At 42.7% G+C, this 138396-nt stretch overlaps 7 protein-coding genes across 12 annotated transcripts; 5 read left to right on the top strand and 2 right to left on the bottom strand.

The window, feature by feature from the left end:
- Positions 1–25710: 25710 nt before the first annotated feature.
- Positions 25711–29628, top strand: LOC122042620 (probable sodium/metabolite cotransporter BASS1, chloroplastic). 2 transcript variants are annotated; one of them, XM_042602819.1, is made up of 8 exons: positions 25713–26243; positions 26324–26412; positions 28362–28455; positions 28537–28570; positions 28651–28705; positions 28793–28876; positions 28947–29234; positions 29307–29628. In XM_042602819.1, exons 1-8 carry the CDS (start codon positions 25817–25819, stop codon positions 29460–29462), a joined length of 1227 nt encoding a protein of 408 aa, XP_042458753.1. In that variant the 5' UTR covers positions 25713–25816; the 3' UTR covers positions 29463–29628. The 2 variants fall into 2 exon arrangements, with proteins under 2 accessions (XP_042458752.1, XP_042458753.1); XM_042602818.1 differs by having other exon boundaries at positions 25711–26243; positions 28651–28876.
- A 57-nt stretch (positions 29629–29685) lies between these two features.
- On the top strand, positions 29686–30695 carry LOC122044110 (glycine-rich cell wall structural protein 1-like). The gene is made up of 2 exons (XM_042604649.1): positions 29686–29942; positions 30164–30695. Exons 1-2 carry the CDS (start codon positions 29686–29688, stop codon positions 30693–30695), a joined length of 789 nt encoding a protein of 262 aa, XP_042460583.1.
- A 41991-nt stretch (positions 30696–72686) lies between these two features.
- Positions 72687–82883, bottom strand: LOC122042619 (upstream activation factor subunit UAF30-like). Of its 3 annotated transcripts, XM_042602815.1 has the most exons (8): positions 82359–82883; positions 79105–79219; positions 78799–78973; positions 77511–77570; positions 77272–77420; positions 76654–76775; positions 72986–73056; positions 72687–72897 (listed from the first exon to the last, which is right to left on the bottom strand). In XM_042602815.1, the coding sequence occupies exons 1-8, from the start codon at positions 82766–82768 to the stop codon at positions 72791–72793; spliced, it is 1209 nt and encodes a 402-aa protein (XP_042458749.1). In that variant the 5' UTR covers positions 82769–82883; the 3' UTR covers positions 72687–72790. The 3 variants fall into 3 exon arrangements, with proteins under 3 accessions (XP_042458749.1, XP_042458750.1, XP_042458751.1); XM_042602816.1 differs by lacking the exons at positions 72687–72897; positions 72986–73056 and adding an exon at positions 75366–75632; XM_042602817.1 differs by lacking the exons at positions 72687–72897; positions 72986–73056 and adding an exon at positions 75651–75744.
- A 331-nt stretch (positions 82884–83214) lies between these two features.
- On the top strand, positions 83215–92404 carry LOC122042618 (serine/threonine-protein kinase SAPK10-like). 3 transcript variants are annotated; one of them, XM_042602814.1, is made up of 9 exons: positions 83215–83623; positions 88852–88926; positions 89013–89114; positions 89187–89240; positions 89319–89411; positions 89521–89613; positions 91354–91458; positions 91536–91645; positions 91865–92404. In XM_042602814.1, the coding sequence occupies exons 1-9, from the start codon at positions 83441–83443 to the stop codon at positions 92154–92156; spliced, it is 1107 nt and encodes a 368-aa protein (XP_042458748.1). In that variant the 5' UTR covers positions 83215–83440; the 3' UTR covers positions 92157–92404. The 3 variants fall into 3 exon arrangements, with proteins under 3 accessions (XP_042458748.1, XP_042458746.1, XP_042458747.1); XM_042602812.1 differs by lacking the exon at positions 91536–91645 and having other exon boundaries at positions 91863–92404; XM_042602813.1 differs by lacking the exons at positions 91354–91458; positions 91536–91645 and having other exon boundaries at positions 91863–92404.
- A 1827-nt stretch (positions 92405–94231) lies between these two features.
- LOC122042617 (transcription factor bHLH84-like) lies at positions 94232–96010 on the top strand. The gene is made up of 5 exons (XM_042602811.1): positions 94232–94834; positions 95035–95196; positions 95306–95371; positions 95461–95526; positions 95601–96010. Exons 1-5 carry the CDS (start codon positions 94541–94543, stop codon positions 95697–95699), a joined length of 687 nt encoding a protein of 228 aa, XP_042458745.1. The 5' UTR covers positions 94232–94540; the 3' UTR covers positions 95700–96010.
- LOC122042616 (mitogen-activated protein kinase kinase kinase 5-like) lies at positions 95866–108662 on the bottom strand. The gene is made up of 11 exons (XM_042602810.1): positions 107988–108662; positions 105811–106455; positions 105640–105727; positions 105346–105408; positions 105100–105263; positions 103072–103147; positions 100526–100585; positions 98275–98394; positions 96810–97016; positions 96653–96729; positions 95866–96567 (listed from the first exon to the last, which is right to left on the bottom strand). Exons 1-11 carry the CDS (start codon positions 108500–108502, stop codon positions 96336–96338), a joined length of 2247 nt encoding a protein of 748 aa, XP_042458744.1. The 5' UTR covers positions 108503–108662; the 3' UTR covers positions 95866–96335.
- A 14560-nt stretch (positions 108663–123222) lies between these two features.
- Positions 123223–127458, top strand: LOC122044109. Its single transcript, XM_042604648.1, has 3 exons — positions 123223–123270; positions 126314–126758; positions 127024–127458. Exons 1-3 carry the CDS (start codon positions 123223–123225, stop codon positions 127077–127079), a joined length of 549 nt encoding a protein of 182 aa, XP_042460582.1. The 3' UTR covers positions 127080–127458.
- Positions 127459–138396: the final 10938 nt, after the last annotated feature.

Below are 138396 nucleotides of genomic sequence, written 5' to 3'. Positions count from 1 at the left end.
CAGCAATTTCAAAATATCAGAGAAAATTTTTTAAGTTGAGAATAACTTTTGGAAAATTTCTATGTTTTCACCATAAAAAATTTTCTAAGCCCAAAACTTTATGCAAGAAAATTTAAAAAAATTGATAATATTAAAAAAATTTCTATGCATTTATTTATTTATTTATTTATTTTATTCTAATACTTTTATCAGAAAGTTTTAAATTTCCATTTCAATATATCATAACTTCTTAAATCACACTTTTTCATATTTAAAGTAAATAATATTAAACATGCAGAAAATTCTTTTGACGAAATATTTGGTAAAAGATCTTTCAAACATGTTTCAAGTTTGCAAGATTCGTTTGACAGAGTATTTTGTAACTTGCAAGACTCTTTCGACAATACTTTATGATCCGGCGGTAAAAATCCGGAACCCCATAAGGAGTCAACGCTGAGGGGAGGTCAAAGGGTCCAGTGGCTCGCCGGAAAAGGGCGAGCCGACCGGACTCAGAAGAAAGGGAAATCTGGTAGTAAAAGGCACCCTGGTAGGGACCAGGGGTCCGACGCTCAAATAAAGCAGTGCGTAATAACCGAGCGGAAGGAGGTGCCGCCCGGACGGCGCAAAGAATCAAGGCCGTCCGGACGACGTTCATCGCCCGCTCGGCGGGCCAGGCACCCCAGTCAGACGGTGGGTAAAAGACGGGGACATCTTCTGACAGCCGTCAAGTCGTATAGCTGTGCCATACTTCTAGTCTGACAACGGGTGGTCCTGCCGTCCCATCAAAGAACATGCTCGGACTGTGGCAGCATGGTGTCAGGTAAGCTCTCTGACAAGTGCATACCGTGGTATGGGTTGCTGACACGTACGCACCTCGGTGGGCGTGCATTAGTTCCTTCTCCGTCTTATATAAAGAGGCTATTACTTCGCCGAAGGTACGCAGAATACGAATTTGGCAGCCACTTACTCCACCACTTACCTGACTTGAGCGTCGGAGGACCGTCGCCGGGACACCCCTCCCGGCTCGGTTTTGTTGCAGGTTCGCCGGAGCACTTGAGGATCCATTAGAGAGCGCCGCGTGCCCAGCGTCCACTGACTCTTGATTCGGACAGGATCAAATTGGCGCCGTCTGTGGGAACGCTCCTGCATCCGATCGGAGACAATGGACGAGGCTGGACGACAACACACGGTGACGCTTTCAACAGAAGAACTCGAGGCTCTGGTCGAGATGAGGGCCGCCAAACTCATGGAGCAAAAACAAAAAGCATCCGCCGAGCGGAGCAACAAGCAACATCTCCGTCGGGTGGCCGAGCGGAAGCACCTCCAACCACCGTCGCATTCCATCGGGCCTTATTTCGCACTCAAGCCATACCACCAAGAGATAGAGGATCTTCTCGATGAAATGCCAAGGCGGGATGACGGGAAGGGAAAGCTCCCAGTGGACTCCTCCCGAGCGGATCAATCGCCAATTTTGAGGTTATCCTACGAGACCCTCTGCCCTAGCACTACGTGCCTCCGACGATCGGCGAATACAATGGAACAACGGACCCGGATGATCATCCGGGTAAGTTCGATAATACTGCCACGCCCATCAATACAGATGGAGTAAAGTGTAGAGTTTTCCTTACCACCCTCTCGGATCGGCTCAACGGTGGTTTCAAGGTTGCTGACGGATCCATCACGAGCTTCAAGGAATTCGAACGGCCTTCCTCCACCACTTCGCCATGAGTCGGCGTTATCAAAAGACAAGTGTCAGCTTATTCGCCATCAAGCAAGAGCCGAGAGAATCGCTTCGAGGCTATATTCAGCGATTCAACCAAGTGGCGATGGATATCCCAACGGCCACATCGGAGACGATGATGAATGCCTTCACGCAAGGCCTTGTGGATGGGGACTTCTTCCGGTCGCTCAGAAAGCCGCCCGAGATTATGATCACATGTTACATCGGGCCAACGAATATATAAATGTGGAAGAAGCGCAAGCCGCTTGGAAAAAGGAAACTCCAGCCGAGCGCGCACCTGTTCATACCGAGCGGAAACAGCACACCGCTCAGCAGCCACCCAGAGGACCGAGGGCCGAAGCAATTCGATCCCCTCACGTCAGATCGCACGTACAAGAAGTGGCTGCCGCTCGGCCCAAGCCAAAGAAGAGGTGGACCCCTATGTTCTGCAAATTCCACCAGACGGATACGCACAACACGAGGGATTGCCGAAGCCTTCCCTTTGTGTCCAATCCTGTTCCCAGGAAAGCCGAACGACGGTCGCCTCCCATCGACAGGAGACGTAGGACTCATGAAGTCGACCGGACCCGCACCGAGGGGCGACACCAGCAGACACCCGATCGGCACCGATCCCCGAGGCAGGAGAATCGCCGGGCGTCCAGAGAACGATCACGACCGTCCGCTCGGGAGGAGGAAAATAGGAGCAATACTTCCCGGGGCGAGATCAACGTTATTGCTGGTGGGCCGACCGGAGGAGATTCCAACCGAGCCAGAAAGGCGGGCGTCCGTCAGCTGCAGATCCACGCGGTCGGCTGCAGCCAAGAGCGGGCAAGTGGGCCGGAAATCACTTTCGGACCCGGGGGCTTAGAAGGAGTTGAAGTGCCCCACGACGACGCGCTGCTCATTAAAGCGGTAATAGCAAATTACACCATTCACCGCATATTTGTTGACACAGGGAGCTCGGTCAACATTATATTCAAGAAGGCGTTCGATCAGCTGCAAATTGATCGAGCCGCTGCCCATGACGACCCCGCTCTACGGGTTTACGGGCAACGAAGTTCAGCCGGTCGGACAAATCCGGCTGGCCACCTCGCTGGGAGAAGAGCCGCTCAGGAGGACCATGACAATAAACTTCGTGGTGGTCGACTCTCCCTCATCCTACAACGTCATTTTGGGACGACCGGCGCTCGGCGAATTCCGAGTGGTTGTCTCAACCTTCCACCAGAAGATAAAGTTCCCCGTGGAGGACAAAGTAGGAGAAGTGCGGGGAGATCAGCTAGCAGCTCGGCGGTGCTATATAGAGATGATCCGAGCAGAAGCTTGTTCCGCTCGGAAGGCGCCCCGAATTGAGGTACACGCCATAACCGAGAAACCTCCTGCTTTAATTTATGATGAAAAGGAGGAAGTCCAGATCCATCCGACCCGATCGGAGGCCACGACTTTATCGCCTAGATATGGGGAAAGAACAGAAGGAAGTTGATTCAATGCCTCCAACGAAATCATGATGTCTTCGCTTGGTCGACACATGAGTTACCCGGAATTTCGCCGAGCCTAGCGCAACATGAATTGCATGTCCGACCGGACGGCCGATGAAGGAGAATTCAGCACCGAGCAGAATGCCATTATCCGGCGGAGGTGGAAAAACTTCGAAGGCCGCCACATACGCGAGGTGCAGTCTCCCTGGCCAACGTAGTCTTGGTCTCCAAGCCGGGCGGCAAGTGGAGGGTCCGCATCGACTTTCGAGATTTAAACAAGGCATGCCCCAAGGATTTTTATCCTCCCGGATAGATCGGTTGGTGGACTCCACGGCCGGCTGCGAACTAATTTGCATGCTTGACGCTACCAAGGATATCATCAAGTACCGCTCGCCCGAGAAGACCAAGAAAAGTCAGTAACGACCGACGGCACATATTGTTACAATGTGATGCCGTTCGGATTGAAGAATGCCGGAGCCACCTATCAACGCTTGATGAACAAGGTTTTCAAGGAGCAGATCGGGCGGAATCTGGAAGTTTATGTGGACGACATTCTTATCAAATCCGTCCGAGCGGCCGATCTTTTCAAGGATATGGAAGAAACCTTCCGAACGCTGCGCAAATATGGAGTCAAACTAAATCCCCAAAAGTGTTTTCTGGGGTATATAGTGACCGAGCGGGGAATTGAAGCAAATCCCAGCAAGATTAAAGCACTGCAAGACATGCCGCCCCCAAGAAATACAAGAGAAGTGCAAAGGTTGACCGGTCGGATAACCGCTCTATCGAGATTCATCTCCAGAACCGCCGACCGGAGCCTGCCATTCTTCAAGATCCTGCGCAAGGCTACTAAATTCCAGTGGGATGAAGAATGTGACCGAGCATTTGAAGAGTTGAAGACATATCTTAATTCTCTACCAGTGTTAGCCAAGCCGGTCGGGGGTGAGTCACTTTATATGTATCTGTCATCAACTGAGCATGCGAACAGCGGAGAACAGCCGGTGTATTTTCTAAGTCACATTTTAAAAGATGCTGAATCTCGTTACACTGGGCTCGAGAAGTTGGCCTTTGCTTTAGTTCTAGCCGCTCGGCGCCTGCGACCGTATTTCTTGGCTCATACCATTATTGTCCGGACGAACAGTCCACTTGGAAGAGTGCTGTTGAATCCAGAAGCGTCCGGACGGCTTATCAAGTGGACGACAGAATTAAGTGAATTTGACATCCAATATCAGCCCCGCTCGGCGATTAAAGCCCAATCCTTGGCTGATTTTGTGACCGAAGTGCAAAGGCCAGAGCCGGAAGCTATGTGGAGAATATATGTGGATGGATCCTCCACTCGGCTTGGAAGTGGGATCGGAATATTACTACTCTCACCTCAGGAAGAAAAGATGCACCTATCCGTCCGGCTAGATTACAAAGCTACTAACAATGAAGCAGAGTATGAGGCCCTCATAGCCAGATTGCAGGCAGTACGGCATGTGGGGATTCACAGTTGGCCACTCAGCAACTTTCCGGCACCTTTGAAATCAACGTGTTCGGCTCAAACTCTACCTGAGGCCTTTGAAAACTCAAAGCTACTTTCCGAGAGGTGCTTATTCAGAAGATCCCCGAACCAGGCAGCCGATGAGTTAGCCAAACTAGCGAGCTCAATAACGCCGGTCGCCATTCAGCAACCAATTGAAAAAGCTACTGGTGGCGCATGTCGATCGAATGCAAGGCCTCGCATTTCCAAGTGACCGGAGGACACCTATTATAGAATTCCTCCGTTCGAAACACCATCCGATGAATATGCAGCCCGGCTCCTCAGAAGAGCCGGTTCACACTCATCGGAGATCAGCTTACAAGAAAGCTTTCGCGCCCTTTTGAAATGTGTAAGCTCGGAGGACTCAACACATCCTCCGTGAAGTACATCATTCGGGGGTCATCCGGGCGGACGCTCATTGGCCAAGAAGATCCTCTCGGATACTTTGGCCAACTTTACAAACAGATGCTGCTCGGACAGTATCTACATGCCTTTTATGCCGAGTATCACAACTTCTCCCACCGACCGGCAGAGGAGATGAAGGCATCAACCATCTCATGTCCGTTCGATCAATGGGGAATGGATATTGTGGGTCCATTTTCGATGGCGGCCAGAGGAAATTTTACTAGTGGCGGTAGACTATTTCTCCAAGTGGGTGGAGGCCGAGTCACTAGCAAAGATGGTTAAAAAATTCATCGCAACACATCATTTGTCGGTTCGGCATCCCTCACCGACTAGTGTCCGACAACGCGGCAGTTCACAGGAAGATGTTAGAGGATTGGTGCAAAAGCTACGGCATTGAGCAACATTTCACGTCCGTGGCCTATCCTCGAGCAACGGTCAAGTGAAGTCGCCAACCGGAAATTCTTCGGCGCTCGGCTCAACCATTTGGGAGGAGTTGGCCGGATGAAGTGCCGAGCGTCTTGTGGGCCATCCGAACGATGCCAAAAGAAGGGACGGAGTCACACCGTTCCATTTGGTATATGGCGGTGAGGCCGCTGGTCAAAGTCGGCGTTGAGTCAGCCCGGATCCAGAGCTATGATGATGACAACGCCGAACGAAGAAACATGGAGCTGGACTTGGTAGAAGAGGAGAGGGCAAAGGCGTCCGTTCGGCTGATGGCATACCGTCAGCGGATGAAGCAAAACTACAACCGGCGCGTAATTCCCAGATCGTTCCAAGTCGGCGATCTTGTCTGGAAGAAAGTCAAGCCGGTCGGCGACGTCGGCAAGCTTGAAGCTCCATGGGCAGGCCCTTTCAAAATCATCGAAAAGCTCCGCTCGGGCGCGTATTATCTGGAGGATGAGGACGGACGGCAGCTAGATAGGCCGTGGAGCGCGAACCACCTCCAGCCTTACCGGGCGGGGTGAAAGGTGTATCACTGTAAATCACCCTGTGTATTTCATTTTTCGACTAAATACTTGAAATGCAGAGATGAAAAGTCAAAAGAGCGAATATAAGGCATTATCATCGTAAACCGAAGGCCCCCGAGCCGATCGGCCGGGAGGTTTGTATCCGAGCCGGGAGCTCGAAACCGAAGGCCCCCGAGCCGATCGGCCGGGAGGTTTATATCCGAGCCGGGAGCTCGAAACCGAAGGCCCCCGAGCCGATCGGCCGGGAGGTTTGTATCCGAGCCGGGAGCTCGAAACCGAAGGCCCCCGAGCCGATCGGCCGGGAGGTTTGTATCCGAGCCGGGAGCTCGAACCCGAAGACCCCAGGCCGTTCGGCCGGGCTGCGTATAGAATATAAGCAGCGTTCGAAACCGAAGGCCCCCGAGCCGATCGGCCGGGAGGTTTGTATCCGAGCCGGGAGCTCGAACCCGAAGACCCCAGGCCGTTCGGCCGGGCTGCGTATAGAATATAAGCAGCGTTCGAAATCGAAGACCCCGAGCAGTTCGGCCGGGCTGCATACTAGTGTGGCAGGAAGGAAACCAAAGCCCTGCGCTGTTCAGGATGATAGAGGGAGGTTATTGCCTGGAGCGAAGGCCTGAGCCGGTCGGCCAGGTATATGGTTTTCCGAGCCAAGTGCTCGACAACGAAGGCCCCGAACCGCTCGGCCGAAGGTATACGGATCAAATTGGCGCCAAACGCTCTAAAAACGGAAGCCCCGTACCATTCGGACGGATATAAATTATCCGAGCCAAAATGCTCGAAGCAGACCCTGAGCCGTTCGGCCAGGAGTACGTTCTTGGGTAAAAGGGGCATATGGATTATCCGAGCCAAGCACCCGAATAGTGAAAGCCTCCCTGCCGATCAGGTTCGCAAGCGAATGACCCATGCTGTTCGGCCGGCATAAATATTGTTCAAGCGCGGGATATGAAGGCCAAGGTCGCTTGACCTGGTAAGGAGTCAGCCTCGAAGGCCGTCTAGCCCAGACGTTAAACCGTAGAGACGAGCCGGCGTCTATAAACCCTCCGAGCGGAAGACCGACGAGCACCGTCGTTAAAGATCGAGAGCCGCGCCGATCGGCTATAAATATCCGCGCCGACGAGCACCGTCGTTAAAGATCGAGAGCCGCGCCGATCGGCTATAAATTTCCGCGCCGTCTAACCTAGACGTTAAACCGTAGAGACGAGCCGGCGTCTATAAACCCTCCGAGCGGAAGACCGACGAGCACCGTCGTTAAAGATCGAGATCGGCTATAAATATCCGCGCCGTCTAGCCCAGACGTTAAACCGTAGAGACGAGCCGACGTCTATAAACCCTCCGAGCGGAAGACCGACGAGCACCGTCGTTAAAGATCGAGAGCCGCGCCGATCGGCTATAAATATCCGCGCCGACGAGCACCGTCGTTAAAGATCGAGAGCCGCGCCGATCGGCTATAAATATCCGCGCCGTCTAGCCCAGACGTTAAACCGTAGAGACGAGCCGGCGTCTATAAACCCTCCGAGCGGAAGACCGACGAGCACCGTCGTTAAAGATCGAGAGCCGCGCCGATCGGCTATAAATATCCGCGCCGTCTAGCCCAGACGTTAAACCGTAGAGACGAGCCGGCGTCTATAAACCCTCCGAGCGGAAGACCGACGAGCACCGTCGTTAAAGATCGAGAGCCGCGCCGATCGGCTATAAATAACCGCGCCGTCCAGCACGGTAAACCGTGAGACGAGCCGGCGTCTATAAACCCTCCGAAGCGGAAGACCGACGAGCACCGCCGTTAAAGATCGAGCCGCCGATCGGCTATAAATATCCGCGCCGCTCCGACGTTAAACCGAGAGACGAGGCGTCTATAAACCCTCCGAAGGAAGACCGACGAGCACCGCTGCGAAGATCGAGAGCCGCCGATCGGCTATAAATATCCGCGCCGTCTAGCCCAGACGTTAAACCGTAGAGACGAGCCGGCGTCTATAAACCCTCCGAGCGGAAGACCGACGAGCACCGTCGTTAAAGATCGAGAGCCGCGCCGATCGGCTATAAATAACCGCACCGTCGACCACCGACGATAAATATCAAGAGACGAGCAAAGGATGGTTAATCGGAATTAAAGAGGCAAACAAGTTTGCGCGCTGAGCGGCTGATCAAGCGCGTAATGAGACATTAAAGATAATTCGCTTGTCTGGCATAGCGAGGTGCCGAGCGGAATGGTTATAAAGAATACTTAATAAGTTCTTGCCACAATAAAAGGTGAAAGGAACAGAAGATCATCTACTACGCAAGCTAAAAAAGTCATTACAGAGATAGTCCGGGCCGAACGGCTGGAATACAAAAAAGTTTATAAAAACGCTCCTCAGACATCAAAATCAAAGAGAGCGTCGGGGATGGTGTCCATCACGCTTGCTATATCTTCGGGGGGGGATGGTCAACTCGGCAGACAGGTGACCTTTGTTCTTCAGATATCCCACCGCCGCCTTGATCGCCTCCTCGAACGTGAGGGATATCTTGTCAGTGAACTTCTCTCCGAAGTCCTCCGAACAAAGGAACGCTTTCCTCACCTCGTCAGAGCGGGCCGACTCCCCCTCCTGGTATTCCTTGAGCGCGGCATGGGCGGCATCGCTGGTGGCTTGGAGCGCGGCCAAATCTCCGTCGAATCTTTGGAGATCCGCCGAGCGGCCCTCCTTCTCGGCGGCTAACAGGGCGTCCAAGTCTTTGATGCGTTGTTCCAACCCCCTGATCTCCACCTTCATACGGTCCATATCATTGATGGCCTGTTGCTTCCGAGTGGTCGCCGTTTTGAGCTCCTTCTCTCGTTGCTTGATCATCGTTTCGAGCCGAACGACTTTGCTCGCCAAATCGTTAGCCCTTTTCCGTTCGGCGTCCAGCGATTTTTTGGCCTGCGCCAGAGCGGCAGCCGACTGCCCGTTACCCCCAACGGTTTTTTGTTTTTTCAACTCGTCCTCCAGCTCGGCCAATCGATTGCTAATAGCGATCTGCTCCACCCAGTTCTACCAACAAATGTCCACAGGTCAGAAACCTAATTCGAATATGCAAATAAAGAAAAGGAGAGCATACCCCGGTGGCCTGTTGAAGGTTGCTATCGCCGAGCTGCCCGGGAGTCATCGTGGCTATGCGACGCTGAGCATCTATCCAAGCTTGGGCAAGAGGGCCCGTCAGAGTAATCTGCTGCTCGGGGACCACTGGCCGATCAGCAGCAGCCATGTACGCCTCTGAGGGGAGGCGCAGAACGGTCTTTATCAAGTTTTGGCCGCTCGGCTCGCTCTGAGAAGCAGCGACCTTATCGGACGGCCCACCGGCAGAAGAGGAGGGAAGCTCACCCATACGCCTGATACGGCGCAAAGTTCTGGAAGGGCTGGACGGCGGCACCTCCGAGCTGGCCCTCGGAGAGCCCTGAGGAGTTGGGGTACTCTCGAGCGAAACCGTCCCGGATAGCACCGGTGCGCCCGCGCTCCGCTCGGGCAGTGGCTCATCAAGGTTAGCGCTCCGCTCGGGCAGTAGCTCATCAAGGTTAGAGGCAGGGGCAGAGGCAGGGGCAGATTCTGGTCTTCGGCGCTTCCGAGTGCGTAGCGACACATCATCGGCCGAACGGCCCCCTACCTCAGCCTCGGGAGGAGGTTCCAGGTCACCTGCGGCCTTATTGTGAAAGGCAGGGACATCTGAGGTTTCGGGGACAGTTGGTGCCCCCTCACTTTCTCCACCGGTCGGATCGGATGGAGCAAGGCCCCGCTCGGCGGCCTCCTTGTTCGTCACCTCCTCAATCTGAGCAGCTTTCAGTTTGAGCTTCTCGGTAGCCTTGGCACGCCACATGACTTCCGCTGTAGAAACAAAAAATAAATCAGTTAGAACAAAACAAATGAGAAGACAAGGAAACTTACTCATGTTGTAGGGCAGATCGGCGGGGATAGAAGACAAGCCGAATATATGCATTACTCCCGGAAGGAGCATCTCGTCAATATGATAGCGCTGACCGACTAGCCGTTCGGATGCATGGAGATAGTCCGCGTCACCTCTAAACTTGCCGAGCTCCGGTTGCGCGGGCATAGCCGTCTGCCACTTGGTGCGGAAAGTCGGCCGCTCGGGAAAATGTATATAGAAAAAATGCTCCTTCCAATGTTTGTTGGAGCTCGGCATATGATCAAAAAGCACGAAGCCTATCCTAGACTGGAAAACAAAGGTACCCCACTCGGCTTGCTTGGGATAGTAAAAGTAGTGGAATATTTTTGGGTCCAAGAGGATGTTGTTCAGCTTAAACAAAACTATTACTCCGCTCAGCAGCCTAATAGAGTTGGGAACTACCTGGCCGAGCGGAATGCGGAAATAGTTACAGACTTCTAAGAAAAATTTGTGAGGTGGAAAACGCAGTCCGGCCAGAAATTGGTCTCGGAAGAAAAGCACTGTGCCTAACGGCGGTTCATGAGGCCGAGCGGCTGGTGTGGCTAACACTATTTGGTGGTCGGTTGGCAGGTCATAAGTCCGGACGAGGCGCAAGGCGTCTTCCTCATCAAAACGGCTCTCCATGGTCGTGTACCACAGACCTGGAGCGCCGCTAGTCGACTGTGAAGTGCTAGTCATGGTTAAGGGACGAGAATATAGGATGCCGAGGGAAGGGGTGAGCAAAGAATGGAGCAGAAGCTGATTGAAGGAAACAGGTAACAAAAAGAAGAAAGCGCTGGGAACAAGAGAAAAGGCCTTACAAACAAAGAAGATGATCGACGAAGGGCCGAGGTTTGCCGAAGAGTTGAGGGGCGAGAGTGCCGGAGGAGAATGAAGCAGCGAGGCGGCGGCGGAAGCGGAGCCGCAGGCTTTATATTGCCGCCCGGAAGCAACCTCCACCGTCCGATCCAGGTCGTCGATATCGAGGTTGTCATCGGATCGTCCGTTTCAAACGGCGGCTGTCCCATCGGAAGTGACGTAACCGCCATACTCTGACAAATGCACGGTCGCCACGTGTCAGCCGGTTACTAGCCGCATTTAATGAGCTCCCCTTACCGTGCGCAGAGCACGTGATGGGTAGTGTGGGAGAACAACGGACATCGATTCCCAAAAAATACAAGGCATGGACAAAGTGTCGCCGGACAGACAGATATCGCCGCACGGAGGAGCATCTTTATGCCTGGCCGAGCGGCCTAAGGCAATGATCATTGTTCGACAGATCGGCAGTCCAGTCAGTCGGACTTTGCCTCCTTCGACTAGACTCGAGAGGAAGGCAAGTGATCCGGCGGTAAAAATCCGGAACCCCATAAGGAGTCAACGCTGAGGGGAGGTCAAAGGGTCCAGTGGCTCGCCGGAAAAGGGCGAGCCGACCGGACTCAGAAGAAAGGGAAATCTGGTAGTAAAAGGCACCCTGGTAGGGACCAGGGGTCCGACGCTCAAATAAAGCAGTGCGTAATAACCGAGCGGAAGGAGGTGCCGCCCGGACGGCGCAAAGAATCAAGGCCGTCCGGACGACGTTCATCGCCCGCTCGGCGGGCCAGGCACCCCAGTCAGACGGTGGGTAAAAGACGGGGACATCTTCTGACAGCCGTCAAGTCGTATAGCTGTGCCATACTTCTAGTCTGACAACGGATGGTCCTGCCGTCCCATCAAAGAACATGCTCGGACTGTGGCAGCATGGTGTCAGGTAAGCTCTCTGACAAGTGCATACCGTGGTATGGGTTGCTGACACGTACGCACCTCGGTGGGCGTGCATTAGTTCCTTCTCCGTCTTATATAAAGAGGCTATTACTTCGCCGAAGGTACGCAGAATACGAATTTGGCAGCCACTTACTCCACCACTTACCTGACTTGAGCGTCGGAGGACCGTCCCCGGGACACCCCTCCCGGTTCGGTTTTGTTGCAGGTTCGCCGGAGCACTTGAGGATCCAGCAGAGAGCGCCGCGTGCCCAGCGTCCACTGACTCTTGATTCGGACAGGATCACTTTATTTGGCAACATTCTTTCAGCAAAATAATAGGTAAAAAATCTTTCGGCAATTTTTCTTTTTTACAAGATTTATTTGACAAAAGATTTTTTAATCCGAAATTTTTTTCCGGCGATATAAAAAATTCTTTCGGCAATGTGCAAGATTCATTCGAAAAAATATTTTGTAGTTTGCAGGAATTTTTTAACAAAAATTCTAATTTGCAGGAGTCTATTAATAATAGATTTCTTAATCTAAAAAACTTTTTCGAAGATTCAATTTCTGATTCGAAAAAATCTTCAGGCAATTCTATTGATTGAACCAATTGATTAGAAGTTCGAGTCCATACCTGACTTACCTTTTCGATAGTTGATTCTCCCCCTGTCGAGTTGCTTTCTTCCGAAGTCTCTCTCCCTTCATCGTTGCTCATTCGTGATGGGCTTTTTATGGCTTCGGGATGGAATTCGACCATTGAGTTTGTTGGGGCTGTCTCGGTAATTTCTTCCGTCTCGGATTCTTCTGACGACGGCTCGATGTCTATTGAGGAGACGGCTTCAACCGGTTCTTCGTAGAGCTTTAAAAACTTTTCCTAAAGTTTTTTCGAGCTTTTGTACTCTCCGACTCTGTCGAAATCTTTAGTTGGTATTGCACTTAGAATGTGAAACTCTGCCCGAGCATTTGCCATAGACTCGTCACGTTGCTTCTCGTTCTAAAGGCGTATGTCGATTTTTTCTCCGTTCGTGTTCTTCGGTGCTTCATAACCTATTTTCATTATTAGAAAAATACCAATATCTGAGTTTAGGTATACCTCCATTCTTTGACTCCAGGAAGAAAACTCCCCCTCGAATGCTAGTGGGTAGTCGCCAGCTCCGGCCATCGTTTTGTTGCTTCAGACGGCGGTTAGTCCTTCTGAGGCGTCTCGACTCTGATACCACTTGTAGCACCGTTGCGGTCGGCTAGAAGGGGGGAGGTTGAATAGCCCTAAAAAAATAAACAAAGACCCTTCTCGAACTTTCAACAGAACACTTGCAGAATAATAAAATAAACAGAAAACAGAAAGTAAAGGCTCACGGGGAATTGACTTGGTTACAACCGGGGAGGTTGTTAATCCAAGGAAGATGTCGTACTATTATCTCCTTCTGGCGGAGAAGCCTTTTACAGCAGTGAAGCGCACAACTAGAGAAGCTAAACTAGAGAAAGCGTACAAGTGTTGTTACAATAAGTTGTTCTGAATTACAATTCAGAGTTCGTTGAAAAGCTTCTGGACCAAGGCTATATTTATAGCCTTGGTCGGGGTGCCTGGAAGGGTTCCGGGCACCCTGGGGGATAAAACTTTATCCCCCAACGTCCAGATCGAGATTGACTCAATCTGGTCAAACTTCACGGTCTGGGCGCCCGGAGGGGTTCCGGGCGCCCCGGAGGGCTCCGGGCGCCCCGGACTGCTCTGGGCGCCCCGGAGACGTTGACTTTTTCGTCCGGGACCTCTTCTCTGGTTCAGTCCCGCCTCGGTCCAGTTCTTCTCCTCCGGATCCGCTCACTTGGGTGATCTCTGCCATCCGGAAAAGGGCTCACTCGAACCCAAGTTCCGGTCTTCTCGAGCGGGCTTCCCTTCGGCTTCTCGTCCCTCGGAATCACTGCGTGTTTCCTTCTCGTCTGCCGGCGTACTCATCCGCAGTCTTCGTCCCTCGGACGCACCGCGTACCATCCTTCTCGCTAGCTGCGTCTCTTGCTCCCCGAGCAATCTTTCGCTCCGGCTTTCGTCCCTCGGAACCACCGCACGCTTCCTTCTCGTCCGCCGGTGTACTCTTCCGCAGCACCTCATCCCTCGGACGCACCGTGTGCCGTCCTTCTCGCTAGCTGCGTCTTCCGCTCGAGTACCTGTGCTCCTAAGCTCCTACACACTTAGACACAAGGTTAAAATACACAGGACCTAACTTAACTTATTGATCACACCAAAACAACCTTGGGTTTCCAACAGTAAAAACTTTAATGTTTCTCCCAAGTTTGTGTCTAACTTTTCAATAATGATTACTATCAAAAGATAGCCTTTACCAAGGTTTTTCAAAGTATATTTAAAATATTTTTCAAAACTAATTTCCAACCATGTTCTTTAGGTTCAATGCACATGACTTGTACATTAGCTTTCCCAATTGATTAGAATACACATAACTATGTGTTTTGATGAAATCAAAACTCAACTAGATGCACTAAATCAACATCTTGAGTCTTGTTCATCATCCTAGCATCTCACTTGTATTTAATATATGCTAAAACACATACAAGTCACCTTATAGTCTTTGTGAGATGTAGATTTTGGTTTTACCTAAACTAGGGATCATGCATATCTATCTAGGTATTTTGAATTATTAAACATCCACCTAGGATGTCACTTGTTAGTAAATGTCATTATCCTTAATTGAAAGGAATTAAAAAATAATGCATGATGATTTATGATATACATCAATATTGAAATAATTTTCAAAAGAAAATATACTATACCTACATGATGTATGTATGACATGTCATGATATTTTTGTATTTTTCATAATGAAAATGAATGCACACATGATGTCATGTCATATGATGGGCAAACAAAGCATGACAATTTAACATAAGTAAAATATCTAAATTATCTATCTAAGTATCCTTAAATCTTAGCTAACTTAAAATTAAATCCTAGATTACCCACTTTTTTCCAAGAAAATGTCAAACTCCCTATTTGACATTTCTTTTACTTTTCTTAATTTATGTCAATTTAAATTAAGCATAATTTCTCAAGGTTTGGCACACTTTACTCTTTCAAAGAGTAATCGTTTTAAATTAAGGCCTAAATTACCCTTAACTACCTAAGAAAATACCAAAATCCTAACTTGGTATTTCTTATCCTTTTTCAATTTGTGCCAATTTAAATTAAGTCCAATTCCTCAAATTTTGGCACATTTTACTCTTCCAAAGAGTAAACAATTAATCCATTTCATTTTCAAAGGTCAACAAAAACATTGAAACTCTAAGTGTCAACTTCATCAAGGTTGGGTTAACTACCCTTCTAATTAGAGTTGACACTCTCTAACCCATCTAGGGTGTAGAGAATATACTCCTAGAAACCCAAAACCTATTTGTGCTCCTTGAGTATTCTAGGTATTCACTAGGGATAACCTCCCTAGATACCTTCCTAATAACCTTTTTAAGCTTTCTAGGCTTCTTAGAAGCCTTGGTCACTTCCTCTAGGTCAACTCTAGGGATAGCTTCCCTTGTGACCTCTTTAGTGACTTTCTTAGACTTCTTAGAAGTCTTAGTCACATTTGTCTTTGCAAAAACACTTCTAGGGATAGCTGCCCTTATGTTTTTGACTCGACCACTAGACCTAGGGTTGGTTCCATAGCTATATGAAACCCTATGATAAAAGGAACATCCTTCTTGGCCTTGATTTTGTATCCCAAACCTCTATGGCCATTAGATGACTCTCGATGTTCGAAACCTAGGTATGCTCATTTTTCCCTTTTAGAATATTTTCCATCATTTTTAGGGCATTTTCTAATTTATCAAGCCTTTACCTCAAGGATTGGTTTTCTATCCTTAAATCCTTAGTTTTAGATTTTTCATTATTCCCATGAACATTTTTATGTTTGGGCCTATATCTAAAATTCTTAGAATTTTTGCCCAAATTATTTTCTATCTTTCTAGCCCTAGGTGAGGTAGTTTTGGCATGAAGAGTCACATGATTTTTATTAATTCTATCACGCCTCTTTTTTTTATGGTAAATAGCATTAAAATGATATAAATTTAAGCTAGCATGCTTTTTACCATGTGTCAAAAGAATTTGTTCAATAAATGATACCTTACATTTTCTCTTTGAAGCTCCCCTTTGACTTGGACTTCCTCCTTTGACTTTGGCCACTTTCTTCCCCTTAGAACATTGGCTCTTGTAATGTCCTTTTTGATTGCAAGAGAAGCACACAAGGTGCTTCTTGCTCTTCTTTGTCATTGGAGCAACTTTCTTGGGCTTCTCTTTGCCATTTGGTGTCGTTTGGCCCTTCTTCTTGGCTAATTTTGGACACTTGCTCTTATAGTGCCCTCTTTCCCTATACTCAGAGTATATAATGTGATTTTTATTATTAACAATTAAAATTGTTATACCTTTTCTTGTAGGGTTGGCACGCAATCCTCCATTTGATTTTGCTTGACTTGTGGAGGTGGCACCATCTTCCTCTTTATTTGACCCGGACGTGGAAGCTTCTTCTTCCTCCGGTGTCAACGAATGACGCTCCCCCTTAATCCTAGAGGTGGAGGCCTCTTCATCTTCATTATCTTGTATGATCCGGTAGTAAGAGCGGGCCCCCCCCCTTCTCTGGCAAAGTCAACGCCAAGTGGAAGTCACCGGAACAGCCGCCCACCCAGAGGAGAGTGTGGTCCGACCGGACGGACGGCCATAGATGGTCGGTCCGACTGGACTGCCGGCCGGCCGATGGAATCGAGTACCCGGAAGGGTCCGGCCGGTTTGCACTTATAGTTGGTAGGCACCCTGTCAAATCGGGGTTCCGACGCTCAGTTAAAAAGGTCATAGACCGAGCTGACCTTTTGACCGATCACAGTCATAAAGCACCCCTGTTTGTTAGTCTCCACAAAGCACAAGTAAACCACTACGGATGTCCGGTCGGATGTTTAGGTATCTTTCCGCTCGGACTACAAGTTTGGAGCAAAGGAAAGGGCCAGAGGATTTCTTTCTCTGACAACCTGTAGGTTTCACGTGTGTGTCATGCTCCAAATCTTGTGACAGGGGATTCTGCTGTCCCATCGAGGGCATGCTCTGACTGTAGCGATATGGGTCAGGTAAACTTTCTGACAGCCGCGTACCTAGGAAAGGACAGGTAAGCTTTCTGACAGCCGCATACCTAGGATAGGACAGGGGACACTTATGCACCTTGGTACGCGTGCCCAAACCTTTCACAGCTCTATATAAAGAACCTCAGGTTTCATCGACAGAGGATTATGGTATGTACTCTGAGACTTCTGGAGCCACCTTGTTCATCGTGATTTACCTGACTTGAGCGTCGGAGGGTCGTCGCTGGGAATCCCCTTCCCGGCTCGACTTCTGTGCAGGATAGCCGGAGCATCTCGACACTAGTTGGAGACCTACATCAGCGAGCCTTGGAGCGTCACGTGCCCAGCGTCTGTTGACTTCTGGTTCGGACAGGATCAAATTGGCGCCGTCTGTGGCGCCGTCCGATCCGACAATGGCAGTTGGGACGACCGGCGCTCGGCGAATTCCGAGGAGTTGACTCAAACTTCCGTCGAAGATAAAGGATCCCCGTGGAGCACAAAGTAGGAGAAGTGCGGGGAGATCAGCTAGCAGCTCGGCGATGCTATATAGAGGTGATCCGAGCAGAAGCTTCTTTCGCTAAATACTTGAATGCGAGATGAAAAGTCAAAGGAGCGAATATAAGGCATTATCATCGTAGCGCGAAGGCCCCCAGGCCGATCGGCCGGGAGGTTTATGTGGTTAGACTTGTAAGCAAATAACCTGTGCCGTTCGGCCGGAATTAAATTGGTCAAGCCAAACGCTCGAAGATCGAAGGCCCCGTACCCTTCGAACGGAGGTATATTATCCGAGCCAAAATACTCGATGAAGTAGATCCTGAGCCGTGCGGCCAGGAAGGCATTATCCAAGCTGGGGGAAAGGCGAATAGCAACTCTGAACAGAATTGTCAAAATTAGCCTTGCCGGCCGTCTAGCCCAGACGTTAAACCGCAGAGCCGCGCCGACCGGCTATAAATATCCGCGCCGACGAGCACCGTCGTTAAAGATCAAGAGACGAGCGGCCTATAAACCCTCCGAGCGGAATACCGTGAGCACCGTCGTTAAAGATCAAGAGACGAGCGTCTATAAACCCTCCGAAGGAAGACCGACGAGCACCGTCGTTAAAGATCAAGAGACGAGCGGCGTCTATAAACCCTCCGGCGGAAGACCGGCGAGCACCGTCGTTAAAGATCAAGAGCGGGGCGTCTATAAACCCTCCGAAGGAAGACCGACGAGCACCGTCGTTAAAGATCAAGAGACGCCGGCGTCTATAAACCCTCCGGCGGAAGACCGACGAGCACCGTCGTTAAAGATCAAGAGCGGCGTCTATAAACCCTCCGGCGGAAGACCGCGAGCACCGTCGTTAAAGATCAAGAGACGAGGCGGCTATAAACCCTCCGGCGGAAGACCGACGAGCACCGTCGTTAAAGATCAAGAGACGAGCCGCGTCTATAAACCCTCCGGCGGAAGACCGGCGAGCACCGTCGTTAAAGATCAAGAGACGAGCGGCGTCTATAAACCCTCCGGCGGAAGACCGACGAGCACCGTCGTTAAAGATCAAGAGACGAGCGGCGTCTATAAACCCTCCGGCGGAAGACCGACGAGCACCGTCGTTAAAGATCAAGAGACGAGCCGCCTATAAACCCTCCGGCGGAAGACCGACGAGCACCGTCGTTAAAGATCAAGAGACGAGCCGGCGTCTATAAACCCTCCGGCGGAAGACCGACGAGCACCGTCGTTAAAGATCAAGAGCGAGCCGGCGTCTATAAACCCTCCGGCGGAAGACCGACGAGCACCGTCGTTAAAGATCAAGAGACGAGCTGGCGTCTATAAACCCTCCGAGCGGAAGACCGACGAGCACCGTCGTTAAAGATCAAGAGACGAGCCGGCGTCTATAAATCCTCCGGGCGGAAGACCGACGAGTTAAAGATCAAGAGACGAGCCGGCGTCTATAAACCCTCCGAGCGGAAGACCGACGAGCACCGTCGTTAAAGATCAAGAGACGAGCCGGCGTCTATAAACCCTCCGGGCGGAAGACCGGCGAGCACCGTCGTTAAAGATCAAGAGCGAGGCGTCTATAAACCCTCCGGCGGAAGACCCGAGCACCGTCGTTAAACATCAAGAGACGAGCCGTCTATAAACCCTCCGAGCGGAATACCGACGAGCTCGTCGTTAAGATCGAGAGCCGCCGGCTATAAATATCCGCGCCGACGAGCTCCGTCGTTAAAGATCGAGCGTCTATAAATATCGCCTACCGACGAGCTCCGTCGTTAAAAATCAAGAGACGAGCGGCGTCTATAATCCGCGGAATATCGTCGACACTGCGATTATCCGTATTCCCCGCCGATTGTCAGACCGAAGCTATTTTCCGATCGGACTCGAGGTATAAAAGGTTCGGATCGGCTTATAGCGAGCGATTCTGGCCAGCAGCCCAGATTGATATTCGGCCGGACGGAAGAGCTGGGGAAAACACTTCATTCTGGAAGAATGCACCTCGAATGCCCAAGGTATGATGTGATAGAAGACGAGCGGACCGTACAAGTGTTAGCCAGGGAACAGTGCAAAAAGATAGAGTACACGAAAGGAAAGCATTTCATTAAAATTAGAACCTTAGGTCGAGTGGCCTAAGTACAAAAAGGTTCATGTTCAGCCGAGCGGCGAAATTACAAAAATTACTCGATGTAGTCGTAGAGGTCCCTCGGAATGTTGCTCGGGAGCTCCACTTGATCGGCTGGAATATTGGTGGACTCGGAAGAAGGCCCTTCGACTTCAGATAGGTCATAGTGGCGGTCATGGCCAAGTACATCCGCTCGCAAATTTTCTCCGAGAACTCGGGCGATCGGATGTAACTTTGTCGGAGAGCGGCGACTCGGCTCGGCTCGGCATCCCGGTATTCCTTGAAGGTTGCACGGGAGCTTGTCGGGGCCTCATTCAGACGTTCAATCTCCTCCGCATCGGCCGAGCTGCCTTCTCCCGATCAGCTCGTCGCTCCTTTATCTTCAACTCAGGCCCGGGCCTCCACGTTTCTTCTCCGGATCGGAGATGGCCGTGTTCTTCCGAGTGGTGGCGAGTTATCTGTGTCAAGCGACTTGACTGTCGCTCGGACTCGGCTAGGGCGTGGGCACGATCAGCTGTTTTCTTCTGCTCAGCAAGTTTGAGTTTTCTTCAGCTCTTTTGCATTTCGGAGTAGGAAGGTCCTTGGGAGCCGCTCGGACCACCCGCCTTCAGTTGCCTTATCTCCTCGTCCGCCATGGCGAGACGGTTGAACTGCTATCTCTTCCACCCACCTAAACGAGAAGGCGCAGTTGTTATAAGCCGAGCGGAAATATTTTAGGTAAAACAAAAACAAAAACAACGAAGAACTTACCCCTGGCCAGATTACTGAGGGGGATCAGGGCAACGTGCGCCCGGGCGTCGGCCCACATCTCGGCGAGGGCCCTTTCAAAGTAACAGTGTGCTCGGGCACGGTCGTCCGGTCAGCCGCAACTCTTGATCGGAAGATGAAGAGTAACCCGTATTGTGCGACCGTGACAGCTGGCGCAGAAGACCGCGAATGGATGGTCGAACGTTGGGTGAGCGAGCGGGGAGAGTGTCGACGGGTGGCCTCGGAGCGATCGGCTCGTCGGAAGGCGTCGGTCGGATGAAATGGTCTCGAGCACCGGTGCCTTCCCTTTCGCAGTCGAGGCGGCCCGGTCGGAGGGTTGGAGGTAGCCGAGCGTAGCGGTGTCTCCACTCGGCGTCTCTTTGGCAGAGGATCCTCCTGACGGACCCTTCCTCGGGGGCCGTTGGTTCCCTGGAGGGGGTAGCTTCGAGAGGCTTGAGCGGCCGATTCAGCTGGGTGCCGCCTCTCCTTCGTGAGAACCGGTGAATACCCGCCTTCATTTCTTTGGTGCCCATGACCTCCTTGCCTTTCTCTTTAGACGCCGGCCATCGAGTCCATGGCGATGTCACCGCATGAAGAGAAAAGAAATCGCTTAGCAATTAAAGCAAGTGCCAAAGCAAAGTTCTTACCGAAGCCGGTCGGAAGTGGGGTCCGTATAGGACTCAGCCAAAATGTACATCACTCCCTCGTGAAGAAGCTTGTTGATGTCAAGTCGTAGAGCTAGTACATTCTTGGCGTGAAGATAGTCAGTCGGTCTTGAATTTCTTGATTCGGGAGGAGGTAGTGACTTGCCCTTTGGGTCGGAAAGTTTGGTGGGGCATGCGGAGGTAGAAATAATAGTCCTTCCAATGTTTATTGGAGGTGGGTAGTTTATTGAAGAAAACCAGGCCGAGCTTGGAACATAAAGGTGCCCGGCTTGGGATAATAGAAATAAAGAAGACCTCCGGTCGGAGGAATGTTGTGAATCTTGAACAAAACGACAACGCCGCAGAGGAGACGGAAGGTGTTTGGTACTAAACTTCCGAGCGGCACGCCAAAATAATTGCAGACGTCTGCTATAAAAGGATGGACGGGGAACCGCAGACCGGCGATAAATTGGTCGCGAAAGACACAGAAACCACCGCGCGGTGGTCTGTGAGGCCGAGCGGCAGGACCAGCTAGGCGAACTTCGATATCCTCGGGGATTTCGAAATTGTCAGCCAAAATATCAAAATCCCGTTGTTCGAAACGAGATCGCATGGTAGTATACCATGGGCCTAAGGATTGTTCTTCGGGATGAGAAGAACTGGCCATGATCGGGGCAGAAGAAATCAAAAAGGAAGTTCCAAAGACGAAGGAATGGAATGTCAAAGACTCGAGCTAGGGGAAGAAATACGGATTAGATACCGGAAAGGAAGGAGGATAGATCTAAAACCTTACTGAGGGGAGATGAATCGAGATCGCCGGAGCTCCACAGCGCAGAGAGCAACAGTAGAGGTAACGGAGGCGTGTGAAGGCGAGAAGGAAATGAAGAATTTATAGGGTGAGGGCCGGTCGGCCTCCACCGTCGGATCCAGGTCACGGGAATCAATGCATACATCTAGCCGTTTATTTCGAATTGCTTCGGTCACATCAAAATATCATGCAACCGCCTCCGTACTCTGATGGCATTGCTCCACGTGGCAGTCAATCATTCGGAGCATTTAATGAAGGTATGATCGACATTGATGTCGAAGATTGGCGCAGAACGCAAGGAGATCCGGCGAAAGCCATCATTGATTCATACCTCTGCCGCTGACCGGGCGGAGGAGATTAGCATGGAAGAGCCGTTCGGCTAGACTCACAGTCCAGTCAGTCGGACTATGCGCCTCCTTCGACTAGACTCGAAGGGGAGGCTTGTGATCCGGTAAAGAGATATAAGGGGGAGGGCTTTTTTGTAAAAAGGGGTTTTTTTAGGTTTTTTGTTTGGGGATTAAGGGAAGCACACGGGAGAGAAAGAGGGAGAGGCGGCGGCGGCTCGGGTTCGAAGAGGAAAGGGGGTTTCCGCCGCCAGAGAGAGAGAGAGAGAGAAAGAGGAGGAGCGTTCCTCTATCACCGCCACCCGCAGTCAGCACTGCCTCCGGCCTCCTCGCCGGCTGACGCTGCCAAAGAACCGGACTTCCGCCTCTCCTTCTCCTCCTCTCGCCATAGCCACCGCCGGCAGCCACCGCTGCCCTCTCCCGCGGCCACAGTCGCCGCCGGCAGCCACCGCTGCCCTCTCCTGCGGCCACAGTCGCCGCCGGCAGCCACCGCTGCCCTCTACCGCGGCCTCAGCCGCCGTCTTTAGTAGATATCGTCACCTTCCAGGTAGCCACAGCTTGGTACTAGTTGGGTCATTCCGGCCCTCGCGCCGAGGTATTTTACTTTTTGCATCATTATTATCATTGTGGGTTATTGGGCTTATCCGGCCTGCGTGCCGAGTTCCGGCCTGCGAGCCGTTGTGGTATCCCGGCCTACGTGCCATCTTTTGGATCCATGCCGCACTGGATTCCGAGTTATCGCCCGCGGATTCGGTTGCCCGACCGACTTGCATTCATCCACCTCACCGGAACCAGCTCACTGCTCCATCCGAGGGCGCCCCCCTGGGCCAGGGTACGTTCTCGTACCTTTTCTGCATTCAGTCAATGTTCTATTATTATCCGGATATTTATGCATCTGTGGGATTCGCCTCGAGCACCGAGGTACCAGAGACCGGGGGAACCCGGTCGCTGGATACAGGAGGACTTCTGACGATCTGGTCAACGCAGCGGACAGCTCACCCCCGGGTCATGAGGATGCGGTCAACCTTCCAGACACGTCACACCGGCAGGTTCGTTTTCTCAGCTTCCAGACAGGATCAAATTGGCGCCGTCTGTGGGATCAAATTGGCGCCGTCTGTGGGAACGGCCTCCACCGTCGGATCCAGGTCACGGGAATCAATGCATACATCTAGCCGTTTATTTCGAATTGCTTCGGTCACATCAAAATATCATGCAACCGCCTCCGTACTCTGATGGCATTGCTCCACGTGGCAGTCAATCATTCGGAGCATTTAATGAAGGTATGATCGACATTGATGTCGAAGATTGGCGCAGAACGCAAGGAGATCCGGCGAAAGCCATCATTGATTCATTCAAGGATACCTCTGCCGCTGACCGGGCGGAGGAGATTAGCATGGAAGAGCCGTTCGGCTAGACTCACAGTCCAGTCAGTCGGACTATGCGCCTCCTTCGACTAGACTTGAAGGGAAGGCAAGTGATCCGGTAGTAAGAGCGGGCCCCCCCCTTCTCTGGCAAAGTCAACGCCAAGTGGAAGTCACCGGAACAGCCGCCCACCCAGAGGAGAGTGTGGTCCGACCGGACGGACGGCCATAGATGGTCGGTCCGACTGGACTGCCGGCCGGCCGATGGAATCGAGTACCCGGAAGGGTCCGGCCGGTTTGCACTTATAGTTGGTAGGCACCCTGTCAAATCGGGGTTCCGACGCTCAGTTAAAAAGGTCATAGACCGAGCTGACCTTTTGACCGATCACAGTCATAAAGCACCCCTGTTTGTTAGTCTCCACAAAGCACAAGTAAACCACTACGGATGTCCGGTCGGATGTTTAGGTATCTTTCCGCTCGGACTACAAGTTTGGAGCAAAGGAAAGGGCCAGAGGATTTCTTTCTCTGACAACCTGTAGGTTTCACGTGTGTGTCATGCTCCAAATCTTGTGACAGGGGATTCTGCTGTCCCATCGAGGGCATGCTCGACTATAGCGATATGGGTCAGAGGACAGGTAAGCTTTCTGACAGCCGCATACCTGGGATAGGACAGGGGACACTTATGCACCTTGGTACGCGTGCCCAAACCTTTCACAGCTCTATATAAAGAACCTCAGGTTTCATCGACAAGGGAGGCTGGTATGTACTCTGAGACTTCTGGAGCCACCTTGTTCATCGTGATTTACCTGACTTGAGCGTCGGAGGGTCGTCGCTGGGAATCCCCTTCCCGGCTCGACTTCTGTGCAGGATAGCCGGAGCATCTCGACACTAGTTGGAGACCTACATCAGCGAGCCTTGGAGCGTCACGTGCCCAGCGTCTGTTGACTTCTGGTTCGGACAGGATCATTGTACATTGAACAAAGATTATGCTCCCTCTTTGCCCTTCTCGTTGCACTTTGTTGAAGATGAAGCTTCTTCTTCTTCCTCCAATGTTGAGCATCTCTCAACCTCGGAGTCCTTCTCCTTTTGGTCTTGCTCCAATAAGTTGCCCTCTTTGGATTTCTCTTGGTTTGGTGTAGTGGAGGGAACCTCATGAAGCTTGGCTAATTTGCTCCATAGTTCATTTGTATCCTTGTATTCTCTAATTTTACAAATGTTTGTGTTTGGCAATAGACTAACCAATAATTTGGTTACCTTATCGTTCGCCTCGCACATTTGAGTTTGCTCCTTGCTCCATTTGCTTTTCTTGATAATTTTTCCCTTTGAATCTTTTGGAGCTTCAAAGCCTTCGATTAGAGCAAATCATTGCTCTGTTGGTTGTTGCTCAGAATATCGTACTGGTTCCTCTGTACAAAAATTTTGTACAAGTTCTGAACCTTTCCTAACAACCTATTGTGTTCTTTAGAAATTAAATTTGGAATCACAAACAAAACTTAACATTATTGATTCCAAATTCAACTTATCTGTTCTTAGAGATTTAAACTTGGATCGCAAACGATGCTTAACATTATTACTCCAAATCCACCCATGTTACAAATTCGATTAAATATTTATTTCAGAGATCGGCTTCCAGGTTAAACATGGCGAGACACTAGGCCTTCTTTGGTATGAGATCATCCACCACTTCCTAGATAAAGCCTTTCAACGAAATTCAATATTTAATCTTCTTACAGTAACCCTAGGTTTAACCATTAAGAACAATCGAAGGGGTAGTAATCTATCAACTAAATTAAAACTATTTGGAGCGGATCGATCACTCCAGGCTCGATGTTACCCAACTTGATTAATCATTTTTTTAATGAATTTTTCTCTCAGTTTTTTTTTCTCTCCATATCATTTTTTTTAAGAGGAACATTGATATAACGGTAAAGTTATTATTTTATGACCAAAAGATCATGCGTTCGAATCCTAGAAATAAGTTTTTGTAAAAAATAAGATAAAATTATGTACAATGAATTCTTTCCTAGATCCCTATATAACGAAAACTCTATGTATCGAGCTAGCCTTTTATATCATTTTTCTTTTGTTTTCAACCTATGCACTTTTTTTTTGGCGACCTGTAATATTTGGAGCATGTTTTGATTTTTGTAGACCCCACAAGTCATCCGAGTTTGTATGTGGTGGGATGCTTGTCACATGAGATCGTGAGGTCGAAACTTAGGATAGTCGGAACGTAAATTCTCGGCCCCATCCCACATGTCATATGTTCGCTCAGGATATTATGATTTATCTCTTTCATGATGGACGTTAGAAGCGAGTGATTTCATCTTTTGCTAGATGTTTTGATTTCTGCAACACGTTTTTCTTCCGATCGGACCGGATCCGAAAATCTCGCTTTGGGTTTCCTTTTTTTTTAAGAAAAAAACTCCATCCGATACGACTTGACTCCTTCCCTGGTTTCAGTGAATAATCGGTTGACGACCGCCGACTCCGCTGTCGCCATCACCGGCTCCACGATGGCCGCCCTTCGCCAGTCGCCGCCGGCTCCGCGATCGCCATCCTCCTTCCTCTCCCCTCTCCTCCGCACGACCACACCGCCGTTCTATCTCCAACGCATCCTACCCCCTCACCGCCCCCTCCTCCTCGTCGTACCCACTCGCTCCACCGTCGATGGCCGCGGCCAAGAAGAAGGAATCTGGAGAAGACCCAATGGAACAGGGAAGCCAGTGTTGCCTCTCCTCTGCGCCGCGAGTGACCCTCCCTCAGCCAGCGGAGAAACCGACGTTAGTCTCCGAGGGATCATGCTACGTGCTGGAGAAGTGTTATCCATGGCCTTCCCTCTGTGGGTGGGGACAGCCTGCTGTGTTGCCCTTTGGAGGCCGTCATCATTCCTCTGGGTGGACAAGAACTTGCAGATATTTGGCCTCACCCTCACTATGCTTGGTCTCTCCCTCTTTCCCTGGCATTCGGCCGATTACTCACGATTAGGTTTTTTGATTCGAGCTAATTGAGGGCTGCTGCAGGTATGGGCATGACTCTGACGCTCCAAGATCTGAGAGCTGCACTACTGATGCCCAAGGAGTTGGCTTCTGGCTTCATCTTACAGTACACGGTCTTCTCTTCTTCTCCCTGTTCTTGGATACATTTACTTACATTCTCTTTTGCTTTAGTTTCTGCTGATTAGCTTTTGAGGATTGAAAATGATTGGATCTGAGTGGACTCGAACCCAATCCCACCTAAAAGGGCTGCATTAGGAGGCTAACCTCTGACATACAACTTTGTCCAATGATTTGATCCAAAATTCTTCACTGTTAACCTGAATACGAGTTGGACATACTGACAGCCTCAACATACATCTTTGTTGCCACTACCTTTTTTTAGTAGATTAGATTCAATTTTTATGAATGAAGGAAACCAAGATACTCTATATGGTTGTCCCTTAACTTAATGCTTCAAATGGTTCTTTCTATGTTCTTAATGAATGCATACTATTGATCAAGAAAGTCAAGTAGGTTTTGATCCTATTATCGGTGAGAAAACTAGTATGGTTCACCCGGTCAATAAACACTTATTGAGATACTCTTCTTTATTTCTCAGGAGAGTAGTAGGTCAACCTGTGGAGTACATAAAATTGAGATAATATATGGAAGATCTTATATTTCTTGGGCAATTCCATCATTCTTATGTGATTAAATCTATTAAGAGGCAAATAATATGCTCTTCTAGAACAATGCACCTTTAGTTGAAAAATACCAAAATTCATTACTTTAGGCTTGGTTGCTAAATTTAGAAACAAATCTCACTGTTAGCTTTTCAGAGAATAATTCATTGTTGTCTTATACAATTTTACCTAAAAAACAATTTGGACTATTAATGTTTAAAATAAGATATAGATTAAGTAGTTCACTAAGTTCCCTGTCATTACATATCTACATTTGTTCCATTACCATTTAGCTCTTTGAAGTTTTTAGTTTAAAAATCAACATTATATCGGACTTCTGTTGAAAATAATTTGAGTTCTATAGTGAACCTCATATTTTAGGAACTCCTAACAGACACAATAATTAACTTTATATTCATCAAGTTTACTAAATGGAATTTTTTTTTTACTAAAAATAATTATTTACAAGGAAATCACAATTTGTCATGTATCTTACTGTTTTGTTGATTTACTATCAAGAAATATGGTTCCTCCTGAAATCAACATCAAATTATACCAAGTGTCTCTGACTACATTATACTGAGGCTGTAGGAAAGTTGTGATTAATACCATAAACCTAATCTTACTTTGATCTTAATATTCTTCAAAGTAATTTTGGCATCCTCTAACTTTTCATGTAATGGGATCCATACAATAAGTATCAAACTCTCCTTTAATTTCTGCGCTTGTCTATGATGATCATTCCTAAGTATCACGGTGCATGCAGTGAGACAATCCTTTCCCACTATAAGTAGGATTATTTTTTCTTTCAGATTTTGCAAGAATAAACTGTACTTTGCTGGGATTATCTAATTATTATCAGTACACACTAAAGATTGTGATGTGCCAAAACCTTTTTTGTAAATTACACCGTCAAAATTTGGTCAGCTCTTTTGCCACACATTGTTAGATCCAAACTCTAATTAGATAGTAATGGCAGGTTAAAATTAGTCCATTCTCTTAGAATCTCTAAAAATATATATTTCATCTTAATCCTAGTTAACTAAAATCTTTGTACCTTAAGTATGCCTTCCATGAACCCATAAGGATGTCTTTGTTCATTTCTTTTTCTGTTTAAGCAACGCAAGTGATGAACTTTGTATTGATAATTTGCCCATCTTGTTTCTATAATGTGCAAGATTTTCTTCTTCCATATATATATATATATATATATATATATATTTTATAGTTGAGGTGTCTGTGAATGTCCAATTATATTTCCATACAATTAAATCAGGGGACTCTGTGATTTCCAAGTGCTCCACTCTGATGCCTGATTTATATATACAAACTTTTAAGGAGTTTTTCAGTTTTAAGTTTTGTTCTCTATAAACCTAGTATTTTCTCGTGATCTTTTATAGGTGATGCCTTTGTCCAGTTTTTTTGTCAGCAAGTTGTTAAAGTTACCTGCTCATTATGCGGCCGGCTTGATATTAGTCGGTTGCTGTCCAGGAGGTCTTCCCATGCACTTACATTGCTTATATAATTCTGTTTCTGCATCGTGTTAAACTTGAGAATAAACCATCATCGATGCAGGCACCGCAAGTAATATTGTTACCTATCTTGCAAGGTAGATAACGGAGCACGAACACATTTTACATCTTTAGATTGTAGAAAATAGTTTCAAAAAACGATTTAGTTGTGTTCCAGGGGAAATGTTGCCCTCTCTGTGTTGATGACAGCAGTAAGCACCTTCGCCGCTGTGGTAATAAAACCTCTTCATTTTTCATCTTCTTTTTCAAACATCATTCCCCGTTTCTTAGCAGCAACCTTCTCAAGGTTTGAACTGCAGATAATGACACCTTTTCTCACATCAAAACTTGCTGGAAGATTCGTCGCAGTCGATCCAGTTGGGCTTTTTATGTCGACTGTTCAGGTTCAGCGAAAGCCAGATAATTTAACTTTTGTTTTCTTTCGTATTTTCACATTTCTTTGTGGCTTCATAGGTTGTGCTTGCTCCCGTGCTTCTCGGTGCAGTTCTGAACCAATATTGCAATAGTCTTATTGAGTTTGTTTCGCCTGTGATGCCACTAATAGCAGTTGCAACTGTAGCATTACTTTGTGGCAGTGCAATTGCTCAAAATGCCTCGGCTATCCTCTCTTCTGGTTTGCAAGTGGTGATCTCTGTTGCTTGTCTCCACGGGTCGGGCTTCTTCTTTGGCTATGTTCTAGCAAGGGTGCTGGGAATTGACGTGTCATCTTCTCGCACTATCTCGATCGAGGTTGGAATGCAGGTAGTCTCCTCCTTGTTACTCGAAAAATCACCATTTCGATGGCTATGTTTGACATCTCTTCGCATTTTGTAGAATTCTATGCTCGGAGTAGTTCTTGCAGGCCAGCAATTTGGCAATCCGTTGACAGCAGTCCCTTGTGCCGTGTCTAGTGTTTGCCAAGCGGCCTATGGCAGTATCTTGGCTGGGATCTGGCGAAGCATGATCCCCAAAACCGAAGAGAAGGATTGATTCTTCTCAAGGCTTGAAACTTGCAGTCAATCGAATAATTATGTTCCTAAACTGAAGTCTGCTGTGGGACAAGTAAACTACCGGAAGAACAGTATCTTAATATTAAGGCAACTATAAGAAAAAATTATCGAAAACTTTGCTTATATTATTTGAATTTTATTGATTATTCGATTCGACCTTAAAATACAGTACAGTAGTGTCGAGCTTCTGCAGTGCTGCGAGAATGTCGGCGAAGGAAATGGTTCGAGTTGAGCAACAGGACGAATTAAAGCTTCGCCCAGCTCCCCAGCCAACTGCTGCAAAAAGCGAAATCGCTCGCATTAGGCGCGCCATCAATGCAATGCTGCTTCCTTCAATGCTTTCTTCTTACATCTTCTTACACCTTCAATGCTGCTTTCTTCTTACATCTTACGTACTGCGCACCTTCAATGCTGCTTTCTTCTTACATCTTCTATCTTCTGCCATTAACGTACTGCGCAAGTGGATAGATATCGATCGATCGGACTGCTCTGCCATGGTTTCTTATAAAAGGATGGGCATGGTCGTGGTGACTTGAGGCAGGGATCGATCTCGATCAGAGATTCAGAGTCCAGGCGTTTCTGGTAGGAGGTTAAAAATGTCAGTCATGGTTCTTTCCGCCAAATGCTTCACGCTCTTGCTTCTTCTCGTTTCCGCTACACTCGCTGATTTCGGCGGCCCAGGAGGTTCGGTCGCGGAAATTCGGCGGCCCAGGAGGTTCGGTCGCGGGCCTTTCTGCTGTGGCTTCCGTTTCGGTGGCTGTCGAGGTCGAGGGTTGGGTGGCGGCGGGCTAGTGGCGGGGCTGGTCATGAAGGAGGGTTCGGAGGTGGAGGTGGTGTCGGTGGAGGAGCTGGTGGTAGTGTCAGAGGTGGCGGAGGATTCGGAAGTGGAGGCGGTGGAGGTGCCGGTGGTGGGAGCGGCTCTGGAGGAGGTTTCGGGACTGGCAATGACGGCAGTGTGGGAGGATGTGGAGGGTTCGGAGGAGATGGTGGGGGTGGTCTTGGAGGTGGGAGCGACCACGGTGGAGGATTCGGCTCTAGTGGCGGCATAGGCGGCGGCGGCGGCGCCGGTGGGGGAGTTGGAGGTGGTGGTGGTTTCGGTGGCATCGGCGGAGGTGGCACCGGCGGTGGGAGTGGTCAAGGCGGAGGATTCGGAGCCAGTGGGGGAGTGGGTGGCGGCGCAAGAGGCAACGTCAGAGGTGCAACGGTGATGTAGTCAGTGTTGGAAAAACTTGAATGGAAATACGACGTGTGAGTTTCAGTCCCACAAAGAAAGTGAAGCCTTTCGGCTGATTCGGAACAAAGGGGGTAAGAATCCAGGGTTCGGATGACATCAATCCGTTTGTGAACCCCATTGTTTGTAACATCAACTTATTGGCCAGCATACAAGACAAGGAAGGTCGCCAGCTTGCTTGCACGCCACATGGCAAGCTTGCCTGCTCGTCACGTGGCAAGCTTGCAAGCAAGCCACAACACGTGGCAAGCTTGCATGCAAGCCACGTTGTGGCTTGCTGGCATGTTGGCAAGCATGCAAGCCACAACGTGGCTTGCTCGTTGTGCTTGCAACGAGCTTGCAAGCAAAACAGAGGCCAACAGAGGTCTATATAAGACCTTGAGAGGATTGAAGCAAAAGCACTTGAGAGAAAAAAAAAACAACTCAAGTGATCTGTGAGCTTTGTGTGAGTGCTTCACTTCCTTCTTGAATCCCCATGTTTCCTTCCCTTCTGTTGTGCACTTCTTTTGCTCAACAGAAATAGTGATAGTTTTCGGATCTAGTTCAGATCGTCACGACAACCAGTGCTCGGTTGTGCTCGTGATCTTGTCGTTTATCCTGGGAAACAGACGTCCACCTAATCCTCTAAGCACCGCGGAGGGGCCGAATCTGTTTTAAGGAGACAACGCTCTGCTGGACTCGGCATCCACTCTGAGTTCGTGTTGCAACTCTCGACATCCTGTCAGCAACTCTCAGCACAACGTGGCGCCGCTCGACAATTCACGGTGTCCGCAACTCATCTACTCGGCGCGTGGCTCGGCTCGCTAGAGTCGACAGTTTGAGATTATCTGCTCAAAACTACTTGATTGTAAGTTTTTGTGACTCTGGTACGCACTCAGAAGCGTGGAAAATAACTTCTGAGAAGATCACACAGATTGTAACGGATTTACTCCCAACAAAACGTAAAATAGATTCGTTCTGTTACCATGGCCGCAGAAAATGTTGAGATGCAACAGGCTCAATATGTGTCGGCCTCCTCCGCCCCGATTGGGAATGTGCCAATCAATCATGGGGAAAAGCCAGAAAAATTCACAGGAGTGAATTTCAATCGGTGGCAGCAGAAGATGTTCTTCTACTTAACCACGCTAGGTCTGGCACGTATCTTGACCGAGGAAACTCCCAAGGTTGTTAAGGGTGTAGATGAGGTGAACACTCTCCTTCTGATCGACAAATGGAACGATTTTGAGTTCCTCTGTCGAAACTACATCCTTAACAATCTTGCCGACTCACTCTATCTTGTGTATTGTGAGATGAAAATGGCAAATGAACTGTGAGAATCTCTGGACAAGAAATATAAATTGGAGGATGCTGGGGCCAAAAAGTTTATTGTTGGTCGTTTCCTGGACTATAAGATGAGTGACTCGAAGTCTGTAATCAGTCAAGTCCAGGAGCTTCAAGTACTCTTACAAGAAATTCACTCAGAAGGTATGACTCTGAGCGAAACCTTCCAAGTGGCAGTTATCATCGAAAAGCTACCAACTGGCTGGAAGGACTTTAATAATTACTTGAAGCACAAGCGGAAGGAAATGAACCTGGAGGAACTTGTTGTTCGCCTTCGTATAGAAGAAGACAACAAGAATTCAGAGAGAAAACTGTTCTCTCAGACTACTGTAAAAGCCAATGTTGTTGAGCACGGACAAAGCTCAAAACGGAAGCATCCAAAATCTTCCACGACGCAACCCAAAGGACAAAACATGAAAAAGTTCTTAAGGAAATGCTACAATTGTGATCGTATGGGTCACAAGGTTCAGACTGTAAAAGGCCAAAGAAGAAAAAGGCTGAGACCAACCTAGTAGGAGAATAGGATATGGATCTCTGTGCCGTGATCTCTGAGGTGAACCTAATAGGCTCCAATCCTTGGCAATGATGGATCGATACTGGAGCCACCAGACATGTGTGCTGCAGCAAGGAGCTACTCCACAACTTTGAAGAAGTCATTGGAGATAAACTGTTCATAGGGAACTCAGTAACCTCGGACATAATGGGCCAAGGAAAGATGGTGCTGAAGATGACCTCGGGCAAGGATCTCACTCTGAACAATGTGTTGTATGTTCCGGAGATTCGAAAGAATCTAGTATCTGGATCACTGTTAAGCAAGCATGACTTTCGCATTGTCTTTGAGTCAGACAGAGTTGTACTGTCCAAGAACGGAGTGTTTATAGGAAGGGGTTATGTATCTGATGGGTTGTTTAAGCTCAATGTAATGGCCATTAGGCCCAAGATAAATAAAAATGAAAGTTCTTCCACTTATATGCTTGAGTCTTCGTGTTTATGACATGGTACACTAGGACATGTTAACTACGATGTATTGCGTAGATTAATAAACATGCAAAGCATACCTACATTCCACCTTGATCCAAAACACAAGTGTGAGATTTGTGTTGAAGCGAAAATGACAAGGTCATCCTTTCAACATATTAAAAGAAGTAATGAACCACTTGACCTAATCCACACTGATGTGTGCGACCTAAAAGGTACGCCAACACGTGGTGGTAATAAATATTTTATCACTTTTGTAGATGATAACACAAAATACTGTTATGTGTATCTTCTTAAAAGTAAGGATGAAGCTATAGAGAAATTCACTCTCTATAAAAATGAGGTTGAAAACCAGCGTAATAGAAAGATTAAGGTGGTTCGAAGTGACCGAGGCGATGAATATGTATCACCATTCGCTGAGTTGTGTGCTAAACATGGGATCAGACACGAAACAACAGCTCCTTATACTCCTCAGCAAAATGGAGTTGCTGAGCGAAAGAATCGAACTCTAAAGGAGATGATGAATGCTCTTCTATTAAGCTCTGGACTGCCAGAGTTCATGTGGGGGGAAGCTGTGTTAACAGCTACTTACCTTTTAAATAAGGTGCCCCGGAAGAAAATAGATAAGAGTCCTTATGAGTTGTGGAATGGAAGACAACCGTCCTACAAATATTTACGATGTGGGGGTGTCTTGCCAAAGTGTTAGTGCCTGATCCGAAAAGGATTAAGATAGGATCAAAGACTGTTGATTGCATCTTTATTGGCTATGCACAAGACAACACTGCGTATAGATTTTGTGTGTATGAGTCACGCATACCGGAGATACACAAGAACTCGATAATCGAATCGAGAAATGCCTCATTCTTCGAGCATATGTTTCCATATAAGACCCGGGAGGATGCTAGCTCCTCAAAACAGGCAACCGAAACACCAGGCGAAGAAGAAGATGATGATGACGAGGAAACTGTGGAGGTTGAGCCTAGACGGAGTAAAAGAGTTTGGGTAGAAAAATCCTAAGGATCGGATTTCATCACATTCATGTTGGAAAGTGAGCCCCGAAGTTACTCAGAAGTTGTAGGCTCTTTTGATGGCCCTCACTGGAAAGAGACAATTGCATCTGAGATAGAATCTATCTTACAAAATCACACTTGGAAACTTGTGGATCTTCCTCCAGGAAGTAAACCACTAGGGTGTAAGTGGATCTTCAAGAAGAAAATGAAATCAGATGACATAATCGATAAATACAAGGCCAGATTGGTAATCAAAGGATACCGACAACGAGAAGGCCTTGATTACTTCGATACATACTATCCGGTATCTAAAATAACTTCCATTAGAGTATTGTTGGCTATCGCTGCTCTATGAAATCTAGAAATATATCAAATGGATGTAAAGACAATCTTTCTAAACGGGGATTTAGAAGAGGAAATCTATATGGACCAACCTGAGGGGTTTTCTGTGTCGGGAAAGAAACACAAGGTCTGTAGATTGGTGAAGTCATTATATGTTTTGAAACAAGCACCAAAGCAGTGACATAAGACATTTGATAATGCCATGAAGGAATGTGGCTTCAAGATCAATAAATGTGATAAATGTGTCTACATGAGAATCACATAGAGTAACTATGTCATCTTGTGCCTCTATGTAGATGACATACTTATCATTGGGAGTAATGATAAGATAATCAAATCCACTAAAGATATGTTGAACTCAAGATTTAACATGAAAGATATGAGCCTAGTTGATGTGATTCTAGGAATCAAAATTCTTAGAACGACAGAAGGACTTGTTCTTCGTCAGTCTCATTACGTGGACAAGATTCTTGAGAAATTCACCAAGGGTGATACTACGTTGGCACGAACGCCGATAGATACAAGTCAACATCTATCGAAAAATCGAGGTGAAAGTATCTCGTAGATAGAGTACTCTCGAGTGATTGGAAGTCTGATGTACTTGATGAGTTGTACACGACCAGACTTAGCCTACGCAGTAAGCAGACTGAGCAGATACACGAGTAATCCCGGTATTGAGCACTGGAAAGGGATAACAAGAGTACTGAGGTACTTAAGGTACACTCGTGAATATGGACTGCACTATACAAGATATCCTGCTGTGATCGAAGGATACAGCGATGCAAGTTGGATATCTTATATACAAGACTCTAAGTCTACGAGTGGATATGTCTTCACTCTAGCTGGTGCAGTCATTTCCTGGAAATCTTCTAAAACAAACCGTAATAACCAGATCCACGATGGAATCTAAGTTTGTAGCTCTTGACAAATGTGGTGAAGAGGCTGAATGGCTACGACAATTCTTAGAAGATATTCCACGTTGGCTAAAACTTGTGCCGGCGATTTGCATACATTGCGATAGTCGATCAGCAATCGGTCGGGCACAAAGCCATCTGTATAATTGTAAGTCTAGACATATACGTCATAGACATAATACCATTATACAACTACTCTCAACTGGTGTTATCACTGTTGACTATGTGAAGTCAAAGGATAACTTAGCGGATCCGTTAACCAAAGGGTTAAATCGAGAGTTAGTTGCAAGCTCATCACAGGGAATGTGTTTGATGTCGTTGTCAGCAATCAGTACAGTGGACACCCAACCTATGCTGACTGGAGATCCCAAAACTAGGTTCAAAGGGTCAACTAATCTGCACTGACTAGACACACTGTGGGTAGCCCAATAAAACAGTGACCAGACCAGGGTAAGCCGATAGACTTTTAATGATCAAGAAGAGTAAAGTGTAACCCTTGAGGGATTACCTATGTGCGAAAGAAGTAAGGCCGCTTCGAAAAGAATTGAAGACACAATTCTTATAATTTCTTACAGAATCAGGCGTGTTCATGACCAAGAACGAACACACTCATAAGACCTGAGTTATATCAGGAAGAGTCATGGGTACACCTCTGTCCATGCTTACACCAATGGGCGAACAGTTACAAGACCTCACGTCTACTAATTAGCCAGTGAGCAAACAGAGTTTACAAGGGAAGGTTCAAAGGGTAACATCTACCTATCCTATACTCGACTCAACTGTCGAAGACTATCACACATCCTTGTTTCCATTCATGTGGGGGATTGTTGGAAAAACTTGAATGGAAATACGACGTGTGGGTTTCAGTCCCACAAAGAAAGTGAAGTCTTCCGACTGATTCGGAACAAAGGGGGTGAGAATCCAGGGTTCGGATGACATCAACCCAAGGAGTCTTTTTGTGAACCCCATTATTTGTAACATCAGTCAGACAACTTATTGACCAACATACAAGGTAAAGAAGGTCACCAGCTTACTTGCACGTCACATGGCAAGCTTGCCTGCTCGCCACGTGACAAGCTTGCAAGCAAGCCACAGCTTGCATGGCAAGCATGCAAGCCACAACGTGGCTTGCTCGTTGTGCTTGCAACGAGCTTACAAGCAAAACAAAGGCCAGCAGAGGTCTATATAAGACCTTGAGAGGATTGAAGCAAAAGCACTTGAGAGAAAAATAAAAAACAACTCAAGTGATCTGTGAGCTTTGTGTGAGTGCTTCTCTTCCTCCTTGAATCTTCATATTTCCTTCCCTTTTGTTGTGCATTTCTTTTGCTCAATAGAAATAGTGATAGTTTTCGGATCTAGTTCAGATCGTCACGACAACCAGTACTCGGTTGTGCTCGTGATCTTGTCGTTTTATCCTGGGAAACAAACGTCCACCTAATCCTCTGAGCACCGCGGAGAGGCCGAATCTGTTTTAAGGAGATATCGCTCTGTTGGACTCGACATCCACTCTGAGTTCGTGTTGCAGCTCTCGACATCCTGTCAGCAACTCTTAGCACAATATGGCGCCGCTCGACAACTCACGGTGTCCGCAACTCATCTACTCGGCGTGTGGCTCGGCTCGCTAGAATCGACAGTTTGAGATTATCTGCTCAAACCTATTTAATTGTAAGTTCTTGTGACTCTGGTACGTACTCAGAAGCGTGGAAAAAAACTTCTGAGAAGATCACACAGATTGCTACGGGTTTACTCCCAACAGTCAGTAGTGGAGGAGGCTTTGGTGGCAGTGGAAGCAGTGGAGTTGGCAGCGGCGGTAGTTTTGGAGCCGGTGGCGGTGCAGGCAGAGGCCTCGACGGCGGAGGCGGCTTAGGTGGTGGTGGAAATGGAGGAGGCCTCGACGGCGGAGGCCACCGGGTCAGTGGCAGCTTCAGAGTAATCGTCGGAGTTGGCGTTGGTGTGAGAGTCGACTGAGGCGGCGGCCATTAGTTGCCGAAGCTGCTGTGCGACAGTGCAATTAATACCACTTCAGCTCTGTAAGCTCAATCAGGGCGTATGCAAATAATAATGATGGCACAATTGCTGCTAAAAAATGAATTTATTTTCAATTTTTTTTTGTCTTTTGTGCATGTAATAGGTAAGGATGTAAATGAATCAAATATTTAGAGCTCGGTTCGATAAAAAGTTCGTTCGAGTTCGTTCGTTTATCTTATCAAATAGAGTTCGAGCTTAAGGATATTCGACTCGTGAGCTCGCGAACATGTTCGTTTCTAGGCTCACGAGCCAAAAAATGAGTATTAAAATGAACAAAAAAACGAGTTCTAAAGCGAGTCAAAAATTGAGTTCTAAAATGAACTTTAAAACGAGTTCTAAAATGAGACCGAAAATGAGTCCAAGCTCGTTTAATGAATTATGTTCGTTAACTATGATAATCGAGCTAATAACGAGCCGAGCTCGAACTGTTCACGAGCTTGATAATTCCAAAACGAGCCGAGCTCGAGCCTTGTAATAAAAATTCGATTCGAGCTCGAGTCCGAATATAACTTAAACGAGTCGAGCTTGAGCTTAATATTATTCGATTCGGTTCGGCTCGTTACATCCCTAGTAACATGTCTCCTATCACACCAATAAAATAAATATATGTCTTATTATAAACAAAATAAAATAGCTCCAGTGCAATGCAATATAATTAGTACCGATGAAGTCGCGGCGTTCTTGCCATTGCTGAAGCGGGTGGCCTTGCCGGTGCCGCAGCTGGCTCCGCCCCGAAAATAAAGACGCCACAAACAGCCACCAACAATAATGTGATAGAATTTGGATACCGCTTCTTGGACTTTGATAGTTGCTCCTTAGTGTTCTCCATATCGAGTTAAACGATTTCCTGTCAAGTAGATGTAGTTAGATTAGATGGCTTTGGTTTGTATTTTCAAGTCTCCTCATATGCTTAATGGATTGAAAGAGGTATGGCGGTAGGATATTCAATTTGTATTTATCTAAGTATCCGTGATTTAATCTTATTTGTAGGAATTTTTTTCTCCAAATGAGAGATACAATTAAAGAATACTGAATTTCTGGACTGACCATTATGTGCACTTCCTGATTTTTTCTAATGATTAGTAGAAAATTTCTAGAGAATCGAACAAGTCATCCTAGAAATAATTAATAAGATTAATTTGAATTATCATTTTTTAATAGATTGAAAGAGATGATTATATGAAAAGATACTCTTTCTATATAATCATCCTTCTTTTATAATTTTTCATTTATTATGATATTAAAAAAAATAAATTTCTTTGTTGCTATGGTTATTTCTTAAATAGTAAAATCCTCGAGAGCTTCTTTCTTCATTTAATCAAATGATATTATAAACTTGTATAATTCACGAGCTCTATCTGTCAATTATCAATTATAGGATAATACCTCTTTTCACTGAGATTTATCTATACAATAACAACATTTAATAATATTTTTCTATCATAACAACCATCATTATTACTCTTCTCTCTAAACGCTTCATTATTAATGAATATTAACCCTCAGTTACCTAGCCAGCCTCCACATGAAGCTTTGCACTCTTTCTATCGAACCCCTACTTCTAGAGTACCGATTTCTTGGATTATTTTTTTGTGGTCCAGGAGATATGCCACTCGTATTTATGGTCGAATCGCAATCACAATCCAACCGTAAATACGAGTGACACATCTCCCGGATCATAAAAAAAATGATCCAGGTGAAAACCTGTGCTCCATATTATTAAAAGTATATCAAATAATCACATTGAAGCCCAAGTGAACCAATTGCAGATAGTTAAGGAATGGAAAATATAAAATCATCATTTTTTTAAAAAACTGTAAAACCGAACCCAATCAAATCATCATTATTTTTTATTTTATTAATCTAGATATCCATATATTTGAACCAACTAATTCAGAGATGATCCATCTACCTCTTGAGGTAGTTCTTCTTGACCATATTTTGTGATCTAGGAGATGTATCATTTGTATTTGTGGTCGGATTGTGGTCGTGATGCGGCTGTAAATAGTTGCGATCGCTTCTTGGGTTTACCGTCCCTATCAAGTTATAGTTTTTATTCGGAGCGAGTGGCCTCCGGCCGCTCGAAAGATACCCTCGCTCAGCGCCCAATAACCTGGGCACTTATTCACCACCGAAGGCCTCCGGGCGACCTTCGGCCGCCCGCTCCGAACAAAAACTATAACTTGGTGGGGACAATGAACCCAAGAAGGGATCATAACCATTTGCAATCGGATCATGATCACGATCTAACCGTAAATACGAATGACACATCCTCTCTTAACCATTAGAATAAATTCGAATACAAATGACATGGCGGTCCAACAGACCAACAAAAGTAAACTATATTAAAGTGCGGCATATCTGAAAATCAAACCAAAAATATTTAAAGATTATATGACAACTATTGCGGGACAATGGAATCATCATTTTGTTTCAACTTTTAAAAGCGATTAGAGTATGAATTGAACAAATTCATAAAGCCAAGTCTGAACAAGCTTCATCGCTTTAGAGATGCTTTTTTTTCTTCAATTATTCCGACTCTATCAGATCGAATGGCAGCTCAAGTGAGCTGGAAATTGACTTTCAAGTGATCCAAAAGTTTTTTTTCTTAGTTCCAAATTCTAGAATTCCTCCATCGTTATTTTCCAATTTTGTTAGGCGTGGAACCACCCCTTTGTTCATCTTTGACACCCACCCCTTCGCTACGCTCGTCTCTGTTCCCACAAGCTACTCTCAGTTTACTTTCTAAGATAAAAAAGAATAGATTCGATCCAATGTTACAAGTTTTTTAAACTTCCGGATAAAATATATCCCTTGGTGAGATTTAAATTCTCATCGCCTAAGAACCATAGGCCGGAGCACAATTAATTTCTGTGGTATAAAAGAGGGGAGGGGGAAGGGCTTGTGTTGCATGGCTCTGTGGCGTGTCTGCTTTCTGATGTGTTGCCTCCTGATCGATCTCCATGCAACGGCGCATCTTAGCAACGATGGGGATTTAAATGAAAGAGAGCTGTTGTCGCTTAGAGGCGCCGGCGGTGGCGGAGGTAGGGGGTTGGGGATCGGCGTAAGCCATAATGAGTCGGGGATAGATGTGGCCGCCGGTGGCGGAGTGGGTGGTGGAGGGGGCACCACTCGCGCTGGCGGAGTCAGTGCTGGAGGTGGGGTAGGTGGCGGCGCCGCCATCCACGTCGGGCGCGACGGTGTGGACGTTGCTGTTGGGGTGGGGGGAGGCGGCGCCGTCAGTGCTCGGAATGGGAGTGTGAACGTGGGGGGTGGAGGCGGCGGCGGAGCTAGCATCAGCGTCGAGCATGGTCATGTCAGCGTAAGTCACGGGAGCGGAGCCGGAGGCGGCGGAGGGAGCGGCAGTGGCGGAGGAGCGTCAGGCGGTGGGAGCGGAGTTGCGAGCGCGGGAGGAGTGGTAGCTGGTGGCGGCGGGTACGGCAGCGCCCGTGGTAGTAGCGGAGGTGGTGGAGGGAGTGGCGATGGGGCGTCCACTGGCGGCGGCGGCGGTGGCGGCGGTGGCGGCGGCGGGGGCGATGGGCAAAATTGACGGCGACGGCCCGACAGTACCATCTATAAGAATAAATAACAAGCTAATAATTAATGAATTTTCTATGCATTGCAAAATTTTGCATTCGTATTAAATTAAATTGTCTCCTGTTCTCACAGTTGGATTATAAATTATGAACTAAGACAATGAAATCAATAATGAAAAATTCTGAAAATCCTTTATCGTTAGATGGTCTATTTCAGTATAATCTATAGCAATTCTTTAGTTTGCAGGTAAAATATTCAAAATTCTCAATGTTGTTCGGAAGTTAGGGTAACAAGCAGTGGAAGCAAAAATAAATTTCTTAAAAGAATTATGCGCATTCTAAGATGATAAGACCATGTGAAAGACGTAATCATATATCAAGACAAGTTTAAGAGTAACATCTAACATTTAGAAAAAAAATACAACAACTAACAAATCTCATAAAACTTACCTCTATTAGTGTCCATGCCAAGTTGTCTTCATGACGACTTCGCAAGCCACAAGTTACGTCTCCGCTTGATACCAACCACATCAAAGAAACGACACAAGAGAAGAGAGGGAGTCGACAACACCAACCAAAAGGAACCAACGACACAAGAGGGGAGTCAGCCAATGATTTGGACGGCACACAGGAAGCCTTCACAAGGGGAGCCGACGACAGAAAGCTTGGCCGACCAACAATTCGACCAGACAACATAAGGTGGGCGGCAACACCAAGGAGGGATGGTGGCTTTGGCTTGGGCAGTGGCACAAGCAAGAGGAAAACAAAAACTAATACCCTTAACCCCTTGCTTCATGGAGAGGTTTTTTATAACTCTTTATTAAAACTTGAGGTTCAAGCCCAAGCTTAAGCACAAATCCACATCACATGTGTTGTTCCAATTTGTTTGCAAAAAGTGTGAACATAAAACCTAAACCCATGCCAGATGAGTAGGCCGAACTCGTCTACAAGATGCATGACCCATTAGTACTTATCTCGCGACAAATACCTTTTATATTTATCCTTCGCCTGGTCCAACCAGACTTAACTTCTCTCTCTTTAAAATCTTATTCTCTATCTTATTTTTAGGTCTTTAAGACATACTCATAGTGTGTGTGACCCGATAGATTCCCAATTATGTTAGTCATTCATAATTAACCATTAATCATGAATCGATCATGAGTAACATCTAGTAATATTCATGATCCTCAATTGGTCGGAAAGTCACAATTGAATTCAGAACATATTCAGAACACTTCATCAGCTATAGTTATCAGTATGTCTGTTTCTTTTATTCATCTTATACTCACTTGGTTCAAGACATGGTCCATGTATAAGTCCCTATTAGACTGACTACGTCACACCTAGCCCAAGTTATAGTTCTTTGTCCTGTGAATTCAAATTACTCAAAAACATATGTCCAAGAATACCTTCTTGATAGGTTTAATTACGAGATGTTATGATAAGATGTCAAAGTATATGTTTTCATGACCAAAATGACTTGAATATCTCAAGTCTAAGGAAATTTTGCACTTGAGCTGCAATGAGTTCAGCTGTATAGAAGTTGCCATCAATATACTTGTGTATAACGATATCACCTTCTCCATATGCCAAGAATAAGTCCTTAGTTTTTTCTAAGTACTTAAAGATTTCCATCCTTCGATCTGACTGATATTTATTCATGATACTCAGAGCGTACAATATATCAATCTTAATACATATCATAGTATACATGATTGATCTTGTAGCTGACATATATGAGATCTGACTCATGCACATCATCTCGTCTTGTGTGCTTGGGTACATAGACTTCGAAAGGTGAATCACATGTCTTATAGGAAGAAAACTTTTCTTGGATTCATCCATGCCGAGGCCTGGGGATGTCCCTCGAGATGGTCTAGTGGCTAGTGCATGAGATGTTGCCACCATGAGGTTTAGGGTTCAAATCTCGGCAAAGCCGAGATAAATGCCTCTCTTATGTGCTAGTCATTATTCCAAAGGCTAGTAGCCACCCGTGATTTACCTCCTCCGTGTTGGTCCTGAGATGGGTTGGTAGGGGTGCTGGGACGAGCGTATTCATTTTTTTCCACCATCCATGCTAAACCATTTTTGCACTTTATCTATGTATGTCGACTGTGAAAGATCAAGCAACCGCCTTGACTTATCTCTATAGATCTTAAGCTCTATAATATAGAATGTTTCTTCTATGTCTTTTATGAAGAATATTTTGGATAACCAAACTTTGACTGAATGCAGAACAGATACATCGTTTCTTATGAGTAATATGTTATCTATATATAACATTGTGCAAATAACCGCACTCCCACTAACTTTCATGTACACAGGATTTTGTGAGAAATCTAACTCTTTGATTGCCTCATGTAAATGGATGTTCCAACTCTTGAATGCCTGTTTTAGTCCATAAATAGATCATTGAAGCTTACATACTTTATTTTTTCAATAGATATGAAACCCTCAAGTTGTATTATATACACATCTTCGGACAGATTTCCATTGAAGAAAGTTTTTTCATATCCATTATCATATCCATTATCATATCATATAATCATAATGAGTTGCTATGTCCAAGAGTATCCGAATAAATTTAAGCATGACTACTGATAAAAAGATTTCATCATAATCAATACTTTATTTTTTACAATAACTTTTAGTCACTACTCTTACTTTATAGGTAATCACATTACTATCTATGTCAGTTTTCTTCTTGAAAATCCACTTGCACCTAATAGGTGTTATGCTTTCGAGTGGGTCCAACAAGTTCCAAACTTGGTTTTCATACATGAAATTTATGTCTGACTTCATAGTTTTTAACCATTTGTCACTTTCTAAACTTTTCAGAACTTCTTCATAACCAATAGACTCATCCTCTACAAGTAAAACATCTGTTGATTCACTTATGAGAAATCAATATCTCTTGGGAATTTGATGTATTCTACTATAATGGTAAAAAGGTGATTCACTCGCCCCTAGCCCCTCCGTCAGCCCGTCCCTAGGCCAACACGGAAGAGGTAAATCACAGGTGTTTAGGTAGTTAAATAGCACATGGGGAGGGTAGGCACCCAGCTACTAGCTGAGATTTGATACGAAGAAGTGGTGTATCAACAGATTCAGTCATTATCTCATCCTTATGAGTAATTGGTTATGGTTTCAGACTAAGCATCTCTTCCATGTCTATTGGAGTCTTTTGAACTATCTCAAGTTTAACTTATAAGCACCCCGGGTTGATTGTAATGTGATCAATCAAATCAAGTTAGGTTCTACATTATTTGATGTCTTTTGTCTAAGTGTGTAGAGACTAGGAACACAAGAAGTCGAGCGGCGGATGAGAAGGATGACATGGAAAACGAGTCGATGAGCTCAGTGCATCCGAAGGACGAGAAGCTATGGAAGAGTACATCGGTGGACAAGAAGGATGAGCGCAACCCTTCTAAGGGACGAGAAGCCAGGGAGGAAGTCTGCTCGAGGAGAAGACCGAAATTGAATTTGGGTGAGCTCAACTCTAGATGGTCAGAGAATCACCTAAGCAATCGAAACAGCCAGACAAGTCAACATGAAGTTGAATTGTCCAGGCAACCGAAACCTGTCCAGGCGCCCAGACCACCTTGGCCTAGCACAGGCATCTAATTGAGATATTGTTGCGAGGATGATATTCAAAGCCCAAATCAGCACCAATCCAGGTGCCCTGATTGGTCCAGGCACCCGTGTGAGGATAAAATATTATCATTAAGCCGTTGAAGATGTTGGTGCAATATCCCTCAGGTCAAGGCTGACCTGGTTGACCAAGCTTGAGTATTGGTTTGGGTTTCGATGTTTGACAGTGCAGTTGTGCATTTGGGGAGATTGTCTGGTGCAATTCCCCTCTGATCAGGGTCTGATCAGGTTGGTTGAAGAAGAGTCAAGTAGGTCAAGGTTGACCGGATACTTGACTGGGAAGTCCTAACTGGAAATCCTGGTGAGTGAAGCTAGGTGAAAGACCTAGTGAGTGAAGCTAGGCAGAAGAAAAATCCTAGTGAGTGAAGTTAGGTGAAAGTCCTGGTGAGTGAAGCCAGGCAGAAGAGAAGTCCTAGTGAGTGAAGCTAGGCAGAATGGAAGTCCTCGTGAGTGAAGCTAGGCACGAGGGAAATCCAGATGGGTCAAGATTGACCAGACATGTGGTGAAAGTCCAAGTAGGTCAAGGGAGTGACCGGATACTTGGCAAGATGAAGAAAAGTCCAAGTAGGTCAAGGAAGTGACCAGATACTTGGCAAGATGAAGAAAAGTCCAAGTAGGTCAAGGGAGTGACCAGATACTTAGTAAGATGAAGAAAAGTCCAAGTGGGTCAAAGGGATTGACCGGACACTTGGTGAGTGAGTCCTAGCAGGTCAAGGGTGACCGGATGCTAGGCATGATGTTCCAACAGGTCAAGGATTGACCGGATGTTGGGTTGGGGGCTTTCGGACTTGGTTTGGGTAAAAACCAGCATCTGGATCAATCGGTGGATCGATTAGATGCTTCCCAATCGATCAGCCGATCGATCGGGTGAGTCCCTACGACAGTGCTCCTCCCAATCGATCAGCCGATCGATTGGGAAGAAATGTCGCGAGAACAGAATGCCTCTGGATCGATCAGGTGATCGATCCAGAGACCCCGATCGATCAATAGATCGATCGGGGTGGCGCGTTTTGTCGCGATAAGCCCTGGATCGATCAGCTGATCGATCTAGGAAAATTCCAAGAGCACAGAGGCACTCTGGATTGATCCGTGGATCAATCCAAAGCCTCCCCGACCGATTGGGAGAAATCTAATCGATCGGGATTCGACCGTTAGCGTCGATTTAAGCCGCAAGCGTTCATTTCCTTCGGATCGCTTCTACGATTCATCTCCGATCTTCACCAGCGACTCCACAGCTCTCTCTCAAGTTCAGATCGTCAGTTCTTGAAGATTCTTGGAGGTTCTTCCAAGTCAAGAGGCGGATCAAAAGCAAGAAAAGAAGTTAGGGTTACGGTTTATTGTAAGCTTTTGCTTGTATTTCATATCCTTTCCTTTCTTCTTGTATTGAGAGTTTGTAAAGGCTTCTCTGCCTTCGGTAGTTACCATAGAGGAGTGTGTTTCATAGTGGAGGGTGCGTGAGTGTGTGGATCCTTGGATTAGTCACCTCTTGTGAGGTGGATACCAAGTAAATCCTTAGTGTTAGCGTTGAGTGTTGTTTTCTGGTATATTTTCGTTGCATCTTTGAAGAAACAAACAACGCCAAGCATACGAGCATGCGACGAGCTATTCACCCCCCCTCTAGCTACTTTTCGGTCCCAACAAGTGGTATCAGAGCGAGGTCGCTCTTCACCGGAGTCATTGCCAGAAGGGGCAAACAAAACAAGCAAAGCTAGAGGGTGAAGAAGTTGGGGCAATTCTACAAGTCAAAGACTTCATCACAAGAAGCTCAACTTCAAATGGAATTCCGGGATGGACTCGGTTTCGACACGAGGGTGCCTTTACCATACACATCTACAAGCTTCGATCTTTGGAAATCAAGGATCGAAAACTTCTTAATGGTGGAGATAGAGCAATGGTTTGCTCTCATGGAAGGTTTTGAAGCTCCCACAAATTCCAAGGGCAAAGTACTCAAGAGGAGCAAGTGGAGCCAAGACCAAATCCAAAGATGTGAGACCAATGACAAAGTGACCAAGCTTTTGGTCAAGTTATTGCCGAGCAACATCTTGAAGAAAATAGGAGAATTTGAAGATGCCAAAGAGCCATGGAGCAAATTGGCAAAGATTCATGAGATCCCCTCCACTGTACAAGATCAAGAAGAATCCAAAGAGGGTGACTCATTGGATCAAGATCAAGAGGAGGAAGACTCTGAAGTTGAAAGATGCTCAACTTCCGAAGAAGAGGAAGTCCAAGAAGCTTCATCCTCAAAAGAGTGCAATCAAAAGAGCAAGGAAGGAGTATATTCCTTGTTTCATGTACAAGAGGATGAAGAAGAAAGTGAAGTCTCCACCTCTAGGATTGAGGGGGAGCAATCCTTGGTGACACCGAATCAAGAAGAAGGAGAAACTTCTACATTCGGGTCAAGAGAAGAAGTGGAGGAAGAAGCTTCCAGCTCCACAAGTCAAGCTAAATCTATGGGAGGAAAATCACATGCGGATCAAGAGGAAGCCTCTAGCTCCGGATCCAAAGGAGAAAGTGTCATCCCTACACAAGAAGGTATAAATAGTTCAATTAATAATAAAAATCAAATTATATATTTTGAGTGTAGGAAGAATGAGCACTACAAGAGCAAGTGTCCTAAATTGGTCAAGAAGAAGGGTCAAGTGGCACAAAAGGGCAAGGAGAAGCTCAAGGAGACCATCCCCAACACAAAGAAGAGCAAGGAGCACATTGTGTACTTCTCTTGCAATCAAAAGGGGCATTACCGAAGTCAATGCCCTAAGGGGAAGAAGGCGGTCAAGGCTCAAGGAGGAAGCACAACTCAAGGGGGAGCCACCAAGGTAAAAAGGAAGGTATCATTCATTGAACCTACCCCCTTAAACAATGGTAAAAAGCATGATAGTTCTAATCTATATCATTTTAATGTAATTTACCATGAAAATAGGAAGCATGATAGCGTTAAGGAAAAACATATAGCTTTTCATGCTAAAACTACTACACCTAAGGCTAGGAATGTAGGTAAAAGTCTAGGCAAGAACTCAAAGAATTTTAGCTACAAGCCTAGAAACAAAAATTGCTCATGGATTTAATGGAAAACCAAAAACTAAGGACTTAGTGATGGAGAATCAAATCTTGAGGTCAAGACTTGACAAACTAGAAAAGACTCTAAAAAGGATGGAAAATATCCTTAAAGGGCAAAATGAGCAAAACCTAGGTCTAGGAGTACAACAAGAGTCATCCAATGGCCATAGAGGTTTGGGATACACACCTAAGGCTAAGAAAGATGAAATCTCTTACCATAGGGTTCTATATAGCTATGGAGCCAACCTTAGGTTTAGGGGTCAAGTCAAAAGTACAAGGGAAGTTATCCCTAGGAGTATTTTTGCAACTAAAGTAACTAAGACTTCTAAGAAGTCTAACAAAGTCACTAAAAAGGTCATAAGGGAAGAAATCCCTAGGGTTGACTTAGAAAATGTGACCAAGGCTTCTAAGAAACCAAACAAGGTCACTAGGAAGGTATCTAGGGAAGTTATCCCTAGTGAATATCTAGAGCATCCAAGGAGCACCAATAGGTTTTGGGTTCCTAGGAGCATCTTCTCAACCCCATAGATGGGTTAGAGAGTGTCAACTCTAAGAAGAAGGGTAGTTAACCTAGCTTTGAAGAAATTGACACTCAGGAGCATTTTCAATGTTATTATTAACCTTTGAAAATGAAGTGGATTATGCATTTACTCTTAAAAGGAGTAAAATGTGCCAAATTTGAGAAGTATTGATTTTATTTTAAAATGGCACAATTTGGGAAAATCTAAGAAATACCAAGTTGGGATTTTGGTATTTTCTTAGTGTTACTCATGTGAAAGAACGAAATATGCCAACATTTGAGGAATAAGATTAATTTCAATTGGCATAAGTTAATCAAGAGAAATAGAAATGCAAATTTAGAGTTTGGTTTAGAGGACAATCTAGGTTAAATCTTTAATTTAGCTAAGGGTTAAGGATATTTAGGTAGATAATCTAGGTATTTTATTTATGCTAAACCTTGCCATGATTGTTTGCCTATGATATGTCATGACATCATATTTAATTTTGTATTTTGCATTCATCTCTTATTATAAAAATACAAAAATACCATGTCATGCACTCATACATAATATAGTTATAGGAATCTCTCTTTTGAAAGATATTTTTTTTATATGCCATAACATTATCATGCATTATATTTCCTTAAAATTAAAGACAAATGATATTTATCAGCTTGTATCAACAAGTGGTATTTGTAACAAGTGATACAAGTGTATCAACAAGTGACAACCTAGGTGGATGTTCAATATTCACGAAAATGCCTAGATAGATATGCATGATCCCTAGATTAGGGCAAAACCAAAATTTACATCTCACAAAGACCTATAAGATGACTTGTATGTGTTTTGTGCACATTAGAGACAAGTGAGATGTTAGGATGATGAACAAAACTCAACATGCTAATTTAGTACATTCTTTTGAGTTTTGAATTCATCAAAACACATAGTTATGTGTTTTCCCATCATTGGGAAAGCTAATGTACAAGTCATGTGCATTACGCCCAAGGAACATGGTGAGATATTGGTTTTGAAAATGTTTTTAAAATACTTTTGGAAAACCTTGGTGAAGGCTATCTTTTGATAATAATCATCATTGAATAGTTAGACACAAAACTTGAAGAAAACACTAAAATTTTTACAAGTTTTCAAGTTTGTGTCAATCTTTGAAAATATGATGTATTTTCATAGAAAACTATTTTTCCATGATAACGTATACCTTAAATAATGTCTACACAAATTTTCATGATTTTTGAAATTTTATAGAATTTTCTAGGAGTTTCTGAAGTTGACTGAAATGAAATTTTAGCAACTATCAGACCTCAATCGATCACCCGATCGATTGAAGGGTCTCAATCGATCGGGCGATCGATTGAGAACAGGCTTCTCGCGAACAGAAATCGTATGGATCTATCCAGCCCTCCTGAATCGATCAGTGGATCGATTCAAAATGGTCCGATCGATTGGAACCCAACTCCAATCGATCCAAGATGCTGATTTTGACTGGTAAAGCTTGATTTCAGCATTTTTGAACCTTGTTTAGTCTATGTAACCTTCCAAACCCCTCAAAATACATTTGTATACATAAAAAGAGTGTTTTCATGTGAAAACAAGGATGGATTGGTTAAGGGAGACCAAGTAGAAGTTTAAGTTGAGGTTTGCTTCAAATATTGAATATTTGAACCTCAAAATTTCTAAATTTGGGTTTCCTAAAGGTTTAGGGATTCCAAGTCATTGTTGGTGCAATGACAGAAGTTACCACCATGTCTTTAGGGGGAGGGACTCTTTAAAGACATGAAAATTATTTTTCACGAACTTTGGAAGGTGGTTAACCTTCTTTTCAGACCATGCTCAAGGTTGAGTGTTTGAACTTTAATGGGGAGTAGATATCCTCATTGTTCAAGTGGTTTAAGTTAAAAATGCTCAAGGGTGGGCATTTGACTACATTAATGGGAGAATGTAGGGTTAAGGATAATGAAGGGTATGAGACTTTCATTATCGTGTTGATCACAACGAGTGAAGTTGTGAACAACGATGAGCAACTCTTCAGGGGGAGAGTTTTCAACAAGTGAACTTGTTGATGTGTGCCCAAAGGTGAGATTGATGTGTGCCAATAGGGGGAGAATGAAGGGTTTAAGTTAGGACTTCATTACCTAGAGGGAGTTTGACCTCTTAGGAGGAGAATGAAGGGTTTAACTTATGCTTTTATTACCTAGTGGCATGAAGGAGGTTGAGGTTATGGGATTAGCCTAACTTAAATGTGGTATTGCCAAACATAAAAAAGGGGGAGATTGTTGGTGCAATATCCCTCAGATCAAGGCTGACCTGGTTGACCAAGCTTGAGTCTTGGTTTGAGTTTCGATATTTGACAGTGCAGTTGTGCATTTGGGGAGATTGTCTGGTGCAATTCTCCTCTGATCAGGGTCTGATCAGGTTGGTTGAAGAAGAGTCAAGTAGGTCAAGGTTGACCGAATACTTGACTGGGAAGTCCTAACTGGAAATCCTGGTGAGTGAAGCCAGGTGAAAGACCTAGTGAGTGAAGCTAGGCAGAAGAAAAATCTTAGTGAATGAAGCTAGGTGAAAGTCCTGGTGAGTGAAGCCAGGCAGAAGAGAAGTCCTAGTGAGTGAAGCTAGGCAGAATGGAAGTCCTGGTGAGTGAAGCCAAGCACGGGGAAAATCCAGATGGGTCAAGATTGACCAGACATTTGGTGAAAGTCCAAGTAGGTCAAGGGAGTGACCGAATACTTGGCAAGATGAAAAAAAGTCCAAGTAGGTCAAGGGAGTGATCAGATACTTGGCAAGATGAAAAAAAGTCCAAGTAGGTCAAGGGAGTGACCAGATACTTGGCAAGATAAAAAAATGTCCAAGTGGGTCAAAGGGATTGATCGCACACTTGGTGAGGGAGTCCTAGCAGGTCAAGGGTGACCGGATGCTAGGCATGATGTTCCAACAGGTCAAGGATTGACCGGATGTTGGGTTGGGGGCTTTGGGACTTGGTTTGGGTAAAAACCAGCATCTGGATCGATCGGTGGATCGATTGGATGCTTCCCAATTGATCAGCCGATCGATCGGGTGAGTCCTTGCGACAGAGCTCCTCCCAATCGATCAGCCGATCAATTGGGAAGAAATGTCGCGAGAACAGAATGTCTCTGGATCGATCTAGAGACCCTGATCGATCAGTGGATCGATCGGGGTGGCGCGTTTTGTCACGATAAGCCCTGGATCGATCAGCTGATCGATCCAGGAAAATTCCAAGAGCACAGAGGTGCTCTGGATTGATCCGTGGATCGATCCAAAGCCTCCCCGATCGATTGGGAGAAATCCAATCGATCGGGATTCGACCGTTAGCGTCGATTTAAGCCGCAGGCGTTCATTTCCTTCGGATCGCTTCTACGATTCATCTCCGATCTTCACCAGCGACTCCACAGCTCTCTCTCAAGTTCAGATCGCCAGTTCTTGAAGATTCTTGGAGGTTCTTCCAAGTCAACAGGCCGATCAAAATCAAGAAAAGAAGTTAGGGTTACGGTTTATTGTAAGTTTTTGCTTGTATTTCATATCTTTTCCTTTCTTCTTGTATTGAGTGTTTGTAAAGGCTTCTCCGCCTTCGGTAGTTACCATAGAGGAGTGTGCTTCATAGTGGAGAGTGCGTGAGTGTGTGGATCCTTGGATTAGTCACCTCTTGTGAGGTGGATACCAAGTAAATCCTTAGTGTTAGCGTTGAGTGTTGTTTTCTTGTATATTTCCGCTGCATCTTTGAAGAAACAAACAACGGCAAGCACACGAGCACGCGACGAGCTATTCACCCCCCTCCCCCCCTCTAGCTACTTTTCGGTCCCAACAGAAGAGCTGTTGCGAAGCAGATAAGGTGCACCGCTAGAGCACCCGAACCTGCTTTAGGCGCCCGGAGTTGCCACATCAACCAACAAACAAATTCGACTAGTAGGCTATAAATGAAGTCATGGTCCTACGAGTTTAACACAACACTTATACTTCACTTTCATAATCGTGTTTTTAGTTGTTCATTCTTTCAACCCTTGTTAAGAGGTTTCTCTGTCAACATCAAAGGAGAATCTTATTGAGCTTCTAGTGTCTTAAATTAGCAACCTCCCTGGTTGCAAACTAAGTATATTCCATGTATCTCTTGTTAGGGTCGATTGGTGCTAGATGGGGGGGGGGGGGGGGGGGGATGAATAGCTCGTTGTGCATTCATCGTTGGCTTGCTTCGTGATGATTTGCAATGGAATAAAACTAGAAGCAACTCTCCAATGCTAACACACAAGATTTACTTGGTATCCACCTCAAGAAGAGGTGACTAATCCAAGGATCCACACACGACACTCTCTCTACTATCAAAAACACTCCTCGGTAACTACCGGATGTGGAGAAACTTCGTACAACACTCACACAACAAATACAACACATGCAAGAAGAAAAATACAAGAATACAAATACAAACTCTCTTCTTACTCACTTGTTGCTTGTTGATGTCTCTTGAACCTTGGAAGTGCACCTCCAAGAGATTCTAAGAACTGTCGATGAGTGTTGGAGTAGATCGCATGAAGATCGGGGAGAAGGATTTCAGTATTTGAACGTTTCGTCGCCTTTAAATCTACACTTCTAGGGCTTCCAATCGATTGGGACTCCTCCCAATCGATTGCCACATAATATCCCAACAATCTCGGTCGTTCAAAACTTGCATCCTGCGCAATGGTTGTATCCTAATCGATTGGGGAGGCTTGAATCGATCGACTGATCGATTCAGAGTGCCTCTATGCTCTCACTGGAAACGCCTGAATTGATCGACCGATCGATTCAGTGTTTATCGCGATGCGCGTGATTTCCAGCACCCCAATCGATCGGTCGATCGATTGACGATGTCCAATCGATTATCTGATAGATTGGGGACTATTTTGTTTGTGTGATACAAGTGCCCAATCAATCGGCTAATCGATTGGGTTGTTATTTGTCGCAACACTGTGCCCAATGGATCAGCTGATTGATTGGGCTTGGTCCAATTTGATCACTTGATCAAATTAACCAACCCTAGCTCGCCCAAGTCAAGTCTAAGGTGCCCTAACCCAACATCCAGTCAGTCGTGACCTGTTAGGGCTCCTCGTGCCTAGCATCCGGTCAATCTTGACTTGCTGGGACTTCTTCACCAAGTGTCCGGTCAATCCTTTGACCCACTTGGACTTTTCGTCTTATGCCAAGTGTCCGGTCCTCCATGACCCACTTGAACTTTCATTCATCTGCCTAGCTTCACTCACTAGGTCTTTCACCTGTCTTTACTCACTAGGATTTTCGCCTAGCTTCACTCATTAGGATTTTTACAACTACCTAGCTTCACTCACTAGGTCTTTTACCTGACTTCATTCATCAAGATTTTCAGTCTGCCTGACTTCACTCACTAGGACTTCTCAGTCAAGTATCGAGTCAACATTGACCTACTTGACTCTTCTTCACATCTAACTGGTCAGTTCTTGACCAGATGAGAATTGTATCAACAATCTCCCCAATTGGATGATTGCATCTGCAATCTTCATGTATTGTCAAACATCGAAATCCAAATATCAAGACTCAAGCTTGAGCCTACTCAAGCTTAGTTAACCCGGTCAACCTTGACTCAGGGGATATTGCACCAACAATTTCTCCTTTTTTGATGTTTGACAATACATTTAAGTTAGGCTAATTCCATAGCCTCAACTTCTTCTTCATGCCAAAACATGAATGAGAGTTTCTTTCATTCTCTCTCTTTCCTAGAGGGCAAACTCCCCTTTTGGATAATGAAGCATGAATGAACTCATCCAAGAGCATTCATCATTCCAACAGTGAAGATATCCAATATTCCATTATTTCCCAATGTTCAACCTTGAACATTTTTCCAAATGAAGGATTTACCACCTTTAAATGGTTTCAGAAAAATATTTTCATGTTTTTAAAGAGTAGCTCCCCCTAAAAACATGCTTCAAACTTCTATCATTGCACCAACAATTACTTGAAGTTCCTAAATCTTTAAAAAAACTAAAAAATTTGAAGTTTTGAGGTTTAAAGGATTTAATGTTGAAACTAAATTCATCCTAAACTTCAACCTAGTGTTCCTTAACCATTTCTCCTTATTTTCATCATGAAAACTACCCTAAATGTATACAAATATGTTTCAAGGGGTTAGGAATGGTTTTCTAGACTAAGAATGGTTTAGAGTGCTGAAATCAGAGATTTACAGTTGACAACAGCCTTCTCAATCGATTGAAGTTGGGTCTCAATCGATTGAAACCATTTCAATCAATTCACTTATTGATTCCGCGATGCTATGTTCGTAGAAAATCTCCTTGAATCGATTGACTGATCAATCCAGCCTGGATCAATCGATCGGTAAATCGATTCCACGATGCTCTATTTGCGAAAAATCTCTTCTCAATCGATCGACCAATCAATTGAGGCTTCCCAATCTATCGGCTAATCGATTGAGTTTCTGAAATTCTGAAATCCAATTTCAGCCGAAATTCATAAATGTCTTAAAAATTCTACAAAATTTTAAAAATCATGAAAATTGTTGTAGACATTATATAGGGTATATACTTTCATGGAAAAATAGTTTTCTAAGAAAATACTTCATATTTTTAAAGATTGACACAAACTTAGAAACTTGTAAAAACTTCAATGTTTTTCCTAAATTTGTGCCTAACTATTCAATAATGATTACTATCAAAAGATAGCATTCACCAAGGTTTTCCAAAAGAATTTTAAAATCATTTTCAAAACTAATTTCCAACCATGTTCTTTCGGCTTAATGCACATGACGTTTACATTAGCTTTCCCAATGATTGGAGTACACATAACTATGTGTTTTGATGAAGTCAAAACTTAACTAAATGCACTAAATCAATATCTTGAGTCTTGTTCATCATCCTAACATCTCACTTGTATCTAATGTGTACTAAAACACATACAAATCACCTTATAGTCCTTGTGAGATGTAGTTTTTGATTTTGCCCTAAACTAGAGATCATGTATATCTATCTAGTCATTTTAGGAGTTCTGAACATCCACCTAGGATGCTGCTTGTTAGTAAATGTCATTATCCTTAATTGCAAGGAATTTAAAAAGTAATGCATGATGAGTTATGACATACATCAAAAAAGAAATAAGATTTTCAAAAGAAAATATACTATTGCTACATGATGTATGTGCGACATGATATGATATTTTTGTATTTTTCATAATAATCATGAATGCTAAACATGGTGTCATGACATATGATGGGCAAACAAAGCATGACAATTAGCATAAATAAAATATACATATATCACCTATCTAAATATCTTAAATCCTTAGCTAAACCTAAAATTTAGTCTAAATTGTCCATATTATCTCAAGAAAATGTTAAAACCCAACTTGACATTTCTTTTACTCTTCTCTAGTGTGCCAATTTAAATTAATTTAAATTCCTCAAATTTTGTCACATTTTACTCTTCCAAAGAGAACATTTTATCCACCACATTTTCAAATGTTAACACTAACCTTGAAAATGCTCTCCAAGTGTCAACTTTATCAAGGTTGGGTTAACTACCCTTCCAATTTGAGTTAACACTCTCTAACCCATCTAGGGGGTAGAGAATATGCTCCTAGGAACCCAACACCTATTGGTGCTCCTTAGATGCTCTAGGTACTCACTAGGGATAACTTCCCTAAATACCTTCCTAATGACCTTTCTAGGCTTCTTAGAAGCCTTGGTCACTTCTTCTAGGTCAACTCTAGGGATAACTTCCCTTGTGACCTTCTTAGTGACTTTCTTAGACTTCTTAGAAGTCTTAGTCACATTTGTTATTGCAAAGATACTCCTAAGTATAACTTCCCTTGTATCCTTGACTTGACTCCTAGACCTATGATTTGTTCCATAACTATATGGAACCCTATAATAAGAAGGGGCATCCTTCTTGGCTTTGGGTTTGTATCCCAAACCTCTATGACCATTGGATGACTTTTGATTTTCTAAACCTAGGTTATGCTCTTTTTGCTTCTTAAGGATACTTTCCATCATTTTTAGGGTATTTTCAATTTTGTCAAGCCTTGACCTCAAGATTTGATTTCCTTTCCATAAATCCTTAGATTTTAGTTTATCATTAAATCCTTGAGCATTTCTATTTCTAGACTTATAACTAAGGTCCTTAGAGTTATTGCCTAATTTGTCTACCTTCCTAGCCTTAGGTGTGGTAGTCTTGGCTTAAAGAGCCACATGATTTTCATCAATTCTATCATGTCTTCTATTTTTATGGTAAATTGCATGAAAATGATATAAGTTAGAACTAGCATGCTTGTTACCATTACTTAAAGGAGTTGGTTCAATAAATCATACCTTGGGTTTGCTCTTACAAGCTTCCCCTTGCCTTGAGCTTCCTCCTTTAGGCTTGATCAATTTCTTCCCCTTTCGACATTGGCTCCGGTAATGTCCTTTTTGGTTGCACGAAAAGCACACAATGTGCTCCTTGCTCTTCTTTGTTGTGGGGGTGGTCTCCTTGACTTCTCCTTGCCCTTTGGTATTATTTGGCACTTCTTCTTGGTCAATTTGGGACATTTACTCTTATAGTGTCCATGTTTCCTACACTCAAAACATATAATATGATTTTTATTTTTAATTGAACTAGTTATACATTCATGTGTAGGGATGACACTTGATCCTCCATTTGATGTCTCTTGATTTTTAAAGGATGCCCCATCTTCTTCTTCTCTTGACACGGAAGTAGAATCCTCTCCTTCTTCTTGGTCCGGTGTCAGTGAATATTGCTCCCCCCTCAATCCTAGAGGTGGAGACTTCTTCATCTTCATCTGTACATGAAACAAAGAGTATGCTCCCTCTTTGCCTTTTTCGTTGCATTCTTTTGAAGATGAAGCTTCTTGAACTTCTTCTTCGGATGTTGAGCATCTCTCAACTTCGGAGTCCTCTTCCTTTTGATCTTGATCCAATGAGTCACCATATTTGGATTCTTCTTGGTTTGGTACAGTGGAGGGGACCTCATGAAGTTTAGCCAATTTTCTCCATAGCTCCTTGGCGTCTTCAAATTCTCCAACTTTGCAAATGATTATGCTTGGCAATAGACTAACCAATAACTTGGTTACCTTGTCATTTGCATCGCACCTTTGAATTTGCTCCTTGCCCCATTTGCTTTTCTTGAGAATTTTACCTTTTGAATCCTTTGGAGCTTCAAAGCCTTCCATGAGAGAAAACCATTGCTCTATCTCCATCATCAAGAAATTTTCAATTCTTGATTTCCAAGAATCGAAGCTCGTCATTGTGAATGGTGGAGGCACCCTTGTGTCGAATCCGAGTCCATTTCAAAATTCCATCTTGAAGTTGAGCTTTTGTTGAAGTCTTTGACTTGATGAAATTGCTTCAACTTCTTCACCCTCTAGCTTCTTGCCCCTTCCAGCGATGATTCCGGTGAAGAGCGGTCTCACTCTGATACCATTTATTAGGTCGATTGGTGCTAGGGGGTGAATAGCTCATCGTGCGCTCATCGTTGGCTTGCTTCGTGATGATTTGCAGCGGAATAAAACTAGAAGCAACTCTCCAATGCTAACACATGATTTACTTGGTATCCACCTCAAGAAGAGGTGACTAATCCAAGGATTCACATACGACACTCTCTCCACTATCAAAAACACTCCTTTTCGGTAACTACCGGAGGTGGAGAAATCTCGTACAATACTCACACAATAAATACAACACACGTAATAAGAAAAATACAAGAATACAAATATAAACTCTCTGTTGGTGTAGGGAGCACCAAACGATCGAACCTGAGTTTTGATTATGTCAAAGGGTCCAAAGTTAAGTTGTCTTGTGGTCTAACGAGTTTGAATGAGATTACAAGAAAATTCTAAGTGTACTTAAGCAAAAGTCCTAGCTGCGGTTAGGCAGGCGGAAACCCCTAGGGGATAGTAACCATAGGTCCTAGGGGTGGTAACCCTAGGTGAGGAAAAGTCCTAACTGTAGTTAAACAAAGGGAAAACCTTAGGGGTCGTAACCCTAGGTCCTAGGGGATGGTAACCCTAGGCGGAAAGTCTTGGCAGGTCGAGTGCTTCGGGCAAAAATCCTAGAGTTGGGGACTCTAGGTTGAAATTCTAGTGTCACGAACTGGGTGGAAGTCTCCACGGGTTATGGAGCGAGCGTCCAGCATGAAGACTGGAAGGCTCGGGTGTTGAGCAAAAGTCCAGTCGGTCTAGAGGACCGGATTGACAACAGGTAAACTCTCCTGAGTGGAGTAGGTGTGGATGTGTTCCCTGGTGAGGGAACAGTAGACGTCGGTTCGACCTAGGATTTTCAGATGAAAATCCGAAGCCAGAACCGGACAGTCCGACGACTGTCAAATATTTATCTTAATCTTATTTTATTATGCTAAACTATGTTTTACAGGATGTGTTTTGTATTTTGGACTAACACATCTTGCAGGGAGTGAAAAAGTCTTAAAACCTCGGATGAACAGTACCTGAGGCGCCCTCCATGGAGTTTGGAGACGCCTTGGGTGAAATGCTTGAAGACTCTATGCAACAGAGCAGGAGGCGCCCTCCATGGAGCTGGAGGCGCCTTGGACGTTGGGCGGAGGGCGCCCTCCTTGGGCTTGGAGGCGCTCTCGAGCGGATAGGCTGCGGGCAAAACGGAGCTTATCCACGCTATGGATCTGGCGGGCTTTGAGGGCGCTCTTCGTGTTGTTGGAGGTGCCCTCAACGGGCTATATAAGCCTATCTCGAATATCAGCAAAGAACAACACTAGAACTTGAAATCACAATCTTCTTTCCGTGTTCTGCTCAAAGAATGATATGACAAAGCTGTAACAAGACCCCGACGACCAGAAGCTTCAAGTTTACTGCTTTCCATTGTGGATATAATTTTTATTACTGCTTTAATATTATACTTTAAATTGTAAAGAATTTTCGAACTTATAGTGATTGTCCACCGAAAGTGATCAACGATCGCAGGCCTTAAAGTAGGTGTCGCCACAGGCTCTGAATCAAGTAAATCTTGGTGTTTGCATTGTTCCTTTTATTTCCTCTGCGTATTACTCGATAATCTTAAAAATGAACGTGAAAGCCACAAGCGCTATTCACCCCCCTCTAGCGCTTTCGATCCTACACTCTCTTCTTGCTCACTTGTTGCTTGTTGATGCCTCTTGAACCTTGAAAGTGCACCTCCAAGAGCTTCCAAGAACTGGCGGTGAGTGTCGGAGAAGATCGCGTGAAGATCGGGGAGAAGGATTTCAGCGTTTGAACGCTTCGTCACCTTTATATCTGCGCTTTTAGGGCTTCCAATCGATTGGGGCTCCTCCCAATCGATTGTCACGTCAGATCCCAGCAATCTCGACTATCCAAAACTTGCATCCTGCGCAACGGTCGTATCCCAATCGATTGACCAATCGATTGGAGAGGCTTGAATCGATCAACTGATCGATTCAGAGCACCTCTATGCTCTTGCTGGAAACGCTTGAATCGATCGCCTGATCGATTCATTGTTTATTGTGACGCGCATGATTTCCAGCACCCCAATTGATCGGTTGATTGATTGGCAGTGCCCAATCGATTGGCTGATCGATTGGGGACCATTCTATTTGCGTGATACAAGTGCCCAATCGATCGGCTAATCGATTGGGTTGTTGTTTGTCGTAGCACTATACCCAATTGATCGGCTGATTGATTGGGCTTGGTCTAATTTGATCACTTGATCAAATTAACCAACCCTAGCTAGCCCAAGTCAAGTCTAGGGTGCCCTAACCCAACATCTAGGCAACCGTGACCTGTTGGGACTCCTCATGCCTAGTATCCGGTCAACTTTGACATGTTGGGACTTCTTCACCAAGTGTTCGGTCAATCATTTGACCCACTTGGACTTTTCATCTTGTGCCAAGTGTCTGATCCTCCATGACTCACTTGGACTTTCTTCCATCTGCCTAGCTTCATTCACTAGGTCTTTCACCTGCCTTCACTCACTAAGATTTTCACCTAGCTTCACTCATTAGGATTTTCATAACTACCTACACTCACTAGGTCTTTTATCCGGCTTCACTCACTAAGATTTTCAGTCTGCCTAGCTTCATTCACTAGGACTTGCTAGTAAAGTATCCAGTAAACCTTGACTTACTTGACTCTTCTTCACATCTAACTGATCAGTCCTTGACCAGATAGGAATTATATCAACAATCTTCTCAATCGGACAATTGCATCTACAATCTTCATGTATTGTTAAACATCGAAACCTAAATATCAAGACTCAAGCTTGAGCCTACTCAAGCTTAGTCAATCTTGACCCAGGGGATATTGCACCAACATCTCTTACTTTCTTTTTATGCTTTTATTTCTAATTAAGTACCATGTGTTTATTGCTAAGTCGGAAGTAATAAAAGTTTTTATTTTACTTGCAGGTCTATTCACCCTTCTCTAGATGGTTTTAACGAGACCAACAATTGGTATAAGAGCTCAACGACCTCAGAAGAACTAACCGCCAACTGAAGCAATGAAGAGATGGTCAGATCTAGCATTCACCACCAAAGTTCGAAGGGGAGTTCGTGATATGGAAACATCGGATGGAGATATTTTTTAAAACAGACTTTGATATTTTATTAATAGTCAGATATGATTTTGTAGTACCAATAATCAACAAGGAGAAAAAAAGAATAATTTCTTTGGACCAAGAAGGAGCAAAACAACTTTATAGCCAACAATAGAGCAAAATTCTACCTACTAAGTGTGCTACCGCCTCAAGAAGTTAACATAATCGGTGCCTACAGATCCACCAAAGAACTCTATGATAAATTCCTAGAGTTGCATGAAGGGACCTCAGAGGTCAAACTTGCAAGACGGGACTTGCTCCATAACCAACTTAGCAACCTTCGAATGAAAAAAGAAGAATCGATAGCTCATCTACACGCAAGAATCAAGGAGCTGATCAGTAGACTCACAAATCTAAGAGAAATGGTAATAAACTGAGATTCACTAAGGTATGCGTTAAATGCTTTCCCAAGAACTCCCAAGTGGGCATCGATAGTGGACTCATTCTACATCTCTAAGGATCTTGAGGTATGTACTTTAGAGAATTTATTTTCTACTTTTGAATTATACAAATCAAGATGTGCAAGTCTCAGAAAAGAAAAAGAGTCAAGTCAAAACCTAGCACAGAAAGTTAACTAGAAAGATGAACCGAATTTCAACACATCACTCGATAAAGACGAAATAGTTTTTATGGTAATAAAATTTTCAAAGTTTTTTAAGTCTAATAACTTTGGTAAGAAACAGGTAACGAAGCTAATCTGAAACAAAAGGAAGGTTTGGTACTACATCTGTTAAGAAGAATGACACATAAAGGATGACTGTTCAAAACTGAAGAAAAAGGAAGAAAGAAATAGACAAAGGGCCAAGACAAATGAAGCACAAAAATCTAAAGGTCATGTGGGACAAGTCATTATCAGAGTCCGAGATCAAGGCCTATGTTAGACTTGCACTTATGACAAGTCATCAAGAAGCAGAAGATGAAGTAAACTCATCTGAAATGAGCATCAATGAAGGGGGAGCTACTTCAGAAGACTACAACAATAAAGGAGGAGAATCCACCTTTCAGATCAGACTTGGTAAGTGAGGTATATCTTCTACCTCCATTTATATTCAGGTATTAAATTAATGTCTAAATCTTTTTACAAACTAAGGTCTAAATATGTTAAAATAAAAAAAAGGATAATAGTGAATTGAAAATTATTCAAGTTAAAGCATGGCCATTAAAAGATTTTGGTAAAGTCACAAATGAAAATACTAAATTAAAAAACAAATAGAATTCTTGAAATATTACATGCTCCAATTCTGTTACTCCAAATTTTAAAAATATTAGAGGATTTAATTGGTATTTTAGATTTCATAAGAGCTAGATTAGAAAAGTGGCACAAAACTATATTCCAAAAAATTATCTTGTAAATTCAGTGAGTAAAAATTTATTTTAGATTTCTAAATCATGCTTAATTTAAATCAAATAATTTTTATACATACTTTAGATTTAATTTTCTTTATTTTTTTTATTGCTTACAAAATTAATTAGTTTGTATATTTCTGTTTATGTTCTCTGTTGAAATTTTTTCAGTGATACACACATGGATTAACTATTAATATAAAAAATTTTGATTTTTTTAAAGATTATATAATATTTTATATTTCTTTTTATATAAAAACTAAATTTTAACATGTTTAGGGGATTAATTTTGAAATTCATGATTTTCTTGATAATTATCATTGTGTTTTGAATGAGTTTAAAAATTAACAAAATTTTTAGGACTCAAAAAATATTTTTAAATATTTTATTTTAAAAAATAACCTTATTTTTCAAAAATATTTATTACAGTTAAAATAAAAAATATTTTGTATATGAAATTTATATCATACTTAAATTAATTATGATTGTTATTAATAAAAAATTTTAGGATTTTTTAAAACATTAAAATAATTTTTAAATTATTCTTCAAAACATCTGATTAATTGATTAAAAATTATACCTTTTTGAATTTAAAAAAATATATTCTTTTTTGAATTTAAAAAGACATATAACTCAAATTTTTATCTTACACCCTTAGAAAATGTTTCACTATTTTTCTATTTTTTTCTTTTTTCTCTTTTTTTTTTTTTTTTTATGTGATTAAAGGGGGAGAATTAAAAATTAAGTTTTGAAGGAGATATAGATTTTACAATTGACAATTTATTGTATCTAATTGAACAATTACTTATTTTATTATTTGTTTTACCCTAACTTAACTTGGGTTGATACACATCAAAAAGGGAGAGATTATAAATATCCCGGATTGATTTTGGTGTGATCAACCAAGTCAAGTTAGGCTCTGTATTATTTGATGTCTTGTGTCTAAGTGTGCAGGGACTTAGCAACATAAGAAGTTGAGTGGAAAACGTAGTAGATGAGAAGAATGGTACGGGAAGCGAGTCGACGGACTCGGTGCATCTGAGGGACGAGAAGCTGCAGAAGAGTACATCGGCAAATGAGGATACATACTGTTAGGATCTCTTCGTACGACTAGAGAGGGGGGGTGTGAATAGCCGACCCCAATTGCTCGCGTTTCTTTCTACGATTAGGTTAGTGCAGCGGAAATACAACGTAGAAAGAAAACAGGAGAAGAGAGACAAACCATATAACGAGGTTCGGAGATGAACTCCTACTCCTCGGCGTGTCCGTGAGGTGGACGAAGCCTACCAATCCGTCGATGGATGAGTCCCCGGAAACCCGGCTAATAGATACTCCTTGTGGGTGGAGAAACCTCGCCACAATAACTCGCAACAGCAAGATAGAATACAAGGAATACAAGAAGTAAATACAATGAATGTAACAATACAAGCTTGCCTTCTTGTCGTCGACTGAAGTCCTGGAAGCAACAACTTCACGGACGAATGCCAACAAGCGACTCAGTAGAAGAAGCTCACGCGGCTTCGTGAGCTCAACAAAGCTCGATCAGTCGAAACAAGAGCAGAAGTTCTAAGGAGGAAAAAGAAGAGAAGAGGCACGGAAGATGCCTCGTCTCCTTATACCTGCGAAGAAACAGCGAAGAAACTAGCCGTTGCGTCGCAAAGCCTGATCGGTCCAGGGAACATCTGATCGGTCTGCGGACCGATCGAGGGAAGCTTCTCTTCCGTCCCCGATCGGTCCATGGACCGATCAGAACATCTGATCGGTCCGCGATCGGGGAACCGATCGGTCCGTAGGCCGATCGGGCTTCTCTTCTTTGCTCGTTTGCCACTGGTCTCCTTCGATCGGTCTCCAGGCCGATCGGATAACCATCGGTAGCATCACGCCTGATCGGTCACCGGACCGATCGGATGAGCCATCTGGATCGGTGCGGACCGATCCAAACTTCTCAGCCCTAAACTTAAGGCTTCCACACCAACATCCAATCAACCTTGACCTGTTGGTACATCATCCCTAGCATCTGGTCACTCCCTTGACCTGCTAGCACTCCCCGCTAAGTGTCCGGTCAATCCCTTTGACCCACTTAGACTTTTCCACACCAGATGTCCGATCATCCCCGATCCATCTGGATTTTCCTCTTCGTGCCAAGTATCCGATCACTCCCTTGACCTACTTGGACTTTCCAACACCAAGTCCGATCATCCCGATCCATCTGGATTTTCCTTGCTCGGGTTCACTCACGGGACTTTCACCTAGCTTCACTCACTAGGGTTTTCACCGCCTAACATCCAGTTAGGACTTTCTCCATTGGCTTCACTCACGGGACTTTCCAACCGCCTAACATCCAGTTAGGACTTTCCCTTGTGCCAAGCTCCCTGGACTTTTCCGATGCCAAGTCTCCATACTTGGACTTTTCCCAAGTCTCCATACTTGGACTTTTCCCGTGCCAAGTCTCCATACTTGGACTTTTCGCGTGCCAAGCTCCCTGCTTGGACTTTTCCAGTGCCAAGTCTCCATACTTGGACTTTTCCAGTGCCAAGCTCCCTGCTTGGACTTTTCCGTTGCCAAGTCTCCATACTTGGACTTTTTCCCGAATCAGGTCAACCAGGTCAACCTTGACCTACGGTTGCACCAATAATCTCCCAAACATCTATTCTTGTCCCATATCAAGAATACAACTCTTCCACGAGTGTCAAACATCAAAATACAACTCAACTAGGTCAACCTTAACCTAAGGTTGTACCAACAATCTTCCTAAGTCAAACATCAAAATATAACTCGAGTCAGGTCAACTCGAGTCAGGTCAACCAGGTCAACCTTGACCTAAGGTTGCACCAACACATACGACGCTTCCGAGAGATGAGAAGCCAGGGAGGAAGTCTGCTTGAGGAGAAGGTCGAAGTTGGGTTCGGGTGAGCTTAACTCTAGATGGCTGGAGAATCACCCAAGCGACCGGAACAGCTAAACAAGTCAACACAAAGTTGACTTGTCCAAGCGCCTAGACCACCTTGGACCAGCACAAGTGCCCTGTTGAGACATTACTACGAGGATGATGTTCAAAGTCCACGTCAACACCAATCTAGGCACTCAAACCGGTCCAGCGGTTTGGTGAGGATAAAATATTATCATCAAGTCATTGAAAAGTCATTACGAAGCATATAAAGTGCACTGCTAGGGCACTCGGACCTGCTCCAGGCGCCCAGATTTGCCACGTCAATCAACGAACAAATTCAACCAATAGGCAATAAATAAAGTACTGGTCCTAGAAATTTAACATAACACTTGTACTTTATTTTCGTAATCGTGTTTTTAATTTTTCGTGCTTTCAATGCTTGTAAGAAACTTCTCCGCCTACATTAAAGGATAATCTTAGTGAACTTCTACTGCCTTGGATTAGTAACCTCCATGGTTGCAAACCAACTAAATTCCTTGTGTCTCTTAATTTCTTTTTATGTTTTTCTTTCTAATTAACTAACGTGTGTTCATTGCTAAGTTGGAAGCAATAGAAGTTTTTATTTTAATTGCAGGGCTATTCACCCCCTCTAGCCGATCTCAATGGGACCAACACAACTTTACTTCCATGGTTTTTTTGTAAGAGAAACTCTTTCTCTAGGAATACAACATGCTTTGAGATAAACACCTTTTGTTACAATGGATGATAGAATTTATAACCGCTTGTTTCCTTAGGGAAACCAATTAATAGACATAACATCTAACTTATCTGATACAATCATTTTCATATAAGCAAGACAATCTTATGTCTTCAAATAAGACAAATGAAGTTTCTTACCAAGTCTTATCTCATATGGAGTAGTTGAGACTGTCTTAGTCGGGACCATGTTTAGTAAGTAAACAGATGTCTCGAGTGCATAGTCGCAAAAGAATTTAGGAAGATTTTGCATAATTAATCATCGATCTAACCATACCTAACAAGGTTCGATTTTGCCTCTCTGACGCCATTGTGCTATGGTATATAAGGCAGAGTCTATTGAGACAATATGTCATTGTTTATAAGATAATCATGAAACACTTGGTTTAATTATTCACCACTTCGATCTGATCAAAATGTTGTAATACTTTTGTCAAGTTGCTAGTCTACTTTATGTTTGTATTCTTTTAACTTTTCAAAGGTCTCAAACTTACATCTTAAGAGATATACAAACCTAAATCGTGAGTGATCAATGATGAAGGTAATGAAGTAGTTATTGTTGGTGCAAGGAGCACAGACGATTAGATCTGTGTTTTGATAATAGCAAAGGACTCAAAAGTTAAGATGTCTTATTGTCTAACAAGTGTGTTGAGCTTGCAGGAAAACCCTAAGTGTTCTTAGGCAAAAGTTCTAGTGTATTCTAGGCAGGGGGAAAACCCTAGGAGGAGGTAACCCTAGGTTCTCGAGGGTGGTAACCCTAGGTGGAAAGTCTTGGCAGGTCGAGCACTTTGGGCGAAATCCTAGAGTCGGGGACTTTAGGTGAAAATTCTGGTGGTCGCGGACCAGGTGAAAGTCTGGACGGGTCATGGAGCGGACGTCTAGTATGAAGACCTGAAGTCTCAGGCACTGAGCAAAAGTCCAATCAGTCTGGAGGATCGATCTAGTAACAAGTAATTTCTCCTGAGAGGAGTAGGTGAGTACATGTTCCCCGAAGAGGGAACAGTAGACGTCGGTTCTACTTAAGATTTCCGAAGGAAATCCGAAAGTCAGAATTGGACAGCCCGAAGACTGTCAAAAGTTATTCTTTCATATTACTTTACTTGTTATTTGTCTAATTCTATTTTGCAGGAGACTAACACTTTTTGCATGGTTAGATTCGGCCTTGATCGGTCGACCAAACGTCTGGATCGGTCGACCGAGCACTCAAACAGAAGGATCAGATTTCCAACGAGCTGATCGGGTTTGACCAAGGGATCGGTCATTTCAATCGACCAAACAGTGGATAAGCATCGGCATGGTTAAGCCGAGTTGATCGAACCAGATAAGCTTTGGATCGACCTACCGAACGACGGGATCGGTCGACTGAACGTAGACTTCTATCCAAGTAGTAGAACCTAGACGAGAAGTTGGGTCGATTAAAGCAAGATTGGTCGATCGATCCAGGGATCAGTCAACCGATCGGAGTCGGGTCAAACCTAATCCCGAGATCAGTGGATCTGGATCAGGTTTGAGGTGACTATAAAAAGGGGTCTCGACCAGCACTTCAAATACAACACACTCAAAACATTATTCTTACGTGTGCGCTACTACGGAACGACTCAACAACACCTAACTGTTGCTCCTACAATCAACGATCAACTATTTATTCTTTATTTTCAGTAAATCTTGTTTTCATTATTACACCTATATTAGTTTTGTAAAGTGTTTCCGAACTTATAGTGATTGCCCAATGTAAGTAATCAACGATCGTGGACCTTAGAGTAGGAGTTGCCACAGAGTCCGAATCAAGTAACCAAAAGTGTTAGCGATTGCTCTCTAGGTTCTTTCTATCTTCCACTACGTTTACTTTGTGTTTTCCGAAACGTTTGAAAAAGTCACAAGTATTATTCACCCCTCCTCCCCCCCTTTAGCACATCATCGATCCTACAATTGGTATCAGAGCTAGGCCGCTCTGAATTGGTTAAACCACCAATCAAGCAGATTTTTTTTTAAAAAAAAGTAAATTATATATCGTGTTTGTTTAAAAAATATTGACATGCCTTTCATTTTTCCCTCCAAACTTCTTTTTCAAAAATTTCACGTTCATTTTTTCATCATTAGTCAAAAGTTGTGAAATAGTGAAATTTACAAAATTTTGTCATAATATTTTTTTTTATTATTTTAGTATTTTCTTCGAAATTCATGTAATATTACTCAAGTAATTTCTTTATCTCCCGCATTACTAATCCAAGACTAAGTCTTAGAATAAGTTTTATTATTTTTTTGTGCAAGATTTATTTCTTAAATGACCCACTAAGAATCGTATAGCACTGCACGCCCTCCACTAGTCTCCGGCGAAGATTTCGGCTACTGGAAGGGTCGAATGAAATACCACCTCCAGACGCGAGTCGAGATATGAATGATCATCCAGACCGGATTAGTACTTCCACTCGACGACACAAGAAAACCAGTATCATACGAGAACTGAGACACAAATTTGATGAAGAAGATCAAAGTCAATGCCAAGGCAACATGTACTCTACAATGTGGCTTGACAAAAGAAGAGCTTAACAGAGTCGATCCATTTTCAAGCATAAAGGAGCTGTGGGAAAAATTGATCGAGCTGCACGAGAGTACTTCCGACACGAAGGTAAGTAAAAGAGACCTAATTTTAAATAAGTTATATAACATAAAGATGCAGGAAGGTGAATCGTCAAGCCAACTTCACGCTCAGATGCAAGACCTGCTCAACGGCCTTCACACAATCGGTCAAAAGGTGGAAAACCGCGACGTCATAGGTACGCGCTGAATGCTTTTCCGAGGAATACCTTGTGGGCATCAATAGTAGATGCTTACAAAGTATCCAAGGATCTTTCAATTATTAGATTAATTGAATTATTTTCTAATTTTGAGTTACACGAACAGGCTAATACATGCCCGACCGAGAAAGGTATTATTTTGATTGCAGGAAGAAGCAGAGTACGGAAACCAAAAATCAAACACCGGGCCGAACCTGAGTCCAAAGATGAATCAGACTTAGAAGATGACGACATCACCACCGAACTAGTTAAACTAGTTCGGAAAGTACTTAAGAAGAAGAAAGTGACTCAATCAAACACAAAGGTCAAGTTTAGAGTTACCTGCTACGGCTGCAACCAGAAGGAACACTACAAACCGGAATGTCCAAACTAGACGCAAAGAGGAAGGAAGACCTTGAAAGCAACGTGATCCGAATCCTTGGAAGATTCCGACGAAGAAGACAAGCAAACAAGCTTCCTTGCCCTATCGATACAAGCTTACATTGCCGAAACCGAGTTCGAGTCTAGAACTGGAGCCGAATCAAAAACAGAGTCCAAAAGAAGTCACGGGTCCATATATGTTTCTGAAGGGCCTAACAACATTGTAAGTTCTCTGTTTGCTAGTACTCAAGTAGAAGAATTACATAACTTAGTAAATTATCTAATGCGTAAACTAGCCAAATCCAACGTCCGGGTCAAATCACTTTAAGAGAAGGTAATAACCCTTAAAGAAGTGACTAATCTAAGCTCCCATATTCCTATAGCTACAAGTGTAACCTTTGCCCCATTACCAACTCACAAATTTGCTTCTCCCTTGATCAATTTTCTACTATTCCTTAGTTCTTGTATGTCATTACATATGTGTGAGGCATACCTAGTATCAAATACCCAACTGTTTGAAGAAATAGTATGACATTCAATAACAAAGATATCTTCTTAAGGTGGGCCATCAGATGCTCACTTCTTTACGGAATCCAGATAAATCTTGTAATTTCTTCTCTAATATCCATCTTACCACAGTGGTGACATGGGTCCTTTAGAGCCAATTCTTCTTTCTTGGCATTCTTCCCCCAAGTCAGTCATATGTTTTTGAAAGGCCAACCTTTGGTCATCAGTAGCATCATGAGCCAAACTTGTAGGAAGAGACTTTTCAAGAGCATATACAATCTTCTCAACCTTGAGAACAATTCTTAGGTTTCGAAATCAATTCAAGAAATTTGGCATTGTCAATTTGTTTGTTTCTAAAATCGAGAGCAAATTCATAGGAGTCATGTTTATTCTAACAATCTAGAAATACAAAATTAAGCATATAAGAGATAAATTAAATATGACATACAAATAATTCACATTCATAAAAAGAAGCTCACTTGCTTATTCAAATTCAAAAACTTTTATTTTGAATGCATAAAATGATAGGTTATCTCCAAGTGGTTGATATCACCTATAGATAAGAATAATCATGGAGAGAGTCCAACAAGTCATTCTTCCTTCTAGCGGTAGGTATCAAATATACCAATTATATATGACATATATATAACTATCACCTTATGCTATCAATTATTGATATTTGTACAACTCATCGGGTTGTTAACTCCAGCTTTGTCCACATTAACCTTGGAATGAATCCAACAAAGTAATGCTTTAAATTAAAGCTAACTCATTAATCATAAGATCATATCTTAATATTATGAATATGTCCATGTTAAGTTAGGCTTGGAGAGAGCCCAATAACCTAAACAAGAAATTAAACTTTAGTACTTATTATACTAGTGGAAGGTGTAAGATTTAATATTTACACAAGGGATTTATGTTATAAAGTCTCATCTATTCCATACAAGGTATAATCATGTCATAGTTGTCATAGTATAAACATGAAATAAATATTATGATATAAACATAGCATGGTATAAAACATAGCATAATATAAACATAGCATGGTTTAAGATACGACATAATATAAAAAGGCATAAAATACACATGACATGAACATGACATAGTTGTCATACATTAACATATTTCCATAATTAAGGATTCAGTTTCCAAAATCTAAAAATTCCTTTATTAGATTAAAAAATAATTTCTAAATTTCTAAAATTAGGATTTAGAAAATAAATTTCAAATTTAGAAGTTCATTAGGAAACAATTTTCAAAATTAAAATTTAATAGAATTTTCTAAATTAAAATTTGCTAATAAAGTAAGACATAATTTCCAAACTTGAATTTTTCAACAAATTAGGAAACAATTTTTAAACTTAGAATTTCCTAATTGGACACGAAACATGTGGTTAGCACCATTGGTGCTACTTAGCGCATCTTCAGTTTTTTCCGAGGAAAATCACGACGATAAATGACATGTCAAAAATAGATCTACGATCTATGTCGAAAACACACGAGGCATTGATATCATTTGATGGGGTTTATGAGAAAAATTACATATATTTTATGATAAAACACGCAACAGAATCAAAAATAATTTTCTTAAAAGGATTATGCGCATCCCAAAATGACAAGATCATACATGTGAAAGACATAATCAAATATCAAGACAAGTTTCCGAGTAATGCATATTTTATAATGTTTAGAGGAAAATGCATCAACTAGAAAGTCTCACAACATCCCTATATATGCTAAGATGTATAGCTAAGATGTCAAAGTATAAATATTCACGACCAAGATGATTTAAATATCTTAAATCTAAGTAAACTTACACTTGAACTGCAATGAGATCTTCATCGAAATGTAAAGAAATTTCATAACAATTCACATCCGATGAACTATTACTTTTAACTAGCATTCACACGTTAACTCTCAATATCCCTATATATATTTTCAGTCAACGATGATTGACTGCTTGGATAAACCAAAGACTATAATATATGCTAGTCTTAATAAATTGATGATGTTCAATTTTATTAATTTATCGACTAGAAAAGATTTCAATACGTACAAAATTACACAAGATGAAATACCACTAATTGTGATTCAATCACAACCTCTTTCATACTATACATTGTATTGGAGACTTAATTAATTAAATTTAAAATCAAATCATATATATATATATATATAATACACACCTAAATAGTAAATTTTATTTATTAAATAAATAAGATAATATTTAAGATGATTGTCTTGAGGACATCTCTCAAATATAACATATGATGCTGGTGGCAAAATTTTCCATACTGATGCTATTTCCACATTTGGCTAGTTAAAAATATTTAGACGATGTTATTTCATCATCTAGAAAAACAAGTTCATTGTTCCTTCTCGACGAGTTGAAATCAATTGTCATGTGCAACTCTTGTGGCAAAAGGTGAAATCGCTCGCCCTCAGCGCCCCCGCCGCACCCGACCCCAAGCCATCATAAGGAAGATAAATCATGACAATCGAGAGGACAAGTGATGGTGGGATGAGTTATACAGGGTCCCGGGATTTACGCCCCGACAGCCTTGCGATTTGTAAGTGGTGGGACAAGCTCTCTAGATACCGAGGGTTCCAATCTCACCCAAATATTACATATGAAGAGTTCAAATTACTTGTGATGATGAACCGTCCGTTAAGATCCATCTACGTTTTTCAATTTATCCTAATGATTGATAAAAAACTTATATAAAACCGCTGATCTTGTTGAGTAAGGAGATGACCAGGGTTACTAAACTAACATTGCACTGGTTGAGACTATAAACTTCAAGAATTGCCTACAGACATCAAATAACACTATCAAATACCATGAATACAAATCCTCAAGCATCTCATTCATTTTATGAGTAAAATTTTATTATTATTTTTTTAACAATAATTATTATATTCCTTATCAATTCCATTCAAACTAGGCACACCATTACTCTCCAAAAATCTTGATAGCTAATATTCGCTTAAGAATGGAGTTGACTTTTTGGCCAGCCACTGCACCAAGAGAAATATCTCATTTGCTTAAGAAAGGAGTTTGACTCTTGAGGAATTTGGGCTTATTGTGCAGGAAAAGGTCATCAGTTCTCTATGTAACAATTGGCCAACTCAACCATATCCAAGTAAAACCTATGCTTATTCTGAACTTAACAAATGCAGCAACTGCCCCAGCTTTTCTATGAATCAAGCATAAACTAACAAAAATATTTGTATCTACTACCATTTCTGACCCAAATTAGCATACTTTCAGTGTTCTAGTTCATAGTTATGAAGATGTGTGAGACAATGGAAAGCCAACCAGCACAAAAACAACACAGAATCTACATCAATAAGAGAAGCTTGTATCATAAGGTAATTTGGTGGAAGAGAATGTTTCTCTATAATTAGAATAGCCGTTGAGTCTTGATAGTAGCTGTGAAGATTTAAAACTGGAAGCATGATATGAAAGTTTTAAGTTGTTTTCTTCACCTTATCACCCAGATGGTAGTTCCATGTGAAGCAATTAGCCTATTCCTTTGAGGATTCGCCACGCGTGGACTACCTCCAAATGCCTCTACAATGACAAATGGTTCTGAAATGCCAACCATGAAAATTTGTTAGATGTTGCATCAACTACATACTAGAAGACACCATTTCGATTAAAACCCAGTATCAGAAACCTGGTCGATCCCTGTCTGTGTAGAAGGTTAAAACACCAATTTCATGGTTTGAGCTGGGGCAAGGCACCAAACTGTTGTTTCGATGTCAGTATCAAAATGGACGAAATAAATAAGAACCCAAAGACACAATGGGCATTTGAACAAATCAAGAAGTTCTTTTACACTGGATGAACAAGCTAAATAAATTAAATAATTTAAATTATCAATAGGACTGTAAACAGATTATAATCAAGCAGTTCTTTTACACTGGATAAACAAGCTAAATAGGGCTTGGCTCAAGCACGATGAGATTTTTAATAAATAAACAAGTTTGAAGAGCTAAGCTCGGCTTGTTTACACTTCTAATTATAAATAGACAATGAATTAGACATCAAAAGGATTTTAAGAAACAGCAATGCTAGCAATTAGATAGACCAGCAAATCAAAGCAAAAAATCAATTTCTGCATGACAATCAGGAATTTTTTGGTGTGCAATGATAATAGCTTCCATAGATATTTCTCTTGGGACAATCTCATAGACATTAGAAAGTTCACTGAGCTGAGGTATGGAAGATACGAAGTAACTATCTAAATGTTCTGGCTGGTTTTTGGACAAAAGAAGGTAAAGAACAGACAATATACATCTGTCAATTTTCAAATATCTCCATTAACTCGTGGCAAAAAATGAAGAAATCTATTTACAAAGTAATTCCCAATAACATTAGAATTTCGCTTGTACAACTGAAGATCACCACCATTAGAATTTCGCTTGCCTTTCTGGCGGACTGCAATTCAAGCTTAGAAAGAATGGAATATTGACAGTAGCTCAAAGTAGAAAGTTACAATCAAAAGGGAAGTAAAATGTCTGCCACATAACAAATGCAACTAGAATTGTTAACATAGACAAATAAATGATGAACAAAATTATAAGCCTAAACCTTCTATGCAACCTAATACACAAATGGAAGAATGTTAGTCTTCAACAAACATTTATGTGAAGATTTTACAACTCACCCTCTTATTCCCCTTATGTTCATATGCTGACTTCACCAAACAATGAAAATTTATCAGATTGAGGTCCCAACTACAAGCATTAGCATTACAAGGTAGTAAAGAATCAATGCAACATCAAAATTGAACCTCAAATCACAAAGACAATTAGGATGAAATGGACAAAGCAAAAGCTAACTGTTTCTACAGAGAAAAAAATGGTCAAGCACAGAGAATCGAAAAGAAAAATTTTGTTAATCGAAATATGTTAGTGCATATAGGCTCAATACAAACAAACCCCAGTTTACTCTTACCAAATCCCAGTATACTCTTACTCTTAATAACACTAATTAGGAAACAGACTAGTCCCAGTATACTCTTACCAAATCAAAAGACATCATATCAAATTAAAGATATTAAATTCTTACTAAATTATACCAAATTAAAGATAGTGATGCTTAAAATAGGACAATAACTAAGCATAGAGTATCAGACATGAATATTAAGGAACCTAATTGGAATAAATGCACATTCATCAATGAAATATAAATCCACACGTCAAAATGCAAGAAACAAGATGAGGTGTTCAAAATTCCACACCCATGCATTATTTCACCAGCATCTATCTCTTTTTTTCTTGAGAAGGTTTTCATTCGTCATGCTTCCCTCAATCATCATAGTTAAGGAGTGTGAAAGCCATACTTATTAAGACTCTAATCTGGACCTTAGCACACAACAATCTTATGAACCAAATTAGCCTATACAAATTCAAAATACTACTATTTTTTTAATAGGGCTACAATCTTATGAACCTACATCTATTACTAATCCCCTTCGCATTTCCTGCCAAATTCTTTACATACGGCGCTGTCATTCATTTATCATTGGAATGGTCATAATACTACTAATCAACAACATCACAAACCGTGTTTATTGCAACTATTCAAGATCAACTTCCAGAAATCTTATCTCCCCATAGGCTCTATGCACGATAAAACTAGTAATACTCAAATCATTAAATCATTTTTATTACAATAACTAGAATTGTTTCTGGTTTCCTCCACTCGTTCATTTAATTAAAATGTAACTAGTAATATTCAAAATCATTAAATCATATAATGGATTCAGCTTATCTAATTGTAGAATTTGTTGCTCCTTTTTTATTATTTATCTTAACATACTATACTAGATATTGAAAGGTAATGCATACCACACACCATAAATTAAAACATAGTGTTAATTATTTAAATCATAGTATCTTTTGAGGCACACATGAAACACCCATCATTCCAGGGCAGGATTGACTATTGAGACTTACGCAAGGTTGGATCTCCATCCTGACATTTTTTTTAAAAAAAAAGGTTTTTTGAGAGGGCTGGTTCCCTCTCAAATTTATATTAATCTAAAAAACACATGATACACTTGAGTCAGTAATTGAGGCTAGAACAAAATGAGGCCAAAACAGGACAGCCACAGCAAACACGCGCAAAATGTATAGAAAATGACAAGTCATTGAAATCAGGATGCCCAGAGAGTATTATAAAGGCTGGAGAAAGGGTAGGAAAGTAGAGCTTGAGGATCTATGAATCTGGAAACTCCATAGCCTAAGTGCATTCTCCATGTAAGAACAAACTCCTTCATTGGTTGACGCCTCAGATTGGAAAATGGATCATCAGAACTGAATGTGAATTGCTATCTTAATTTGTTTGTATTATCCGATTGAAGACAGGAGATATGAATGAAAAAAGATTCCAGAATGCACCAACCAAAGCATCAAGAACAACAAATTGCTGCATGAGTGTCGCCATCCAGATAATTCTCAGTTATAACAGAATTCAGACTGATACAGTGATACTAGTTCATCTTGCATCACATAAGTCACCAATAATCTAAATTGCAGTAAGTGGAAATTTAAACTTGCAGCATTGACATTTTAGTTAAGCTCACACTGCATTTGAAAATATTTCGAGACTAAATGTTTAGAATCCAAATTACAATAAATTTGAATTAAATTTTAAAGAGAGCTAAATAAGCAGCTCATATCAGCCTATATATTATGAATAACACTCAACTTTAAGCTGACCAGCATATATTGTCAGCTATGATTTCATGCAACAGAATCATCATATAGCAAGTTAACTATAGGTTCTGCCTCAGTGAAGTTCAGAAAATAACAGGAAAACTTTTAGGGAATTTTTTTTGTATATTGATTATCCAGAGAGGTGTGCTCTTTCATGCCTTCTTAATTCATAGCTCACTAGAGTAAAATATATGGGAGCAAGAAAAATAAAACTAATAACTTTCAAGTGTCGACAAATTCACTTTCCCTCAAGCAAATAATGGAAATACAATTCCTCTAATTTCAGCAACCAAATTTATTCACGTATGATGTGTATGCTTCATACAACTGGGATGCACTGCAAACAAAATTGACACTTCAATGTCAAAAGTCCACAGATGGTCAAGCATCCTTGAAAGGCTTCTTAACAAATATTGACCCAAAACTTTGATATTGGAATGCTTTATACCTAAATTTAGTAGTTCAATCCAACTATTTAAATAGACATAAAGTAATTTAAAATTCATTAGTTGTCAATCTTAAGAACCAAAATGTTCAAACATACATTGGTCAGTAAACTAAAACACAAAATTTTCCATCTCCACGTATTTTAGAAAAGGTATTAGAAGTTTCATCTCACTCTTTTGACTTGATGAAATGAGGTGTCAGTAACTTTGATACTGTGAACCCGTGGAAGGAATCAACCTTCAAAAGCTCTTTAAGTTTCTCATCACAGATAACATTCCTCTTATCAGCAGGATCCTTGAACAATGAATGAAAAGGTTATGGTATTAAAAACATCAAGTGAGAAAAAATACTCACTAAAAAACCAACACCAACAAAACCACTTTGTTATTTTCATTTATTGTAAAAACTGTGGAACATAAAATTAGAAAATGATTATCTTCAAATTTCGTAACTTCAACAGCAAATCCAAATATTTTAACATACAATCTACTTTAATTTGATTCCAACTTTTCCAGAATACTAAATTTTAAAACCGATATTGCCTACAATTATAAAATTATTTAAACAATTATAACTTTGATTCTCCAATTTGCTTCATTCAGAATTGAGAAAATCAAACTAAACCCAACTTTATATTGAAAGCTTCAAGTTGCAAACCAAACCTTTTCATGAAAACTCGACTCAACTAAAGATTCAGTTTGGTTTTCAAATCTGAACAAGAAAGCCTTGACTGTGAATTAAAATTGTGGTTGGCATATAACACAATTGCCATCCGAATGAATCAATATACCTGCAAATTGTTTCCTTTTATGTAAGCCCACATCCTTTTGACAACGTCAGCCCTTGACAGTGCATCCTCACCAGTTCCAAAAAATTGTATGAGTTCATTAGATAGGCGAAGGGGCATAAGAAAGCCTGATTGTCCTTTTTGACGCTGACCTGTTAAGATCATTTAGCAAAGATCAATAAGAACTTTGTTTCTGCAGTATCATAATGAGGATTCTAGCTTAGGCTTTGGGATATCCTAACCATCACTTTCTTTCTTGGGCTTCTTGTTACTTTCTTTTGGTATTACTGGAGCAACTGGGCCTGTTGAATCACAGACAAAAATAATTTAGAGATTCTTCATGAAATGTGGAAAAAATACCCCATTTTTCCCAAATGTTAGGACAAGATATTTGCCCCTAGGATGGGTCGATCAGTGAGCTCAGAAATAAAAGAATGAGTTATTTCTACAAAGCCAAAAAATGCAACTCATGCATACAGTCTCCAGGTTTAACTAATTAGCTAGAAATTATACATATAGGACTATGTTTATTTAGGAATATTCTATTAGCCCCCCTAAAATTGGAGTGTACAGCTAGTTACATAAAAACATAGACTACTTTTGTTGAGTGGTTTAGTTAGGATGCCAGTAATCTATTCTTCGGGAGTATATGGTATGCCAATTTTCTTGAACATGAGAACATCTTGAAAGGAACTTTAATGTGTTTAATACAGATGACTGACTATCACAGTGCATATCCATTGGTTCAATGCTAGTAGGACTGCATTCAGCAAGTAGAGACTTAATCAGGATCATCTCACAAGTTGTATGTTGTCACTCAACATTCTACCTCCAGCACTAGATCAAGCTACAATTCTTTGTTTCTTACTTTACACATTACTAAATTACCATACAATTAGTATAAAATCCTACATAGAACTTCTAGAACAGAAAAACCAACATACTGATAATTTTAGTGTTTCCCTAGGGATCCTTTAATAAACTAAAAAATTTCAAACATTGATTTTTAATAGCACTTCCTAAACATTTGCAAGAACAAACTTACTCATGATCAGTTAATCAATATAAAAGAATTGATCAAAATTAAACTTTCTCTCTCGTAAGTAGAAAGCAGGAAGCAGAAGTGCTTGAGAGTTATTTCTATACAGTCATGTCTTTAGTGTTTGTCTACTTGAATAGGAAAAGAGAAATAAAATGTAATGAAATGATCAATTTTGCTTGTTTACTTGGATGGAAATAGAGAAAACGTATGAATTTAATTCGATTCATTTTCTCTATTTTATTTCCACTAGAATCAGATGAAAATTAAGTGTGATCTCATAAACACAAAAAAGCAAGAGTATTTCTATTTCTCTACCTTGAATTCTATCTAAAAAACAAGATAAAGAAAGACATAAAAGCAGTATCAGTAACATGTGAGACTTTTTCAAAAATGGAATGTTCAAGTAGTGTCCTCTAAGACATGTGTATATACCATGCAACAAATAGGAACTCAAATGGACTAGTATTTAAGAAGATTATGTGCATTACTCTCTTCAGAGTTCAAAGGCCAAATATGTTTTGACAAAGCTTTGTTCATTTGAAACATGTCAATGCTATTGACATTAAAAAGAGTGTGCAATCTCTCGTCACATATGATCTTTCTTCTATTTTTTGGATCTTGCAAGTCCTTTTCACGAATATAAGTCCATAGCCTCTTAACAACCTGAAACAATATAATGGAGAAAATCATAACAGAAATTAAAATAATGATGAGCAAATCCCTTTCACTAATAAGAACACCAAATGGAAGTGAAAGGAGGCAAACTACATACAACATATTTTGATAAGCATTACCTCAGTTCTAGCTAACTCAGTTTCCCCAACAAAATCCTGTAGTAGAGGGGAAAGACTACAGAGTTTGGTAAAACCACCACCTCGTTTCTTGACTTCCTTACTGATTTCCTTAGTCCTTACATTAAGGATCCAAATAAAACATATCAGGGAAGCATATAATAACATTTCATTGACTAGAAAAAGGGTAAACCAAAACCATAAATAAAGAAATAATGGGGGAAATGACAAATTCTTCATTCAGTTTATAAAACATGATTCACAGTGAGCTAGGAAGTTTAACTTCAGCCAAAACAAACTAGGGAGTTTAACTTTTTAAGCTCACACAAAACACCAACTGAGCATTTATAAGCTGTGCGTGGGATCAACGGTCATTATAACAAAAATAAACCTTGCAAATACTTAGTATGACCGAGAACATAAAGATAGAGTAGCATCATGATATTCAATATTGGAAGAGTCCACCCATATATTGTACAAGTATCATCCAACATAAAAAAAACCCCACCAATTTGTAGGTTGATAGAAAACTAGATACATAATTCTCTTATGCAAATCTGAAGGAGCTTGTGTGAAAATAATACCTGGAACTAATCACGAGTGTGTCAAAAGCCAACCAAAGCATGATAATTCAAAGAAATACAAGGATAGTGATGTGTGTGTTTCATGCATAGTTTTTGGTATTATTTTGCATACATTTTATTTCGTTGCATGAACATAGTTGACATACATTCATTACTTTTGTATTTTTTTTATCATTTTTATTCAGAGATCTGCTCTTTGCACGTTTTTATTGACAGGACGTGAATTTGGAGCTTAAACGGAGTCAAAAATCCTTGGAACGCAATTTTCCAACATGATGCACGGTCGTGCATCATTGGAGTTTTCAGAATGAAAAATGGTCAGGTCGTGCGGTCGTGTTAACTAGGGGTGGCAATTTCTGACCCGACACGAAAACACGACCCGAACCGAACCGAACACAAAAAAATCAGGTTAGGGTTGGGTAGTTTTGGGGTTCGGGTCGAAATCGGGTCGACCCAATTAATAAACAGGTCGAGTTCGGGTCAACCTGAAATGACCCAATTATAACCCGCAAACTCGTTTATAATTATAAATTTAAACTAAAATTATAAATTTAAAAAAATTAAAAATCCTAAACATAGAGATGTGCTATTGATAGCAATGTTGCTATGATTTATCATTTATGATATGGATTTTCAATTTACATAGATAAATGTTATTTTTAATTTTTAATTTAATATACAAAATTTCTTTATTGAATTCAGGTCATGTTTGGGTCAAATGGGTCAAACGGGTTAAACGAGTCAACGGGTTAAACGGGTCAAACAGGTCAAACGGGTCGAGTTCGGGTCAAGTGAAAATAAACAAATCAAGTTCAGGTTGAATAGTTTGACCCGAATTCATAATCAGGTCGGGTTCAGGTTATCATTTTCCAACCCGCCAACCTGCCAACCCGAACCCGTCAACCCGAACTCGAATTGCCACCCTTAGTGTTAACAGTAGAGCAAACTTCCAGAGACCACAACATATCAAATCAAAGCTCATTCTGGTATAGAGTGGAACCTGTAACAACCCAATTTAAGGTCCCAAAAACATCATTTTCATGGACGTGTGTTGGAGCCCCTTTTTTAAGGAAATTTTGTATTTTAAAAAAGTGCCCTCAACTTTTTATGAAAGTTTGTTAGTTTTGGTATCCTTGGAGGCTATAAAAGAACTAAGGGGGCACTTGTTTAGGGCATCTAGGGATCAAGGGGTCCTCCCCTTCCCTAAGAGGGGTTTCCTTGTGACAAGGAACCTTAGGAGAGAGTCGTTTCTAAGGAGCCGTTGTGACAAGGAACCTTAGGAGAGAGTCGTTTCTAAGGAGCCGTTGAGATCCTGTTCACCGAGGAGCATGAAGATCAAGTCGAAGACAACTACGGACACCAAGACTAAACATTTCTTCTCTCTTCTCTTTGATTTGAGTTGTAGAACGCTTTTCTTCATGTCTTTTGCTTGTACCTCCATCTTCATGGAGTAGTCTCCTAATTCTAAGATGAGGGAGTAGCCTAATGCATTGTTAACACTTATTTTATATTAATTTATCTCTTTTTATACGTGTTTGTTTTATGATCCTATTTTAGCATGCATACATTACTACGACACTAGCATGCGTTTTCCTATCTTACAGGATGCGGGGAAGGACCAAAATGTAAACCCAATTCTCTGACCCCTAAAGTTCGAGACTTGAGGGGTTGTTCACGAAAATAGTTCAAAACCTCACGAAAACACCATTGACTATCACAGAGTTTAATGGGTTTATCTCGATTCGACGTCACGAAGTAGGGGATAACACCTAAAAGACAATGGGCATCATGAGAGAAGCCTCCTTAAGAAAGCGATCGCTTTAGTAAGATTACCTTGAAAGTAGACACCACGTTTGGGTAGACACTAATTCCAAAAGTTTATACCGGCTACCTCAGGATAGACCACCTTCATAATTATCAAACACAGAGGTAAAAGAGTGAATAATATTTTGAGTGCCAATGATCATCATGATGAAACCAAAATCCTAGAATCGCTTCCCAAAATCAATTTTCTCCCACAAACTTTTCTTGCTTTTTTAGTTTGTTTTCTATGCAACCAAGAACAAGTGCAGAGGCTGACTTTGACAAACTCTCTATGCTTTAAGTACCAATTAGCCCTCTCTGATTTCTATGGTCCCTTCATTTCTTAAAGCTCAATTAGTGAACAATCCTGAAATCAAATAGACATTTGCATTTTGTATCAAGAATAAAAGTAAATTTATAAGATAATCCCCGTGTATTGTTGCCAGATAACTTATGAAGTGAGTGAAACATCACTAGCATTGAAGTATAAGAATCTTCGCCATTAATCATGGTTTCCCAGGTCATAAGAGCTTATTGCATGAAATGCAATAATGGAAACCCACGAGTTGAAATTTTGTTAACAAATAATGATAATAATAATAATAATAATAATAATAATAACAATAATAATAAACCTTTTAGTGAAATTAAAATCTTTAGGCTATCTAGTTCACCTATAAAAACGCAAAGCTTCTCAATCATCACAAGAATGCAGCCCTTGCAATAAACTTACACAGGGAATAAGAGTGCAATTTTAATCCAACCGTTCATTGTCAGCCCTAATTAAATGAACTCTCCCCATGTGGCCATCAAATCAAAACAGAGAGGTTGAGAAAAAAAAACAAAGACGGGAAGACAAAAGAAACTCACTTTCTTTTCCTGCTGCTTTTTCCATCATCATTCTCCTCACCGTCCTCATCCTCGTCCTCCTTGTCTCCTTCCTCCTCTTCATCACCATTATCCGACTCGGCACTTCCTCCTTCTTCGTCTTCCTCATTCAACTCCTTTTCTGCTTCGGAACTGTCGTGGACCTTCTCTTCCTCGTCCTTTGCTACTTCGAGACCGTCGTGGGCCTTCTCCTCCTCCTCCGCCTCCCTATTCTCGTTAAGCTCAGTCAGGAAGAGGTCGACCTGATCCCTAATGAAGCCCTTCTTCTGCGAAAGGTCGATGCCGAAATCCTCCTCGAGCCGGCGGCGGACAGAAGAAGTTGTAGTCGTGGAGAGGTCGGAGCATCGGACGAATTCCCGAAGCCGCTCCACGAGTTCTGCGTCCGAAACCATCTCGTCTCTCTCGATCTCGACCCTGTCGCCGTTCTTGGCTTGCCCTCTTCTCGACTTGTTGATGTTTATACACTTTCGTCCCTAAACGTTTCAGATAACACACGTCCCAGAAATACAACCAATCACCGATTTTATCATTCATATTGATAAAATATTATTTAAAAATATAATATTTATAAAGAGGAAAATGCATACTATTTTTCACATATTTTATATTACTTTGATTTTGTTTATTTTTAAAAATTCTATTTTTTCTTTAAATATCGACTTCAGTTGGCAGTTAAGGATTTATTAATTCAAACAGTCAACTCTTATCAACCGCACGATCTGAATCGTACGTCAAGGGCGCATCAACTTTTCGAATGGCAGTCTCGTCCATACACTTTCTTGGGTATCTCATTCGCCTGCGATCGCATGGTGTTGCGACCCCGCCTTCTTTATCGCGTGGATTCCTATAGAGGTTCGCAGGTGGTGCGAGCCAGTAGACCATCTCCCCCGATACAGAGAGAGAGGTTGAAGAGGTAGAGCAATTCACGGGGACGGCTCCGCCTGCCTCGGACGTCACTTTACGACCAGTGCAGAATCCGGTGAGTGGACTGAGTGAAGGTTGAGGAGGCGAGGCGATTGATCTGATCGGAAAACGAGGGAAGTTGATGTGAAGGCGGTGCCACGATGGCCACGCATCGTGCTGCGCTCACGGTTGGTCCGGCGATGGATCTGCCGATAATGCACGACAGCGACCGGTACGAGCTGGTGAGGGACATCGGGTCGGGGAACTTCGGGATCGCCAGGTTGATGAGGGACAAGCAGACCAAGGAGCTCGTCGCGGTCAAGTACATCGAGAGAGGCGAGAAGGTTAGTGTCTATTTATGTTTATCTCGTATAAAAAATTCCCATTCTTACTGGACTTTTAGCTAGTTGATCTCAGCAAGTTCTTATTTGATGGGCCAGTTTGATTAAACTTTATATCAGTATCGCCAAATCTTTCAACTTCCTTTCTCATAAAAATTATATTTTTGGCAAATTGACAATACAATTGTCAAATTGACAATTCAAGATTCTATTTATGGTGAGTTAGATCCTCATTTCGTGTTATCCTGCTTTGTAGAACTTAGAGCTTAGCAGTACAGGGCCTGTGAATTTAATAGCTAGTTTAACATGCTGAGGTGCTGCTTCTTATATTCCAGTCGATTGTGAACGTATCATTGTAATCCGACTTGGCGTGGCTTTTTTTTCTGTGATTTTTTTTTATCTTGCTCGTTCCTGGTTAAATTACGATAATTGCCTGCCTTTTTTAGATCACGATACAAGGAAGCCTGCTTCTTATCTTTTCCTGCGATATGATAGGAATTTATACTCTTTGTTGGCATAATCATAGCTTGACGGGCATAATCATCTTTAGATTATGAAGCGATTGGTTGGTCTTGGCATGCTAGTGATTAGTGATTTTCTTTTGAATTTGTCTGATAGTCTTCCCTTTTTGTACAACTTGCATGCTTAGGTTTTACGGCAATTTACCAAAGAGCGCACTTGAAAATCTGAATTTACCAAAAGGCGTACACTACTTTTCCTATTGTTTTTCTTTTTTTCATTATATTTCTCTCACTTCTCTCTCTCCTCTGTCACATTAGTCAATCTTTAATCACATTTTAATACATTTGAAGCCAAAATAAATAATGGACACCATATTTGGACTCGCAATTGTAGAAATCGAATGGGCATCGGAGCTTTGGCCGATCGGTGAGTTTCGGCCAAACCCAATGGACCCTCGATCGCACTCATTCGATTTCAAAATTACAAGGAGTTTAAATATGGTGTACATTATTTATTTTAGCTTTTAACAAGCAAAATCAAAGAATCGGCATAAAGCCCACGTTGGGCCTCATGGAATCATATCACCACGCGGGCCCGATATCATTCCATATCAGGCCCACGTTGGGCCGATTTCAGTCCATATCAGGCCCAATGTGACCTTTTTTGATTTTGCTTGTTAACATCTATAAAAGCCAAAATAAATAATGGACACCATATTTGAACTCTTCGCATTTTAAATCATAAATGGGTGCATCGAACTCTACGTCCATGGGTTTGATCGAAACCCACCGATCGATCTCGCACCCATTTCATTCTAATTTCTAAAATTACAGTGAAAATACGGTGTCAATTATTTTTGGTGAGAGGTTTTAAAACCCTAAATCTCTTTCTTTTTTTTTTTTTTTGTTTAGGCCCGATATGAAGAGATATCACGCCCACGTTGGGCCCGATATCTCTTCATATCGTGCCCATCGGGTCGATATCTCCCATATCGCCCAATGGGCCCGATATGGGAGATATCATGCCTAGTCACAACATAAAATAAAAAAATAAAAATAAAAATAAATAAAGAGAGATTTAGGGTTTTCAAAACCTCGTGCCAAAAATAATAATGGACACCATATTTTAACTCCGTAATTTTAGAAATTATAAAATCGAATGGATCGAGCTTTGGTCGATCATGGGTTTCGGTCAAACCCACCGACGGACCTGAGAGCTCGATCGCACTCATTTTTTGATTTCTAAAATTACAAGGAGTTCAAATACGTGTACATTATTTATTTTTTTTATAGAGCAAAATTAAAGAATCGGATAAAGTCCACGGCCCGATATGGAATCATATCAGCCCAACGTGGAGAATTTTCATATCCATGTTGGTGCGATTAGTCCATATCGTGCCCAATGTGACCTTTTTGCTAATTCTTTGATTTTGCTTGTTAACATATATAAAAGTCAAAATAAATAATGGATACCATATTTGAACTCCTTGAATTATCAGGAGTCCATGTCTTGGTCCATCAGTGGGTTTCACCCACCATCGATCGATCTGAAACTCGGAATCGTTCATTTTCATGAATTCTAAAATTACAAGGAGTGAATATATGGTGTCCATTATTATTTTTTGGCATTCACTGTCAGATTTTGAAAAATAAATCTTTTTTCCTTTTTTTGCTTGCCATGATAAGAGATATCACGCCCACGTTGGGTTTGATATCTCCCCATATCAGGCCCAATATGGGAGATATCGTGCCTAGGAACAACAAAAAATAAAAAAGAAATAAAGAGAGATTTAGGGTTTTCAAACCTCCGTCCACCATCAGAGTGCCAAAAATAATCGACACCATATTTTCCTTGTAATTTTTATGGGTCGATCACGGACCTAAAGAGTCGATCGACCCATTTCGGATTTCTAAAATTACGGAGTTCAAATATGGTGTCTATTATTTATTTTGCTTTATATATGTTAACAAGCAAAAATCAAAGAATCGACAAAAAAATTATGCTTGGATATCAAGCCCAACGCGGGCCCGATATGAACGATATCGTGCCCAACGTGGGCTTTTATGTCGATTCTTTGATTTTGCTTGTTAACATCTATAAAAAGTTAAAATAAATAATGTACACCATATTTGAACTCCTTGTAATTTTAGAAATCCATAGAAATCGAAATGGGTGCAATCGGAGTTCTCTAGGTCCATTTGGGTTTTGACATTAAACCCAACAGGAGGAGTCGGTAAAATTTAATTTTAATCGAGTTGATGTTGTAGCAGTTATGGGTCTGTAACTGCTACATCTCAGACTTCATTTTGTAGAAGATACTTATCCATAGCTACTACAACACAGAGGGAGGCTTTTTATAATATATCTTAGAATATTAATAGAAAAAAAGTAAAAGAAACAAAAGAGAAGGAAAAAGTCCACCAATCCTTGTAATTTTAGAAAAAAGTGATGGTGTGACTAAATCTTACCTTGTGTAAAAGATCAAAAGAGGAAGCCTTAAAAATAAAAAAAAAATCGCAAGGAGTTCAAATATGGTGTCCATTATTTATTTTGCTTTTTATATAGTTATCAAGCAAAATCAAAGAATTAGCAAAAGGTCACATCGGGCCTGATATGGACTCAAATCAGTCTGATATGGAACGATATCAGCCCAACGCGGCTTTTTGCCGATTCTTTAATTTTGCTTGTTAACATCTATAAAAAATAAAATATCTGCTATTCTTGAACTCCATTTTAGAAATCGAAACTGATTTTGAGTCCAGTGGGTTTTGACCGAAACTCACCGATCGACCTAGAAAGCTCACCCATTTCAGTTCCTATGGATTTCTAAAATTGCAAGGAGTCCAAATATGGTGTCCATTATTTATTTTGGCTTCTTCAAATGTATTAAAATGTGATTAAAGATTGACTAATGTTATTCCTATATTCTGGCGACAGAGGAGAGAGAGAAGTGAGAGAAATATAATGAAGAAAAGAAAAACAATAGAAAAAGTCAAATTATCAGGAGGGTAAAATAGGAAATGCTTTTAAAAAAGTGCGCTCTTTGGTAAATACCAAAGTAGTGTACGCCTTTTGGTAAATTCAGATTTTCAAGTGCGCCCTTTGGTAAATTGTAGGTTTTATGAACTTCCTCTGTTTTTCTGTGAATCTGGAAGGGCTTGAAATCACAGTCAATTGTTTTTTAAAAAAAAAAATTTATCATGGTTATGATTTTTTGGTCAGAATTCGCTAGGACATAGTAGAAGGCTGCAGATATAATGTGACTCTGTTATTTTTCTCCTTCCATGTTCTGCATTTATAAATGTATTCTTTGATTGTGTTTTTTTATCATTGAGAGAAAGCAAACCCATTAAGTAATGATGAAAGCGAGATTAGATCTCAAGATCTTGTGCGACACGGCCATGGTCCTTGCTGTTTATTTTTATGCTAGTTGCCATCGAATAGATACAATATCTAGTTTATAAAACAAAAGTTGTATTTGTAGTATCAATGCAGTCCTTCATAACATGTTAACATTTGGTTTTCCCAATTTTTGAAGATGCCTTTTAGGCTAATGAATCTTGATAGGAGCGAGGGCTATGCAGAGCAAGGTTTAAAATTTCGACCCGTGCCGAGGTTTCGGTCCTGAACCGGAACGATACAGTTTCGGTACCGTATCAGTGTCGTGCCGATATAGTTTCGGTATTTTTTAAATGTAAATATATTAATTAAAAACTAAAATATTTAACATAAATATTTAAAAAATAAACAATAAAAAAAATTATCTTTAAAAAAAAAGGAAAGATATGAAAATAGATAAATAAATAAATAAAAATTTTATTATAATTTTTAAATTAAAAATGAAATATAAAATTAATTAGATAATTTTATTAGGGTTTAATAAAGTCTCTTTAGATTATCTCCATCATAGCTAGGAGTTGATTAAAATAATTAACCTAAGTTTAATTTAAAAATTTTTGAAATCTGACACCACTCGCGAGCCTGCACGGCTTCGGTGTTGTCGCGGAGTAGGGCGACCAGCCATGGCCATGGGGATTGCGTGTCTCCTTCGGCGCAACCGCATTGGTCGTGCGACCCCTCTGCAGCCATCGTAGGGTCGCACGATGCCTCTGCGGCAGAAGCGGAAGGGTTATGCGACCCCTCCCCTGCTGTTGCAGGGTCGAGCGACCTCTCCGCTATGACCATGGGATCGTGCAACACATCACACCTGTCACGGGTCTGGTGCCCGGGTCGTGCCGTTGCCAGTCACTGAGCGGAACGAGATGTTTCGCCCGTTTCGACCGTCTCGGCACGGCACTTTAAATCATGATGCAGAGTATTATTAAGTTCCATTTGTTATGCACATTTGCACAATATTGTTCGATCATTGTATTTGTTCTTTAAGATGTTTTGAAATCTCAAAACTTTGAACTTGGTAGGGAATAGTAGAAATCAATCCCTGAACTAATTCAACTGTATCATGATTATCTTATTTGCATCTTTTAAGTCCTAAATAATGTGGTTCTTGTTCCATTTCTAAAGTATAAACTATATCATTTAGGTTCTTTAGTTTATTTATTTCCTAACTGATAATGGTCAAAAAGTTGGCTCCATAGAATTTCATTGTTGGGAGTTTTCAACCGGATCATTTTTGTTAATTAGTTTAAAATCTGCTTGATTAGCCACATGTATGATTACAACATATGACTACAACATTTGAAGATCACTATGAATGCAATAAGCTTACCCTTCTGATGTTGACTTCGTTGATTGTCTTTTTGTTTATGCAGATAGATGAAAATGTTAAAAGAGAGATAATTAACCATCGGTTGTTGAGGCATCCTAATATAATCAGATTTAAAGAGGTAAGTTCTTGTCTGAAGATACAATCCACTTGTTTTTGTTAAAAATTTAGCTGTTCTGTTAGCCTTCTTTGCTACAATCTTCTTAGGTTATTTTAACTCCGACCCATTTGGCAATCGTTATGGAATATGCTTCTGGTGGTGAGCTTTTTGAACGAATTTGCAATGCAGGACGCTTCAGTGAGGATGAGGTTCTATTTTATGACAAGTTACTTATTCATACTTCATCACAAATTGCTTCTGACTTTAGCTTTTTCTTGAAGGCACGATTTTTTTTCCAGCAACTTATATCCGGAGTTAGCTACTGTCACTCAATGGTATGTTAAATGAAACTATTCATAGGTTTTGTGGACATGTATTCTATTCAACTGATTCATGGTCTCTTTATTGTCAAGCAAGTATGCCACCGTGATTTGAAGCTTGAAAATACTTTGTTAGATGGAAGTGTTGCTCCTCGTCTGAAGATATGTGATTTTGGATATTCCAAGGTACAAATTACTATTTGGTTATTATGTGCCAGGGATGAACAGAAAATACTTGTATTCATCTGCTTCTATTTTTCTTTCCCCTTCTGTTGCTGATATTCTGTATTTTCAGTCATCTGTTCTGCATTCACAACCAAAGTCCACAGTGGGAACTCCTGCATATATTGCTCCTGAAGTGCTACGTAAGAAAGAATATGATGGCAAGGTAAGTTTTCTTATGTAGTATTTTTCACCATGACAATAATTTGATTTCAACCCAAGTAAAGATGGTCTGCCTATATTTTATAGGTGTTAAGTTTAACCATTTAATCATCCCATCTTCATATATTTTCTTATGGAACATGATTCACTGTGAAAAAAGTTGTATATTGTATCATCCCATCTTCGATTATACTATCTTGTCACTGTGCATCTGGATCTTACAATTGACGTGCACATAGAGATGTTTGTTTCTTTTGAGATCTTTATCATGCTCTATCACTTAATCTTTCCTCATTGGACTGATAACATTAAACTGTTCCTGCCTTCACCAATTTTTTTTTTTTTTTAATTCCTTGCTGCTCAATTATTTTAAAGCAAGACCTGTATGTGACTGATTTCCTATCTCAGTGAGATAGCCATATGAATGATAGCTTTTGGATGGAGGAATCTAAAGGTAACCAGGAGGGGGTGTGTTCAAGGGAAGTGAAGCCTAGTTTGGGAGAAAATTTCAAGGAGAGGAAAGCAATCTATGCCCCTCTTCATCCCTCCGGCTAGTGTAATTATCTATCTCTCCAAATTGGGACTGAGGAGGGAGAGGAAATCACTCAAGTGAAAACAAGGTATCATGAGAGGATCAACCTTTGTTTGTTGAAGGAGAGGAAGAGTTTCCATTGCTCTCTTTGTCTCCAACCAATGTAATCTGTTGTTCCTCAAGAAATCAGGGAGGGATACCACATAATTGATTTTTTTTTCTCTACTTTGTTTGTACACGAAATCCTTTTTAAAATATGTGTATTATAGTCATTCTAAAAAAGAGAGTATCCTTCCTTAATGATGACATCCAACTAAGAGAGAGATTGATGCAGAACAAAAACAAAACTGATGTAGCACGGAAGAGAACACACCTCACTGCCAAATGATGCGACCTCAAATGGAAAAAGTTTCACAAAGGGGAAGCATTTTTTATTAAAATGAAGATCTCTTAATTTATTTTTGAGAGCTCTTTTATACAACCATAAATGACTTATTCTCCTAGCTCATGTATTAGAGGCTCTCCCTTTAACCTTGTCTCACTCCGTTTCCTTTTCTTTCCTCTCATTTTCCTCACTTAAGAAATTGAAAACTAAGTCTAATCTACTCAATGGCATATTTCAAGAACATATCTCAAGCAAACATCTTCGTGCTCTACTTAATGATCCGATGCCTCAGTTGCTTGCATGGTCTTAATGATATTTCTATGGGATTGAAAGCACTGGGAAATTGGAAGTCTTATAGTTGTTACAAAGTAAAATACCAACTTAATGTTCTGGTTGTAAAATCCGGAACTAGTAAGCAAAATTTTTATTTCACAACTATGGACAGAGTAAAAAAATATTCTGTCCGTGAAACTACTGCAGTTTTCGTAGTGTTGTCTTGTGCTTCTGAGTTAGCAGTCATAATCCTTTGCTTTCTCACAATGTTTATCCCCCATGATTGAGCTTCGTACTAGGAGTGTTCGATATATGTGCAAGTTCCATTTAGTGCATCTAGAACAAGAAGTTATTTTTGACTAATCTCTAATTAGTACTCTCTTCATTTTTTTTCACTTTACAGAATAAAAATCAATCGTCTTTTTTTTCATCTCAAATATTGTTGTCATCTTCTTTTATGTCATAATTACGTTCATTCATGTATCTTTTTTTGGTTATCTATTCTCTTCTTTTGTGATACTTCCATGTCCTGACATTGATATTAGTTTATGTAGATAGCTGATGTGTGGTCTTGTGGAGTCACTTTATATGTAATGTTAGTCGGAGCATATCCCTTCGAGGACCCAGAGAAGCCTAAAAATTTTCGAAATACAATAGAGGTAATACGTATTAAGATATTTACTGCATCGATATTGCATATTTGTATCATCTAACTTTGTTGCGGTATGCTCTACAGTGTATACTGAACGTTCAATATTCGATTCCGGAGAACATTCCCATATCTCCTGAATGTCAACACTTGATCTCGAGTATCTTCGTTGATAATCCTAAGCTCTTGCACACAAGGCACATAGTTTAGAGCAAGTAATCTTAATAATTTGTTGTTAAACACAACTTAAATGTAGACCCCAGCATTTACACTTAAATAACGATATCCATATCCTTTTTTATCGAACGTATATTATCTGTTAAAGTGATATAGCTTCATTTATCCTCTCATGAGTTATACTTTGATGATAATTCACTATTCCTCAACCTATTTACTGAATACCTGAACTTGCAGAGAATTTCAATTCCCGAGATACGCAACCATGAGTGGTTCTTGAAGAACCTTCCAGCCGAACTGATGGATGACAACACAATGAGCAGCCAGTATGAAGAGCCTGACCAACCGATGCAAAGCAGCGACGAGATAATGCAGATCTTGGCCGAGGCAACTATCCCTGCAGTTGGCACGTCTGGACTCAACCAGCACCTTTTCGGTAGTCTGGAACTTGACGACGACGATATGGAGGATTTTTACTCCGATCCAGACCTCGACATTGAAAGCAGCGGGGAAATGATCTATGCCATGTAAATATCTTGGTTGGGTCATTGTCACTGAAGAAGTCCACCTCGAGCTAAATTAGGCAACAACATCTTGTTTTATTTTTGTTTTATCTGCTATCATCTTTCCTTGGATCAAAAGGAGCTAGAAATTTTCTTGATCATTCTTTGATGCATGATTTGAAATTCACAATAAGACCCCTTTGCACTACATGAGTGGTTACTCTAATAGATATTGGTGTTAATTTTCAATGAGTATAAAATGTTTCGTTAGATATCTGATTTTTCCTGTATAAAAGACAGTTGTGATAGGATAAAATGCCCCCTCTTTTTTAATTTATCTATCTGTATTTAGTGTGGAGCCAGTGATATGGATCATGGGGTGAGCATTATCATCTATATGCAATTTGAAATTCACATCTTTATTATTTTAGCAAATCATCAAAATATGAATATATATATATATATATATATATATATATATATATATATATATATATATATATATATATTTTGGTAATAGGTAGACCGGCTTTCTTATGGACATTTACCATACAAAAGTGGATAGAACTTTATTCCTCTAACTTGTTCTTCCTATCAAAACAAAATGTGATAATTTAGATATTTTAATAAATAAAATGTGACCTATTTAAGATATGATATCACGGTGCATTTATTTACCGATAAAGTGAGTAAATATTAAACTCGAATCTTGATGAGAAATATTAGAAGTAATATCATGGTGCATTTATTTACCGATGAAGTACATGAATGAGTAAATGTTAAACTCGAATCTTGATGAGAAATATTAGAAGTGGAAAGTTTTAGACTTAGTAAAGTAAAAAATAAAATATTTGATATTTAAATTTAGTAATATTAGATGTAATGAGATAATTGTTAAGATAAAAGATGATGAATTGTCTGGAACTCAGAGTTTTAAGTATTTAGGAATTTTTTTTTTAAAATTGTGGAGGAATTAAGAGAAATGTCTTATATAAAATATAAGTAGGATGATTAAAATAGAGGAGCTTGTATTATGGTAAAAAACTACTTTGATTCTAGAAATTTTCTTGATCGTTCTTTGATGCATGATTTGAAATTCATAATAAGGTCCCCATGTGTTGCACTACATGAGTGATTACTCTAATAGATATTGGAGTTAATTTTCAACGAGTATAAAATGTTTCGTTAGATATCTAATCTCTCCAGTATAAAGGACAGTTGTGATAGGGTAAAATGTCCCTTCTCTTCCTTAATTTATCTATCTGTATTTAGTGTGGAGCCAGTGATATTGAACCATGGGGTGAGCGTTATCATCTATATTCAATTTAAAATTCACATCTTTATTATTTTAGCAAATCATCAAAATATGAATATATAATTATTTTGGTAATAAGTAGATCGACTTTCTTATGGACATTCACAAAAGTGGATAGAACTTTATTCCTCTAAATTGTTCTTCCTATCAAAACAAAATGTGATAATTTAGATATTTTAATAAATAAAACGTGACCTATTTAAGATATGATATCACGGTGCATTTATTTACCGATAAAGTACGTGAATGAGTAAATGTTAAACTCGAATTTTGATGAGAAATATTAGAAGTAACATCATGGTGCATTTATTTACCGATGAAGTATGTGAATGAGTAAATGTTAAACTCGAATCTTAATGAGAAATATTAGAAGTAAAATATTAGAAGTGAAAAATTTTAGGCTTAGTAAAGTAAAAAAAATAAAATATATGAAATTTAAATTTAGTAATATTAGATATAATGAGATAATTGTTAAGATAGGAGATAACGAATTATCTAGAACTCAGAATTTTAAGTATTTAGCATTTTTTTTTTAAAAGGATGGAGGAATTAAGAGAAATATCTTATATCAAATATAAGTAGGATGATTAAAATAGAGGGGAGTGTTGGATGTTTATGTAATTGTAAAATACTTCTAAACTTGAAAAAAAAAAATCAATTAGATTTACTATGATTCATAGAGCTGAATGTTAGACTATGATTCGAACACATAAAAAAGAAATAAACAAAACAAAAACAAAAAAAATAATCTCTAGCTGTTGTACTTAAGATGTCAAAGAGTTCACACATTCCAGTTCTTGGAATCTCTGTCTCCATGATCATGCTCACCTCTTTCTTGTCTTCCATCCTTACTTTAATCAAAAACCCTACACCTACCCTCATTCAAAGCTTCTTGCCACAGTTGATCACAAGCCTCCTTCATCTCCCAATCATTTGTCATTCCATCATTATCCAATCAGCAACAAAGTCAATGGCCGACAGGAACAAGTTCTTAAATGGGTAAACTGCACCTCACTGAAGCATGCCTTTCACCTGTTTGTATAAATGCCTGAGCCACATTCCCTCTAAGCAAATACTTTAGAGAGGTGCCTAAAATAATGGCACATTCTTCTGAGCAAGATTATCGCCATGATACAGGCTTTAGGGTCCCATTTGTGCCATGGTCTCCCCAGTTTGGCTATGATGGCTTTGATTATCTGAGTGAATCAGCCATGGATTGCTTTATGGAGGGATGCCAAACTCCAGAGCCAGCAATTTCTTCCACCTCTGCATTTGAGGATTTGGCTCATTTCATTTGTGACGATGCCATTAGCAATGAGATTGTTTCTGCTCCTCTTCATGATCAAATGCTTAAGACCAAGAGATCCAACAAGGCTCGAGTTTTGTCGAATGTAAGTGTGAAAAGCTCGAGCAATTAGGAATGAAAATTGTGTGTGTATTCATGGCCTAAGGAGCTGGGTCTTGTTGACAGGCCTTTGCTAGATGTTGTCTGGCTTGACTTGCTTTTGTTTGATATATTTTTGTTTTCAAAATCAAGCTTAAGATCTTGATTATGGATTTACATGACTCGACTCGTATTAAAATATTGTAGGTGAAAAAGAGTGGAACTTCAAAGAGAGGCCCGAAGAGGACTAGGAGCCGCGTCGAGGAAGGCTGCAACGACAATGGCAACACTTACTTTCTCAATTCTTGCAGCTGCATCTCAGAGGATCAAGAAGAACCATCAACTAATCCCCAGAGTCTATATGCAAAGGTAACACTTCTTTCTTTTTCCATAACATTGACAAATCGGTATTATATCTTCGCGAAAAAGCTATTACTTGCGACATATTCTATTCCCAACTACTATATTTTGAATACAGAAAAGGAGGGAAAGAATCAATGAGAGACTGAGAATTTTACAGAACCTGGTTCCTAATGGAACTAAAGTAAGCTTCAGAGACTGATTTCCAACTTCATAATGTATCGAAAAAAAGCGAACTTGGTAATCTAATTGATGCCATTTATGATTAAACAGGTTGACATTAGCACAATGCTGGAGGAAGCTGTCCACTATGTGAAGTTTTTGCAGCTACAAATAAAAGTAAGTAAAACCAAAACTAACAATTAGAAGAGCGTCCTTTTTCGATCTTACTCATAAATGGGATCATGTTGCAGCTCTTGAGCTCAGATGAACTGTGGATGTATGCTCCAATAGCTTTTAATGGGGTCAACATAGGCCTTGATCTAAAGATTTCTCCACTGCAGAAACAATGATGGGAGACTCGGTGAATGTCATGAGATCATATGTAACCCAAAACTTGAAAGGCACTAGATTCTTTTCATCAACTATGATGTGATTATGGCATATTTTATTCGAGTAATGAAATCCTTGGTGAAAATAAAGCAAAACTCTATGTTTGGTGGCAAGAAAACACAGTACTTGTACCATGACAACATTGTATATATAATGATGATGTACAACAATATGTGAGGTTTACATCCACAGTGTTGACCTTTATTCCTGATGTCGACAAAAATACACATTAGAGACACATCCCATCCTATCCCATCCATGTACTGGATGTACAAGTACAAGATTTCTTGTAACAATGAAGATCAACACTGCAACATGGAGCTTCATGTACCCATCCAACATTGCCCACAGTGCGGAGGATGTAGCCAGTTCACACTTGACGAACCTTATTGGTTAGGGGTTGGTATTTACTTGGAGAAGAATCATGTGGTCGTTTTTAGCATTAGCTCAACAGATGCTCTGAGGTTACTGATTGTTAGTCTTATGATGAATCCTAATATTCTTCAAATGACATTAGCCTCTTCAACTCCCTTCCTTAGACTTGGAAATCCTTCTTAATAGATAAGCCTCTTCATCAGGTGCATTGCGGCTCTACATCAGAAGTGACTTTTGTCCTCCTTCACAAAAGGATTGAAGGATGCACGGGATTGAACATTGCCAACATTGAACTGCACTTCAATCTGAGTATTTGCTGAAGAACCAGATCGAACTGGCACAGTGTAACTTGAATGAGGAGGGGATAAACTAGGAAAAACCTTGGCAGTGGAACAAGTAGAAAGATGGGAGGCAGCTGATTCAGGGAACTCCTTGTGAGAATGTTTGTTGTTGCTGTGAGTACAAGTAAAATCAGAGTTGTTTCCAGTATGATGTGATACGATAAAGATTTTACTTTAAAAATTCACAAAAGGATTACCCGTTGAAGATCGGTTTCCTTTTAATGCATGGTTCGCTATTGGAGTTGCCTTTATCTTTTGGGTTTTTAGGATAACCCTGTCAGAACAAACATTTATGGAGCATTCTAAAGAATATGCAGGTAGAACTATTCATTGAAAAAAAGATCTGCGACTCACGAGTTTAATCCCTGCAAAAGCCTGGAGAGAACCATGAAGATTGTAGTGGTTCGCATTTTGCAGAAAGGGATGGTCAAGCAACATTTTGGCAGTTGGCCTCTCTGCAGGATTCCTATGAAAGCAACGTCGGAGAAAATCTTTGCCCTCACTCGACAATGTTTCAGGCATTGGTGGATCTTCAAGGAGGACCTTAAACATTGCTTGGGGCTGTTATCATACCAAACAAAACTAATTCAGATTCAAGGAAAAAGGAAGTACATCTATAGGAAAACAGAGCTTAGCACTTCACCTTTAACCTGCTAAGCTTTAGATATTTAGGTCTGACAACGGCAATAAGAAAGCAACTAATGGTGCATAGGGTTTCCATGGGATAAATATCCCTTTATTTGGTTGTAAAAAAAACCTTCAAATACTTATTCTCATGAAATAGTTGTTCTAAATTCAAAGGTAGTTATTTAATCCTTCAAATACCACATTCATTGGTTCCACTAGGTTAACCAATTGGGAGCTAGGCAGGTTAAGCAGATTGCAAGAGCAGGTTGGACTGACAAGCTGATTGGCCCGATCAAGGTGAGCAGGTCGGTTGAACCTATTGGGGTGGGCAGGGTGATCGAGCCAGTTACGATGGACAAACCAAACCAAGCAAATGGGTCAAACAAACTGGTTAGACCAGACAGGCCTAGTGAGTTGATCGAGTCAGTTAGGTCAAGCTAGGCAAATGGATTAGGAGTGTCAGATGAGCCCTGTGGGCTAATTGCTTTGATTGGGATAGGTGGGCTAGTTAGGTTAGTCAGGTCGATTAGATTAGACAGATTAGTTGTGCTAGTTAGGAGTGTTAGGCTGCTTGGGTTGGACAAGCCAATGGTGCAAGAAAACTTGGGCAGACCGGTCAGGTTGGTTGAGGGGCAGGCTAGTTTGGTTGGTAGGGACAGGCAGATTGGTTGAATAGGTTGAGACAGGCAAGCTTGTCCAGTTGGATTGATCAACCCAAACAAACTAGTAGAGTCATTTCAGAGTGCCACATTAGTTGGGTTAGATGAACCAATTGTGAAAGTCAGGTGACTGGCCCAAATGGCTGCTCAGGTCGGACAAGATTAAATGGAGTGGTTAGCCTGAATAGGACAATAGCATCAGATACACCTACTAGACCAGTCCAAATCAATACAATCAGGTTAGTCGAGATGGACAGATTGATATGGTAAACCATGAAAAGAAAAAGTCAAACAAATTATTTATATAGGAATATTTATATTGTGTAAACTAATGTATTTCTTATAACATCTGTATCAAGCAAACACAAGAATATTATTCTATGTGTATTCAATTCAATGAAACCAAAATAAAGAATAGTTCTATTCCCAACGAATAACTATTTTATTCCTTGTCTATTCCATTTCATGAACCAAACACTTCATAATCAACAAGCAACATATGTAAAAAAAATTGAAATCAGAAGCATACAAACCCCATCTAGATTGCTCCATGGGTGCTTCCCTGTGAACATCTCAATGATTGTACAACCCAAACTCCAAATGTCAACAGCAAGATCATATCCAATTTCTTTGTTCGTAGTAGCCTGCAACATCTGCAATGGAAAACAGGTTCAAGGTGCAGAAGAGTTACATATTGGACAATTTCTTCAATCATTGAAATACACATTTAGAGTTTTAAAAAAAAAAAGATCTTTTGGTTTTAGGAGCTGTCAAGTGAATATTAACCGAGGAGTAAATTAGATGAGAAGCTAAAATTTCTGCAACCTTCTGCATCTGTTCAGAAGAAATTATCCACTGTAGAAAGATAAATAGGGTCCAGATAGAGGAGATTACCAAAACCATATGCTGAAGGAGCAAACTTAGTACTGATATGCAATTAATGTTTTGAGGAAATCAAATATAACCTTTCCAATTTCTGAAGTGTTACGGAAAGCACAACAATATAGGAAGCATATGCTCCAACCAAACACTGGCTTCTAACTACAAAAGAAAATCTAGATTTACTCTTAGAGCCTTCATTTAGCTGGAAGGAAAAATGAGTGATGGATAACAGAGATGATGAATTTAAATTTTCATAATTTACACTGTTTAATGTTTATTCACATATTCTTAGAAAGGATGAACTTGGATGGATGAGATATACTTTTATTTACCATTTCAGTGCTACCCAACTTAAGCAGAAATTAAATACCTCTTACTATCAAGATATACTCATCCAAAACTCCTTTCAAATAATACCCATTTGTGACTCATCAGAACTGAACCACATCCTTAAGCCCCAACATTAAACTTGCAAGTGTCAAACTGGAAGAGTGCTTGGTCCAATTGGCAAACTGGGCAAGACAAGTGGGTCGGACAAGCTAGGCAATCGAGTGATCTAGCAAAGTTTGATGGTTGGTTGAGCCGATTAATCCAGCCACGCTGACCTAGTAGGTCGGACATACCAGCTGAATCAATCGAATTGGGCAGACTGGGAAAACTAAGTGGGCCTATCAATTTGATCGTGTCAGGGGGGTCAAGTGGCTCAGTCAGTTTGTGTGGGCTAAGCAGGATGGTCGGATCAAGTGGACAAGGTAAGCTAGTTAGTTTAGATGAGTCAAGTAGGCCAGTAGGTTTGAGTGAGCTAGACAAGCTAGGTGGGTTGGGTGGGTTAAGCAAGCAAGACAAGCAAAACAAGCTGGGAAAAACCAAGCGAACCAATTGATCCAAGTGGGTCACGCGGCAGCTCAAACAGCTGATCAATTCGAATAGGCCAATCGATCTTGAGGTTTGAGCAGTCCAATGAGGTAGATCGGTGTGGACAAACCAAACTAGATGATTGATCCATACAAAGTCAAGCGAGCAGGGAAATGTCGTGTGCATAGATAAATTTGGGTGAATTGAATCTGAGCATGCTGAATGAACCAAGCAGAACATATGCGCAAGTTAAACATCCCTTTCCATCCCTAAGAGTAAGTGAACATAAGAATAAATTAAATAATATTGATGCATCTAAACTAATCCATCCCTCCATTTTTTTTTCATCTTGGGATAAACTAGCCCTTGGATTATTTGAAGACAATTGGAAATGGCCTCCTCTCTCCTAGCAGGTTATGTGTGTTATCCATTCTTTTGCTTCTATTCAGGCTGCTGCTGCATAAGATGGAAGTCAATGCCTTAACACTAGTTCCTTCAACTTCACATGAATTTATGCTCAAACAGTATGCCATCCCAGAAAAGGTATTAATGTTTCTGCTGTGCCCATCACCATAAGCCAATTCAGGTAGAATGATTTTGCCACAAATTACAAAGTTCAGGAGCTTTGACCAAATATAGTGAAAAACAACCTTAAGTATTTATTATCCTATTCATCTACACAAGCCTGTCAAAGGTGCAACCTTGCAAAAACTTACAAGAACCAAACTCAACTGCAGTTGATGTTTACTCATATTAGATATAATATAGATTTTGAGAGTAGTTGACCTCACCTAGTGGGATAAGGCTTGGTTGTTGATGTACAGATTTTGACAGTAAAGACACTGCTTTTCTACAGTTAAACAGAGCAACTCCTATGTTTATGCCAGCAAATTCAGTATCACCAAGCAGAAAAAAAAAAAAAAAGATAATTATCAAAAAAAAACCACCAATTGAAGAATTTATACAAGTTGAAACTACTAAATAGAAGCAAAAAATGAATTATGTTGCTGGAGAAGGAAAAAAAAAAGAAGGAAAAAAGAAATATACCTCTGGAGCCATCCAAAATGGTGAACCCTTCAAGGAAAGGGTTCGTGCTGCTCCACTTAACTGATTAAAGAAAAACAGTCAAATAACAAACATTAGCTAATGTGTCACATAGCATCTCATTAACTGTGTAAATTTATTCAATAAACCAGGACTCAAATTCTAACTGTAGTTTGGTATGAGAGTGACCAACATTTTTCCTTAATTTTGGATTTTGTCGAGTAGCTCAAATTATATCCTTAATTTGGGCTTCACCTCTTAGTAGTTGAAAAGATGAAGATATAAGATTACTGTTTTATTCAAACCATTCTAGTTATCTCTGAATTGTGAAAGAATGAGTTTCTTTGTGCAATGTGGTTCAAGTTCTCCACGTTGCACCAGTGACATCAAATATAGTTGGACACCCTTGATCAGCTACCCCTTTCTATTGTCACCTTAGAAATTTCCTTGTTATCTTTGCCTTCTCATCCAACTCAAATCCTTGATATTTTACTCCCTGATCCCTAGGGTTATAACATTGATATGATTTCAATATTGCATTTACAAAAGTAATCCACAACAAGTTTTATGTTAATCCACAACCGGGACAAATTTTAACATTTAAGAAGATGAAAATTCTTGACCACGATGTTTGCACAATGAAAAGAAGTCAACAACAGTAAATAGTCAATTTTAATTCCAACAAAGTCATGCAGATTAGGTTTTCCTGCTCTTCCTACTCTTAAAATATTTTTATCATGTTTTAAAATCTTACCACACTGTTTTGCTATATCTTTTGCTTCCCATTTCACAAATATTTCTTATTAATGTTTGTCTTCCATAATTTCAAAGTTAGATTTGAGCATAAATTTGGGCCAAATTAAATCTAAAAACTGGATTTTTAAAAAATCATGTATCTATCATGTTTTAGATAAATTATAATTTTTTCAAGGTACAACTTGTATGCTTTATATTTCTATGTAACTATTTTCATTTAATTTATATTTTTGTTTTATACCAATTTTATTTTAAATAGATAATAGAATTTTAATATCTACATTGTGATATTTTTATTTGTAGATCATTTTTATGCTTTGATGTTCTTAGTTTTTTGTGGTTTTATTATTTATTTTTTAAAAATCAGAACTTTGAAGATAAACATCATTGGCCCAAATGAAGCAAGTGAGTTAAAACATGTCATACCAAACCGCCAAATAGTTTAAGAAACTATTCTTAAAAAAATGTCAGTTAAGGAATAAGTCACTTTTCAGGTTTAAACAGCTTCAAATAAGTCACTTTTCACATTCAAATGGCTTCTATGAAAGAAAAAGGACAGCCTAATGCACGAAATTCCCATCAATATGGTCATGGGGAAGGATTGTACGGAGTACAATGCATTGCAAGAGGCTTTTTTCGTAACTTGAACCCGTGACCACCAAGTCACACTGCAACAACTTTACCGCTGCATCAAAACTCCCCTTCAAACAGCTTCCATATTGGCCAAAAATCTTTTTCATTTGACCACTACCAAAGTAAAGGATATTATTTTTATTTTGAGTCTTACATAGAACCAGAAGATTCATTTGTTTAAATAAGAGAATATTTGAAGAGATTTTTTTTCTCAATCATTATTCCGCAATCTGCAGTTAGTGTTACATCCATGGTTTAAAGTGTCATGCCGAGACGGTCAAAACGAGCGAAACATCTTGTTCCGTCTAGTGATCGGCACCTGCACGACCCCCACACCAGACCCACAACAATTGCGACGTGTTGCATGACCTCGTGGCCACAGCGGAGGGGTCGCTCGACCCTGCAACAGTAGCGGAGGGGTTGCATAACCCTTCCGCTGCCTCCGCGGAGGCGTGGCACGACCTTGCGGCCGTTGCAGAGGGGGTCAGACGACCACCGCAGTCACGCCGGAGGAGTCACGCAATCCCCGCGGCCATGGCTGAAGGGTCGCGCAACCGAAGTCACGTGAGCTCACGAGTGGTGTCAGATTTCGTATTTTTTTAATTAAACTTAGGTTAATTATTTTAATCAACTCCTAACTATGATGGAGATAATCTAAAGAGGTTTTATTAAACCCTCATAAAATTATTTAATTAATTTTATTTTTCATTTATTTTAATTTAAATATTATAATAAAATTTTTATTTATTTATCTATTTTCATATCTTTTCCTTTTTTTAAAGATTATTTTTTATATTATTTATTTTTTAAATATTTATGTTAAATATTTTATTTTTTAATTAGTATATTTTATATTTAAAAAATACCGAAACTATATCGGCACGACACGATACGGTACCGAAACCGTATCGTTCCGGTCCAAAACCGAAACCTCAGCACGGGTCAAAATTTTAAACCTTGATTACATCTGACAAAAACAAATTGTATATTGAGAATTGACTGGAACAGCAACCAGGAAACATAGGTACTTCCATGATGTCAAATAATTTACCCTCCAAAAAGCACAGAAAATAGATTTTAAATTATAAAGCACATATCAGAAAGACTATGATTCTTGGTGTACAAATTGTAGCTCAATTATAATCATAAAATAAGCTTACGTGTTTTGCCATCCCAAAATCAGCAAGCTTGACAACGCCATTCACATCAACAAGCAAATTTGCCCCTTTGATATCTCTGTAGGAATGAACTACTGATTAGAGTTACATGTCTAAATAATGTACTGTTTCCCTGATAAAAAATGGCATACATTAAAGATTTCCTTTAACAATTATATATACTGTGAAGTTACTAGTGGCGTATAGATCTAGGAACTTAATTTGTGTCCATAAATTGAAATACAGGAACCATCAAACCTTGGCTGTCTTAGACAAAAAAAGGAGCACATACTGGGCTTTTGTTTTCTAAGCCAAAATTTGCACCTTTCTAGCAACAGAAGATTCAACTTCTCTTTTTGTATGAAATGTTGTTAAAATCATAACAGATGGAATATTTTTTAAAAAAAAACAATATACTTCTTGATTTATACAGTAAGTTGATTAAAATTTGAACAGGATAAAAGTGTATATATGTGAACAAATTGTATGCCAGATTGCAACAGAATGTGCAACTCCATCTCTTCAAAATGAAAGAATAGATGATCAAAAAGTAAGTCCCCAATTAATTCTTTTTTTTTTTGGCAGCCCGGTGCACGAAGCTCCCGCCACGCGGGGTCCGGGGAAGGATCCATTGTACACAGTCTTACCCTGTTTTTTGCAAGAGGTTGTTTCCAATAAGTCCCCAATTAATCATTTTAAAAATAATGATGTCGTGCTAATAGATAAACGCTTGTGGAAATGACATCATCAAAGTTTTCATCAATGAGCAGTAGAATCACTAAGAAATTAGTTCCCTGCACGCAATCTATACTGCAAATGTTCATGATAGTGCATAGGTGAGAAAAGAAAAAGGATCAAGTTTCTGGCCTTTGGTGGATAGGAGTCCATGATATTATATGTTTTGTTTTAGGATATAATTACTCCATGAGAAAGTGGGACTAAGGAAAATGAAACATCTTAATTACAAGACTTAACCAGAGCACAAAATAGATATAGGAGCAAAAAAGGAAAATGTGCAACATGACAAAAGACATGCACGTAGCATGCCATGTTAACACTGCAATATAACCTGCAGGATAAAAAGGCCCCATGTAAACAGATCGATAATTCCATTTATGTTAGTGAGTTTCAGTAAATGGCCATTGAGATTGTTATAATTATTTATTCTTGCACTTGAAGATTTACATTTTTATTCTAGGTTAGAATAACTAGCCTGACATTGCAATAAAGTAATTTTGTTTAGTAATGAAAAATCCCCAGAGATAAAAATAGTTCTGAGATATTTCTCATCATACCTAACCTATTTAGTTCAAGACCCTTGATTAACCTTGTACCTTTAAACCAAATCTACAAGTAATCTCCTCTGCTTTACCCACCTCACACTGTTTTTCAAGAAATAACAGAAACCATAATCCACTTCACTTTCCCTGGCCTTATTCTATGTTACATGTTAATCACAATACATTCAACCCAAGATCCTTGTACTGAACAACAAATGCAGGCACTCTTTTGGGTACTCTCCAAGTCCAGGCCTTGAACTATAACATGAAAAACATTCTCCTTAATCTTGTTTTCTCAGGATCAGAGGTTCCAGTGTTCTCAACAAAATTGACCTCCATCTTGATTCAATCCATCAGAATTTGCTAAAGAATCTAACTCATTTGTTGAATGACCTCCATGAGATCAACTCTAGTATGTATTTTTTTAGCATCATTTTCTACATATATCATGTAAGTTTAGAAGGTAAAAAGAAAGAAGTAAATATATCAGAATAGTGTTGACAATCATGGTAACAAAGCATCATGAAAAAAAAAAATCACATAGAAGAAACATCAACAATTAAGTTCACCCAAAATAAAAAAACTAAATTGTGAATTTGTGAGCTGCCATACAATCTCTTGGGAGTATAGCAAAATAAATAAATAAAATATTTATTTTCAAAACAATTAAGGGTGAACAAAGTTCACCCAAAATATAATAAAGGAACCACCAGATATATGTAATGAGATTCACCAGCATCAGAAAACTGACCTGTGCACGATGTTTTTACTATGCAAGTAAATCAACCCATTCAAAATATGACGGGTAAAATTGCGCACCACTGATTCAGTCATAGCTCCACAATGCTGTCGAACATACTTATTAATTGAGCCAGGGTGGACATACTCTAAATAAATGTACAGCTGATCCTCAATCTGCATATCCAAAACCAAATTCTTAAATAAAGATGTGAAAAGGAAAGATAAAAGATTAAGGATAACTATAAACAAAGCTCACTGTTTCTGTGCCATAGTATTGAACGATATTAGGATGCTTAAATTGACTGAGAAACTTTATTTCCTGAAGGAAATGGGAAACAAAGGTTAATCAATTAATCAGTCACAAATAATCAATGTCAATGAAGAATTGGAAATATTAGCTGATTAGGGAAGAGGACATGCGGTTGAGACAAAGCCATTAATGTCTATGGAATTAGCTAACTTTGCACAGAGCATGAAAAACCCAATGAGAAGGTACTATGGTTTACAAAATAAGTAGATATATATGCAACATGTGATATTGAGAACTAACCTGTTCCAACTGCTTCAAGCATTCAGCTGATTTGGGATCATCAGGAATTATATTTACTTCTTTCATCGCACATAAAGCACCAGTGTGTCTGTTAAAGTGTATAAATTACATAAAAAGGAAAAGAAGAAAAGAACTAAATACCAACTATAAAAGAACACAAATGTGCTGTACCTGTTAGTGGCTTCATAAACATTACCAAAAGTTCCACTTCCAAGTAGTTTTCCTTTCTGCCACTGATTAGTCTTGTGTGGCACCTCTGCTTTTGCTGCACTTTGATGAGAAAAAGTTGATTGTGAAGGAGGAGATGCCCCAGGAGGGAGAGGAAGTGGGTGCACTTCTACGTTACCACCATTATCATGTTGTCTAGATGAGCTCTCTGGGAACTTCTTTGTGTGCAAGGGTGAAGGAGGCCCACTAGGATTTCTAGATTTTGATATATTATCTTTAGTGTTTGGACTAGAAAATGGAGAAATTTCAGGACTATGAATCATCTTATCAGGTGATGTCTTTGACAGAAAAGCTGTCACCAGACCCATGGTAGAGATCTCTGGTGCTGATGACACTTTAAGGCCTGTATTGCCATTGCCAGAAGGCAAAGAGTCTGCACTACTCAATCTCCTGGGACTACGTATAGGACTAGCAATAGGGCTTGCAAAATCACCAATTGCAACAGTTTTAGCAGGAATCTTCAGTCTGAAGTTCATAGTACTGGAAGAATTTGGATTTGGGAATTCTTTCCTCCGGTAACTAATTGTTGTCAGATTTGATGGTTTGTCAACATGCTGTCTACTCTGTGGATTAGTCTGGCAAGCTAACCTTTGCAGTGTAACAAATGCAAGTCAGCAACATTTCCTCGATATCAAAATCAAAAGAACAAAGGAAAATAAGAAAAATATTTCCTATGTAATAAAAACAGTTCTTACAACAGATAAAAAAATTATATATTCAGTAATTATCAAATAATATGCTTTTGAAGATCATACAAAGTTTGTAGCATAAAGGGTTTCAATAGCGACAAGCAGTGAAAAACAAACAAACAGAATGTTAGAATAATTTTTTAGGTTAGTGTCAATGTATGTCAATTGCAATACTAGAGTGATGTTGGGTGATGTATAACCTTAAAAGAGAACAGTTAAAACTTAAGATGTTTATCCTCTTTTTTTATTTTCTCATATTTCTTTGAATTGTCTTTTTCTTTTCCTTTTTTTTTTCTACATTCCAGAAACATACCAGTAGGGCTGGCTGACATTAAACATAGTTACAAATGTTCACAACCACCTCAAGGCAGCTAAAAACTGTACTCTTTGACTTAAAAAACAACTTACTGCTTGAATGATTTTTAGTAACAAGGCAATCCCTCTAAAACCAATACTATTTTTAATAAAGAGTATCAAGGGTGAAATTTATGCTTTGAATAGTATACAAGGACTCAATGGGGGCATTAAATTGTTGGGATAACAATGTCTTGGGAGAGAGCAATTTTTCCAAAGGCTAGGGGAAACTAGTAACTTGGGTGTTTGAATGCCATTATAGTGTGATTTATCTCCTAATTCTAAGTAAAACTGGAAATATATGCACTGAAATGTTCCATTGAAATGGATGTACATTTTGTTGGAAATCAAAGGAAGGGAGATTCAGTACGCCATACACCAGCAATTGGTAATCTTTTTCTTTCACATCTCAGCAATTCACTACTAGTAAAGTTAGATTTTAAATAACTATTCCTCTTCCTCAAAAAATGATTTTAAATAACAAGATAAGTGTAAATTTACTTTTACTTCCAGAGAATCATGCTGTACACAAAAAAGAACAATGAATCTTTTGTTTCTAATACTATAATATCCTCAGACTAAGAAAATTTCCCCAGCATGTCCTCTCATAGAGACACCACAGAAGTGATATGCCAATACTCACAATCATAACATCAAAGTTATTACAGAAATAGTAGCACTGGTACAAAATATTTAGTAAGAGTGAGGTAGAAAAGCAAACATCTATTCTCTTCAAGCACCTCGCAGTTATTGAAAAACGTTGACAAATGCTAAAAATATGCCAACAGAAGGAAGCAATAAGAAGTAGGCATCCTAAGAAGCAAGATTCCAATATCAACGTTAAGAACGTTCAGAACCTCAAGGTCCTCCAAAATTTTAGAGAATGCAAATTATTTCCTTCATAAGGTTTTGCATAAATGTTTTTCCATTGTTTACCATTAGGACTAAAAGGAAAAGCAACCATGATTTCATATAAAGATAATAATTTGCAAGGCAAAAAAAAAAAAAAAAAATGATGCCCAAGGATCCCTTAATTACACATCTCAAGGAAAGATATTTAGCAAGCAAAAATAATACCTTCCTACTGAAAACAGGGTCGAGGGCTCGGCGGTCGTTCCATTCCCGTCACCTTCGGTCCTGCCCGAATTCTCCCACGGAGAGGGAGGGCGTCCCGCCGAATGCCGCGGAGAGGATCCCAAATCCTGGTCCGAGGCCGAAGCTCGGGAAGCAGCGGGAAGGGGGAGCGGGCGCGGCAACAGCATGGGCGAGGACGCGCAACGGGAGGGTAGGGTGTCGAGATTTCTGGTGGCACCAGGCATGTCCCTGGAACTCGAGCATTCGTGCGCGGCAGCCTCGAGGGCCAAGGCATCGATTTCGATGTCGGTGAGGTGGCGGAGCTTGCGCTGGCGGGTGAGCTGGGGATCTCTGTCCCGGCTGCTCCAAGGGAAGAGGCAGGAATCCTTGGACCAGCCCTTGCTCATCGGAGGAGAGGAAGAAGACGAAGTTGATAAAGCGAAGGAAGGGGGGGAGGAGAGGATACCGTTGCTGTTGCTCTTCCACCAAGGCATGACAAGGACAGAGGCGGAGGACATGGGTGGCGAGAGAGCAGGGTAGGTTAGCACGGAAGGAGGTGGAAACCCTTACCCTAGAAGTCGCCCATGGGAAGAAGAGGAGGAGGAGGAGGAGGAGGAGGCGGTGGTGGTGGCGGAGATCGACGACGAGGAGGAGGAAATGAGCGGGAGGGGCCCCATGTCTCTCGGACACGCGGCTTCCGAAGACGAGTTATTATTACGTGTTCTTGATTTTGACTTGGAAAATTTTGACTTTCATGTCGTATCGCCTTTGTCTATCAATATTAATCATATCGGCCGATTTATTGCGTGTCGCGAGATATTGAACAAAACCAAACCAAATTATAGCAAATCTGAAAAAAAAAAAAATTATTTTAAAAGACAAGTGAAATTAAACAAAAATGACAATTTACCAAAAAAAAGCATATGTAGAGATCTAAATTTATCAAAAGGTCCACTTTAGTTTGATATTTACCAAATAACGTATTTTTTTAAATGCATTTCCTATTTTACCCTCTTGACAATTTAACTTTTTTATCTTTTTCTTTTCTCCACTATTTTTCTCTCTCTTCTCTCTCATATCTTTTTTGCAGAACATATGAATAATATTAGTTAATCTTTTAATAACATTTTAATACATATGAAGAAACAAAAATAAACAATGAATAGCATATTTGCACTCCTTACAATTTCAGAAATTCACCGGAACTAAAATGAGTGTAATCGGAGCTTTATAGGTCGATCAGTGGGTTTTGGTCAAAACCCACTAATGGACCTATAGAGCTCCGATTACATCCATTTCAGTTTCTATGCATTCTGATGTTGCAAGGAGTTCAAATATGGTGTTCATTATTTATTTTGACTTTTTATAGATATTTATACATAAAATCAAAGAATTGACAAAAATACCCACATTGGGCCTGATATGGAATCATATCAGACCCAACGTGGGCCTGATATCATTCCATATCAGGCCCAACATGGGCTGTTTTAGACGATTCTTTGATTTTATGTATAAACATCTATAAAAAGCCAAAATAAATAATAAACACCATATTTGAACTCCTTGCAACATCGGAAATCCATAGGAACTGAAATGTGTGCAATCGGAGCTCTCTAGCTCCATTAGTGGGTTTCGACCATATCAGGCCCAACGTGGGCCTGATATGGAATGATATCAGGGTCACGTTGGGCCTGATATGATTCCATATCAGGCCCAACGTGGGCATTTTTGTCAATTCTTTGATTTTATGTATAAACATCTATAAAAAGCCAAAATAAATAATGAACATCATATTTGAACTCCTTGCAACATCAGAAATCCATAGGAACTGAAATGGGTGCAATCGGAGCTCTCTAGGTCCATCAGTGGGTTTCGATCAAAACCCACTGATAGACCTAAAGAGCTCCGATTGTACTCATTTCAGTTCCTATGGATTTCTGATGCGGCAAGGAGTTCAAATATGGTGTTTATTATTTATTTTGGCTTTTTATAGATGTTTATACGTAAAATCAAAGAATTGTAAAAAAAACCCATGTTGAACCTGATATGGAATTATTTTAATACATATGTTACATTTCTTTTATTTGTATGTATCCTTGAATCAGTAATAGTTACATGCATAATACTGAATACGTAAACTTATAGTAACTCCATTTGAGATAGTGATAATGAATGTTGTACTGGACTAAAGGGAGATCAATTGGGATAGGGACACAGCTCCAACCCTGACCAATTGAACAAGTTATTCACAACCTCAGAGTCCAACCAGGCTTGATTTAGTCATGCAAAATTCCATTCATCATGCAGTTTTCACTACGAAGGAGCATTCTCATTCATTACCTACTGATCCATTTGTTGCAACTCAGCATTCCGAATTAATACTTTTTGCGAGGGAACACACGAGAAATGGAATTGTGCAACCGAAATAGAGAGGAATAATTTCTTGATCTAGGCATAGCTTCAGGCAAAGAATGTATTGGAGAATCACTGAGAACCCTGTTGGACCTGATATGCTTTCATATCAGGTCCAAGTTGGGCCTGATATGCTTCTATATCAGGCCCACGTTGGGCCTGATATGGAATCATAACAGGCCCAACATGATTTTTTTTGCCGATTCTTTAATTTATGTATTAACATCTATAAAAATCTGAAATAAATAATGAACACCATATTTGAACTCCTTGCAACATCAGAAATCCATAGGAACTGAAATGAGTGCAATCGGAGCTCTCTAGGTCCATCAGTGGGTTTTGACCAAAACCCATTGATGGACCTAGAGAGCTCCGATTGCACTCATTTCAGTTCCTATGGATTTCTGATGTTGCAAGGAGTTCAAATATGGTGTTCATTATTTATTTCGGCTTTTTATAGATGTTTATACATAAAATCAAAGAATCGACAAAAACAACTCATGTTGGGCCTGATATGATTCCATATCAGGCCCAACGTGGGCTTTTTTGCCGATTCTTTGATTTTATATGTGATCCTGTCCGAACGATGAATCAACAGACGCTGGGCACGTGGTTCTCTCCAAACTGCTGATGTAGATCTTCGACCGGTCGTGCGGACCTCCGGCGAACCTACAAGGAAATCGGGCCGGGAAGGGGTTCCCGGCAACGATCCTCCGACGCTCAAGTCAGGCAAGTGGACAACAAAGAGATGGCTTCGAATATCAAAGAGTGCGTACCTCCGGCGAAGTGTGCTGCTCCTTATATAGAGCTGTGATGGGGCTCACTCACATACCGAGGTGAATACGTGTCCCCAACTCATACCTCAGTATGAGCTTGTCAGAAAATCTTACCTGACACCATACTGCTACAGTCCGAACACACCTCTGATGGGACAGCGGAACCCTCTATCATAAGATCCTGCGTATGGCCTAATCATCGAACATACCCGCTGTCAGAAGATGTTCCCTTGTCCTTTTCTCCTTTTACGCCATACCGAGCGTCCGGCCGGCCGGCAGTTCTCTCACGTCCGGCCGGTCGTAAGTGCTGGTCCGCTCGGGAGATTCCCGGTCGTGTACTCTGGGTTGTTCGCAGTGTTGCTACTTTATGTCTTTGGCTGAGCGGGCTCCCCGATCGGCACGGCGACCCTGTTCCCCATGAGCGTCGGAACCCCGACTCCCCGCCAGGGTGCCTTTCAACCTTGTCGGTCACCCCAATCTTTATCCGCTCGGGCAAGCCTCTGATTGACCTTTTGCCTTTCAACCTCCACGTGGCGTTGACTCTGCTTAGGGGGGGCCCTCCTTACTACCGAATCACTTGCCTCCCCTTCAAGTCTAGTCGAAGGAGGCGATTAGTCCGACTGACTGGACCATCAGTTGGGCCGAGCGGCTCTCTGCAACTACCATCCGCACGGAAACAAGGGGCAGCTAAAACGCCAGTCAACGTCAACATTCCCCAGCATCTCTTCGAATTTTCCGCCAATCTCCATCATTAAGGTTGAGCATGCGCTCATTAAATGCATTCCAATGGCTGAATGCCACGTGGCGGTGCTGCCGTCATTGTACGGCGGCGGCATGGTGTTCTGATGGGATCGAGACGGTTCGAAATGAACGGCGTGATGCGTGCTCCGATTCTCGCGACCTGGATCCGACGGTGGAGGCCGCTCGGGCTCATCCCTATAAAGCCTTCGCTTTCTTTGCCTTCGCAGCATTCCTGCTCTCGCGTGCCCAGAAGCTTCGGCGTTTTCAGTGCTCCGGCGACCCAACTCCTCTGCTCTCCGACGATCTTCGGTGTTCTTCCTTCGATCCTCCTCTTCGTTATAAGGTTCTCCTATTTTCTCTCCTTGGTTCTGGTGTTTTCTTTGCATTTCTTTCCCAAGTTTTCATCCTCGGGGTACTGTTTCGTCGCCATCTTCTTCCTTTTATCCTCGTTCGTCTTTTTTGATTTTGTTCGCTCGGACAATGGCTAGCTCTTCCCAGCCACAAGACCAAGCCCTCGGCCCATGGTATACCGCCATGGAGTCGCGCTTCGATCGGCGCGACGTCGACATTCTGATAGATAGTTTTGACATCCCCTCCAACCTTGAAATCATCCTACCCACAGATTCCGCTCGGCCACACAAACCGCCGCGCGGAGCTTCTTGTGTTTTCCGCGACCAGTTTACAGTCGGTCTGCGATTTCCGATCCATCCCTTCTTTGTGGAAGTTTGCAACTTTTTCGGCATTCCGCTCGGAAGCCTAGTCCCCAAAACTTTCCCCTCCTATGCGGCGTGGTCGTCCTATTCAAGATCCATAACATTCCCCTCCGACCGGAGGTCTTCTATTATTTCTATTACCCTAAACAATCCGAGCCGGACACTTACATGTTCCAGGCTCGGCCCGGCTTGGTTTTCTTCAATAAACTTCCTTCTTCCAATAAGCATTGGAAAGAATTTTACTTTTATATTCGCCTTCCCGAGCGGGCTCCCTTCCGAACCCAATGGCAGGTCGACCATCCTCTCTCCCCAGAACTCAAAAGGTTCAAGACCCGGCCGGATTATCTCCACGCCGCCAACATGCTCGCGGGTCTGCGGTTTGAAATCAACAAATTCCTTCCAGAAGGGGTTATGTACATATTCGGCTTAAGTCCGATCAGAACCCCCCTCCCGAGAGGCTTCGGTAAGAATTTTACTCATACCTTTGCCTTAATTGCTAACTGATTTTTTCCTTTTTCCCTTGCAGCTAATATTGTCATGGAGTCGGTGATGGCTGGTATTTTGAAGAGGAAGGCGGCGGCGCTCGAAGCCGCGACGACCAAAGAAATGGAGACGCTCGGCATCCAGCCGGTCGGCTCTAACGAGGGGGAGAGCGGGACCAATGCTGGGGAGTCGGCCGCTCAGACTTCTCTTCTAGAGCAAGCGGCTGGCGCAACTGCTAGTCGAGAGCCTTCCGCTCGGGAGGAGGGCTCGGCGCAAGAAGAAAAGCGCCCCCTTCGACAAAAAAGACGCCGGGCGGAAACGCCACTCCGCTCGGCTACTTCTGCGATCCATCCATCCGAACGGGTTGTCGCCGCTTCTCGAGGCAAAGCTCCAGAGGTCGAGGTGATTTCGTCCGATCGGACTCCCTCCCAACTTGACGCTTCTGCGGACCCTCTTGAGGTCGTTCCAGTCAGCGTCCTTCCGCCCGCTCCCTGCCAAGTCCATCGTTCTATAATTTTGTCCCAGTTTTCTGCGCCGGCTTCCGCTCCTTCTCCGGCTTCCACCTAGACGACCCCCGGTCGACGCCGCACCGTCCGAGTCTCACTTCACCTTCCGACCGAAGAATTGCTGCCCGAGGCCGATCGACCCACCGCGCCCGAGCACATGATCACAATAAAGGGGCCTTTAGCTGAAATGTGGGCCGACGCTCGGGCACGCGTCGCCATGATTCCTCTCCGCAATTTGGCCAATAGCCATATGCAGCAGGCTACTGGGGTAAGTGCATTTTCTTCTGAGTTTTTATGCATTCTTGCTGATCGGCCACTAACAACTTCTCTTTTCTCCTTTTTTTTTCAGAGATGGGTGGAGGAGATAGCTGTCTCCAACCGTCTGGCGATGGTGGACGAAGAATTGAGAAGACTGAAGGCTACAGGCGGTCCGCCCGGCTCCCAAGGCCCTTCTTACTCTGAGTTGCAGAAAGAGCTTAAGAAGACCCAAGATTTGTTGGAGGCCGAGCGGAAGAAGACGGTCGATCAGGCCCACACTTTGGTCGAGCTCGAGCGTGTGAATAAATCTCTAGATCGTAAGATAAGCTTGGCAACCGAGCGAAAGAACACGGCTATCTCAGACCTGGAGAAGAAGAATGTAGAGGCTCGAGGGCTGGAGCAAAAAGTGAAGGAGCTGATGGAGTAGATTGATGGAGAGAAGGCGGGCTGCTCGGCCGATGCAAATAAGCATAAGGACGAACTGCAAACTCTACAGGAGTCCCTCGCCGCCTCCCAAGAGGCTTTCAAAGAATATCAGGAGGCTGAGCCTGGCCGAGTCGCAGCCCTGCAGCTAAACTACATCCGTTCGGCTAAATTTTCAGAGAAAGTCTGCGAACGGATGTACACTGCCTTCGACCTTGCTATGACCGCCATGACGACATATTTGAAGTCCAAGGGTCTTCTTCCCGACTCCGCTCTCATCCCGGCCGTAGATCAAGTGGCGCTCCTCGACAACATCCCGAAGGACCTTTACGATTATCTAGAGTAGAAGTTTATATGTAATTCGGTCGCTCGTCCAAAAACTATCTTTTTTGTAATTCGTCCGTTCGGCTTTAATTTCATTAATGTTATCCTTGCTTTTTCTTGTTAATCAATGCATGTGCTAGTCGCTCGGACTACCAACTACCGTTCGTATTCCCTTAATTCTCCTTGTCATTCGCCTTTCCTCCCTCCTTTCTCGCGTCCGAAAGGGCTTTTTACGAAGTCCTTTGGATATCTAGTCCGCTCGGCTGCACACATTCTGTTTCGCAAACGGGATTTTCGCCGGCATTTACGAAGTGCCTTCCCGCTCTGAGGGTTTATAGTCGTCGGCTCGACTCTCAATATTTAACGTCGGAGCTCGACGGTCCTCCGCTCGGAGGGTTTATAGTCGCCGGCTCGACTCTCGATTTTTAACGTCGGAGCTCGGCGGTCTTCCGCTCGGAGGGTTTATAGTCGCCGGCTCGACTCTCGATTTTTAACGTCGGAGCTCGACGGTCTTTAAGGCTAATTTTAACACTGCCGTTCGGCGGAGATATTTGCCATCTTATATCATTTTGCTTCCTGCATTACAAGGACACGGACGACCAAAATATATATAAAATTACATTTAGTGCACCTCTCACCCAGCTCGGTACGGCTGGAGATGATTCGCGCTCCATGGTCGATCCAGCCGCCGTCCGTCTTCATCTTCCAAATAATAAGCACCCAAGCGGAGCTTCTCAATGACTTTGAAGGGGCCCGCCCAAGGAGCCTCCAGCTTGCCAATGTCTCCGACCGGCTTTACTTTCTTCCAGACAAGGTCGCCAACCTGGAATGCTCTGGGGATTACGCGCCGGTTGTAGTTTTGCTTCATCCGTTGCCGGTACGTCATCAGCCAGACGGACGCCTTGGCTCGCTCTTCGTCGACCAAATCCAGCTCCACGTTCCTCCGCTCGGCGTTGTCATCATCATAATTCTGGATCCGGACGGACTCGACGCCGACTTCGACTGGAATAACCGCTTCGTCGCCATACACCAAATGGAAAGGCGTGACGCCCGTTCCTTCTTTTGGGGTCGTGCGGATGGCCCATAAGACGCCTGGCAGCTCGTCCACCCAACTTCCTCCCATGTGGTCCAGTCGGGCTCGAAGAATTCTAAGGATTTCTCTGTTGGTTACTTCCGCTTTGCCGTTGCTTTGTGGATACGCCACGGAAGTAAAGTGTTGTTCAATACCATAACTCTTGCACCAATCTTCTAGCAGCTTTCTGGTGAACTGTCGTCCATTATCAAATACGAGCCGACGAGGGATGCCGAAACGACAAATTATATGCTGCCAGATAAACTTCTTGACCATCTGCTCGGTGATCTTGGCAAGTGGCTCGGCCTCCACCCATTTGGAAAAATAGTCGACAGCCACCAGTAAAAACTTCCGCTGACCGGTCGCTATGAGAAATGGACCCACAATATCCATTCCCCACTGGTCGAACGGACATGATAATGTAGCTGCTTTCATTTCCTCCGCCGGTCGGTGGGAGAAGTTGTGATACTTCTGGCAGGAAAGGCACGTCACGAAGGTCCGAGCGGTGTCTTCTTGCAAGGTTGGTCAGAAGTATCCGGCCAACAGGATCTTCTCAGCCAACGATCGTCCGCCCGGATGCCCTCCGTACGATCCTTGATGCACTTCTTGGAGGATGTATGCCGCGTCTTCCGAGCTCACACATTTCAAAAGCGGACGGGAGAAAGCCTTCTTGTAGAGTTAGTCTCCAATGAGCGTGAACCGACCGGCTCTCCTCCTTAATTGCTGGGCTGCTTCCCGATCGAATGGTGTTGCCCCCGACCGAAGAAATTCTATGATGGCTGTCCTCCAATCGCTCAGAAACTCGAGGCCCTCCATCCGGTCGACGTGTGCTACCAAAGATACTTGTTCGATTGGCTGCTGGATGACGACCGGCGTGATTGAACTTGCGAATTTGGCTAACTCATCTGCCATACATGGTTTTCCGCTCGGGGTATCTTCTGGATAATGACTTCTCTGAAATTGGCCTTGAGCTTTTCGAAGGCTTCAGCGTAGAGTTTGAGCCGAGCGTTGTTAATCTCAAAAGTGCCAGAGAGCTGCTGAGCGGCCAATTGAGAATCTGAATGCAGTGTCACCCGACAGGCCCCAACATGCCGGGCGGCCTGTAAGCCGGCTATAAGGGCCTCATACTCCGCTTCGTTGTTTGTAGCTCTGTAATCCAGCCGGACGGATAAGTGCATCCTTTCTTCTTGGGGAGAGAGTAATAGCACGCCAATCCCGCTCCCGAGTCGAGTGGACGATCCGTCCACAAATATTTTCCACATAGCTTCGGGCTCAGGCCTTTGTACTTCGGTGATAAAATCTGCCAAGGACTGCGCCTTTATCGCCGAGCGGGGTTGGTACTGAATGTCAAATTCGCTCAACTCCGTTGTCCATTTGATGAGTCGTCCGGACGCTTCTGGGTTCAACAGCACTCTTCCCAAAGGGCTATTCGTCCGGACGATGATAGTGTGCGCCAAGAAATAGGGGCGAAGTCTCTGAGCGGCGAGGACCAAGGCAAAAGCTAGTTTCTCGAGCCCAGTGTAGCGAGATTCTGCGTCCTTTAAAATATGACTTAAGAAATACACAGGTTCTTCTCCACTCGCCCTCACTAATGCCGAGTCTACTGCTTGCTCCGTTGAAGATAAGTAAATACAGAGCGGCTCACTCACAACTGGCTTTGCTAGTACAGGCAGAGAGTTCAGATATGCCTTCAGTTCTTTAAACGCCCGATCGCAATCTTCATCCCAATGAAATTTAGTGGCTTTGCGCAAGATTTTGAAAAACGGGAGACTCCGATCGGCTGTCTTTGAGATGAACCTGGACAATGCTGTTATCCGACTGGTCAAGCGTTGTACTTCCCTCAGATTTCTTGGGGGCGGCATATCTTGTAATGCTTTCACCTTGCTGGGATTTGCCTCGATGCCCCGCTCGATCACTATGTAGCCCAAGAAACACCCGCCTTTTGCTCCGAATAGACACTTCTGAGGGTTCAGCTTAACTCCATACTTCCTCAGCGTTCGGAAAGTCTCCTCCATGTCTTTGAAGAGATCGGCCGATCGGACGGTTTTGATGAGAATATCGTCCACGTATACTTCCAAATTGCGCCCGATCTACTCCTTGAACACTTTGTTCATCAGTCTCTGATAGGTTGCCCCCGCATTCTTCAGTCCGAACGGCATCACATTGTAGCAGTAAGTGTCGTCGGCTGTAACGAAGCTGACCTTCTCTTGATCTTCTCGAGCGAGCGGCATTTGATGGTAACCCTGATAGGCGTCGAGCATGCATATCAACTCGCAGCCGGCTGTGGAGTCCACCAGTTGATCGATTCGGGGTAGAGGATAAAAATCCTTAGGGCATGCTTTATTGAGATCCCGGAAATCGATGCAAACTCTCCGCTTGTTGCCCGGCTTGGAGACTAGTACCACGTTTGCCAGCCAGCTCGGGAACTGAACCTCGCGTATGTGGCCGGCCTCCAGAAGCTTCTCAACCTCCGCTCGGATTATGGCATTTTGCTCGGCGCTGAAATCCCTCTTCCTTTGCTTTACTGGCCGAGCGTCCGGTCGGACATGGAGCTCGTGCTGCGCTATACTTGGTGAAATTCCGGGCAGCTCGTGCGTCAACCAAATGAAGATATCCCAGTTTCTCTAGAGGCATTTGATCACTTCCTCTTTCTGGCTCACCTCCAGATCGGCAGCAATGAATGTGGTGGCCTCTGATCAGGTCGGGTGAATCTGCACTTCCTCTTTTTCTTCGTAAACCAAAGAGGGAGATTTTTCGGTTATAGCGTTCACCTCGATCTGTGGCGTCTTCCGGGCGGCATTAGCTTCAGCTCGGACCATCTCGACGTAGCATCGCCGAGCCGCCAGCTGGTCTCCTCATACTTCTCCCACTTTATCTTCCACCGGGAACTTGATTTTCTGGTGGAAGGTGGAGACGGCCGCTCGGAACTCGTTGAGCGCCGGTCGCCCCAAAATGGCGTTGTATGCTGAGGGAGAGTCGACAACGACGAAGTTTGCAGTACGCGTCCTTTTGAGCGGCTCCTCTCCCAGCGAGATAGCCAGTCGGACCTGTCCGACCGGTAGAACTTCATTGCTCGTAAACCCATAGAGGGGGGTTGTCATGGGCAGCAGCTCGGCTCGATCAATTTGTAGTTGGTCGAAGGCCTTTTTGAATATAATATTGACTGAGCTTCCTGTATCATTGAAAACGCGGTGAATAGTGTAGTTGGCTATTACCGCCTTGATGAGGAGAGCGTCGTCGTGTGGCACTTCGACTCCCTCTAAGTCCCTGGGCCCGAAACTGATTTCGGGACCGCTCGCTCGCTCTTGGCTGCAGCCGACCGCATGGATCTGAAGCTGTCTAACGCTCGCCTTCCTTGCTCTATTGGAGTCGCCGCCGGTCGGCCCCCCAGCAATGATGTTGATTTCATCTCGGGAAGTGTTACTTCTATTTTCTTCTTCCCGAGCAGATGGCCTAGGCTGCTCCCTAGACCTCCGGGGATTGTCCTCACGCCTCGGAGTATGATGCCGCTCGGGAGTCGGTGGCCGCCTGTTGGATATCATCCGATCGGCTTCACGAGGGTGCTGTCGCCTGTCGGATGATGGCAATCGACGGTGGCCACCTCGGGGCACGGGGTGGGCGATCAAGGGAAGGCTTCGGCAGTCTCTTGTATTATGCGTGTCTGTCCAGTGAAATGAACAAAACATTGGGGTTCATACCTTCTTTTTAGATTTGGGCCGCTCGGCAGACACTTCTTGAATGGCGTGGGATCTTGCATGTTGCTGGGGGGTGGGATGCTTCAGCTCGCGGTCCTCTGGGTGGCTGATGGGTAGTGTGCGGCTTCCGCTCGACAGTGGGCGCCCGCTCAGTTGGAGCTTCCTTCCTTTGAGCCGCCTTCGCTTCCTCCACATTGATGTATTCATTGGCCCGGTGTAGCATATGATCGTAGTCTCGGGTCGGCTTCCGAATGAGCGAGCGGAAGAAGTCCCCGTCCACAAGGCCTTGCGTAAATGCGTTCATCATTGTCTCTGAGGTGGTCGTTGGAATGTCCATGGCCACCTGGTTGAATCGCTGGATATAAGCTCTGAGCGGCTCTCTGGGCTCTTGCTTGATGGCGAACAGGCTGACGCTTGTCTTTTGATAACGCCGGCTGCTTGCAAAGTGATGGAGGAAGGCCGTGCGGAAGTCTTTGAAACTTGTGATGGATCCGTCCGGCAGCCTCCGAAACCACCGTTGAGCCGATCCCGAGAGTGTGGTAAGGAAAACCAAACACTTCACTCCATCTGTGTATTGATGAAGGGTAGCTGTGTTGTCGAACTTACCCAAATGATCGTCCGGGTCGGTGGTTCCGTTGTATTCACCGATCGCCGGGGGCACATAGTGCTTTGGCAGAGGGTCCCGCAGGATGGCCTCTGAGAATTGACGGTTGACCCGCTCGGGGGAGGTGTCTGCTCGGGGGGCCTTACCTTTTCTGTTGCCTCGTATTGGTACTTCATCTGACGAAGATCCTCGGTCACGATTCACTGCTACGGCTTCAGGAAGCGTGCGGAATAAGGCTCGATGAAATGGAACCGTGGCATGAGGTGCTTCCGCTCGGCCCCCTGATGCTGATGTTGCTTGCTGCTCAATCCGCTCGCCTTGTGACTTCTGTCTCTGTTCCACAAGCTTCGCTGCTCTTGTCTCGATCAACGCGTCGAGCTCCTCTGTGGAGAGTATCACCGAGTGCGGTCGTCCAACTTCGTCCATTGCTTCCGATCTGATGCAGGAGCGTTCCCACAGATGGCGCCAAATTGATCCTGTCCGAACGATGAATCAACAGACGCTGGGCACGTGGTGCTCTCCAAACTGCTGATGTAGATCTTCGACCGGTCGTGCGGACCTCCAGCGAACCTGCAAGGAAATCGGGCCGGGAAGGGGTTCCCGGCGACGATCCTCTGAATCTCAAGTCAGGCAAGTGGACAACAAAGAGATGACTTCGAATATCAAAGAGTGCGTACCTCCGGCGAAGTGTGCTGCTCCTTATATAGAGCTGTGAAGGGGCTCACTCACACATACCGAGGTGAATACGTGTCCCCAACCCATACCTCAGTATGGGCTTGTCAGAAAAGCTTACCTGACACCATACTGCTACAGTCCGAGCACACCTCTGATGGGACAGCGGAACCCTCTGTCATAAGATCCTGCGTATGGCCTAATCGTCGAACATACCCGCTGTCAGAAGATGTTCCCATGTCCTTTTCTCCTTTTACGCTGATCCGGATATAGGGAATGGCATGGGAGTAATTAAGGAGAAGGAGGAGGGCTTTTTTGTCATTTCGCCTTTAGGGTTTTTGGGCTTAAAAGAGCACGGTTCGTGCTCTTAGAGGGCGCGACTCGTGTGTGGAGGAGGCCGCCGCCAGTGGGTTTTTTCCCCTTTCTCGCTGGCGCCGAAGCCTGCCACCGGTTGCCCCTCTCCTCCCTCTCATGTCCTCCGGCCTCCTCAAGCAGACCCTCACCCTCTCGACGGCCAGCGGACGGACCTCATGCTTTCCTCGTCCTCGACCGTCGAGCTCCACGCCGGCCTCGCTGCGACGCACGGTTAGCGTCTCAGGCAGGGTCCAGGCTATCTTTCCCTTTCCTCCCTCTCCTCCTGCCTGCAGACACCTCCGGCGGAGGGCGCTGCTGCCCTTTCTCCACGCCAGCAGCGCCTCGGATCCTAGTCAGCGACGCCCCTAGTGGGCACCGCCTCTGGCGGTTCTCGCTGTCCCAGCGGCAGTAGCCGCCGATGGCGGCAATCGCCGCCCTTAGCGACATCCGTCGCCTCCAGCAGCCAGCGCTGCCTTCGGAAGCCATTGCCCTAGCCGCCTTGGGCGGTCAGCGCCTCTGGCGCCCAGCGCTGCCACCTCCAGATGCCACTGTCGCAGTCGCCTCCGGCGACCAGCATCCCCCACAGCTAGCTCTGGCATCCCGACAGTCCGCATCGACGACTGTGCATTTGTTGTCTCCACTGCTTTTGGCGTAGATCCATCCCTCCGTGGTGATATGGACATCCATTGGGTTTTATTCTGCATCTTTATTATGATTATGAGCTATCTGTGCTATCCGGTCTGCGTGCCGTGTATCGGCCTATGAGCCATTATGCCTCGGCTTACATGCCGCCTTGTGGATACATGGCACACCGGACTCCACGCCGCTGCTCCTACATCTAGCTCCGTTACTGATTCATATCCATCCTTCCGGCGGGACCGTGACGACTCGATCAGCATCCGATCAGCTCCTCCATCCATCCAAGGGCGCCCCCCTGGGCCAGGGTAAGTTCTCGTACTCGGTATCTATTCATTTTATTGCTATACTATTATGCGGTTACTTATATGTCTGTGGGATTCGCCTCGAACACCGAGGTACCAGAGACCGGGGGAACCCGGTCGCTGGATACAGGTACAGTTGACCGAAGGAGGACTTCTGACGATATGGTCAACATAGAGGATAGATCATCAACCGGGTCATGGGGATGCGGTCAACCTTCCAGACACGTCATTCCGGCAGGTTCGTCTTCTCAGCTTCCAGACAGGATCAAATTGGCGCCGTCTGTGGGAACGCGCCTGATCTGGAACGTGAAGATGGACGACGCCAGATAGTTCTGCCATTCTCATGACCTAGGTCAGTTTTTCCGTTATCTGTTCTCGGTTATTTATATGATCTGTATTAGTCCCACGAGGACGAAGACCCCCGAGCCGTTCGGCCGGGAGGATTATATACGAGCCCGTGGCTACCACGGGCTCGATGGCGAAGACCCCCGAGCCGATCGGCCGGGAGGATTATATCCGAGCTGCAGGCTCGATGGCGAAGACCCCCGAGCCGATCGGCCGGGCGGATTATATCCGAGCTGCAGGCTCGATGGCGAAGACCCCCGAGCCGATCGGCCGGGAGGATTATATCCGAGCTGCAGGCTCGATGGCGAAGACCCCCGAGCCGATCGGCCGGGCGGATTATATACGAGCCACACGTTCGATGGCGAAGACCCCCTAGCCGTTCGGTCGGGAGGATTATATACGAGCCAGGGGCTCGATGGTGAAGACCCCCGAGCCGTTCGGCCGGGAGGATTATATACGAGCCAGGGGCTCGATGGTGAAGACCCCCGAGCCGATCGGCAGGGAGGATTATATACGAGCCCGTGGCCGCCACGGACTCGATGGTTAAGACCCCCGAGCCGATCGGCCAGGTTTGAATTAGCCCTCAGGGCCGTCTAGCCCAGACGTTAAACCGTAGAGTCGAACCGGCGACTATAAAAACCCCGGCTTGAAGACCGTCTAGCCCAGACGTTAAACCGTAGAGTCGAACCGGCGACTATAAAAACTCCGGCTTGAAGACCGCTACATGGACTAGTTTATCAGATATTCTATCTCCCCCGTTCGGGGTTGAGCGCATCAGTTATTTCATCTCCCTCGTTCAGGGTCGAGGACCAACTTTAGATATCTTATCTCCCCCGTTCGGGGTCGAGCGCTTCTCGCTGGTCACAGATCAGATTATAAGAGTATCTTATCTCCCCCGATCAGGGTCGAGCTATCTCCGATGGTCGCGAACAAAGAGTATCTCTACTGGTTTCAAACCAGAATACAGGTTATGCGCCCGTTCGGCTCGTGACTTTCGCCTCCACGAGCCTTCGATTCACGGGCTACACTTCTGATCGACTCACGAGTGATGCGGTCACTCGGCATCATTCCATTTAGTTCACTCGATTGCTGGGTGGCACCTTACGATCGCTCGTTGACTATTCTTGAGGCTGCGCAGTCAGCACTTTCATAGCCGTCCGATCGACATCATTTCGATCGCTCGCACGACAGCGTCCGTCGATCATCTATTCATCCGATCGGCATCATTTCGATCGCTCGCACGACAGCGACCGTCGATCATCTATTCATCCGATCGGCATCATTTCGATCGCTTGCACGACAGCGTCCGTCCACCATCTATCCATCCGATCGGCATCATTTCGATTGCTCACACGACATCGTCCGCCCGACATCTATCCGTCCGATCGACATCATTTCGATCGCCCGTTCAGCATCTTCGTGGCCGTGAGCTAGGCATTGCTCTTCCGCTCGATCTACTCGGTGTCCAGCATGTCGCTTAGTCTACTACCCTTGCACTGTTAGCTCGCCTGCTGTTTTGCCACTCGTTTGATGTTTTGTTGTTCGCTCAGCATCGGGCCGGCTATCGACTTGATCCACTCGGCACGATTACCATCTCATGCGACACCATTACTGTAGCGACCGCTCGGGAGTCATTATGTGAAGGGTTCAACGATTTGACTTTGATATGGAGATCGATGTAGCCTTAGCGATAAACTGTCCAGTCAGTCGGACTCACGCCTCCTTCGACTAGACTTGAAGGGGAGGCTTGTGATCCGGATATAGGGAATGGCATGGGAGTAATTAAGGAGAAGGAGGAGGGCTTTTTTGTCATTTCGCCTTTAGGGTTTTTGGGCTTAAAAGAGCACGGTTCGTGCTCTTAGAGGGCGCGGCTCGTGTGTGGAGGAGGTCGCCGCCAGTGGGTTTTTTCCCCTTTCTCGCTGGCGCCGAAGCCTGCCACCGGTTGCCCCTCTCCTCCCTCTCATGTCCTCCGGCCTCCTCAAGCAGACCCTCACCCTCTCGACGGCCAGCGGCCGGACCTAATGCTTTCCTCGTCCTCGACCGTCGAGCTCCACACCGGCCTCGCTGCGACGCACGGCTAGCGTCTCAGGCAGGGTCCAGGCTATCTTTCCCTTTCCTCCCTCTCCTCCTGCCTGCAGACACCTCCGGCGGAGGGCGCTGCTGCCCTTTCTCCACGCCAGCAGCGCCTCAGATCCTAGTCAGCGACACCCCTAGTGGGCACCGCCTCTGGCGGTTCTCGCTGTCCCAGCGGCAGTAGCCGCCGTGGCGGCAATCGCCGCCCTTAGCGACATCCGTTGCCTCCAGCAGCTAGCGCTGCCTTCGGCAGCCATTGCCCTAGCCGCCTTGGGCGGTCAGCGCCTCTGGCGCCCAGCGCTGCCACCTCCGGATGCCACTGTCGCAGTCGCCTCCGGCGACCAGCATCCCCCACAGCTAGCTCTAGCATCCCGACAGTCCGCATCGACGGCTGTGCATTTGTTGTCTCCACTGCTTTTGGCGTAGATCCGTCCCTCCGTGGTGATATGGACATCCATTGGGTTTTATTCTGCATCTTTATTATGATTATGAGCTATCTGTGCTATCCGGTCTGCGTGCTGCGTATCGGCCTATGAGCCATTATGCCTCGGCTTACATGCCGCCTTGTGGATACATGGCACACCGGACTCCACGCCGCTGCTCCTACATCTAGCTCCGTTACCGATTCATACCCATCCTTCCGGCGGGACCGTGACGACTCGATCAGCATCCGATCAGCTCCTCCATCCATCCGAGGGCGCCCCCTGGGCCAGGGTAAGTTCTCGTACTCGGTATCTGTTCATTTTATTGCTATACTATTATGCGGTTACTTATATGTCTGTGGGATTCGCCTCGAGCACCGAGGTACCAGAGACCGGGGGAACCCGGTCGCTGGATACAGGTACAGTTGACCGGAGGAGGACTTCTGACGATCTGGTCAACATAGAGGACAGCTCACCACCGGGTCAAGAGGATGCGGTCAACCCTCCAGACACGTCATACCGGCAGGTTCGTCTTCTCAGCTTCCAGACAGGAACATACGCCATACCGAGCGTCCGGCCGGCCGGCAGTTCTCTCACGTCCAGCCGGTCGTAAGTGCTGGTCCGCTCGGGAGATTCCCGATCGTGTACTCTGGGTTGTTCGCAGTGTTGCTACTTTATGTCTTTGGCCGAGTGGGCTCCCGGATCGGCACGGCGACCCTGTTCCCCATGAGCGTCGGAACCCCGACTCCCCGCCAGGGTGCCTTTCAACCTTGCCGGTCACCCCAATCTTTATCCGCTCGGCCAAGCCTCTGATTGACCTTTTGCCTTTCAACCTCCACGTGGCGTTGACTCTGCTTAGGGGGGGCCCTCCTTACTACCGGATCAATATGTTAACGTCTATGAAAAACTAAAATAAATAATGGACATCATATTTGAACTTCTTGCAATTTCAGAAATCCATAGAAACTGAAATGGATGTAATCGGAGCTCTCTAGGTCCATCAGTGGGTTTTGACCGAACCCACTAATCGACCTAAAGAGCTCCGATTACACTCATTTTAGTTCCGGTGGATTTCTGAAATTACAAGGAGTTCAGATATGTTATTCATTGTTTATTTTTGTTTATTCAAATGTATTAAAATGTTATTAAAAGATTAACTAATATTATTCATCTGTTTTGCAAAAAAGAGATGAGAGAGAAGATAGAGAAAAATAGTGGAGAAAAGAAAAAAATAAAAAAGTCAAATTGTCAGGAGGGTAAAATAGGAAATGCTTTTAAAAAGGTACGTTCTTTGGTAGATATTAAAGTAGAGTGCGCCTTTTGATAAATTCAGATCTCTATATGCGTCTTTGGTAAATTGTCGAAACAAAAATGTAGTATTTTTAGTTTCTTATCCAATTTTTAAAAAGTTTGCTTAATGAAATATTTAAGATTTATTTTTAAAAGTATATAAAAATATATATATAAATTAAGAATAAATATTATTTTTATCATATTTTAAAACGTAAATTGCAGGGTGTTTATAGGCATTCACCGCGAGAGAGAGTGAGAGAATCGAAAAGAGCATATTTTGACAAAATTCCTGTCTCTGTTCTTGGAAGGTCGTTAGTTTCTGTGACAGATTTTTCCTTAATCTCAGATCTCTCTCCTCTCCCTTTCCTTGTGGCCCAGGTGGAATCGCAATACTTCGATCTGTGGCTCCAATTCTGCACTTCCAGCTCTTCGGCCTTCCCAAAAATTTCATCTTTTTCTTGGACGATCGAATTCCCCGGTGGCTGCTGGCGGCGTTGCTGTGCTTGGTCTCGCCTCGCCGCTCTTCTGGGTTCCCCACTGGCGCTGTCATGTCTGCAGCACGCCGAACTTGCCCAGCCGCTTGGGTTCCGGGTGTTCCGCGCCAAATCTGCTGCGGCAGTGCTGCCAAGATGGATGAGAGTGAAAGGTGATGTTGGACATGGCGGAGGTAATCGTGGATTTCCTTTTCTTTGAGTAGCTTTTTTGAGGACCTTGAGTTTCTGTTTTGTTCTCGTTTATTTTGAATTTGCTTTCCGATGAGGGTTTGAGGTTTCCGAGGGCATCCTCTAGTTCAATTTGTTATCTAAATAAACGAATTTTGGCTGGAGAAAGCGAAATGGATCGTTATTTTGTTGGATTATTCCAATCTGTGGGCATGGAGTTTTCAAGTCTTGTTGGCTTGCGATGAAAACAATATCATTTGTTTCTTTCAGTATCATACAGAATATTATGGAAGTTGAAGCCTAAAGTTGAAATTCGGCATCAGTAAACACACTTCATTTTGGATGGCCACATGACAATTGCTGCAGTGATGTCAAACTATTCTGCATTAACTATTTGATTTAAGGGGAATCACATCTGATTTGCAGCCGCCTGTTGCTTGCTTGCTTGGTAATTCCACGTCTCACCTTGTCAAGCTACAATTTATTAGTAGAAAAACTTTTGAACTTAGCTTTCCTATAGGCTTTTCTTTAGCACTGTTGGTTCTTTAGTTAGTCATGGAATTTTGTCTTTTAAGAAATGTGCGAATCTGTTGAAAGACATCAAATAGATGTTGGATGAGCACCAGTAAATTTGTATACTTGCCTGCTCGCTTATTCTTTATTTTTCAGTCAATCATACTTAGGTTGGTATGGAACTACAGATATGGAGAGAGAATCAATAAGCTTCTTTATTTCTCATTGTTTATTTAGCTATTTGCAATGGAAATTTATAGGAGTGCAATATTGTCCCAATTGATTTTCTTTCCTTGAGTTACCTCATCCATTTGGATAATATTTTGTTTGCTTGTATTTTCTAAGTAAATGTTAATATGATGGGCTTGTTCTTCTGGATCTATTGTTTGGTTGTCTTGAAACTCATGTTTTGATTTTCTTCTTGTTGTAATAATTTTTGCCATCAATTATAACCACTATTCTTTTCATGGAAAAAAAAACTCCTGACTAACTTCAGGCTTGACGACATGACATGTTCTTAGAATGTTAGAGATTAGAGAATACGAAAATGAGATTAAGAGTAGATAAGCACTTATCCCAACTCCATAAGGATGGTTTGCTGGACTCATTTGATTTTGAATCTTATGAGACGTGTGAGTCATGCCTACTAGGCAAGATGACCAAGACTCCCTTTAGTGGGCACAGCGAAAGAGCGACTGATTTGTTAGGACTTATACATAGTGATGTATGTGGCCCTTTCAATGTCGCTGCTAGAGGCGGTTATTGTTGGGACCTTAGATGGCTAGAGGGGGGTGAATAGCCTCTTTGAAAAACACTAAACACAAATTACTTCAAGAACTTTGTTAGCACAGCGGAATTAGAAAACTAAAACAAGAAAGCACAGCACACTAACTCAGAGATTTACGAGGTTCGGGGATAACTTGCCCCTACTCCTCGGCGTGTCCGTAAGGTGGACGAATCCTCTTGATCTTTCGGTAGATCACACCCCGGAAGCTATCCGGCTAAAGGATTCTCCTTCTCGGTGGAGTAACCTCTCCACAAAGTCTTTAACAGCAGTAAGAAATTAAGCACAAGACTTACAGTAGTGGCTCAAGTGAAATGATCAAAAAGAAGCTCACAGCCACAATCAGCGAAGAACAAGCACACTGCTTCAATCTTCCAGAGAGTTTTTCTCCACAGTGTTTTTCACAGCAAGAGCACCAAAAAGCATTGTTGCGAGAGTCTCTCCTCTCCAGCTTCATATGCCTCTCTGCTCTGTAACGGATCTCTGCCAAACCTGCAGCAAATCCCTGCAACCGTCCACGACGTCGCCAATCACGCTTCTTCCTTGTCTGATTGTCTCAGCTCCCACCAATGGCATCCTCGTTTCCACTGGTACCTCTGAGCTTGAACCTATCAGCACAAGTCAAGCTGATTTCGACCAAACGGCTGCCAGCAGATCGCAAACGAGACGTTGCTACCAAAACTGGTTTGTCTGCAGCGAGACACAGCAAAAGCTTTTTCGTCGCCTTCTACTAATGATCCTCAATTTGAATTCATCCAACATCAAGTAATCTGTAACCAGTAACTTCGAACAGCAGATGGTTAGAAGCGAAATAGGTAAAAGCAATTGCGAATCGAAACAATAAGAGAAAGCGCATGCAAAACAAGCCATCTTGTGGATCGGTGCAGGCCGATCCATGATTCTGATCATCTCGATCGGTGCGGACCGATCGGGAATATATGATCGGTCCCCGCACCGATCGGCGTCGCTTTCGGTGCAGCCGACGGCCCTGCGGACCGATCAAGCCTAATCTGATCGGTCCCGGACCGATCAATGAAATCTCGATGAGCTGCGATTGATTTCGATCGGTCCGCCGATCGGTAAAATCCGATGGGCTATCGATTCGATCGGTCTGCGACCGATCGATGCGTTCGCAGCCATCAATTCTGATCGGTCGGCGCCGATCAGTATAAAATTTCCTGGATCGATGCGGACCGATCCGGTGTCCAGTTTCCTTTGGATCGGTGCCGATCCGACTTCTCGATCAAGTCGAGCCCTCTCGACTTCGCATGCCAAGCTTCCTTCTTGGACTTTTCAACACGGATGTCCGATCACCCTTGATCCATCTCGGATTTTCCTGCACGCTTCACTCACGGGACTTGCAACTAACATCCCGTTAGAACTTTCCCACCGGCTTCACTCGGACTTTCCAACCGCCTAACATCCCGGTTAGGACTTTCCACTCGTGCAAGCTCCCTGCTTGGACTTCTCGGCAAGTCTCCATACTTGGACTTTTCCGAATCAGTCAACCAAGTCAACCTAGATTAGTAATTAATCGAGTTAAATATCTGATACAAACTTAAATCAGTGTCAACAGCAAAACAACATCCAGGTCAGACTGTATCAACAATCTCCCCCTTTTTGTTGTTTGACAACACGATTTAAGTTTAGATCAGAAGTGCTCATTTACCCATAATTTTAGGGAAATCGGAATCCTCCCCCTAAGACGGATACACCACCAAGTCAATGACGGGAATCAAGATCCTTCCCGTTATCCTCTCCCCTAAAATTAAGCTTTCATACATTTCTAAACTTAGGTATCCTCTCCCCCTTTGTCAAACACCGAAAAGGCTCCCCCTTAATCCACCCTGCCTTCTCTTAACCAACCTAGAGTTCCCTCTAAGGTTTCCATATGACAATAAGATAGACAAAAGATACAATCAAATCATGGCATAGGAACAGCATAATAAAAGAAAACAGAGACAATGAAGCATAATAGAGAGCAAGCAAATATAAAACCGAGGAGCATAAATATATGAGTAGCATCAGAAGTACAAATATCCAGGTCAGACTAACACATAGCATCCAAAATACATACAGACTAGGTGACACACAGACTACATCAATCAACGTCCTCAACATGAGGAGCATCATCATCATCGGCAGGAAGGGTGAAATCCTGAGACGGCACGCTGGAGGATGGATAGCCTGGGTAAGACTGCGGAGGCGGGTATCGTGCCATCCATCCGAGTAGCAACTGCTGCGTCACCACCTGATGACTGCGCATATCATCGAAGCGCTGGTCAATATGCCCGCGCAGGTCATCGTAGCGCTGGTCAATCCGTAAGCGTAGTCCATCGAACTCAGCAGTCACCATCTCCTCGTGTCGATCAAAGCGGCTCTCCAGCTCGGCGATCTGCCAGCGCAGATCAGGATCCGCCTCGCCAATGTCAGCAGGAGGAGCAGCTGCAACCTGTCGTGGAGGGCCCCGTGGTAACTCACCTAAGGCTCTCCCATCCTTCCACTGAACATCCCCATTTCGCCCTATGATTCCAGACTTAGAAAATGCCCGTTTCCCAAGTCGACAATCCTGCCTGACCATTTTGATTATTCTACCCTTAGAGACATTATCTGAAGGGTCTCAAGCCAATCAGTAATTATATGCCCATAAGGCATATAAATAGTGAAGCCGCTAGGCTGAGAATATGATATGATCGAGGAGTAGATACTCGACATGATATCAAAATCAAGACGCCTACGCAACCCGTAAAGCATCAGACAATGATACGGTCGAATCTCTGATAATGGTTTAGATGTGATAGGTAGAAGACAGTTCGTGACAATTTTAAAAAGAATATAATCTTGAGGAGATAATCTCAAGGCTGCAAAAGTAGGGAAGTCAACATCTAGCTCATCTAGCCCTTGTCTAGGCTGTCTGAAGAAGTACTCATATATGTCGTCAGGTGAGATATCAAACGGTGAGGGTAATTGTTCCGGTAAGTCAGGAAATATCGAAAAACATCACCGGAACACCTCCGACAATCGAGATACTCAAAGAAAGATGAGATACTGAAATCAAGAGTCCGCTTAGCAACTCTTGTTTTAAAACCTTGATCACTAGTCTCATGAAGGTTATTATAGAACTCAGAGACCAGGTCATAGTTGATATCTCGTTCCAAGTAGACTAGTGAATCGAGTTTGTAGTATGCTATGATTTCGGACACTTGTGGGCAAAATTCATCCATGAATTTTCTATCCACGGACCTACAAGGGAGTAACTTGAAAGTCCTTTGTTGAAAAGCTTGCTCAGACTGGCGGTTTGGGAATCTACTGGAACTAGCTGGTTGTGGTCGAGAGGGAACAGGAGAAGTTTTGGATTTGGATTTCTTGGTAGGTTCCTTAGAGGTTCCCTCACCATTAGTGGGTTTCTTCCTAAGGAGTCACAATGGGATAAAATGGGGCATTGAGTGAGCACCGGAGCCATCAACAATGAAGAACCGAGACAACAAAACAACAGAAGATTCAGTGAGAAATGAAAACACAAAGCCAAGTTTTTAGAGAGGCAAGAAGTTACCTTGGTGCCATTTGAACTTTAGAATAGGGCTTCGAGGGTTAGAGCTTCGGGTAGGGTTTGCTGTGCAACGAGAGAGGAAAAAGAGTGGAATGGTGGGGAGAGACGGCTAGGGTTCGCGTGAATGAGGGAAAAAGAGGGATCGGGAGGTTTTAAGGGTTGAGTGGGTGTACAGTGAAGAAATGATCGGACGGTTGTCCGATCAGAAGGTTTCCGAAGCCCCTGATCGGTCACCAGACCGATCAGGGAACCTCCTGATCGGTCTGTAGACCGATCAGAAAGTGCGAAGCTGATCGATCCTCGGACCGATCAGGGAACTTCCTGATCGGTCCGTAGACCGATCAGAGATCGATCAGTAAGCCCAAATCACAGACTTAACCAATGGAACCACTGATCGGTCTATGGACCGATCAGAAGAGCCCTAAGCGTATCAGATTATCCTGATCGGTCCCTGGACCGATCAGATTACAAACAGAAAGGTTGGGAAGTTTTTGGATCGGTCTGTCGACCGATCCATCTTCTCCTGATCGGGCTGTAGCCCGATCAGTGTCTGATACTGAAGTTTTCAGTGATTTCAGTAACCGAAATCCTTAGATATTTTTGATAGTTCGTAGAAGTTTCTCCAGTAAAACTTTCAAAATCAATATCTAGAACGCTGAGAATCTACAAGCATAACTATGTCCTAACGATGGCCTCTTATGGTGTGAATTTGTTTATAACCTGAGACTTTCAAATTCGACCACAAACACTGAGATTTCAGACAAGTTTCAAGTTTGTCAAAATAGACAACTCAAGGTTAAAGACTTAAATCTTCAACCTTGCTATGTTATGTTCAGTCCCAAATTTGGCAAAATATGTCCAAATTTCTATCATTATTTCAATGACTTATCCTAGTTTCAATCAAAATCACGGAAGGTATCGATCAAAGGTATCAAACATTCTAACAATCAAGATTACATGATTTAAAAGGAAAAGTCCAACCAAGTTTCCTTGGTTGGAATATATGAGTAAGATCTAGGAACCAAATACACATGAGTTATGTAATGGTCTTCCCCATACTCAATTAATGTCTCTTCAACCTAATTATTCAAGGGATGCATGATACATTTTGAATAATTTGGTTGTTCCTAGCATCTCACCCCATTTCTAGCAAACAAAAACAATTTGTTAAACCTTATCGTTTGTGTGAGATGTCCCCAAATTGCCCAAATCAGTTTCCCAATTACTCTTGTCATTTTAATAGTCCTTATTGATCATGGTGAGGTTCTAATGACCTAAGGAGCCAAACACATCCCCAACTCCCTCCTTAAATGACTAAATTCATTTTCCGGAAGGGGTTTGGTGAAAATGTCGGCTAGGTTTGACTTTGACTCCACATATGTGAGCACAATGTCACCCCTAGCTACGTGATCTCTAATGAAGTGATGACGCACTTCAATGTGCTTGGTCCTAGAATGATGGACTGGATTTTTAGTTAGGTTGATCGTGCTAATGTTGTCACATAGCACTTGTACACCCTTATAAGAAAGTCCATAATCCTCTAGGGTGTGTATCATCCACAACAATTGCGATACACTCTCTCCCATGGCAATATATTCGGCCTCGGTCATGGAGAGAGCAACACAATGTTGCTTCCGACTTGACCAACTAACTAAAGATGAACCTAAAAATTGGCAACCCCCACTAGTGCTTTTCCGATCCAATTTGCACCCAGCATAGTCGGAATCGGTATAGCCTATCAAGTCAAAAGACTCTGTACGAGGGTACCATAGACCTACTCGAATTGTGCCCTTAAGGTATCTCAATATTCTCTTAACTGCAATTAAATGAGATTCCTTGGCACATACTTGATATCTAGCACACATGCCCACAGCAAAAAGTATGTCTGGTCGACTAGCTGTGAGATATAGAAGACTACCAATCATGCTTCTATATTGCGTTAGATCAATTGGTTTTCCACTCTCATCATTGTCAAGGCGAGTGCTTGTCGCCATTGGAGTGGACACTTCCTTAGAGTCACTCATATTGAATTTTCTAAGCATCTCTTGAGTGTATTTTGCACGATGGACATAAATTCCATCTCGAGTTTGTTTGATTTCAAGTCCAAGGAAGAATGTCAATTCTCCTACTAGACTCATCTCAAACTCACTTTCCATGTGAGAAATAAATTCATTCAAATAGCCCTTGTTATTTGAGCCACAAATTATGTCATCGACATATACTTGGGCTACAAAAATATTTTCACCATCTCTACGCAGAAATAGTGTTGGGTCTATTTGGCCTCTCACAAAACCCTTTTCTAGTAAATATGTTGACAACCTTTCGTACCAAGCTCGAGGTGCTTGTTTAAGCCCATAAAGAGCTTTCTTGAGCTTGTATACGTGGTTTGGAGCTTCGGTACTCACAAACCCCGGGGGTTGTTCAACATAGACCTCTTCTTTAATGAAGCCATTTAAAAAGGCAGATTTAACATCCATTTGATAGAGTTTGAAACCTCTATGTGCAGCAAAAGCTAGCATCAAACGAATGGACTCTAATCGTGCCACGGGAGCATAAGTCTCATCATAATCGAGACCTTCGACTTGACTATAGCCCTTGGCTACAAGTCTTGCCTTGTTTCTTACAACTTCTCCCTTTTGATTTAACTTATTTTTGAAGACCCATTTAGTTCCAATAATGGTGGTCTTCTTAGGTCTAGGAACTAAGTCCCACACTTGGCTCCTTTCAAATTGACCTAATTCGTCTTGCATAGCTATGATCCAATCAGGATCGTGCAATGCCTCATCAACTAATTTCGGTTCAATATCTGAAATCAATGCGACTTCATTAGACTCATTTCTGAAGAATGACCTAGTCCTAACCCCTTGTTGAATGTCTCCCACAATTTGGTCTTGGGGATGACTAGAGGCTATCCTAGATTGTCTTGGTGTTGATGGTGCCTCATGAATGGTCTCACTAGGCACAGGCAAGGACTCAATATCTGGCAAAGGATCAGATTGAATTCTTTGTTGCCTTTGTTCATCATCTTCAGAGTCAACTTCGACTCTTCCAATGTTTTGATCATTCAAACTTAGATTTCTAAGTTCGAATTGAATTTCTCCTACATCCCTTGATTGATCATTTGATTTAGGGATTTCTTCAAATGCTACGTCTGAGGACTCTTCAATCAATTTAGTCCTCTCATTGTAGACTCGATAGGCTTTGCTGGTAAGAGAGTACCCGACCAATATCCCTTGATCAGCCTTAGCCGTGAACTTCCCAAGATGGTCCTTGGTGTTTAAGATAAACACTTTACAACCAAACACCCTAAGATGTTTAATTGTAGGCGGTTTCCCAAACCAAAGTTCATGGGGAGTCTTTCCTAAAAACCTATGTATTAAAACTCGATTTTGCACATAGCAAGCTGTATTCACAGCTTCAGCCCATAAGTAGCTCGGTAGTGAGTACTCATGACTTCGTGCAACCTCTTGTAGGACTCGGTTCTTTCTCTCCACAACCCCATTTTTTTGTGGGGTCCTTGGAGTAGAGAACTCATGCCTATATCCCTTTTCTTGACAAAACTCTAAAAACCTATGATTTTAAAATTCCCCACCATGATCACTTCTAATGGTTTTAATTGTTGTCGATTTTTCATTTTCAGTTCTTCTACAAAAGGAAATAAAAATATCTATAGTTTGGTCCTTATGTTTCAAGAAGAAAGTCCATGTGTATCTAGTAAAATCATCAACGATTACCAAACAATATCTACTTCCATTCAATGATATTACACTACTGCAATCAAATAGGTCAATGTGCAATAAATCTAAAGCAGTAGATGTACTTACATTGCTTTTACCTTTATGGACAGCTTTTGTTTGCTTACCCTTTTGACATGCATCACATAGTTTGGTCTTGTGGAACTTGATGCTTGGTAAGCCTCGCACTAATCCTTGGTTGGCCAACTTCCAGATGTTCTTCATGTTTACATGTGCCAATCTTCTATGCCATAACCAAGACTCTTCTTCTTTCGACATGAAACACTTAATCAAAGCATTAGTAGCACTTTTAAATGATACTTGATAAATATTGTCAACCCTTGTGCCTACTAGTACCGTGTCAAGTGTGTCAATGTGTTTAACCAAACATTGACTTGAATGAAATTCAATTGTGTAACCCGTATCACACAATTGATGACACTTAGGAGATTAAAAGTCATCCCCTTGACTAGAAGGACATTCTTGATATGAAGACATTCGGATATATGAATGTCTCCAATTCCTACAACCTTAAGGCTACCATTATTACCAAAAGACACATTACCTCTACTTTTGTTTTGAAGGGTAGTAAACAGTGATTTGTTCCCGATCATGTGCTTGGAGCATCCACTATCAACAAACCAAGTTGATAGATGCTCCCCCTCGACCAATGCCTACAATACACGAAAAATAGAGGTTTTAGGTACCCAAATCTTGGGACCTAATGCTTCTACAACGAAAGACCTAGGAACCCATGCCTTGGTCATACCTTTCCTAGTTCCATGAACTCTAGAAACATGTGATCTACTATTTTGAGTTCTAGACATTAGAGAAATGAAACTCGACTCCTTGGGTTGATACCCTAACCCGGCTTTGTTGTAAACTGCCCTTTGGGCATTTAGAATCATGTCTAGAGTCTTAGAGCTAGTTGAGAATTTCTCAAGCATTTTCTTGAGTTTCTCAACCTCACCCTTTAAGGCCTTGTTCTCATCCTCAAGGACTTCTAGATGTAGGTCATCGACCTCATCTTCCCTAAGGGTCCTTAAGGTTTTTACTTCTTCTTTCAACAATTTATTTTCTGTTTTTGACTTTTTAAGCAATGTAGATAAGTGAGTGATAGTTTTATAACACTTTTCTATATGAGAAGAGGTTACCTCTTCATCATCCGAAGATGATGAAGCCGTGGTTGAAGCGCTTGAGTCATCACTCTCAGATTCTGACTCTTCCCTTGCCATGAGTGCCAATTGCCGAGTGCTCTTTTCCATCTTCTCTTCTTCCTCCGATGAGCTTGATGAGGACTCATCCCAAGTGGCCTTGAGAGCCTTCTTCTTCTTGGCTCTTTCCTCCTTCCTTTTGGCTCGTTCCTCCTTCCTTTTTAGTTTCGGACACTCGCTCCAAATGTGTCCTTTCTTGCTACACTCATAACATGTAACATTAGATTTATCAAAATTTTGATCATTAGTTTTACCTTTTCCTTTGTATCTTCGGCCTCTTCTCATAATCCTCCTTACGAAGTTCGCCATCTCGCTTGATGATGATCCACTTTCATCATCGGATTCGGAAGAAGAGGTGGATGAGGAAATCTCCTTTTCTTTCTTCTTTTCCTTCTTCCTTCTTCCATCCTTGCTCTTTGGTCCTGCAAATAAAGCAATACCCTTCTCTTTTTGACCTTTGTTAGCAAGCTCATGAAGTTCCATCTCACAGAAAAATTCATCTAGTTTAACAATGGAAAGATCCTTGGATACCTTGTAGGCATCTACCATGGATGACCACAAGGCATTCCTAAGAAAAGATTTAAGAGCGTACCTTACTAGGTCACGGTTTTCTACCCGTTCATCCACGGAGTGGAGACCATTGATGATCTCCTTGAATCTCCCATGAAGTTCACTCACCGTTTCATTGTCCTTCATGGTTAGATTTTGGAGCTGATTCAAGAATAGGTCCCTCTTGGCAATCCGAGAATCTCGAGTTCCCTCTTGGAGCTCGATGAGTTTGTTCCATAGGTCTCTTGCACTTGAGAACGGACCTACCTTGACGAGTTGGTCCTTGGCGATTCCACATTGCAAGGTGACCATAGCCTTGGCATCGGCTGGTGCGGAGTTGTTCGGTAGACCACTTTGACGACTCGAGTTCCTTACCTTCTTCATCCTTTGGTGGTGTGAAACCTTCCTTGACTGAGAACCACATGGCTATGTCGGTTTTGAGGTAGTACTCCATGCGGCCCTTCCAATATTGAAAATCTGCTCCTTCGAAGTAAGGTGGACGGTTGGTGCTAAATCCCTCCTTCATGGCCATTGTTTTGCTCTTCGGGTTGTTAAGCCGAAATGAAGAGCACCAGGCTCTGATACCACTTGTTGGGACCTTAGATGGCTAGAGGGGGGTGAATAGCCTCTTTGAAAAACACTAAACACAAATTACTTCAAGAACTTTGTGAAAACTGATGAAAGAAAAACAACAAAGCACACACTAACTCATTGATTTACGAGGTTCGGGATAACTTGCCCATACTCCGCGGCGTGTCCGTAAGGTGGACGAATCCTCTTGATCTTTCGGTAGATCACACCCCGGAAGCTATCCGGCTAAAGGATTCTCCTTCTCGGTGGAGTAACCTCTCCACAAAGTCTTTAACAGCAGTAAGAAATTAAGCACAAGACTTACAGTAGTGGCTCAAGTGAAATGATCAAAAAGAAGCTCACAGCCACAATCAGCGAAGAACAAGCACACTGCTTCAATCTTCCAGAGAGTTTTTCTCCACAGTGTTTTTCACAGCAAGAGCACCAAAAGCATTGTTGCGAGAGTCTCTCCTCTCCAGCTTCATATGCCTCTCTGCTCTGTAACGGATCTCTGCCAAACCTGCAGCAAATCCCTGCAAATCCCTGCAACCGTCCACGACGTCGCCAATCACGCTTCTTCCTTGTCTGATTGTCTCAGCTCCCACCAATGGCATCCTCGTTTCCACTGGTACCTCTGAGCTTGAACCTATCAGCACAAGTCAAGCTGATTTCGACCAAACGGCTGCCAGCAGATCGCAAACGAGACGTTGCTACCAAAACTGGTTTGTC

The sequence above is a fragment of the Zingiber officinale genome, chromosome 2A (genome assembly GCF_018446385.1).
Source record: "Zingiber officinale cultivar Zhangliang chromosome 2A, Zo_v1.1, whole genome shotgun sequence".
In the NCBI taxonomy this organism is placed as follows: Eukaryota; Viridiplantae; Streptophyta; class Magnoliopsida; order Zingiberales; family Zingiberaceae; genus Zingiber; species Zingiber officinale.
Note: the sequence above shows the minus strand (reverse complement) of the source record. Positions and strands in the feature narration are given on the sequence as shown.

What these genes read in the sequence shown, in the direction of transcription:
- LOC122042619 (XM_042602815.1), bottom strand. Translation starts at nt 82,768, where the DNA reads ATGGTTTCGGACGCAGAACTCGTGGAGCGGCTTCGGGAATTCGTCCGA. An exon ending in GCCTTTGAACTCTGAAGAGA is followed by an intron (nt 77,571 to 78,798) that starts GTAATGCACATA and finishes GTGATTCAACAG; the next exon opens with GCCCAGTTGCTCCAGTAATA. An exon ending in TAAAAGGAAACAATTTGCAG is followed by an intron (nt 76,776 to 77,271) that starts GTATATTGATTC and finishes TCATTGTTCAAG; the next exon opens with GATCCTGCTGATAAGAGGAA.
- LOC122042620 (XM_042602818.1), top strand. Translation starts at nt 25,817, where the DNA reads ATGGCCGCCCTTCGCCAGTCGCCGCCGGCTCCGCGATCGCCATCCTCC. An exon ending in ATTGTTACCTATCTTGCAAG is followed by an intron (nt 28,571 to 28,650) that starts GTAGATAACGGA and finishes GTTGTGTTCCAG; the next exon opens with GGGAAATGTTGCCCTCTCTG. An exon ending in CGATCGAGGTTGGAATGCAG is followed by an intron (nt 29,235 to 29,306) that starts GTAGTCTCCTCC and finishes CGCATTTTGTAG; the next exon opens with AATTCTATGCTCGGAGTAGT.
- LOC122044109 (XM_042604648.1), top strand. Translation starts at nt 123,223, where the DNA reads ATGGTCGCGAACAAAGAGTATCTCTACTGGTTTCAAACCAGAATACAG. An exon ending in GGTTTCAAACCAGAATACAG is followed by an intron (nt 123,271 to 126,313) that starts GTTATGCGCCCG and finishes CGTAAATTGCAG; the next exon opens with GGTGTTTATAGGCATTCACC. An exon ending in TGATGTTGGACATGGCGGAG is followed by an intron (nt 126,759 to 127,023) that starts GTAATCGTGGAT and finishes TGTTTCTTTCAG; the next exon opens with TATCATACAGAATATTATGG.
- LOC122042617 (XM_042602811.1), top strand. Translation starts at nt 94,541, where the DNA reads ATGGCACATTCTTCTGAGCAAGATTATCGCCATGATACAGGCTTTAGG. An exon ending in AGGCTCGAGTTTTGTCGAAT is followed by an intron (nt 94,835 to 95,034) that starts GTAAGTGTGAAA and finishes AAAATATTGTAG; the next exon opens with GTGAAAAAGAGTGGAACTTC. An exon ending in TTTTGCAGCTACAAATAAAA is followed by an intron (nt 95,527 to 95,600) that starts GTAAGTAAAACC and finishes ATCATGTTGCAG; the next exon opens with CTCTTGAGCTCAGATGAACT.
- LOC122042618 (XM_042602814.1), top strand. Translation starts at nt 83,441, where the DNA reads ATGGCCACGCATCGTGCTGCGCTCACGGTTGGTCCGGCGATGGATCTG. An exon ending in TTAGCTACTGTCACTCAATG is followed by an intron (nt 89,241 to 89,318) that starts GTATGTTAAATG and finishes TTTATTGTCAAG; the next exon opens with CAAGTATGCCACCGTGATTT. An exon ending in GTGATTTTGGATATTCCAAG is followed by an intron (nt 89,412 to 89,520) that starts GTACAAATTACT and finishes CTGTATTTTCAG; the next exon opens with TCATCTGTTCTGCATTCACA.
- LOC122044110 (XM_042604649.1), top strand. Translation starts at nt 29,686, where the DNA reads ATGTCGGCGAAGGAAATGGTTCGAGTTGAGCAACAGGACGAATTAAAG. An exon ending in GCCATTAACGTACTGCGCAA is followed by an intron (nt 29,943 to 30,163) that starts GTGGATAGATAT and finishes TCGGCGGCCCAG; the next exon opens with GAGGTTCGGTCGCGGAAATT.
- LOC122042616 (XM_042602810.1), bottom strand. Translation starts at nt 108,502, where the DNA reads ATGTCCTCCGCCTCTGTCCTTGTCATGCCTTGGTGGAAGAGCAACAGC. An exon ending in GCTTGAAGCAGTTGGAACAG is followed by an intron (nt 105,409 to 105,639) that starts GTTAGTTCTCAA and finishes CATTTCCTTCAG; the next exon opens with GAAATAAAGTTTCTCAGTCA. An exon ending in CATTTTGGATGGCTCCAGAG is followed by an intron (nt 98,395 to 100,525) that starts GTATATTTCTTT and finishes TTTCCATTGCAG; the next exon opens with ATGTTGCAGGCTACTACGAA.